At 52.1% G+C, this 121,896-nt stretch overlaps 3 protein-coding genes, 2 long non-coding RNA genes and 2 pseudogenes across 8 annotated transcripts; 2 read left to right on the forward strand and 5 right to left on the reverse strand.

Annotated features, from left to right (window-relative positions):
- Positions 1-3,408: 3,408 nt before the first annotated feature.
- On the reverse strand, positions 3,409-5,011 carry LOC150001133 (18S ribosomal RNA; annotated as a pseudogene).
- A 57,597-nt stretch (positions 5,012-62,608) lies between these two features.
- Positions 62,609-64,752, reverse strand: LOC150001134 (uncharacterized). The gene is made up of 3 exons (XR_016513170.1): positions 64,278-64,752; positions 63,543-63,623; positions 62,609-62,862 (listed from the first exon to the last, which is right to left on the reverse strand). It is a non-coding gene; the product is annotated as an uncharacterized LOC150001134 (long non-coding RNA).
- A 2,606-nt stretch (positions 64,753-67,358) lies between these two features.
- Positions 67,359-77,786, forward strand: LOC150001135 (histone-lysine N-methyltransferase PRDM9-like). The gene is made up of 13 exons (XM_090287761.1): positions 67,359-67,599; positions 68,095-68,243; positions 68,369-68,464; positions 68,684-68,807; positions 68,998-69,105; positions 70,120-70,166; positions 71,502-71,658; positions 72,288-72,389; positions 72,580-72,851; positions 73,466-73,533; positions 74,670-74,863; positions 76,648-77,128; positions 77,237-77,786. The coding sequence occupies exons 1-13, from the start codon at positions 67,359-67,361 to the stop codon at positions 77,784-77,786; spliced, it is 2,589 nt and encodes an 862-aa protein (XP_090143887.1).
- A 1,751-nt stretch (positions 77,787-79,537) lies between these two features.
- On the reverse strand, positions 79,538-82,286 carry LOC150001136 (uncharacterized). The gene is made up of 3 exons (XR_016512971.1): positions 82,201-82,286; positions 79,787-79,890; positions 79,538-79,660 (listed from the first exon to the last, which is right to left on the reverse strand). It is a non-coding gene; the product is annotated as an uncharacterized LOC150001136 (long non-coding RNA).
- A 10,122-nt stretch (positions 82,287-92,408) lies between these two features.
- On the reverse strand, positions 92,409-94,861 carry MRPS24 (mitochondrial ribosomal protein S24). Its single transcript, XM_090286940.1, has 4 exons — positions 94,780-94,861; positions 94,616-94,684; positions 94,391-94,502; positions 92,409-92,815 (listed from the first exon to the last, which is right to left on the reverse strand). The coding sequence occupies exons 1-4, from the start codon at positions 94,816-94,818 to the stop codon at positions 92,532-92,534; spliced, it is 504 nt and encodes a 167-aa protein (XP_090143066.1). The 5' UTR covers positions 94,819-94,861; the 3' UTR covers positions 92,409-92,531.
- Positions 94,862-100,160: 5,299 nt separating this feature from the next.
- On the reverse strand, positions 100,161-116,360 carry URGCP (upregulator of cell proliferation). 4 transcript variants are annotated; one of them, XM_090286938.1, is made up of 7 exons: positions 114,071-114,123; positions 112,541-112,689; positions 112,131-112,239; positions 106,254-106,324; positions 104,665-104,715; positions 104,446-104,484; positions 100,161-102,845 (listed from the first exon to the last, which is right to left on the reverse strand). In XM_090286938.1, exons 3-7 carry the CDS (start codon positions 112,133-112,135, stop codon positions 100,255-100,257), a joined length of 2,757 nt encoding a protein of 918 aa, XP_090143064.1. In that variant the 5' UTR covers positions 112,136-112,239; positions 112,541-112,689; positions 114,071-114,123; the 3' UTR covers positions 100,161-100,254. The 4 variants fall into 4 exon arrangements, with proteins under 4 accessions (XP_090143064.1, XP_090143062.1, XP_090143063.1 ...); XM_090286936.1 differs by lacking the exons at positions 112,131-112,239; positions 112,541-112,689 and adding an exon at positions 116,259-116,360 and having other exon boundaries at positions 114,071-114,176; XM_090286937.1 differs by lacking the exons at positions 112,131-112,239; positions 112,541-112,689; positions 114,071-114,123 and adding an exon at positions 116,259-116,360.
- A 3,689-nt stretch (positions 116,361-120,049) lies between these two features.
- LOC150001139 (U6 spliceosomal RNA) lies at positions 120,050-120,150 on the forward strand (annotated as a pseudogene).
- The last annotated feature ends 1,746 nt before the right edge of the window (positions 120,151-121,896 follow it).

Below are 121,896 nucleotides of genomic sequence, written 5' to 3' on the forward strand. Positions count from 1 at the left end.
GAGGAGAGGATCCCTCAGGCCGCCCAGCGAGGGAAGACTAGAACACACTCAGACACGTCACGTGCACCTCACCACATGGGTCCATTTGGAGCGACAAACCCGGAACCACGCGGCCGGGTGTCCCCCATAATGGCCCCACAGGCGCCCGGGGGGTTCCCGCCTTCAACAACGAACCCAATTGCAACCGAGTGCGCATAGTGGGCCCAGGTAGGCGGAGTCCGCGCAAGGGTGAGTGAAAGGCAACCGGGTCAGGGGAGAGGTACGCCAGCAACGTTTCCCCCCAGCCCCCTCACCCGACGGCTCGCCACGCCCCCGAACGAGACGAACCGCCCCCGAACAGAGACGGGCACGCGACACCCCCAGGGGTCTTTAAACCTCCGCGCCGGAACGCGCTAGGTACCTGGAAAGGGTGGAGGAGAGCGAGCGGTGGGTATTGGCGCGACGCGGCACGCCCCACACACCCACGGAGCGGGCGAGACAACCGGATCCGCCGCCCAACCGCGATGACGTCGCCACCTTTCCCCGCTTCACGCATCCCGGGCCTACCCGGACATACCCCACAACCCCCAACCACTGAACGCCGCACCCGCACCCCTCCGCGCCTCCCCGCAAACCCGCGCAGCCCAGGCCCCTATCGCCGCGCTGGCAGGCGAGGAGCTGCGGTGGGAAGCGGGATGGCGAGCAGGGAGGCACGGTCGGGGGAAGGGGAGGGTCCGGCGCAGCCGGCGGGGGGGGCGATGACGCCGAGAGACCCGAAACACGGAGCGAGCGCCGCACGCCCACGGTGGCGGCGGGTCGGGGTTGGACGAGACGCGCCGGGACGGGCGGACACACAGACGGGCGGGCGACGGCGGTGCAACTGGCCGGGACGCCCTGAGGCACGCACAGCCCTCCCCCAGCACCCCGTTCGCCTCCCCTCCGCCTACACTCCCCTTCTGCTCGCTCTCTCTCCGAGACTCTCGCGGGCCGCCTATGGCGACCGGCCCGCACACACACATGGCCAAAAACCCACGTCCGCGCGGGGAACAAAGCCCACGAGAGGGAGGAACTGACTCCTCCGCTCTCTGTCTCGCTTTGCACGTCCATGATCCTTCCGCAGCTTCACCTACGGATCTGAGCGCGGCACTGCCCCTCCTGCCCACGGGGAGGAGAGCATCCCTCGGGCCGCCCAGCGACGGAAGACTAGAACACACTCAGACACGTCACGTGCGTCTCACCGCACGGGTCCATCCGGAGCGACAAACCCGGGACCACGGGGCCGGGCGTCCCCCATAACGGCCCCACAGGCGCCCGGGGGGTTCCCGCCTTCCCCAACGAGCCCCCATCGCCACCGAGTGCGCATGGTGGGCCCTGGTAGGCGGAGTCCGCGCAAGGGTGAGTAAAAGGCAACCGGGGCAGGGGAGAGGTACGCCAGCAACGTATCCCCCCAAATCCCTCACCCGACGGCTCGCCCCGCCCCAGAACGGGACGAAACGCCCCCGAACAGAGACGGGCACGCGACACCCCCAGGGGTCTTTAAACCTCCGCGCCGGAACGCGCTAGGTACCTGGAAAGGGTGGAGGAGAGCGAGCGGCGGGGGTTGCCGTGCCGGGGAGAACGGACGCGGCACGCCCCACACACCCACGGAGCGGGCGACACAACCGCAGCCCAACCGCGATGACGTCGCCACCTTTCCCCGCCTCACGCATCCCGGGCCTACCCGGACATTCCCCACAACCCCACAACCACCGAACGCCGCACCCACACCCCTCCGCGCCTCCCCGCAAACCCGCGCAGCCCAGGCCCCTATCGCCGCGCTGGCAGGCGAGGGGCTGCGGTGGGAAGCGGGATGGCGAGCAGGGAGGCACGGTCGGGGGAAGGGGAGGGGCCGGCGCAGCCGGCGAGGGGGCGATGACGCCGGGATACCCGAAACACGGAGCGGGCGCCTCACGCCCACGGTGGCGCCGCGAGCGGCGGGTCGCGGTTGGACGAGACGCGCCGGGACGAATGGACACAGGCGGGCGGGCAACGGGGGTGCAACCGGCCGGGACGCCCTAAGGCACGCACGGCCCTCCCCGAGCACCCTGTTCTCCTCCCCTGCGCCTACACTCCCCTTCTGCTCGCTCTCTCTCCGAGACTCTCGCGGGCCGCCAACGGCGGCCAGCCCGCACACACACACATGGCCAAAAAACCCACGTCCGCGGAGGGAACAAAGCCCACGAGAGGGAGGAACTGACTCCTCTGCTCTCTGTCTCGCTTTCCACGTCCATGATCCTTCCGCAGCTTCACCTACGGATCCAAGTGCGGCACTGCCCCTCCTGCCCACGGGGAGGAGAGCATCCCTTGGGCCGCCCAGCGACGGAAGACTAGAACACACTCAGACACGTCAAGTGCGTCTCACCACAGGGGTCCATCCGGAGCGACAAACCCGGGACCACGCGGCCGGGCGTCCCCCATAACGGCACCACAGGCGCCCGGGCGGTTCCCGCCTTCCCTAACGAGCCCCCATCGTCACCGAGTGCGCATGGTGGGCCCAGGTAGGCGGAGTCCGCGCAAGGGTGAGTAAAAGGCAACCGGGGTAGGGGAGAGGTACGCCAGCAACGTATCCCCCCAGCCCCCTCACCCGACGGCTCGCCCCGCCCCCGAACGGGACGAAACGCCCCCGAACAGAGACGGGCACGCGACACCCCCAGGGGTCTTTAAACCTCCGCGCCGGAACGCGCTAGGTACCTGGAAAGGGTGGAGGAGAGCGAGCGGCGGGGGTTGCCGTGCCGGGGAGAACGGACGCGGCACCCCACACACACCCACGGAGCGGGCGACACAACCGCCGCCCAACCGCGATGACGTCGCCACCTTTCCCCGCCTCACGCATCCCGGGCCTACCCGGACATCCCCCACAACCCCCCAACCACCGAACGCCGCACCCACACCCCTCCGCGCCTCCCCGCAAACCCGCGCAGCCCAGGCCCCTATTGCCGCGCTGGCAGGCGAGGGGCTGCGGTGGGAAGCGGGATTGTGAGCAGGGAGGCACGGTCGGGGGAAGGGGAGGGGCCGGCACAGCCGGCGGGGGGGGCGATGACGCCGGGAGACCCGAAACACGGAACGGGAGCCGCACGCCCACTGTAGCGCCGGGAGCGGCGGGTCGAGGTTGGACGAGACGCGGCGGGACGGGCGGACACACAGGCGGGCGGGCAACGGGGGTGCAACCGGCCGGGACGCCCTGAGGCACGCACGGCCCTCCATGAGCACCCCGTTCTCCTCCCCTGCGCCTACACTCCCCTTCTGCTCGCTCTCTCTCCGAGACTCTCGCGGGCCGCCAACGGCGGCCGGCCCGCACACGCACATGGCCAAAAACCCACGTCCACGCGGGGAACAAAGCCCACGAGAGGGAGGAACTGACTCCTCCGCTCTCTGTCTCGCTTTCCACGTCCATGATCCTTCCGCAGCTCCACCTACGGAAACCTTGTAACGACTTTTACTTCCTCTAGACAGTCAAGTTCGGCACTCTTCTCACCGCTCCGCCGAGGCCGTGGGTCAACCTCAGCGGGGCCGGTCCGAGAGCCTCACTAAACCATCTGATCGGTAGTAGCGACGGGCGCTGTGCACAAAGGCCAGGGACTTAATCAACTCAAGCTTATGACACGCACTTACTGACAACTCCTCCTCCGTGGGGAATAATTGCAATCCCCGATCCCCATCACGAATGGGCTTCAACGGGTTACCCGCACCTGCTGGCGGAGGGTAGGCACATGCTGAGCCAGTCAGTGTAGCGAGCGTGCAGCCCCACACATCTAAGGGCGTCACAGACCTGTTATTGCTCAATCTCCGGTGGCTGAATGCCACTTGTCCCTCCAAGAAGTTGGGGGACGCCGACCGCTCGGGGTCGCATGACTTATTAGCACGCCAGAGTCTCGTTCGTTATCGGAATTAACCGGACAGATTGCTCCACGAACTTAGAACGGGCATGCACCACCACCCACGGAATCGAGAAACAGCTATCGATCTCTCGATCCTGTCTGTGTCCGGGCCGGGTGAGGTTTCCCCTGTTGACTCAAATTAAGCCGCAGGCTCCACTCCTGGTGATGCCCTTCCGTCAACTCCTTTAAGTTTCAGCTTTGCAACCATACTCCCCCCGGAACCCAAAGACTTTGGTTTCCCGGAAACTCCCCGGCGGGTCATGGGAATCACGCCGCCGCATCGGCGGTTGGCATCGTTTCTGGTCGTAAATACGACGGTATCTGACCGTCTTCGAACCTCCGACTTTCGTTCTGGATTAATGAAAACATTCTTGGCAAATGCTTTCGCTCTGGTCCGTCTTGCGCCGGTCCAAGAATTTCACCTCTAGCGGCGCAATACGAATGCCCCCGGCCGTCCCTCTTAATCATGGCCTCAGTTCCGAAAACCAACAAAATAGAACCGCGGTCCTATTCCATTATTCCTAGCTGCTGTATCCAGGCGGCTCGGGCCTGCTTTGAACACTCTAACTTTTTCAAAGTAAACGCTTCGGGCCCCAAGAGCCACTCAGCTAAGAGCATCGAGGGAGCGATGTGGTAGCCGTTTCTCAGGCTCCCTCTGCGTAATCGAACCGTAATTCCGCGTCACCCGTGCTCACCATGGTAGACACGGCGACTACCACCAAAAGTTGATAGGGCAGACGTTTGAATGCGTCGTCCGCGCCACGGGGGGCGTGCGATCGGCCCGACGTTATCTAGAGTCACCACAGCTGCCGGCGCCCTAGCTCCCCGGGACCCCACCCCCACGGGGAGGGGGTGCTGGCCAAGGGGAGGCGGACCGGGTTGGTATTGGTCTGATAAATACACACATCCCCCCTGCGAGGGGGATCAGCGCCCGTCGGCATGTATTAGCTCGAGAATGGCCACAGTTCTCCACGTAGGAGATGAGCGAGCGACCAGAGGAACCATCACTGATTTAATGAGCCATTCGCAGTTTCACTGTACCGGCCGTGCGTACTGACACACGCATGGCTTAATCTCTGGGACAAGCACACGCTACTGGCAGGATCAACCAGGTAGCGGCGGACATGAGCGAGCGAGAGCGACAGCGCCGAGGCGGGAAGCCAGGCAGACGGCGGACGCCTCAGCCGTCCCCTGGGGGGTCAGCGCCCGTCGGCATATATTAGCCCGAGAATGGCCACAGCTCTCCACGTAGGAGACGAGCGAGCGACCACAGGAACCATCACTGATTTAATGAGCCATTCGCAGTTTCACTGTACCGGCCGTGCGTACTGACACACGCATGGCTTAATCTCTGAGACAAGCATATGCTACTGGCAGGATCAACCAGATAGTGGCGGAGGTGAGCGAGCGAGAGCGACAGCGCCGAGGCGGGAAGCCAGGCGGACGACGGACGCCTCAGCCGTCCCCTGGGGGGTCAACGCCCGTCGGCATGTATTAGCCCGAGAATGGCCACAGTTCTCCACGTAGGAGACGAGCGAGCGACCACAGGAACCATCACTGATTTAATGAGCCATTCGCAGTTTCACTGTACCGGCCGTGCGTACTGACACACGCATGGCTTAATCTCTGGGACAAGCACACGCTACTGGCAGGATCAACCAGGTAGCGGCGGACATGAGCGAGCGAGAGCGACAGCGCCGAGGCGGGAAGCCAGGCAGACGGCGGACGCCTCAGCCGTCCCCTGGGGGGTCAGCGCCCGTCGGCATATATTAGCCCGAGAATGGCCACAGTTCTCCACGTAGGAGACGAGCGAGCGACCACAGGAACCATCACTGATTTAATGAGCCATTCGCAGTTTCACTGTACCGGCCGTGCGTACTGACACACGCATGGCTTAATCTCTGAGACAAGCATAGGCTACTGGCAGGATCAACCAGGTGGAGGCGGAGGTGAGCGAGCGAGAGCGACATCGCCGAGGCGGGAAGCCAGGCAGACGGAGGACGCCTCTCCCCGCCCATTGCAGGGGCCAGCGCCCGTCGGCATGTATTCGCTCGAGAATGGCCAAAGTTCTCCACGCAGGAGACGAGCGAGCGACCAGAGGAGCCATGACTGATTTAATGAGCCATTCGCAGTTTCACTGTATCGGCCGTGCGTACTGACACACGCATGGCTTAATCTGTGGGACAAGCATATGCTACTGGCAGGATCAACCAGATAGTGGCGGAGGTGAGCGAGCGAGAGCAACAGCACCGAGGCGGGAAGCCAGGCGGACGGCGGACGCCACAGCCGCCCCCTGGGGGGTCAACACCCGTCGGCATGTATTAGCCCGAGAATGGCCACAGTTCTCCACGTAGGAGACGAGCGAGCGACCACAGGAACCATGACTGATTTAATGAGCCATTCGCAGTTTCACTGTACCGGCCGTGTGTACTGACACACGCATGGCTTAATCTCTGGGACAAGCACACGCTACTGGCAGGATCAACCAGGTAGCGGCGGACATGAGCGAGCGAGAGCGACAGCGCCGAGGCGGGAAGCCAGGCAGACGGCGGACTCCTCAGCCGTCCCCTGGGGGGTCAGCGCCCGTCGGCATATATTAGCCCGAGAATGGCCACAGTTCTCCACGTAGGAGACGAGCGAGCGACCACAGGAACCATCACTGATTTAATGAGCCATTCGCAGTTTCACTGTACCGGCCGTGCGTACTGACACACGCATGGCTTAATCTCTGAGACAAGCATATGCTACTGGCAGGATCAACCAGATAGTGGCGGAGGTGAGCGAGCGAGAGCGACAGCGCTGAGGCGGGAAGCCAGGCGGACGGCGGACGCCTCAGCCGCCCCCTGGGGGGTCAACGTCCGTCGGCATGTATTAGCCCGAGAATGGCCACAGTTCTCCACGTAGGAGACGAGCGAGCGACCACAGGAACCATCACTGATTTAATGAGCCATTCGCAGTTTCACTGTATCGGCCGTGCGTACTGACACACGCATGGCTTAATCTGTGGGACAAGCATATGCTACTGGCAGGATCAACCAGATAGTGGCGGAGGTGAGCGAGCGAGAGCGACAGCACCGAGGCGGGAAGCCAGGCGGACGGCAGACGCCACAGCCGCCCCCTGGGGGGTCAACACCCGTCGGCATGTATTAGCCCGAGAATGGCCACAGTTCTCCACGTAGGAGACGAGCGAGCGACCACAGGAACCATCACTGATTTAATGAGCCATTCGCAGTTTCACTGTACCGGCCGTGCGTACTGACACACGCATGGCTTAATCTCTGAGACAAGCATATACTACTGGCAGGATCAACCAGGTGGAGGCGGAGGTGAGCGAGCGAGAGCGACATCGCCGAGGCGGGAAGCCAGGCAGACGGAGGACGCCTCTCCCCGCCCATTGGAGGGGCCAGCGCCCGTCGGCATGTATTCGCTCGAGAATGGCCAAAGTTCTCCACGCAGGAGACGAGCGAGCGACCAGAGGAACCATCACTGATTTAATGAGCCATTCGCAGTTTCACTGTACCGGCCGTGCGTACTGACACACGCATGGCTTCATCTCTGGGACAAGCATATGCTACTGGCAGGATCAACCAGATAGTGGCGGAGGTGAGCGAGCGAGAGCGACAGCGCCGAGGCGGGAAGCCAGGCGGACGGCGGACGCCTCAGCCTCCCCCTGGGGGGTCAACGCCCATCGGCATGTATTAGCCCGAGAATGGCCACAGTTCTCCACGTAGGAGACGAGCGAGCGACCAGAGGAACCATCACTGATTTAATGAGCCATTCGCAGTTTCACTGTACCGGCCGTGCGTACTGACACACGCATGGCTTAATCTCTGAGACAAGCATATGCTACTGGCAGGATCAACCAGGTGGAGGCGGAGGTCAGTGAGCGACAGCGACAACCAGCACCCGGCGGGGAAGAAGGGCGCGGGGGAGGAGGCGGCCTCCAAGGTGGGGGCGGTAGGGGCCTCAGTCATGGACGGGCCGCCAGGAAAACGACACGGGTATCCCACCGCCACACCAGCCCGCCAGGGCGACCCCACGGCGCCCGCGACGCCAGCCGGCCCTATGGAGCGCGCACACAGACATTCCACGGCAGCTCTCCTCCTCCCAAACGCGTAAGCCCGGCCCCTGCCCCCGGGGAACCACACGCGACACGCGTCGCGGTGGGGAGGGTGGTTCGTCCACGTCTCCTCCGGACACACAACGGTCAAACCCCCGCCCGGGCCGGACCCGGGGGGGGCTCGGCAGCCCAAGGGGGACGCCCCAACCTTCAGACACGCACACCGGCTCCCAACCGTGCCCCGCGCGGCGCGACGCCGGCCGCGACTCAGGAGTGGATCGCAGCGGAGGCGGGGAAACCGGGCACGCCCGGGGACGGGCGGCCGCCCGCCCGCCCCCCTGCCCCACCCGTGCCACGGGAGAGCCACACGCGCAGAAACCACACATGGGTGGCCCCGCACCAGAACACCAGCACGGCCCGGCGGGACCCTCCCCCAACTCGGCGGGGGGAGGCGCGGGTCGCGGTAGGCAGGGTAAAAAGGCAGCGTGGGAAGGGGGAGGGCCCGCATTCTCCCCTTCCATGGACCACCACAGACTCGACTCCCCGGGCGCACCGCTACAGCGGGGGCAACCCGGCGCGGGGATTGCAGACGGGAACAGGAAAACGATAGCAACGGCTCGGCCTCGGGCACCTGAGGGACAACCCGGAGCGCTCCAGGGGCACCACACAGGGCCGGGCAAGGCGCGTGCGCGTTTCAGCGCAGCGGCTCCCCTCCCAACGCGGGGAGGGAACGCTCGCGAGACACAGCCACGGGGGCAAGGTGGAGAGGGTCCACCGCGTCAAGGCGACCACGGGGCCCGCCAGCGCCACGAGGCGAGAAGGCAGGATCCCCGAAGGTCGGGCCGGGTTCCGCACCCCTTCCCTTCCACACACCGCCACGGGACGGGGAGGAGAGGAGAGGAGCCCGCACGCGGAGCGAGAAGAGCGATCCCATTCGCCATGAATGTCCGTCCCTCGTCCGGCGCGGCTTAGGGCCGGCCCGGGAGAGCGCGACGTCACCACATCGATCTGGCAAGGCAAGAAAGAGAAAGGACCGCCGCGCCCGGGAGGGCAGCGGGCGGGGAGCACGGCCGCTCGGGCGTCAGTCGTTGGACTCTTCCCCCGCGCCGGGAACGAGAGCCGGGCTCAGAATCGCAGCCGAGGAGCCCCAGTAGACCCGCTGACGGCCAGCGTGTCGACACTAATCTCGTGGCACAATCTGCCGCCTCGGGGCAGAACAATAACGGCTCCCGGTCGCGGGGACCCAGCCACGGGTAGCGGGACGCCCCGGAACGGAAGCGCGGCCACAGGCCACCGGGTATCGCCCCATCACCCCCAGAGAAGGGGGCGGGGGGGGCAGAAAACGATGCCGGGGCCATCTGGTCGACCCCTCCCCCGCCTACCCGCAGGGACCGAGTCCCGTGTGACGGGACCGCGGACACGCGTGAGCGTGAGGAGAGGGCCGCCCGCGCCGCTACAAACGCGCTTCCAAATCGGGACTTGGAAAATCATACCACCGGGATGCCTGCTGGGACCGGGACCGCCGACCCACGCCCACACGCAGGACACGGCTCGCCGCTCTCCCCGACTCGGTAGCGGGAACTCGGGAGAAAACTTCCGGATGGGCAGAAACCGAGTCCGATGCCCGAGACCCACGCGTGCACGCGTCCCGGCCAACCACGGCCTCCGCGGGCCTCGGCCCACGGCCCTTGCCGGTCACCGCCCTCCCGAGCGGGAACTCGGAAACCTCGGCGGGGAAGTCGCGCCCGCTGACCGGGACCCACGCGGGAACGCGCCCGGGGGCACGGAAGACCACGGCCACCGCCCCCCTCACGTTTCCGGATCGGATCGGGACTTAGAAGAAAAACGCCTCTGAGGCGCCGCCGGCCCGCGGGCCGGCCCCAGGAGCGAACGCGGCCGGGCCCACGGGGCCCCGGCAGGCCGCCCCACGCCACGCCACCCGAGTCGGTTGCCACCTCCGGAGCGGTCGGCGCGCCGCCAACCTCTCCCGTTCCCCCGCGGCGGCCGGCCGGCAACGGTCCGGTCGCTCGGCACCCCTCCTCCACCCCCGGAGGGCGGGGAGGGGGGGCGAGGAGCCGGGCAGCGCCGGCGAGTGCTGGCCGACCCGTGCCGGCGGCCTCACACGGCGCCGCCCGCTACGCCCTCAATAGTCCTGCAGGTCCAATCTCCGGCCCGTGGGCCGCGCGGCAACGCCCAGCCGCCAACGGCATGATTTCGCCGCAGGCGCCGGCCCTCCCGAAGTGAACGGCGGATACCGCGGCCGCATTTTCCTCCACCGTGGCTCCGGAGGGAAGAAACGTTATCAAAGCGGCCGCCAGCTGGAGTCCGACAACCTCCCGCCACGGCAGCGGGACGGATCCCGATGGCGGGCCGGCCACGGTGCCCCGCCGCCCGCCCGCAGGACCGATCTCACCCCGGCACCCCACGTCCTCCTCGGAGCTCCCGGCCGGCACGATGCCACCGCGGCAGCAGAAGGGGGACTCGGAAGGGAAATCTCGGGGCGGCGGCGGCCGGGCGGTGGCGGCCGCCGCGGGCTCCCCGGAGGGCCTAGAACAATCGGGGCGCCCGGCCCAGGGACCTACCGTCAAACAGGACAACCATTTGCGGGACGACGACAGACGGATCTCACTTATCCTTTTCCTCCTCTTCTTCTTTTCTAGTTTTCCTCTGTTTTCTTTCTTTTTTTTTCTTTTAAACGTGGCTGGTTATGTCGTTACAGCAGTCAAAATTGTTTTTCCCTTCCCTTCCCTCTGCCCGGTACCCCTCTTCACTTCAACAATCCCACCCCCGCCCCACTCCGCTCATGTCCACGGGTCTTGCCTGTCAGTTCTTTGGCTTCCCCCTTTCCTAGGTGACCCTTCACTTCCCCCTGTCTGTTTTGTAACAACCAGTTCATCCTCTTCCTCCCTGCTCCCTTTCCGCCTTCTTCCCCCTTCCTCCCCCCAGCCGGCAACCCTTTCGGTGATTCCCCATACCTATGATTCTATCCCCGTTTTGATTTGCCCAGTTGGACTTTCTTTCTATCCTTGAGATTCAGTTCTCGGTAGCTGGGAGTTTGTGGTCATTTTAACCTTCATAGTTTTCTTCTGCTCCCGCCGCTACTTCTTCTTCAAAATGTCCTTTTAACGGGGATGAGAAAGAGGCATCAGCCATCCTCACAGACCTCTCCCCGGGGAATGGAAGAGACAGGACCGCAACAAACGAGTGTAACTCGCAACTTTTGTTGTGATGCGATTCCCAAGAATGTCCACAGAAAGGCACCACCGAGACGCTGTCGGAGGTGTTAGCGCTTAATGGGGCTGCTCGGGAAGCACTGAAGAGTATGTGTCTCAGCTGGGTTCTCAGCTGAGGCAGCGGTAGCCGAGTGGAAGAACTGCTTTTGCAGGAACCCTGAAGACCTGGGTTCGGGTCTTGGTGAGAGCACAAACACCCACGGTAGCCCGTTTTTTGCCTTTTTGGAACACAGCAGAGACGGCCATTTTGTGCCTGTCACCTATCACTTTTCCCAGCCTTCCCACCTCTCCATAAGTCCAGGAAGAGAAGACATCACGACCGAGAGTGAAGCGACGTGCAGATCGGTCCTACTGAAACCAGAGCCAACCAGTGAATGGTAACGGAAGGCAGAGTCACATACTCCCAAAACGCCATGACGGCCGAGAGGAGGAGGATTTAATATCTCTTGAGAATGACGGTGAGGACGAGGTAGTCAAACCGAAAGGAAAACAGAACAGTCCGAACAGTAAGCTGTCAAAGGGTCACACTACTGAAGGGGGAGCTGCGGCACCTAAACAAGTGTCGGTAAAATCAAAAAAGAAGTTATATCCAGACCTATCAGAATATACTGCAAATCATTCTGACGAGCGAGAGGTTGATTGGGATCGCTTGGCAGAAGAGGCAGCCAAATGCCATAACCCTGAAAGGCCGCCTCTCAAAACAAGGCCACCGCCCTATATCTCACCCTCCGCTCACCCTTCTGCACACCCTGTTACTGATCCTCGAGAAGAACTGAGGAATAAAATTGAATATTTAAAAGAACAAATACAATTAGAAAAGGAGCATCAGGAATTAATAAGACAATTAGAGGGGCTAAAAATAGGAAAGCAAAGAAAAGAACTTGAACCCTCTGTAGAGGGCCCCCAAAGCCAGAGGCCCCCAGTCAGAGAAGCTGCCCCCAAACTTCCCCTTCGGTCACGACTAATACCAGGCTTGGAGGAAATAGAGGCATTTCCAGTGTCGGAAACAGTAGACGCCCAGGGACAGGCCTGGCGACACCACACTGGATTTGATTTCAAAGTCGTAAAGGAATTAAAAACTGCAGTAGCTCAATACGGAGCCACGGCTCCTTACACTATGGCCATTTTAGAATCGGTCACAGATCAGTGGCTCACGCCACGTGATTGGCAAACATTGGCTCGAGCGACTCTAGCTGGAGGGGACTATCTCCTATGGAAATCAGAATATGTAGAAATCTGTAAGAATACTGCTAGACGCAATATGCAGGCAAATAATGGGTGGAATTTTGATATGTTAATTAGAGAAGGCAACTATGGAATTAGTGACAATCAAAGAAGCTCCCCACTAAGGGTGATATGAGCTCCTCTCTCACCAACATTAAACAAGGACAAGATGAGCCTTTTGCAGATTTTGTCCATAGACTCGTTACTGCAGCTGGTAGGATTTTTGGTAGCACCGACGCTGGCACAGACTTTGTTAAACAATTAGCTCTCGAAAATGCGAATGCTGCCTGCCGGGCAGCTATTAGGCCATACAAAAAGAAAACTGATTTAAGCGGATATATATGCTTGTGCTCTGACATCGGAGCGGCCTACCAACAAGGCCTCGCCATGGCTGCAGCGATGCAGGCTTTTACTGTGAAGCAGTTTCTAGCTCAACAAGGGAAGAAAAATTGCTTCAGTTGTGGAGAAACTGGTCATTTTGCAAGAAATTGCAAAGGGAAAAAGGAATCTAATAATAAAACTCCAGCTCCGGGGTTATGTCCTAGATGCAAAAGGGGAAATCATTAGGCAAATGAATGCAAATCTAAAATGGATGCCCAGGGCAACAGTGTGCCACCTATACAGGGAAACGGGAAAAGGGGGCCAGCCCCAGGTCCCCAAACCCAAACAAATCTATGGGGCAGTAAGCTTTGTTCCATCAACCAGCAATCCGTTTCAAGCCTCCTCAGAGCCACAGCAGGAAGCGCATGATTGGACCTCAGTTCCTCCACCCATACGGTATTAACCCCGGAAATGGGGGTCCAGGCTCTTCCCACGGGAATATTTGGCCCTCTTCCCGATAATACCTTTGTTTTAATAATAGGCCGCAGTAGTTCGACCATGAACGGTCTGCAGGTCCTCCCAGGAGTCATAGATAATGATTTTGCCGGAGAAATCAAGATCATGGTTTCCTCCCCTGAACATATTAACACCGTTGCTTCAGGCCAAAGATTTGCACGATTACTGCTCCTGCCTTTACTCTCTACTACCAATACTGCCGTCTCGCAGTACAGAGGTGATCGTGGATTTGGGTCCTATGACGTTTTCTGGACTAAAATTATTTCACCACAAAAGCCCACTATGCTACTATGGCTAGACGCCAAGGAGTTCTCTGGCCTAATAGACACTGGAGCAGATGTTACAATTATAAAAAGAGAAGATTGGCCTGAAGCCTGGCCCTTAGACACAACCATGACTCGTTTAAAGGGAATAGGACAAAGTCAGAACCCTGAGAGAAGCTCTAAATTATTAACTTGGAAAGATCAGGAGGGAAATCAAGGTACCATCCAACCATATGTTATAGCCGGTCTACCTATAAATCTTTGGGAAAGGGACCTCCTATCTCAAATGGGGCTAATAATAGGAAGTCCCAACACCACGGTCACCGCCCAAATGTTAAGAGCAGGATACATACCAGGTCAGGGACTAGGAAAGGATAGCACAGGTATAACGGCACCTATAAACACTCCTCCAAAAAATGACAGAGCAGGTTTAGGCCATTTTTCTTAGGGGCCATTGACACTTCTGTGGCCCATGCTGAAAAAATTACTTAGCTCTCCAATGAGCCGGTATGGGTCGATCAATGGCCTCTTACTAGTAAAAAATTGCTAGCCGCACAACAGTTGGTACAGGAGCAACTCGAGGCTGGCCGTATTGTCCCCAGTAACTCTCCATGAAACACCCTTATTTTTGTTATCAAAAAGAAATCAGGCAAGCGGCGATTACTACAAAATCTAAGAGTAGTGAATAGGACTATGGTGCTCATGGGAGCCCTACAGCCAGGGCTCCCTTCACCCGTCGCCATACTATTAGGCTATTTCAAAATAATCATATATTTAAAGGACTGTTTTTTCACCATTCCCTTGCATCCGGAAGATCAAAAGCGCTTTGCGTTCAGCCTGCCAGAAACAAATTTTAGGGCGCCCGTGAAAAGATTTCAGTGGCGTGTCCTGCCCCAACGGATGGCAAATAGTCCTACTTTGTGTCAATCTTTTGTAGCCACAGCTCTATAATCTATAAGAGACCGCTGGCCTGACATGTATATAATACATTATATGGATGATATATTAATTGCAGGCAAGGCAGGAACTGAAGTTTTAAAATGCTATGATGAAATGCGCATTGCTCTGCAAAACAATGGTTTAGAAATAGCTCCGGACAAGGTACAACTCACTGACCCGTACAATTATCTACGTTTCCAATTAAGGGGGTCCCAAGTTTCTTCTCAAAAATTAGAATTAAGATTAGACAAACTTAAGACATTGAATGACTTCCAAAAACTTCTAGGTGACATCAAATGTAAATGCCCTATTTGAAAATCAGTAAAGGGGAACTTAAGCCACTATGTGATATCCTTCACGGGGACGCTAATCCCACATCCCCCCGTGAACTCTCCCCTGAAGGCAGACAGGCTATACACAAGGTTGAACATGCTATTCATTCCCAGGATACTACTTTTATAAATTATGACAAACCTCTAAAATTTATCATATGTAAAACAACACTCTCCCCTACAGCTGTATTTTGGCAAACAACACCTCTTATGTGGATCCATCTACCGGCCACGCCAACAAAGGTCATTGAACCATATTATCGATCTGTAGCTGAGCTCATTATAAAAGGCTGTGATCAGGGTAAATGCTATTTTGGCAAGGAGCCAGACATAATAATCCAACCCTATAACCTTGATCAAATTAATTGGCTCATGCAATCTACTGATTCTTGGCCCATTTCCCTGGCTTCCTTTAAGGGGACGTTAGATAATCACTATCCTCCAGACAAGCTCCTTAATTTCGCTAACAGGCATGAGTTTCTTTTTCCCCTATGCACGGCATCACAGCCAATAGCAAGTGCCTTGTTAGTATTCACTGATGGGTTGTCCACTGGCAAAGCAGCTTATACATATCTAAATAAAGAGGTATCATTTATGACCAAAAGCACCTCTGCTCAAATAACAGAGCTGCAAGCAGTACTGGCGGTTTTTTCTGCTTTCCCCGACCAACCGCTTAACATATATACTGATAGTGCTTACATTGCACACTCTGTACCCTTACTAGAGACGGCTGGCCAAATAAGAAGCACCTCCAATGCTGGAGAACTATTTAGACAATTACAAAGATTAATCATTCAAAGGTTACATTCATTTTACATTGGACACTTACGTGCTCATTCCGGATTAACGGGTTCCCTAGCTGAAGGAAACCAAAAAGCTGATCTTGCCACCCAAACTCCCCAGGTCTCTCAATTATTTGTGGCCAATAACAACATTCAGGACAAACTCGCTGCTGCACAAAATAGCCATCAACTACATCACCTTAATGCAAAAACATTACGTCTTATGCATCACATCACAAAAGAACAAGCTAGGCAAATAGTAAAGAATTGCCCATCATGTGCTATCCATTTACCAACCCCTCATCTAGGAGCAAATCCTAGAGGGCTAATTCCTAAAGCTCTATGGCAAATGGATGTTACCCATTTTTCTGACTTTGGCAACCTTAAATACATACATGTCACTATAGATACCTATAGTGGATTCATTTTTGCTTCCCTTCAAACGGGCGAAGCCACCAAACATGTCATTAGCCATATGCTGGCCACCTTTGCAGTATTAGGATGTCCCCAACAACTAAAAACAGATAATGGGCCAGGATACATTAGCTCTAATTTCTCTCAGTTTTGCAAATGTCTCAACATCCAACACATTACAGGTATCCCTTATAATCCACAAGGGCAAGGAATAGTAGAAAGGGCAAATCAGACTCTTAAAATTACTTTAAATAAAATAAAAAAGGGGGAATTGTATCCCACGAGGGGGTCACCAAGAAACATCCTCTCCCGTGCCCTCTTTATACTCAAGTTTTTAAATTTAGATGCTAGTGGCCGGTCTGCAGCCACTCGCTTTTGGCAAACCGAAACTGAAAAGCAATTCGCTTCGGTCTTGTGGAAAGATCCACTAACTAATTCCTGGCATGGCCCGGACCCAGTACTTATCTGGGGCCGAGGATCAGTGTGCATCTACTCTAAAGACATGAAGTCTGCCAGATGGTTACCGGAATGTCTGGTTAAACAAATAAATAACAAGCCTGACACAATAAATAACTGCATAACTAAACCCAGGGACAAGGATTTGCCCTGAGGAAAATTTCCCTATTTTCTATTTCAGGACATGTTCAAGAAGAACGTAATCCTGCTGCTCGGGGTACTACTGCATTTTTGCCCGGACATAGAAGGTGGCCTTGGGGCGCTGCAACATGGAGAACCCTACCTTACATTATTCGGGCCCCCCTGCAGCTGTTGGGGAGCTATTGCCACCAATTACGCCACACCCAGTCACTATACCAAAATTGTAGATTGTGGCACAAAAAAGTCCTATCTCATATATAACATGACCTTTGCAGGGGTCTCTGAACAGAGGTGGTATTGTGTAACTAAGCCTCCTGTCATACCCGCTACCAATGGCAAACCAGGAGCATGTCCCAAGGAATGCACCACCATCTATAATCGGATGCATTCTACCTGTTATGAGTCATTACAGGAATGTACCTCCTCTAATGTCATTTATTTTACTGCCATACTACAGAAAGTGCAAAATGCTATTCACCAAGGAGATTGGGGGTCCAACCCTTCACCACTTGGATCTACTAAGTATCTGCAGGCCTCTTGCCAAGGCACTGTTGGAAAGCCAGTATGCTGGCATAAGAAGGCCCCTGTACATGTTTCTGATGGTGGTGGTCCTCAAGATAGAATAAGAGAAATTAAAGTGCAAAAACAAATAGAGCATCTCATAACAAGCCTGTATCCAAAAATCAATTACCACCCTCTGGCATTACCTAAACCACGGGGAATAGATCTAGATACCCAGACCACTGACATCTTGACGGCCACCCACCGAGCCCTTATCATCTCCAACCCCCAACTAGCTGCAGACTGCTGGCTATGCGTGACTTTAGGCACGCCTATGCCCTTAGCCATTCCTGCTAATATCACCTCCTTTAATGAGTCTCATCAAAATTGTAGCCCCAGCTTGCCCTTAGAGTACAGCCCATGTATTTTCCTGCTTCCCTCTGCCTCCAAGGTAAGTCTCAGAATAATAGCTTTGACATTCATGTTGGATTTGTTGAATTTGCTAACTGTAGTAGTCTAGGATTTGTAGACTTTTATGCTTTGCTTCTTTCACTTAGCGTAATGCTTTTTGAGATTCATTTGTGTTGTTTTGTGGATCAGTATTTTAATCTTTTTTATTGCTGTGGATGTCTGTGACGCGATATTCTAGCGTCTGCATCGTTTAGAGCTGTGACTCAGAACATGGCGCGTTCCTAGAAGCCGCTTTCGGCATCAGTGGGCGGCGGCGCGTGGACTTGCAAGCGTGGGGCGCGGGACCAACCGACGCCACTTCGTGTTGGACAGTGGAAGCTGGAGAGCCGGGCTATTCGGACTGAGCCAATTGGTTTCCACGGATCTCAATAGTGCCAGCACTGTTGTTCTTCAAGTCTTAACTCAGGCCACCAGTCAGGATACTGCTGTGTGAAAGCCAGCTGAGGAGCAGTTGAAACAGTGGGAAACACAGCCAGGTTTTTATTCAGTGTTGCTGGTAAGTTGCTTAAAAATAGTTATTATTTTAATAAAATGAGACACTATTCTATTGTTTTAAAAACCTACTTGTGTTGGTGGTTTACTTAGTGAAACTGATCCAAATGTTTGGCTGCCATTGCACTGCCATTTACTAATTCGAGGCATGGCACTTGGAGGACATTTAAGAGATGTTTATTGTCGGGTGAGTATACCCAAGCAGGGTATTGGTAGTATCTGCTTAGAAGGTTACACTGCCAGTTTTCTATTTTAGCCTGTAAATGCTGCCCTCAAGACTGTAAAGGAGGAAAGAGGAAGGACATCTCTAAAATCAGAGAAGGAAAACTCTGACCCCAAAAAACCTCCGCTGCCTTGCGGCATACCTCTTCAGGGGAAAGGCTAAGGGAGTAAACCCCGACAGAAAATCCGGAGCCGGAGTCCCTAAGGCGGTTTGACTTTGTAGTCAACACCGGCAACTCCTGCGGCGCACCTGAAGCCAAGCTGTATTGACTTTGTCTCTCCCTTGGACCCTTCAGCTGTGAAGAGAGGGGGGGTCTGCTGCATGGGCAACAGCAGACCCTCCATATCACCCTGCCCAGGCTCTGTAGCTTCAGTTTCACTTGAGAGGACACTCCAGCGTCATCGCAAGATGTCGACTCAACACGGGAGGAGACAGATACCGGTTATAAGCTCATCCGATTGGCGAAGGAAACGAGCGCCAGGGGTCTCCTCTGACGGTGGGAGAGGTCATCGCACCTCACTGGACAGCTACCGTCTCGCCATGGCTCGCCTGCCCCACTGGGTGCGTGGGGATCAGAGAGGCGCCTCTCGAAAAGTGGGCCACAAAACACCCGCACCAGTTAATTCCAAGCAAACAACAAGAAAGAAGCCTCCGGCGCTTCGCCTCGCTAGCTGGAACATCAGGACCATGTGCCCCGGACTTACTGCAGACCTTCCGTGGATCAAGGGTGCCAGGAAAACCGCTGTCATCGATAGGGAACTGGCACGACTAAACATCGACATTGCGGCTCTACAGGAGACCCGGTTGGCCGACAACGGAACTATCAGAGAAACCAACTACACCTTCTACTGGCAAGGGAAGTCTCCGGACCAACCAAGACAGCACGGTGTTGGGTTCGCTGTGAAGAACACGCTTGTTAACTCCATAGAGCCACCCACAGGAGGCACAGAGAGATTACTTACCCTCCGATTGTCAACAACTTTCGGCCCAGTCAGCATTCTTAGCGCGTATGCCCCAACCCTCTGCGCCACCACCAAAGAGAAAGAACAGTTCTACCATGCACTGGACGAAGCGTTATCCAAGATTCCCAGAAGTAACGCTCTCTATCTCCTTGGAGACTTCAACGCAAGAGTAGGAGCCGACCACATGGCCTGGCCCACCTGCCTTGGAAACTTTGGGAGAGGAAAGATCAATGAGAATGGTCAGCGACTGCTTGAGCTTTTGTGTCACCACGGCCTGTGCGTGACAAACACATTCTTCAAGTGCAAAGAGATCCACCAGGTGTCATGGAGGCACCCCCGCTCCCGTCATTGGCACCAGCTTGACCTCGTCATCACCAGAAGAACGGATATTGGCAGCACCCTCCTCACCCGCAGCTACCACAGTGCAGACTGCGACACGGACCATGCCCTCGTGGTAAGCAAGGTGCGCATAATGCCGAAGAGGTTGCACCACTCCAAGATGAAGGGTCGCCCACGCATCAACACCAGTTGTGCCAGCAACCCAGTTAAGACCCAGCAATTCATCAACAAGATGGAAGATGCACTCGGCGAGGGAGTGGCGGCAGATGACATTATCGAATCCAATTGGCTACGTCTCCGCGACGCCATATACAACTCCGCCATTATTGCTTACGGGAAGAAAGAGCGGAAGAACGCTGACTGGTACGAGGCTCACTGGGAAGAAATGGAACCCGTGATCGAGGCTAAGAGGAAGGCCCTACTGGCTTACAAGGTCACGCCCACTCCCAGTACACTTCAAGCTCTACGGGCTGCCAGGAACAAAGTCCAGAAGACCGCCCGCCACTGTGCCAACACCTATTGGCTAAACCTGTGCAGAAGCATTCAGGAAGCCGCCGATATAGGCAACGCACGAGGAATGTATGAGGGTATCAAGAAGGCAACAGGCCCAATCCCCTCCAAGATCGCCCCCCTTAAGTCCAAGACAGGTGAGGTCATCACAGACCAGGAACAGCAAATGCGGCGGTGGACCGAGCACTACCTCGAGCTGTACGCAACGAAGAACACCGTAACAGACACTGCTCTTAACGCCATCCCAGACCTACCAGTCATGGAGGAGCTAGACACCCCACCTACTGCGGCAGAGCTCGGCAAAGCCATCGACCGCCTCGCTTGCGGAAAAGCACCAGGAAGCGACGGAATCCCTCCAGAAATCCTAAAGAGCGGGAAACCAGTCCTGCTACAGCCGCTCCACCATCTACTCTGTCGCTGCTGGAAGGAGGGTTACATCCCCCAGGATATGAGAGACGCCAACATTATCACCATGTACAAGAACAAAGGAGACCGCAGCGACTGCAACAACTACCGGGGCATCTCTCTCCTCAGCGTCGTCGGCAAAGTATTCGCCCGGGTCGCTCTTGCCCGCCTGCAGACCCTTGCTTCCCGCGTCTACCCAGAGTCCCAGTGTGGCTTCAGAGCTGGCCGCTCAACAGTGGACATGATCTTCTCCCTACGCCAGCTGCAGGAGAAGTGTCACGAGCAGCATAAACCACTCTACCTCGCCTTTATTGACCTCACGAAGGCGTTTGATCTGGTCAGTCGAAGCGGACTCTTCAGCTTGCTACGGAAGATTGGCTGTCCACCACATCTGCTTGCTGTGGTCATGTCCTTTCACGACAACATGCACAGCACGGTGTCCTACAACGGCGCAACCTCTGAGGCCTTCCCAGTCAGCAGCGGAGTAAAGCAGGGCTGCGTCCTCGCGCCTACGCTGTTCGGAATCTTCTTCTCCATGCTCCTCCAATACGCCTTTAAGGACTGCAGCGAGGGTGTCTTCATTCACACCAGATCCGATGGCAAGCTCTACAACCTGGCCCGTCTACGAGCCAAGACCAAAGTCAAAGAGGTGCTCATCCGTGAGATGCTCTTCGCCGACGACGCAGCTTTGACGTCACACTCCGAAGAGGGACTCCAGCAGCTAGTCACTTGCCTTTCCCATGCATGCAAGGAGTTCGGACTAGCCATCAGCCTGACGAAGACGAATGTTATGGCTCAAGGCACGGGGACTCCCCCATGCATCACCATCGACGGATACACCCTGGAGGTTGTCAATGACTTCACTTACCTCGGGTCCACCATCTCGAGCTCTCTGTCAGTCGACTTGGAGGTCAACCGGAGAATCGCCAGGGCAGCCACAGTTATGGCCAGACTGAACCGGCGAGCGTGGAACAATTCCAGCCTCACTGAGAAAACCAGACTGCGCATCTACCAAGCCTGCGTACTCAGCACTCTCCTCTATGGCAGCGAGACGTGGACCACCTACGCAAGGCACGAAAGGAAACTCAACAGCTTCCACATGAGGTGCCTCCGACGCGTCCTGCATGTCGCCTGGCAGGATAAGGTCCCCAACACCGAGGTGCTGAAGCGAGCCAATATGAGCAGTTTGCATGCAGTTCTTAGCGAGAGACGCCTCAGGTGGCTCGGCCATGTCAAAAGAATGGATGCAGGCCGTATCCCCAAAGACCTCCTCTACGGCGAGCTAGCAGAAGGCAAGAGGATGACAGGGCGCCCAAAACTGCGGTTCAAAGACATCTGCAAAAAGGACATGACACGATGCTCCATCAATCTCAACACATGGGAAGTTCAAGCAGACGACCGCCTAGCCTGGAGGCTCGCGGTCAGGCAAGGTACGTCACGCGCGGAGGCTGCGCGCAACGAGGAGGCGGTCCAGAAAAGATCGAGGCGGAAGCAGCGTCAGCAGCAGCAACAACAGCCATCTGCCTTCACCTGTACCAAGTGCGGCAGGGATTGTCACTCCCGAATCGGACTGCACAGCCATTCTCGGCGGTGCAGATAGACTCTCAAGAAGCTACGCCATCGTCTCTCGAGACGGACGGCTGCTGACGAGTAGCAGAGTGAACCATAGCAGCTCCCTCTGCCCAGACAAAGGGCAGGTGTTTGTTTGTGGGGGAAACTTGGCATTTTCATCCTTGCCCAAAAATTGGACAGGAATATGCGTCCTAGCTACCTTATTGCCAAACATAGATATAGTTTCCGGAGATGACCCTGTTCCCATTCCCAGTTTTGACTACATTGCAGGACGCCACAAAAGAACCGTATCTTTCATCCCCCTATTAGTAGGGTTAGGCGTTTCAGGGGCATTGGCCACAGGGACAACGGGGTTAGGAATTGCAGTTCACTCCTACACAAAGCTCTCTAATCAGCTAATTAACGATGTTCAAGCTTTGTCCAGCACCATTAATGACATCCAAGATCAGTTAGACTCCCTAGCTGAAGTAGTTCTCCAAAATAGGCGAGGACTAGACCTACTTACAGCAGAACAGGGAGGAATATGCTTGGCTTTGCAGGAACGTTGCTGCTTCTACGCCAACAAATCGGGCATAGTACGAGACAAAATAAAGAAGCTACAGGAAGACCTATTGAGAAGAAGAAAAGAACTCTTCAAAAATCCCCTGTGGAGCGGACTTAATGGAGTCCTTCCCTATCTCCTTCCACTGTTAGGACCTCTCATAGGGCTACTCCTGCTTCTATCCTTAGGACCTTTCCTTTTCAATAAGGTGATGGCCTTTATCAAGCAACAAATAGATGCCATAAAAATGCAGCCAATACAGCTCCATTATCATAAATTGGAACAGGCTGAGACAGCAACTTACTATGATGCTCATACACGTAACTAATGCCTTGGTGAGCTAGACTGCACAGTCAATGATGGGCAACCGGAGACCACACGCATTGCCAGCCGCCGCCTAAGACAGGTATCTGGTCAAAAAAGGAAGCTGCCCTAGATAACCAATGACGGGTAGGGCAAGGTTAGCTCCGTGTGGCGATCTCCCAACCTAAGACAGCTGCAGTCCCCGCAAAGCTCTCAGCTTAAATAAAATAAAAAAGGGGGACCTGTGGGGAACTAAAAAATTCCTCGGCTAAAGTCTTGCTGACCAGCATCCTAAAGTTCTGCTTGGCATGGCCTCATTATCCCATAATAGTTGTCTGCTCCTAATTAAGGGCAACTTCCCTCTTTCTCTTCCTGGGAGTTGCTGTCCTTCATTTTAACTCTTATCCCTTAGATAACGCCCCAGCTGCGGCTGCCCTCCTCCCTAATGAAAACTTCCTCTTCTCCTGAGCTACAAAAATGCTGTTGTGACTAAGAATAAATGAGACTTGATCAGAGCACTGTCTTGTCTCCATTCTTTGTGCCTCTTGCCCCTTTCTCATCCTCACTCCCCCTCTAGTGTCCTCGTTGCTCGACCTGCGGGACGGGTCAGGACAGGAATATGCATCCTAGCTACCTTATTGCCAGACATAGATATAATTTCTGAAGATGACCTTGTTCCCATTCCCAGTTTTGACTACATTGCAGGTCGCCACAAAAGAGCCGTATCTTTCATCCCCCTACTAGTAGGGTTAGGCGTTTCAGGGGCATTGGCCACAGGGACAACGGGATTAGGAATTGCAGTTCACTCCTACACAAAGCTCTCTAATCAGCTAATCGATGATGTTCAATCTTTGTCCAGCACCATTAATGACATCCAAGATCAATTAGACTCCCTAGCTGAAGTAGTTCTCCAAAATAGGCGAGGACTGGACCTACTTACAGCAGAACAGGGAGGAATAGGCTTGGCTTTGCAGGAACGTTGCTGCTTCTATGCCAACAAATCGAGCATCGTCCGAGACAAAATAAAGAACTGCAGTAAGAACTAGTGAAAAGAAGAAGAGAACTCTTCGAAAATATCCTGTGGAGTGGACTTAATGGGGCCCTTCCCTATCTCCTCCCACTTTTAGAACCTCTCTTAGGGCTACTCCTGCTGCTATCCTTAGGACCTTTCATTTTCAATAAGATGATGGCCTTTATCAAGCAACAAATAGATGCCATAAAAATGCAGCCAATACAGGTCCATTATCATAAATTAGAACAGGCTGAGACTGCAACTTACCATGATGCTCATACACGTAACTAATGCCTCGGTGAGCTGGACTGGACAGTCATTGACAGGCAACTGGAGACCACACGCCTTGTCAGCCGCCGACTAAGACAGGTATCTGGCATAAAGGAAGCTGCCTTAGATAACCAATGACGGGTAAGGTAAGGCTGGCTCCGTGTGGCGATCTCCTGACCTAAGACAGGCGCAGTCCCCGCGAGGCTCTCAGCTTACATAAGATAAAAAAGGGGGACCTGTGGGGAACTAAAAAGTTCCTCAGCTGAAGTCTTACTAACTGGCATCCTAAAGTTCTGCTTGGCATGGCCTCACCATCCCATAATAGTTATTTACTCCTTACTAGGGCAACGACCCTCTTTCTGTTCCTGGGATTGTTGTCCTGCAGTTTAACTCATATCTACCAGATAACGCCCAAGCTGCAGCTGCGTTCCCACTGAATGAGAAATTCCTCTTCTCCTGAACTATAAGAATACTGTTTTGACTAAGAATAAAGGAGACTTGATCAGAGCACTGTCTTGTCTCCTCTCCTTGTGTCTCTTGTCCCTTCTTTATCCTCACTCCCCCTCTAGGGTCCTCGTTTCTCGACCTGCGGGACGGGTCAACGGAGAAACAACTTTCAAGAAAAGTGACAGTTAGGTGGTCCAAAGCAGTCAGTAGACGAGACGGGACATAGGACAGAGTGCAGGAACTGAATTTGTAAGGCTCCATCATAGGAGTGACGAACCTCAACAGTCATGAGATAAAAATAGGAAGCGAAACTAATAAGAAACAAAAGGGATGAGGAAATGCTGAGAAAGCTCTGTGCGGAGCGCTCTCATATACTCTACGAGTAACTTTTACAGAAATGTAGCAGTCAGGGTGTTCCTTGCTCCCATTTAGTCGCTAGCCCCCGGGACCCCATCCTCTGTGACCCATAAGCTACATGCTGCACACATAGTCACTGAGGCCAGACCTTCAGAGGACCAGATCCAGCACCAAAGGCACACAATCCGGCAAGACCTAGCAGATCCATGATCCCGGCCAAGCATGGCACTCTTCCCTTTGTCAGTTCAGCTGTCACCGTCCCTGACGGGAAACGGTCCATGAGAGGCCTGGAAGTCCTGTGTAATGCGGCAGAGCGACACAGCTCGTCCCGGAGCTCCGGGAAAGGCATGGAGAGCAGTGGCAAAATGTTCTCAAGGGAACATGGGACAGAAATGCAGGTTTTCTCATTGGCCGCTTGGAAAACCAAGGAATGAAGCAAACCACTGCAGCAACGAGGAAACTCACAGTGAGAAGCCGCAGAGGGAAGTGCCTGAGAAAGGAATTGACTGAGGTGCTGAGAGAAAGATGCAGGGACCACCCTGGACGTTATGTCTCAACAGAGCCAGCGGGCAGCAGTGGAACAAAAGGGTAGCTGCCTGGATTCCCGGCGAGGGAACAGACGAGGACAACGGAAGAGATGCCGTGCAGGGGATCCTGAGAAGCAGCCACGGGAAAACGCGCATCTCCCTGGAGGTGTCCGGACACACATCTCTGCATAACTAGAGGCTACCTGATGCTGTCAAGTCAGAAACGAGAGCAGCAGTCACGGGGGGCACCCACAGCAATGTACAGAAGGAGTGAAACCTTCCAGACACACAGGGAGGAGGCAGAAGCGGAGTCAAAGGAGTGACGGCGGCAACGGGCGATGGTGATTCAACCCGTATCATCAGAGCCGGAACACACAGGTCCTGTGAAGAGCGAGAACGATAGGATGGGGACCTTCACGGCACACATCGAGGAAAAGGAGGGTGAAAAGACGGTCCTGCGAGGTTCCTCGTGGGCCCTTTGGAAACAGACAGGAAAGTCGGGATAAGAACCTGCAGGTGGTGGCAGGACACACCACTGGAAATGGAAGGAGGGAAGAAGCAGCCCAGACAACCGGCTTCCTGCCTCACGCATAGCCAGTGACGTGCAGTACCCAGAAATGTCCGCGGGGCGGCAGCAAGGACGCACCCTGGGAGATCATGCTTGGCAGGAAACGTAGCTGAAAGTCTATCAAGACCAAGCCCTGAACCTCCCTTGACAAAATAAATACAATGCAGCTCATGGGATAGCATTACGGTATGTAGTCTGAGACACTTCAGCTCACATCCCTTCGGAGGGAGAGCACACGGCTTGTGCAGCATAAATGCGGTTCCTGGGTTGCAGGACAGGCAACTGTACACACAGAGTGGGAACATACCGGGCACCTGTTGCATCTCCTGTCTACAAAAGTGAAACCATGCCCTCTCTGGAGAGCTAGGCGGACTGAACCGGCGCTCATAGCACTTAGAAAACAGAAATCGGTCGATAACAACAAGAAACTTTTAGAATCACAACATCCATCGCTAAGTACCCAACCGAAACGAGCATTCTCTACACCCACTGTTCAGAAAGGGTCCACGCACATCGTAGCAGGGAAAGCGGAAATGCTGCCTTTCACGATGTGTTGGCAGCAAGGTTCCTAAGGCCCAGGAGACAGGCAAAGGAAAGGGCTCCCTCCTCCGCAGCCGTGAACAAACACTAGGAAAAGCTTGAATAAGTATTGCATTATGGAGGGACTGACCAGTGTGTCACCCGGGAAGGGGAAAGGACCACGGGACACCAAGGTCTCCTGTCTATGGCAGAGGCGGAGAACAGTGCCGTGCCCCACTCTGAGCCTCAGAGGAGAAGAAACTGCATGTCATTAGCTATCCCCCTGGGAGGGACATTCCTGCTCTGCCAACATGAAAATCAGCCAAGGAAACAGTCCGAGGAGAGGTTCGCTGCTCACAGGGCTCGCATGGGAGGCACCAAAGAAACGTGTGCATAACACAGGAGCACGAAAACATGCAGCAACACATGCTGTGAAGCTGGGAGACGTCGGGGTCCGTGCAGCCATTTCACCGGGAAGCACGCTTTAGCCGGCGCAGAGGAATAAGAGAACAGAAGAGGGGGTGAGACAGAAGCACGAATATAGGAAAGGAAAGCAGAACACTCTCACATCACATCCAGAGAAGTCAAGGGCATTTTCAGAAGCAGTCTCCTAACAATAGACACCATAGGTGAGCAGTGTTCCCGGCTACCTACCCTCAGAAGTAGTCAACGGAGAATGCAAACACAGGACTGGAGACAGTCACACTCAGAAGCCATCCTGTGCTGTTCCCGGAGGAAGAGGGCGAACAGTACCCCCACAGAGAGCTACCAGGCCATCCACAAATACAGTGAGTTCCAAGGATCAAGCGCACACCCGCAGACCGTCGGACCGCAGACTCAGTTCCTGAGGATGCCAGACAGTGAGCCACGGCCACGTGCACACCGGGGAGCAATTCCTAAGAAGCGGGCACAGAAGGATGATCGTGTCCCTACCCCTTCCCCTCCCAGCCCTCAGCATAGCCAGCGAGCAAACAGGGACCAGAGAGAAGGAGAGTGGCATACACGAGCATGATCCAGCGCAGCATGCGGAGCGAGATGGAACGCACTGAAATGAATGTCAAAGATGCCAGACACCGAAGCGGCACAGAAAAGGAAGTGATAGCTATGCCAAGCCTGCACGAAGCATGCTCTTCCCTCGTTGGCGGCCCGCGATCCAAAGGAGTCACACCAGCCGGCACCGTAACATTTGGGACGAGAATCCGATCACAGGGGTGACTGCGAACTCCCGTCCCATTGCGGCCTTGAAGAAAACCTTTACGGAAGCAAGACGACAAACAGGTTGCCGGTCCACAAGCGATCACAATGTTATAGTGAAGAAGGAACAGTAGGTACCCAGCTGTCCTGTCAAGTGCAGGACAGATACAGTACAAAGAAATGTCCGCAAGACGGCAGCAAAGAAGAGACACACGCAGGCAATACTAATCAAGCGATACAAGCCAGGTAACCACACAACATGAAGCTACAACCCGTCACAGCAACTGTAAGAGGCAACCCTAACGAGGTAAACAGGAAACCCACACCTGGCAACTGGCAACGGCAACCAGTTAATCATTAACCAGCTAACTAGCATTCGGCAACAGGTTAACTGGTAACCGGCCACGGGGGCTAACTAGTAAGTGGCAACCAGCGGACCAGCGCATCAACTGGTAATCGGTCATCTGTTGTCTGGTAACCAGTTTAACTAGTAACCGATCGCCGATAACCGGTCACCGTTCATCAGTGACTCGTGAACGGTTATCGGTTGCCGATTGCCGCTAATCGATGGCCGGTCGTCGTTGACAGCTTACCGGTAGTCGGTGATCGGTTACCCGTGATCCGTGATCAGTGACCATTGACCAGGTTAACGGTGATCGGTTATTGGTCTCCATTAAACTGGTGGCCAGTGACCTGGTAAACTTACCTCGGTAAACCCAAATCGGAAAACAACGACCTAACACCACAGTGCTGAACCGGTAGCAGGGGAATCCAGCAGTAAATGAGCCAGTAACTAGTAACTTGCAGACCTCCTCACCAATAGCTGCTGACCAGGGAAGGAGGACCTGCGTACCAGTAACCAGAAAGAGGGTTCCGGAGCGGTTACCTGAGCATCAATACCAAGTTTGCAGGCGACCACTGCCAGGATCCACGTAGACATGGACTTACCAGCAATGAACAAAGTTGTCCACATGATGGCAACACAGAGTAACGCAGTGCGCAGTACTTGGCAGCAGCCCTCATGAACACTGAAGAGCTCCCCTGAACCGTACAGCAGGCAGCCGTGCAGGAGTGGCTCATTGGAATAAGTAGCCGCCTGCTAACACGGGAGCCCGGGGTTCGAGTACCAGGCCTGCCTTAAATGCCCCTTTTGCCTCAGGTCAAACAGAAGGAAAAGAATGAAAGGATTGCTGCGGCTGGCATGTGTCCCCACCTTTTATCCCCACAGAAGTCATCCAAAACCAGGCACAGCGGTTCACTGCATACTGACAGTGGCAGGCAACATACACAGCACCGAGGGGAAAACTGCAGGCAAGGCAACTTGTAGGCAGAGAAGCGGACAAAAGCACTCTGTAACATCGTGGCACGAGCCAGGGAATAGACACTTCAGACCCCCAATCCCAACGAGTGCGACACCACATCGATGTGACGGGGAAAATTGATCACCATCAGCAGTCTTAAGGTGCCACAGTAAATGGTAACAGACACGTGACAAGCTGAGAACCGTAACCTAGGAAGCAGAAACGGGACAACGGGAGACCCTGGCACTGTCAGGTGAACGAGAAACCAGCAGGAGGTATCCCTGAAGCGGTCCGGAGGGAACAGGGTGAACAGCGGCACGAACCCGAAACGGACACCAGCACCCATTAGCGGACAGTCAGGTTGATGTGACGCAGCGGCCTCATGATGCACATTCACTAAGCTGACAACCCTAACCTGCAGACATCATCACTGGGAACAGAATACCCGGTAAGTAATTACAGCGTCAGTTGCAACCGCTGCAAGGGGTGCAGGGCCTCCTAATATACCGGCACGCTGACCACCTCATGGTAACCTGTGAGCCGAAACCCTAGGACCTGGTATGTAACAAGGGATAAGCTGGTATCCATGAGCGGTATGTCAGAAACAGCAGCAGATCAGCAGCTAACAAGTAACACATGAGATTATAACTGAAAACAAGCAGTCTTTGACCCAGTACCTGCAGACGTAACGACAAAGAAATGGCAACCTGCTGATGTGTTACACATACCTAGGTTCCATGTTCTGGTAAACTGTGATCTGAGACAACCTGGCAAGGAGACAGCGCACTGGGTACCTGTAGAGTGACCAAAGTCATGGAAACTGGGAATGACCACCTCAGAACAACAGTACCCACGACAGGATGACCGTGTAGTGATAAGCAGGCAAGCGGGACCGTGAGAGGAAACGATCGGCATCGCACTTGAAGTGCAGAAGCACCCGGAGGCAGCAACCAGGAGCGACGGAACCCCAACCCGTAACACTCCAGTTATACGAGGAGCCTAAATGATGTCAGTCTCCAGACAGCCTTAGCGAAGCTGTCATTCTACAGGATGCCCACAGCAGGAAAGCGGTCCGTCAGAAATGCAGCCCGAACCTTATCATAGGCTGAGCTTGGGCATGTAGCAGAGGTACTTGCAGCTCATCCCAGCCTACAGGAACCACCGGGAACAGACCGGTTTCCCGCGCAAAACCGGGCCTGTGTTTCCACAGTTGCACAACAGCTCGCGTTCTTCCTAAGGACCGCCTCACCCTGGAGTGAGAACAGCAGGCATGGATCGCACAACCGTAAAACACTGTCTTGCGGTCCATTCTGATGCGCTCACGGGGAACGGAAGGTGGCAACGGGAGTTTCCCTCTTCAGTCGTGCACATGTGACAGTCTGTCCCGTGACATGCAAGTAGAAATCATAGAATGCAAGGTTCGGCACAGTGAATCATAACTGTCTTGGCGGCAATACATGTACGGAACCGTGAAAACCGTGTTCAGGCTAGATCAGAGAGCACTGTCCCCTCTGGAAACTGACCAGCCTCCTGCACTACTCTCCAAAACGTTCTTACAGTCCCTCAGCATTTCTTCACACTACCAACAGTGCCGTGGACCCTGCTGGCCCGAGCTCCTTTACCAAGGCAACTTGCATTGTAATGAGGCGACATTCAGAGAAGAGCAGATGGCATGGGGCCACGCACCTACAGGTGTATGGTTTTGTCAGCATTCGGAAACGTCAAGGGTTCCCGGTGGAATTCCCAGGAAGTGGACATTCAAAGCGGACCGCTCCCAAGCACAGTGTATGGCAGAACAGACGGCAACCACGTGAGGTAACAGCCAACCTACGAAGAGGATCCCATCCTCAGGGGTTCAGAAAGGAAAGGTGGGCAACGGTCTTAGAGCAGGAAACCCATGGGGCAGGACCCTGCCCTCACAGGCATTGAACAAAGGCAAATTCAATCGCCTGACACAGAAGTGCAACGTTGCCAAGCACGTCGACATGGAACGCGGACAACTCTAGCTCAGCTGAACCAAGTGGAAAACAACATCCAGCAACATAGAATCCTTTCTGTCCAGAGTAGTCACAGGTGAGGAAAGGACAGGCACAGGACAAGAACGGAGCGGAAGTCCTGTGCGCAGAAACGGAAGACAAACGCTAGCGAAGGGGAGGGGACACGGGCGTCAGCCGGCATCACGGGGCTCTCCCCAGGGAAGGAAAGGCACAGGACGGCAGCAGAGCGGCGTTCCTTGCAACCTGCGCTGTGATGCAATTCCCAGAAATGTCCACAAGACGGCAGCACAGAGGCGCTGTCAGAGGTGCTCGCCCTGAACAGGGTCGTGCTACAGATACTCAAGAGCATGTATTTCAGCTGTGCGCTCAGTTGATGCTGCGGTGGATGAGTGTAGTAAGTGCTTCCCTAGGAACGCTGATGACCTGAGTTTGGGTCTTGGCGAGAGCAGGGACATCTGCACTTGGCCGGGGTGGCCTTTTTTGGAGCACAGGAGAGACAGCCATTGGATGGCCGTCACCTATCACTTTTCCCAGGCTCCCCACATCTCCATGAGTCAAGGAAGAGAAGCCATCGGGACCCAGAGCTGACAGATACACACAGCAGTCCCATTCAAAGTGGAGCCAATCGGGTGGTAATAATGCGAGAGAGAGCCACAGGTTGCCAGAATGCCGGGACACAATGACAAGAAGGAACAGTGTCTCCTTCCCATAGAGAGGCAAGGCGCAGGCAATAGAGTGCCCTTGAACCAGAACTATATCGAGCACCCATAGCCAAGGACAGTGGGAGAGCCGAAAGTGCTCCTGGCTGCAACCACAGGGGACACCTACCACATCACCTCCATGAATTGAAGTAGCAGAGACCACAGTGCTCTGAAGGCAGATCCGGACATGGAAGCTGCTGTAAGGGGTATCTCTTTGGAGAACCACACACCAACCACACTGAAGCACCAGCAGCAGAAACAGACAGCGGCTGGCCCTCATTCCCAGCGCCAGCAGAAGAAGGCAAGCAATCCCCAACAGGAAGCTCCAGGAGAAACACATCCCACTGCAGCTCAGTGGAGTAACTGCCATGACACAGGCCAGAGAGTCAGCGGTAAAGTCCCTGTGGTGGGCCAACATTCTGGACCACCGTCGTATTCCATCTTCATGGGCCGACATCCTTGCAGTCACACGGTGGATCTAACAACAGTGGCGGCTCTAGAATCTTCCCCCAGAAGATTCATGACATGCACAGGAAGACAACACAAGGCACAGTCTGTTCTTGCACTAACAGAGCGCTGTCAAGGAAGGGAAGGCAAAGTCCACGGCAGGAACGCGTTAGCCTGGAGAGCACATGTGCACGGATCACCGATTAGGCCTCCTTTCATCATCATAGGACAGAGGAACACACGTGGAAGGGTGCCACGGTGTTTGTTCCTGCAACGAGGACAGACACAAACGGTCAGGAAGTACAGCAGTGCCAAGGGCAGATGGAACACACACGGGGCAGTCATGCTCAGCGACAGCAGACAGAAAGCAGAACACAGGGACCCTGAAACCGGGAGTACCGAGCCCTCGATTGCCCAGATAAGAAAGCTGCACACACCACCAACCCTCCGTGAACGATGCCAGCAATGAAAGACAACAAGGAAATCAGACCCAGCACGTTCACCACAAGCAACGGAGACGGTGCGGGGAAGGGCAGAGCAGGCGGTCCTCTTCCCTAGGACCTCTCCAACGCAGTTGCCGGGAACAAAAGCAACAGACAGCGCGTCTCATCACAGAGTCACGGAAAGGAAAACAGGGCACAGCAAGCAGTTCTGCCTATTCACCTGCAAAGGCCTGCAGTTCATGGACGTGTCCACAAGACGACAGCACCGAGACAGCCCAGCGATTCAGTCCAGGTGAAAGCACGCTCCATGCAGCACGGTCAAGTACCTGTGGAAGTAAGCAAAGTGGCGTAGCTAAGAATGGGCAAATGGATTGAGTGCCTGCCTTGCATACAGAAAGGCAGGGGTTCGAATCACAGTGTGGCTGATCGTAACATTTTTACACAGACGTCATTTTCTGGGTTGCAAAAGAGGAAACCCATCAGCAGAAACCCAGCGGCAGAGGAAACAGCTCTCAGCCCCACACTGGGGCCCCGCAGGTGCTCAGTAGGGCGCCGCCGAGGGGGTGCGGGCCGAGCGGGAGCCCAGTATCCGAACGGGGAAGGACCGACGAGACTCAGAAGGGAGCAGCCCGGGAGGCTTGTGGCGGACACTTTCTCGGGACGGCGGGGGCCTCCCGGGTGCCCAGGCACAATCACCACCCACCTCAGCTCGTGTCCCTCTCCCCGCTGCTGCCTAGGCACCCGATGGCAGGCCCGCTTCCCCGCGCTCTGACCTTAGTCACGGGAGGAAAGGCTGCGCCCTCTCTACACACTCGCCTCAGGAAGCCACAAGTGCTTTCCGACAAGGGCAACGTCGCTCACCGCTGCCGCGCTCCTTCGCCCCCGCTCGGTGCCTCCAGACCCCCACTGGGCAGATAACATCCGCCCGCCGCCACGTTCTGAAAGTTCTGTGACGACCACCAGGCCCCTCCACCCGCCGTCTCTTCACACCTTTGCGCCACCAACTGTCTGGCTGACGCCCGAGGAGCCCTACACCGGCCACACCCCCACCGCCCACACACACACAGAGGAGTTGGGGCCGGGGGCGGGGGGCGAGTCACAGCCCTGCTCCCGCTGGGCCGCGGAAATAACACAAAAGGGGCGGCTATGGGTGGGAAAGGTGACTGGAATGTCAGAAGACCTAGGGAACACGGGGTGGGGTGGTTTCTGCCATCGGGATTGCAGGGACTCCGCCTTGACGAGCACCGCGAGGGACAGGAGACCCCGGGGGTAGTGGCAGTACCGCTGCTGCCATGGGGGGGCTCTGCCCCAGGGATGGTGGAAAGGTGCTGAGGGCCATGATGGCTTCCAGAAGGGTGCTCCTGTGCCCACAGCAAGGGGGGGGCACTCCCTCACCCATAGGATAGGACACACCTACAGCCAGGCAGGGGTGGGGACACACAGACACGCAGAGACACACATACACCCACCGTTCACAGGACAGGATACACATTACCCAAAAAGCACACAGGACCCTATGAAGCTCACTGTTCCCATGGAAAGGGAAAACTTCCTTTGCACCACAGGAAAAGCCATGAGAAGAAAGCACCTCATTCAATCAGGAAGATGAGTGAAAGGGAAAAAACTCATCTTTGGAGAAGCATCACAGAAGCCAAGGACCGCACTTGGGTAAAGCTGCAGGTGTTGGCAGACATCTCGCAACCATGCTCAGGGAGGCCGTACATTATATAGGCCGCACACCCGTGCCACTGTCACGCGGCCAGGGCTGTAGGGTGGCACTGGGAGACCAAGGAAACTCGCCCTCCAAACCCCTCGGGGAATCAGGCAACGGTGGAGCCCGGCCTCCTTGGCGGCATCCACATCCCCCTCTTAACAGCTGCCAATCCCACAGGCGGCACCGCCACCGTTGTAGCGTCAAGGACAGGAACACCTTAGATAGGGACTGAAATAGGAAGCTACCTCACACAAGACAGTCCGCCCTCAGATCTAAGGTAAATGGGGATGGCTCACCCCGGTTCTCCTACACACACCCCACCAGACAAGGGAAGAGCCCCGCTGTAGATGACGGTGCAGTGCCAGGAGGAGCCAGGGCAGACAGAGTGGGCCCTGGGTTGCAGGGTAGCCAAGGCCATCAGACGGGAGCAACTCCTGAGGGTGGGTGGAGGCACCTTATGGGGAATGGCGGAAGGCTCCCAGGTCCCCCAGGCACGATCCCCAGGAGCCCCCCCAGCTCATGTCCCTCCATCAGGGCACCCACTTTCTCCCCACGCAGTCATGGACAGGACCACGGGCCAGCACTTGTCCCTCCTTCCACCACCTCTGGCTCAGAGATGCCAACTTCTCCACTCAGCACGTCACTCTCCATAAGCCCCCCCACGACATTCCTCTTCAGTGGCAACAAACTTTCTTAGTTGGGGAAGGTACAGAAAAAGGCACAGGTGATCCCCTCAGCACCCCACTCTGCGGCCACCACCCTGTCGCATCAGCGGCCCAAGGAACCAGAGCCGGGCCCCCTCCGGGGTGTCCTTGCCTCTCCCGAGTACCCTCCACACATACAACACAGATGCGGTCAAACCCCTGCCATGCCAGGATGAGTCAAAGGCACGTTCCTGGCACCATCCACACACCCACGACCCCCTCACCCTCTCAGGACCACAGGGCAATAAAGGGACCACATGCAAGGTAGAGAAAGGCATCTTGAAGAGTGTGCAAAGGGTGATCCAACCGCAAGTGGCCCTCAGCTCCCAAAATAGGCCATCCTCCAGAACCCTCAGAGACAAACCACAATGGCAGTTCCACATACAGCCAGCCATTCCAGCCTCCTCAGCTCTGAGATGCTGGACACCCGGTCAAGAATCACGTGACCTCCCTTCAGGCCCCTGTTTGTATCAATGTCTCCGCAGTGTCTCTTTGAGCTCACTCTCCTCTTCCTCTGCCAACCAGGCTTCTCTGATCAAGGCCAAAACTCAAGCTGCCTCCAGGGAATAACACAAGACTGCTGGACTCAGCCCCAAACAACTAAGGGGCACACTTGGCAGATGAGAAGCTCATGGTGCAGGGGTGACAGAGGTTGGACCCCACAGACCCATCACAGGAGGGCAGAGAATCAATGTAACCGAACACTAGACTCAAAGGACTCCGATAGGAAGGCAAGCGGCCCAGGCCGCTCATTCCAACTCCCCAAAAGCCCTTCAGCTAAGGGCTCTCTTTCCCCAAGGCACCGGGGGTCCCATCGCACAGAACGGAGACTGGGACATCTGCCTGCCTGAAGCCAGCAGCACTGCAGAGCAGATGCACTTCCAAGGAACCCAAGGATGGCAACAAATGGGGGAAGGTGACCATCCATCTGTCTACAAGTGCCACCCTCACACCGCTGTCCCAACCATAGTCCTGCTTTCAGGATGAGCTTGAAAGGACACACAGGGCCTCTGTTGCAGCTGCCCTACTCCACACGACTGACTGCAACTCACAAGCAGCAGCCAGAAGATCCATGCAGGGACCGGGAGTCCTAAGGCACTCAGAAGGTATCCGGATGTCCACTCCCCAGACGATGAACAGCTGTGCCACTGGACCGGTTCCCACAACCCTTCAGAGGGTGCTTTTCCAGTCCTCAGATCTTAGAGCTGGAGCCACGCCCTAGTAAAAGACAGAGATCTAATTACACAGCTGGCCCCCCAAGACCCCACCCAGTCACACTGGGGGGGGGGTGCTCCCCGGCACACAGCCAGCCCCAGAAAACACAGCGCTTAGTTTCCCAATGGGCACATACCTACGGCCACTCCACAGCCAACAAACTGCTTCCTAAAAGTACACAAGTGCCCGGCATCAGCCACCACACACTGCAGCGCACAACAGGGTCATACATTTCAGTAAGAGGCAACAACCATTAAACACAGGAACTCCACATACACTGCAAACACAGAGAGAAAGAAGCACACAGGGACAGAGGGAGGGAGGAAAGGACACAGACAAAGAGACACGGGTAACAAACCCCACAGTTGTGAACGAACACCTCAACAGCACCACGACACAGACAAGGCAGCACAAGAGTGACCACAAACAACCAACACAGCATGACTCTGTCCACTGTCTGGGAAAGACAAAGCCACCGCCTCCCCTCTATCCCAGGGGGAAACGGCACCTCTCACTTCTCCACTCAAAAGCAGACCAGCTTTACCACGGTGACACAGTGTGAGAAACGCTCACAATAAAAACTGGGACACAGGACTTGAGCAGTAAAGCGAGGCCTTTATTCACGAGTCTGCAGAGCCGGGCGCACCCTCATAGCCAGGAGAATGTGCGCCCCAAGTAGACAAAGGAACCTGGTTTTATAGTCTTAGCTTCCCCACCCTAACGCAACTAGTTTCCCCTCCCCTCTCCTCCTTCCCCGTTTCTCCATGACTGGATACTCCGGAGGTACAATCTAACGGGTTCATCTAAATGCCCCTATTGTGACTTGTGAATATGCTAATGTTATCCACTCCCTTCTCAGAGATCCTTTAATTACATTTGCCCTTAAGACCCTGTAATTACATTTGCCTTTTGTTACCAATGACTTTGCTACTAGTTTGGGAGTCACTATGACCTTGTTTCTAACAATTTCCCCCTGTCTCTTTTGGAAAATTGACTACTCAAACCATTCTATTTATTCCTCCAAATTTAAGGAAGATTTCTTGACTTTCTTCCTCATGGTTGGGATTCCCTTTGGTCTCTCGGAGGAGGAGATTATGAAAAGTTGCTGCATCTGTTTAGTTAGTGCAGTCTCAATTAGTCTTCGAACTAAACCTCTGACGCATGGAATACAGCAGCCTAAAGCTGTGAGGACGCCTGCTACCACTATGAGGGATACCAGAGCTGATGAGGTTATTCCTTTTCAGTTGCCAAACCAATTTTCTAACCATTCTGTTATGGAGTTGTCAATACCTGAGTTTTCTGCTAGCTTGTTTGCTAAGGTAATGAGTCCCTGCAGAGCCTTAGTGATAGATTCATCAGGGGCTGTATTATTAGGGATAAAGGTACAACACTGCCCCCCAAGCATTACACATACACCTACCTTTTCTGCCAGCATCATATCCAGTGCCATCCTGTTCTCCCAAGCCACTCAACTGGTGGCATTTAATAAATAAATCAACAGAAGAGCACTGACTCAAACCCTGCTGCTATTTGATTTCTAGCTTTAAACTCATTTGGAACTCCTCTGGGGACCCCAATTGCGTCAATATAGATATGAGGATCAAAGGATCCACCAGGCACCACTGACCTCTTTTCCCTAACAGGGGCAGTCTGGACCGGTTTTGGAAATGCTAGGGTAAATGGGATAGCCAATTGAACCAGGGCACAGGTTCCACTCCACCTGTCAGGTAGGATTTTCCAGAGACTCCTTTGCCCACAATACCACCAGACATCTGCTCTGGGGACTTGGAGGGGAATATAGTCGCCGGCCCCACTGTGAAGGTGGCTCGCATTTCTGGTATGAGTGCATGTTCGGAGTTCTTCTGCAGGGGTACCCGAATTCGCTTCCCACCTAGAGAGGCAAGAAGAGTAATTCATGGGCCCCACTGAGTATGAAGGGAGGGATTGAGTCCCATTACTCCTTATAGAGGGAAGAGGAGAGACAAGCTTCTGAAGGGAGGGATTGAGTCCCATTACTCCTTATAGAGGGAAGAGGAGAGACAAGCTTCTGCAAGTCCCATTTCCCCATACATTCTCATCCTGGTAGAGAGCGAGCATACAGGCCATTCCCGAGGGGTCAGAGTCCCAGCCTAGTGGAAATGGTACGACCTGTGCCTGGGGTCTCCCTGTGGTACAAGCATAACCGTTGCTTTTATTCAGGGAATTAACAGCAAATTTGACCCATTCTACCCAAGCATTTGCATCCCCGTATCCAGTCTCTATCTCTAAGGTTTGTCTGAGATCTAATACCTTAAAAACTTTTACCTTGGCTGGATTATTCTGGATTCTTTTCTGAGGTGTAGCTGAGAGAAGTTAGATTTTCTAGGGAAGGAGTAGTTGTCACTAAGTGAAGACCTAGCCACCCTACTGGATTTATGTCAGATACATTAGCTTTTAGGCCATAAACTCTGGCAGCCACATGGGGTTCCTGACTTAAGGTCTGTGGCTGGTTCAGTGTCAGAAGAAGAGGGTTGCACTGGAGAGGCTGGCAGTTTGGGGAAGGAGCTCCTCGGTGAAAGTTATTTTAAGCAAAAGAGAGACCAGTTTAAAGTGAAGCCCACTGACCAACCCATACTTCGCCAACCCAACCACTTAGTTCAGCCAAACTGTTGAGTCTCAGGAGGCAGCAATGCAGATGGGCTTCTTAAGTGAGGCTTGTATGTACAGACAACCACTCAGGAAATGAGATCATAGGCTTATGCCCTATGAAAACAGAAAGACACACACATGTTAATTCACACAACACAATTCACAAACCGGTCTTTAAATTTGCAAGACTGTCTTATTGGGAAGACATCCAGTTGCAAGGCATTTGATATTCTTCTTGCCTGTAAATTAAGCATTGTTGATATCACAGACCTGTTTTAACTTTTGAATGAAAACAAACTTTGAATTAAAATGAACTTTATAGACACAGTTAGCTGCACTAGTTTATAGTCTACCACTAAGCATTGTGATTTTCCTCAAATCATGATTTTTCTCCTTAAGATTACCCTCCTTGTTATTAAAGGGACTGCATTAAGTCCAGTTTTAATTTAGCCTGTTCATTTGCATAAACACACACAACAAGAGCAGTGATTGACCACATAAGATTTTTTAAGTCTGCTTTGCTGGAACTTATACAAGGAACCTTCATGTTGACTTTTACTCTGCCCATCAGGGCACAGAAACTGAGTCACACACCTGCCATCTGGGCTTGCCTGTAAAACCCATGCTTTTTACAAGTTCTTCAAGCTTTCCATTGTGCCTAAAGTTTCCTCCTAGCCATTTATCAGGGAAGTAACCTTTGTTTCTTCCCTAGAAAGATTGCCATGGACCGCACAACCACCCAAGGTGTTAGGCCTTTCCCTCATGGGCTTGCATTAGCCTAGGCATGCCTCCTTCAGGCATGACATTCCAGTCAAAGCCTCGACTGACATTACCACCATTAGCAACTGGTCTTATTAGTTTTATGCAAAGGAACCTTATGTCACTTCTTACTTCTTTACAATGCCAAATACTGGAGGGTTCCCGTAGGGAGAAAAATATAAAGGCGTGAAGGGAAATCCTTGTCCTTCAAAACTGCATTTCCATGCATTATACCTTCTATTACTAAAACCATACAATTTCTTCTCAAAACCTTTATAAATTTCTAACCAACCTTTTTATTTACATGCCTTACACCTTTCCTGGTTCCCCTTCTTTCATGTGAAGTTTTAAAATTTCCCTGGGAAACCTCAATTCTTCCTTTCAGAGCATAAACAGAACACAAGCAGCTGAGGTTTTCTTTTCCCAGGTTTAAAGCTTCCATAACTCTTTTTTTTTTTAATTTTTTTTATAATTACAACTTTCCTCAGACCTTCTGCAACATTCACAAACTTTCTAAATACCCTTTACTGCTTTAGATTTAACCATAACATGCTTCCAATCCTTGTTCTTTTCCGCACGGTGAAGGCCAGTACTCAAACTCAGTATCTGGCAGCTAAAAGTTCCTAGATTTGTAGATATTTTGCAGTTCTCTGAAGCTTAGACCTTGCAAACACCTGTCATGCAGCAATGACTTGAATGTTTAGACATATACCACTTTGCAAACAAAGCACATCACCTTAAGAGCATATCTGACCCACCATTTTGCCCACTTCAAAGATGGCGGCAGCATTACACGCAGCATCTTTGAAGATGGTGGCACCCATAAGTGCCACCCACAAGATGGTGGCAAACCCACGTGACTTATCCACCATGGTGGAGCACTCACGTGGCTTACCTTAAATGGCAGTATACCTATGAGGCTTAGTGTCCAAATCACAACCTTCATGCAGGCTCTGGAGGGAGAGACCCATTTCTCCTCCTGCAGAGGTGGAGTCATTGGCTTTGCAGTCACTTCAGAGGCCATAACCAAAAGGCGTGCTGAGAGGGAAGTCCCTTGAATCTGCAGACGGGTGGGCACTGCAGAAGCCACGCTCACCTGCAGAGGGGGCTGCACCCCAGGAGCCTCCGATGCTGCCGCGGGAGCCGCCCCTACCTGCGGAAGGGGTGGTGCCATGGGAGGCACCTTTACCTGGGCGCAGTTTGGCGCCAAAACAGTTCCTTTGTCTCCCGGATTTAGAGAGCTAAATAGGGCTACTTCCTCATTCTCCTCCTCTCTTCTAACATACACTTTCTGAGCTTCCCTGAAGAGTTTTTCAGTTGCTTTAATTGGTCCATTCACTTACTTTTTGCAATTTCTTACAAATATTTGGCCAGTTTCTGTTACAATGGTGACTTTTAAGAGTCCCTGTCCCACAGCATTCTCTGGATTTAGACCAGAATACTTCCTCATTTTGTCCCTGAGCTTCTGCAGGGATCTGATGGAGCTGTATTTCGAATGCCTTGGAGACATTCTGTGCATGGGGAACGGACTCCTTGATTTCCCTGATGACGAAGCTCCTAAGGTCTTTCATTTGAGCCCTAGCCTCCGGCCTGTTATCCCAATCAGGGTCTATACTGGGAAACTTCTGTTAGGCCGGGACAATTTCCTGACCGGGGGGATGTTCCCTTTCCCATATCATCATAGCAGCCCGTCTGATCACTCCCTTCTCTTCCCCACTGAAGATGTCTAGTATAGGCATTAATTCCGTCCACATGTATATGCTGGGTCCGGGGAACTGATCTAATTATTCTACCAGTCCAAGGGGGTCCTTTACCAAGCGCTTCATATTGCGCTTGAAGTTTCTAACTTCAGTGCTTGTTGAAGGAGCATTTGACATATCTAATATGTCCTGGACCCCTGGAGACTTCCCTAAGGGGAAACCGGCTGCTCTGAGGGAACGGGGAAGTTCTTTAGGTCTTGCTTACATTGTTTCAATTCCTTTCTTAATTTAGATAAGTTGCCACCAGCGCCGTAGGTGTCATGGGGGCGGATACTGGTGGGGTATCTGCTAGGTGTTCCTGGCCTCTTCCGTCTGTACTGTCCGTCCACGGTGCCTCCGCCCAGTTGGCTGCCGGCTGGCCAGGGCTATAAGGCAATGGGAGACAGGACAGAGGGTCCCAGGCCTTATCTTTTTCTTTTTTACAGGGAAGAGACCTGCGGATCTGCTGGTAGGTGGTGATCAGCAGAGAGTATATTCCCTCTCTTCCTTAAAGGCTGATGCCTGGCCCTGGCTGTTGTGACCCAGTGGACCAAGCACCAGCCCGCAAACCAAGTGTTGCCGGTTCAACTCCCAGTCAGGGCACACGACCAGGCCACACGCCAGGTCCCCAACTGGGGGCACGAGCGAGAGGCAACCACACAGCGATGCCCCTCTCTTCTTTCTCCAAAAACAAACAAACAAACAAACAATCCAAAAAAGCTGAACCCACATATAAGACCAGGGCTTGACAAACCCAACATTCATCAGACCCAAATCGGGGCTAGGAGACAGATTTCCCCTAAATGGGTTCCTTTGGCCAAAGGAAACAACAATAATTTACCATTGTCTGTTCTTCCTTACTTTTGGTCCCCACCCCTAAGCCTAAAATTTCCATTTCCCATCCTCAGCTGATTCCCGTGGCTGAATCCGGCTGTGTTCTCAACCTAACGGACCCAGCAGAGGGGCACTCCACACTCGCTTACTTGCACACAGACCGAGATGCTTCGTTCGTCTCCGGCCGCTTCCCTCACAGGACAACGGACCCAGCGGAGGTGCACTCCGGCCGTTTCCTTCACGGGACAACGGACCCAGCGGAGGTGCACTCCGGCCATTCCCTCACGGAAGAACGGACCCAGCGGAGGTGCACTCCGGCCATTCCCTCACGGAAGAACGGACCCAGCGGAGGTGCACTCCGGCCATTCCCTCACGGGAGAATGGACCCAGCGGAGGAGCACTCCGGCCGTTTCCCTCACGGGACAACGGACCCAGCGGAGATGCACTCCGGCCGTTTCCCTCACGGGAGGACGGACCCAGCGGAGATGCACTCCGGCCGTCTCCCTCACAGGACAGCGGACCCAGCGGAGAGGCACTCCACACTCGTACCAGCCACACGCACAACTCGTACCAGCCACATGCACAATCAGCTTCCCGAGGATGCCCAACCACCAAGGCAGTACTTAAGTCCAATTTTCCTACCTTGGCCCGTGCACGAGGTTGCCTGGTTGCCGCGGTGTTTGCTTTTGTTTCCCCCTGCGTCGATCCACTGCTGTTCCAACAAGAAGTCTCGGGTCGTTTCCGGACACTGAGGCGGGTGGGCCCTGGGTCAAGCGGGCCACCCAAAAGAGGGTAGGACGCGTCTCCCCACCTTGGCTCAGAGCCCTTCCCGCATACAGGCAGAGGATCCCGGACGAGCACCCAAATTGTGAGAAACGCTCACAATAAAAACTGGGACACAGGACTTGAGCAGTAAAGCGAGGCCTTTATTCACGAGTCTGCAGAGCCGGGCGCACCCTCATAGCCAGGAGAATGTGCGCCCCAAGTAGACAAAGGAACCTGGTTTTATAGTCTTAGCTTCCCCACCCTAACGCAACTAGTTTCCCCTCCCCTCTCCTCCTTCCCCGTTTCTCCATGACTGGATACTCCGGAGGTACAATCTAACACGTTCATCTAAATGCCCCTATTGTGATTTGTGAATATGCTAATGTTATCCACTCCCTTCTCAGAGATCTTTTAATTACATTTGCCCTTAAGACCCTTTAATTACATTTGCCTTTTGTTACCAATGACTTTGCTACTGGTTTGAGAGTCACTATGACCTTGTTTCTAACAACAGTACTAACAAATACGGCTGTCCTAAAGAAAGTAGGAACGGCACACGTCGCATGGACATCCGCTGCACTGAAACTGACACAGAGCAAACCTGACTACAGGCTCCACGAGCCACATACGTCATCGTCACAATGGTGACAGAGTAAAACCAGATTCTTTCACGTGGGCCCTTGGTGTAAAACCCAACTAGTGTTGAGGAAAATGGGTCTTTACTTTCAGTATCCCAACCTGGGGGAGGCATTAGGCACTTCAGCTCACTAGCCCTCTTCTCCCACAGGAGCCAGCACATCCCTTGCTCCCCAAGCCAAAAACAGGCCCAGAAGTTCCCCATCCCAGATCTGTCACCTCTCTCCTTTGGGATCTCCTGGACGATGTCCTCTCTCTCCTTATAACAATCCAGGAAAACGTGTGCTTGGCCCTATCAGAGCACCATCAAGTTCTCTGCACTCCTGATACACTCCGTGGATCTCATCCCCCCCTCTAAAATGTTGACCCCTTTTCTTGAATCCCTGACTGCAGTCCTGTAACGCGATGGGCGTGGTAACGAGTTCTGACCACTCACAGAACTTTGCGCAGGCTCTAGGCTCTTAGCCCCGCTCATCGCCTGGAGGCCTTAGGAGGACCTAAGCGATTGGCAGAACTCAGAAACTAGCATAGCCATTGTCATTCAAGGGTACCTTAAAACAGTTCCTCAAAGCTGTTCCCTTTTCCCCATCCCCCAACCGGCAGACTCCAAGGACTTTTGGAGACCACCACTCACCTCATAGGGAACGAATGGAATAGAAAACTCGTGCCTACGACCCTAGTTCCACCCTCCTGGGCCCTCTCCCGTCCTACTACCTGCTCTTCCAACTTCAACAACAAAAATGACTGCAGAAACAAAAATTCTTGAAACTCTTAAGCATCCTTCCATAATACCTGAGGAGACCATTTCAGAACATATTCACATTCCAGGGCAAAATACATGGAAAACCTCAGATAGGGCCTTGGAGAAAACCCACTCACACTTCTAAGGATCCATGACCAAGGTCTTACGAGGCAGACACCTTTCCCTCTCCGTACAAATTCAACTCCCCCACCCCTACACCCCCCCACACACAAATACGTCCCTCCTCAAAACAAAGGACTGGCACTCGTGAATCCGGGGCTCTGGAACGCCATGGGCAACCCGGCCGACCTACTGCAAGCTTCCCACCCTGAGCTTTGCCCACCCTACCCTTGCTGCTCCCATTCACGAATCAAACATTCCATGCATACTAACAGACTTCCTGATACTTCATACCTAACTTTATTCTCTAAATTGGGAAACATGCCTAAAGCCCAGAACACCCTTCATTTTTTCGGAAACAAAATACCTGGTGTGACAAAATTGGCGAGGTACACAATACCGGCCTGCAAGATTCACCAGAGGACCCCACCACTGGATGGCCACCGGGTCCAGGGTGGGTGCTCTGTGGCAGGCTTCCCTGGGAACGTTTCTTCCCTGGTCCTAAACAAAATTTACTCTTCCTAGGACAGTTGAACCTGACAACTCGATCGATATACACAAATCACTTCATTCTGTTTCTGGGTCCTTGAGAGGAGGCAACTGGAAATGATGTTCTGTCAGGTCATGGACACCTGAACTTTGGTGATCAAACAGACCCTGCATCTAGCATTTCCCAAAACATAGGTGAAGAGACTGAAACTTTCCAAAAGGAAATGCTCATAGACTTAGCCCAAAATGTTAACTAAGCTGCTGTGGGAGGGGGAAACCCATGAGATGTCAATATCCGACTAACACTAAACATATCAATAAGCAAACTCCCCCTTACCGAAAGGGCTAAAAAATGGCTACCTGAAGACAGGACCGACCATGGCGATTCTTACAGGCCCACCGGGAGGACCGGAAGCTACCCCCACCGCCTCCGCCACCCATCTCCCTGGCTCCTAAGAGACGTTCATTCAGTACGGAGAATTTCCTTTACCCTGAACACCCTTACCCCTTCCTTGGCTCCCTCAATAAACCCGTGATCTGTTCCCACAGCAGTCTCTAGGTGATTTCTCACAGCAGGGCTACCCTAACAGCTTCATGTTCCCCCAAAGGGCCCAAAGGATCCTCTGACACTAGGGAACACCATCCACAACCTCACTGACCCTAGGCTTTCTTCTCAGCTACGAATGGAACCCAGACCCCCTATACCCACACTCACCAGACAAGGGCACAGAGAACTATCCCACGCCTCCCTTCATACACCAGACACTTTTTTTTAAGAGTGGAATAACCAGCAACAAAGAGGAAATGCATAGACTAACAGAAACATGAAGAAGGCCATGGTTTTTTCTGTTGTAACAAAACCCACGGGATGCTACGATGGAAACATATCCCACAAGCTGTTCAGTTCTTATGTGCCCGATGGCCCACCACCAGAAGCATAACTCTCCATACCACACTTTAGTGACAATTAAAAAATTTCCTTCTTTCATAGTTATAGACAGTTCCATGATTTGCAAAATTTCTGCATTTATGTCTTATTTTCTGTTAAAACACCCTCAAACACAGTCTGGTCTCCCCTACGAAATCAGACTCCTCTTTAAAAAGTCACACATACAGTTTACTCTACTTTCTAGACACATTTTAACTTGACCGGCATCTCCAAATCCTTCGACCCTGATTGGGGACTCATTCCCTATGTTGTGCTGCCCTTCAGCTTTTCGTCCAGAAACACGTGCAGTTCCCAGCCTTCTTGTCAACTGCACAGAATTCTCCTTTTCCTTTAAATCCGCATGGTGTTCTCACCTCCAAGCCACATGATGTTCTGTCCCTAAAACGTCTGCCACTTACTAAATCCCTGACTGCACCTTGAACGCAGTCGACATGATAACCTGTTCTCACCATTCACAGAACCTTCAACACACTGTGAGTGCTCTTCTACACCGTTCCTGGTTCCCGACCCCCTCCCATTGCCTTGCCCGTGAAAAAACCAAAGTGATTTGCACAACAAGGACACTAGCCCATACCCAAACACGTGGGAAGACACCTTCCTAGCTGTCTCCTTTCCCCATCTCACAACCCACAGGCGCTAGGAATTTTTTGAACTCCCCCCATTCTGTGACACTGCCACTGCCAAATGGCTACAGTCATGCCTGGCAGAACGATGACATGTCCTCTGCTTCCTGAACTACTGCGCTAAGCTTCAAACTCTACTCCTTCCCAACAGTCTAAAACCAGGCTTGGGTAGGCTGTGCGGGTGTCACAGACCTTCCATGGTCACCTTCCATAGTCTGACATGATTTCACAACATCTGTTCCTTGGCTGACAAGGCTCACAAGGTTCTAAATCTCTAACGTCTTCCAATGGGCTCCCATACTTTGCAAAGAGCCCTTCCGATATCTCTGCGATTCACCTTTTTCTTACCACAGAAAATACATTCTCAGCCGCTCAGGATTCATGATGACTTTAAATCCCCTGCACATACTTCTCAAGGAAGGAAATTCTACAAGAGTCTATAACAGCCTACTGAAAGTTCTCTTCCACCTTCAGGAATGACTTCACCGGTCAGTGAGGCAGTTGTGTATTCACAGATTTGCAGCCCTTCCCACAGCCAAAAAGCCAAACCCACGTACATAATGAAGAGATGCAGCTAGCTGCTTCTGTCCCTAATAGCATCTAAAGCTGCCCCACCTCTCCTCTCCCCCTCCTTCTCCGTGTTTCATGCTGGATACTCCACAGTGGCAATCACACAGGATGACCTAACTTCCCTCAAAGTGAAAATTAACTCACAGTGCTCCGGTGATAGGTCTGCCACCGATTCTTCTTTCACTTTTCTCCTTCTGGTTGGCTGGGCTGTCCAATTACATTTTCCCATCTCCAGGACCTTGGTGACAACGACCTCCCCTCCTTTCATCTCCGATATCCTGGGTCCTCAGAAGATATCAGAGTTAAGCTGTGGAAAGGCCCTTTCCTCATTGGTCAACAGGCTAATACAGTCCATTCTGACTTACAGACCCTCTAATGACATTTGCCCTTGACTCCTAATTATTTTTCACTGCTTTGGAACTCACCGCTTTTCCTTTTTTCTTACAAAAGTCTGTCAATTCTACACTTAAAATGACAAATACCTGCCTCTACGACACAGCATAGAAAACAGGGTCACGGTAAAACTCGGCCCATTTCTCAACTCCTGCCAGAACCTTCCTCTCCTCTCACTGTTTCTCTCCAGGCCATGCCCTCAGACAACAAGTACCATCGTAGAGGAGATCCTTCTAAAACAGGTTAGCCTACTATCCCAGCCCACCTCTCACCAGGAATGCTTTTACACAGATGCCTTGATGACTCCTCTTTAAGAGCATCCTCCATTTTCCTAAAATATACCCACCAAAGCTAAAGTGGAGTAAGCCAAAGACATCTAGGGGGCAGATGTTTTAAAACACTACAAACCTCTCCGGTTCAGTGCAAGAGCATCCTACCAACCGACATTCCTTGCATAACATCTCCAATCAAACTTCTACCATTCCCCCTCTCCCTCCTTCTCCTGCTCCTTCCAGGAAAGTAGCCACACAGAGAAAAACACTGACATGGATAGAAATGATCCACCTTCATCTAAAACTATCCCTGCTCTCTGGAAAACAACATGGATACAACAAATCTCTGCAGCCTGACCACAGCATCATGTCACCAGACACATACACTGCTTTTCGGTGGGGAGCGACGGGACACCCCGTGAACCGCTGTCCACCCCCTCAGGTGATCCAGGGGGACACTTCCAAATACAACAAGCAACTCGCCTTCATTCTATCTCCTCTCACCACAGATATCCAATAGCTTTATGCTGAAAAACCCAAGGGACACCCTACATCCCACTAGCTGACTCCTGGAATAAGGACACAGGGATCCTCTCAGAGCCCAGAACTCTCTTATCTTTATGTTTCTCTTTCTCCTGGACCATTCCTTCTCTCACCTTCTCTTCCCTCCCCCTCCTCCTCCCCTCCCCCTGCCTTGCCTTTTCTCTTCTTTTCTTTTCTCAATAGGACACCAGCCAAGAAACAGAGATGCCCTCCATTCCCACCCCAACCCCGCTCTATCACAGCTGGAATTCACTACTCTCAACTAGGACAACTTGGACACTCAAAAGTATCACAACAAAGAGGCTCATTTTCTTCTGCAGTACAATACAGATGGACCTCCACACAACGTAGGGGACAACGGGACATACCCTGACTGTCAGAATAGGGATGATGGCACCCTACTCCGATGCCATCGACTCTACTTGGAGGCCAGAACAATAGCCAGAGATTCTGAAAAGACACATCTCTTCTCTGCCAAAGAATAGATCCACTTGGGTAACTGGCGGTGACATTCCAATGGACACCCATTCTAATTTCCGCACCCATCTCCCAAAAGTAGGCAAGGGAGGCTGCCTCCCCTATATTCACAGGAAAATCTAATGAACCCCAGCACACCAAGCACCCAACCCCTCAGTAGACAACGATGACTTATCCTCTACCCTGCTCCACCACATACCCAAAGTGGCCAACTCAACAACCCACTCCATCAGGGAATACTGACAAGAGACAGGACTACCTCCCATCCCTATCTGCCCTCCTACCCATGAGACAGATGGCACGCATGAAAGGCCCCACTTGGGGACACACATCCTTCTCAGTAGCTCACCTGCTATGACACTCGAAGACTTGGCCAAGCCTCCCTGAGGATCCCTCCCTGCTTCCTACATGACTTGCATATCTTCACCCTTCCCTGGGATATGGCCTACAGACACCTGTTTTTTTGATCACATGCTGCTCTAAAAAGGAAAAGGCAATCATTTCTAAAACACAGGGACCTAAAACAAGCAGACCAACTTCATACTTCAGACACTGATGAGAACGTGAGCATGGCCCCTACAAACCAATGACAAGCAAATTCCTGAACCGCTCCATAGACCCATGAAAAAACACCACAGGGACTTCCAGCAAAGATGGAGGCCTAGACGGACACGCTGCATCTCCCTCCACAACCGAGAAAGAATACAACGACCTCAAAAGTAGACACAACCAAAAGCTCCACAACATCGAACTGCACGGAAGTCCAGCAAACTAACGTGGAGAGAAGAAACACTCACCAAGTAGGAGCAGCACAGCATGGCCAGATACGGCACGGTGTGGTGGCACTGGCAACAGCAGCACGCCAGGAGAAAGCACACCCACACGTTTTTGAAAACTCAGCAGAGACACCTGGGCAGTGCTCCCAGCACCACACCAGGCCTCTCAGCACCCAGTCCCAGCACCAAACCAGCCCTCTCAGCACCCAGTCCCAGCACCTGGGAAAATCAAGCCTCATTGCTTCTGACTATACAAACCAGTGGAGGTTGAAGCAGAGGCAGAAACTGATAGTCTCAGCACAGTCTGCTTGTTTAAAAGGACCCCAAGGTCCTTGAATGTCCACAGACCCACCCACCCACTCTGGGAACAACGGCCAGGAAAGCAGCTAGAGGAGCACCAATCCAGTGTGCAAGTGGGACGGGTGCCTATAAAAGGCACGCGGCTTGGTGAAGGGGCCTTCTCCATGCGGAATAAAGAAGCTAAGTTCTCGATGTGGCTTAGAGAAGGGGTCTCCAGGCTGCTTTAAGAGGCTCTCGCCATGTGGTTTTGAGGAGATCCATGCGCTTTGCAGGAAGAAGGCAGTTTCCAAGGAGGCTGAGAAACCAGGCGGTTCTGCATTAAGACCTGGAGGGCACCACAGCACAGAAAGGACCTCCCCAATCAGAATTGAGTGATTGGCCGCTGCTGCCAAAGCTGAACTGTGTTTGGAAAGTGGGGAAACGGTTTCTCTAACTTTTCTAAAACTAGCCTGGTTTGGTAGGGGGGAGGCAAGGATATGTGTTTATGGGTGTTTTAAAGAACATAATACTTAACAGCAGAAATCCGCATATAATCTAAATCTAGATAACTGTTAAATAAACAATTCTTTTTCTTTTCACTAAATTCTGGTATTCAGAGTTATCATTTTGGTGGCGGGCAATCGGGCCCCTGACTAAAGAGCCCGTGGGTTTGTTTTCAATTGGAGCAGCCCAGGGGTTCTGTCACATTGCCTCCACGGTCACTGAGAGGCTCATCCTGCTCAGATGAGTCTCAGGATCTGAGCACCCCCACCCTTCTTGCTCCTTGACAGCGGGTCTCAGACATGCTTGCAAATCACTGGGGATTCCGTGGAAACGCAGATTTTGGCATCAGGGCTGAGTGGGTCCCGGTTTCTCATTTCTGATGGGGACACTGCTGGTTCCCTGCCTACTTTGCAGCGTGGTGGAGAGCAGAGGGAAGAGAAGTGTGGGGGGAAAGAGGGGTTGAACAAGATGGCGGGCCTGCTGGAAGCAGCAGTCAGTGTGCAGGAACAAGATGGCAGAAGGGCCCCGGAAGTGCAGCGGAAGGTCAGACTTCCCGGAAGCGGCTTCTAAGTCCTCCGGGGGCGGGGACGAGGTGCCGGAACCCTATCGGAGGATGTGTAAGACCTTCGGGAGCCGGACAGAGGACCCCGAAGTCCCACGGGGGCAGGGAGGAGGACGCGGCAGTTCTTCAGGGGCGGGGACAGGGTGGCGGAAGATTCCCGGAAGCGGGGCGAGGCCGAACACCCGGAAGACCTTCGGGGTGAGACCAAGATGGCAGCGCAGGCTGCGTAGACCTTCGGGGGTTGGGCCTCGGCTGCGTGAGACCTCCTAGGGCGGAAACAAGATGGCGGGTCCGCCGCAAGCGGAAGTCGCCCGGAAGTCCTCTGGGGTGGGACCAGGAGGACGGAAGTGTCCCGGAAGTGCGGCGGAAGGTCAGACTTCCCAGAGGCGGCTCCTAAGTTCTCCAGGGGCGGGGCCGAGGTGCCGGCAGCCTGTCGGAAGCGGGGCGGAGGGTGTGTAAGACCTTTGGGAGCAGGATAGAGGGCCCCGAAGTCCCACGGGGACAGGGAAGAGGACGGGGTACAGAATACAGAATGACATGCACACCTACCACACCCACTAACTGAGATATGGCGAGGCCAAACTGGATTTTTATCTTGTCATTCGTGGGTGTTCCACAGGACGAACCCATCTTTCGTCGCCTCGAAATAAATCCTTAAACAAGCTATCTTCATGTTTTGCAATAAAGAACGGTTCAGCTAATCCTGTCTAACAAATTTTTAAAAGTTAGCGTACTGGCTTCTCTCCTACAAATAACTTTTAAAAGTCCGTCATCATTAGTGAACCAAACTATTAGTTAGGCTATTATTAATAGTACTTTAAAGATGAAATATTAATACAATTCTTTGTGATCAATAAGGAACACTCCAGTTCAGGTATGTTTTTAAGTTAAATCAGAGGACTCTCATGGAAATAGGCAGAGTTCCCTAAGAAGCACTCGGTACTTAATACAGACTTATTTAACTTCCGAGTAACAGAAGCCTTTAAATGACCTGTTAGGGGGTTGCTTGACACAACATTTCAAACCTAGAAAACATGTATGGAAGTAAAATAAACGTATCAACGGTAGATGTAAAATAAACGTGCTTTAATTTCCATGTTTTTAGAAAAGATTTTATTGATGTATTTTTAGACGGGAAGTGGGGAGAAATAGAGGGGGAGAAACATCAGTGTGTGGTCACTTCTCATGCACCCACACTGACTGGGGACCTGGCCTGCAACCCAGGCCTGTGCCCTGACTGGGAATCGAACCAGCAACCCTTTAGTTCACTCAACCCACGGAGCCACACCAGCCAGACATACATGATTTTAATATACAAAGATATACGAAGTACATAGTAGGTGCTCACTTTGTTGAATGCATACACAAATGAATACATGAGTCCATGCCATCTGACAATTCCCTTTTCTTTCCAATATTCGGAGTTTCATCGTCGGTCGCGAAACAACTTTCACCTAGTTGCAGAAATTTGCTATTAAGGACGATGAGGCATTAGCCTGGGCTTCTTAAAATTGGAGACCTAGTCTTACTCAGATTTGAGTATGAAGAGAGGGGATAACAGCACGCTGGTTAAGAACACAGGATTTTCAGGTGGACGGCTTGGGTTCCTTCCAGCCTCTAACACCTGCTGTCTGACCTGAAAGCAAGTTACCTCCTTCTCTGCATATCAGTTTTGCCTTCTGTAAAACTGACCACGGTGAGGATGAAATAAAACTGTGCATGGAAGTGCCAGCACGGGGTCATTCTGATTATTCCACAAATGACTACTAGAGTAATGGTAACCGATAGACCTCCAAAGACACAAATACACAGAAATATTGCAACAAAAGCAGTCACTGCCTGCAGAGCTACTGATTCTGCCTGAAACCTCCCGGAGGGCCACTAAAGGTCGTTTCCCTACAGATCATCCGAGGAACGGAACCTTGCAAAATACGAGGGAAGAGCTTGTCTGTGGAACTGGGCACTCTCTGCACAGTACAATGACAGCTCAATAAGAAGCTTTCCCAGAGTCTACACCCTTTAAAGCTAATAATGATAATTAGAAGAGCAACCTACTAATAGCACACAGATGACATATTTCAAAAAAAAAATAGTGAAGGGGTTCAAGCAGTGACGCACACTAAAAACAGTATAAGAACAAAAATAAGAAGGTATTGGGTCGATAGTTAAAAATACAAACAACATGGGAGAAAAACTGGGACAACTGTAAAAGAACAACAATTTTAAACAAGACCAAAAAATTGCCAATAACAGGAGACAAAGTAAACTGGATACATAAAAGGTATAAATAAGAAACATGACATTAACACTCTGAGAGACTTAAGTTTTGGCTGTACAAATTCAATTTTAACTTTGAATATCATTTCTCTAGTACTGTCTCAAATTTGGGGAGTTAGAAGAATGATTTACCTAAAAAATTTGGTGATTAAGGAAGGACGAAAGACTGCAAAGCTGAAAACCTTATTTTGAATACTTGGCACCACCACTCGTTTAGCTGTGAACCTGCACATGCCACAATATCCTAACCTACATCAATATGGATATCTATTGGCACAATGTCAATAATTGTTAAAAGTGTATGGCAAGAACTATTCAAGTCATTATATTTGAATATTTTATGTATGTTTGAATTTTTTAATTCTAGAAAATTAATAAAAAAGGATAACTTCTGCTTTGCTGCCTCACTGTTGTGCAGAAAAAATTAAATAAGCTATATTATCTCACTAAGTCAGGTAGTATCTAGGTAGTTTGCCACTCTTTTTTTTTTTACCCCCGCTACGACTACTCACACTTAGTGTGCTGGGGCAGACGTGCGCTCTGCACAGTCTCCCGCTGGCCTTACTCCTCGCTTTCGGGGTTCCTACAGCCACCCCGAAAGAGCACTGGGCCTGATGATGGGGTACATACGAAGCGTTTCTGGAAATCTGTTAGCTCTTCTGAAGCTCCATCCAGGAAGGCTGAGTCTATTAAAGATAGAAGCCTGTTAACCCTAGGCTCATTAACGCTAAACCTATCAACCCTGAGCCTAGCCATCTAGCCCTATCCGTACAATGGACTCGGTGAGCTTCCCTTAGCTGTAATTCCCAGAGTTCCCCACAGGAGGGCAGCACTGAGACAGGCGGGGAGCCACAGCCGGCAAGCACACTGACAGGTTGATGGAAGAGTTCCTCTGGAGCGCACAGGAGCAGGTGAAGCGCGTTGAGTTCAGTGGACTTAAGTGGCTTCTTGGCAATCCCAGAGCCTGGCGTCCGAATCGAGAGGTGATGATTTGCACTTTCTAAAAAAGTCTGAGCACCATCAGATTAAGTAAATGTTGAGTTTACTATTGTAATTTGATACCGTAAACCTCTCCATAGAATTGCGGAGGACGTGTAAGACCTTCGGGAGCAGGACAGAGGACCCCGAAGTCCCGGGGGGGGGGGGCCGGGAAGGGGACACGGCGGTTCTTAGGGGTCGGGGACAGGGTGGCGGAAGACTCCCGGAAGCGAGGCGAGGCCGAACACCCGGAAGACCTTCGGGGTGGGACCAAGATGGCGGAGCAGGCTACGTGGACCTTCGGGGGTTGGGCCTCGGCTGCGTCAGACCTTCTAGGGCGGGAACAAGATGGCGGGTCCGCCGCAAGCGGAAGTCGCCCGGAAGTCCTCTGGGGTGGCACCGGGAGGGCGGAAGTGTCCCGGAAGTGCGGCGGAAGGTCAGACTTCCCGGAAGCGGCTCCTAAGTCCTCCAGGGGCGGGGGCGAGGTGCCGGAACTCTATCGGAGGATGTGTAAGACCTTCGGGAGCAGGATAGAGGACCCCGATGTCTCGGGGCGGGGGTGGGGCAGGGAAGGGGACGCGGCAGTTTTCTTAGGGGGCGGGGACAGGGTGGCGGAAGACTCCCGGAAGCGAGGCGAGGCCGAACACCCGGAAGACCTTCGGGGTGGGACCAAGATGGCGGAGCAGGCTACGTGGACCTTCGGGGGTTGGGCCTCAGCTGCGTCAGACCTTCTAGGGCGGGAACAAGATGGCGGGTCCGCCGCAAGCGGAAGTCGCCCGGAAGTCCTCTGGGGTGGCACCGGGAGGGCGGAAGTGTCCCGGAAGTGCGGCGGAAGGTCAGACTTCCCGGAAGCGGCTCCAAAGTCCTCCAGGGGCGGGGGCGAGGTGCCGGAACGCTATCGGAGGATGTGTAAGGCCTTCGGGAGCAGGATAGAGGACCCCGAAGTGCCAGTGCGGGGCAGGGAAGGGGACGCGGTAGTTCTAGTTGTTCGGGGGCGGGGACAGGTTGGCGGAAGACTCCCGGAAGCGGGGCGAGGCCAAACACCCGGAAGACCTTCGTGGTGAGACCAAGATGGCAGCGCAGGCTGCGTAGACCTTCGGGGGTTGGGCCTCGGCTGCGTGAGGCCTCCTAGGGCGGGAACAAGATGGCGGGTCCGCCGCAAGCGGAAGTCGCCCGGAAGTCCTCTGGGGTGGGACCGGGAGGGCGGAAGTGTCCCGGAAGTGTGGCAGAAGGTCAGACTTCCCGGAAGCGTCTCCTAAGTCCTTCAGGGGCGGGGCCGAGGTGCCGGCAGCCTGTCGGAAGCGGGACGGAGGGTGTGTAAGACCTTCGGGAGCAGGATAGAGGGCCCCGAAGTCCCACGGGGACAGGGAAGAGGACGGGGTAGTTCTTCGGGGGCGGGAGACACAGAGTGCAGAGAGGAGAGCATTCCAGAGAGGGTGAGGGACAGACAGAGGGCGGTACAGAGGGGGGGTCCAGGACAGAGCATCAGCAACAAGGCAGTGGCGAGTTGCAGGTCAGAATGAAGAAAGTGGACTTTATTCTCAGGACGAGGGAAAGCAGGAGCTGATTCGGGTTTATATAGAACATACTATTTGTGTGTGTGTGTAGCGGGCTGGTGGGGGGGCGGTGTTCTCTTAAAGCCAAAGAATACGACAGTGCAAATACAAAATTGGGCATCAAATTGAAAATCAGAATGAGAAACCTCACCAAATTACCGCAGTTCGATGAGCCGACATACCCGTAAGGCACCCCCCCACCCCCGGCGTTTCCGGCATCACGGGACCTGAATCCCCAGATGGTAACTGCACACACCTTAAGGATGAAGTTTGCCACAGTAGAGCTTCTGACTTGGCCCATGTCAAGCCCTGTTCCTCTCCCACTGTCCCGGGAACTTCCAACGATGGTGACAACTTCTGTTCCTATGCCTTCCTGTCACTATACTGGGTATGCAGGCTCAGCGGGTGGGTGAGGAACACGTCCCAAGAGCCATTTGGACCCTGAGGTGAGTAACAATAACCTCACTACGCATGGAAGTATCTGCGAACAAGTATGTTCCGCTGCAGAAACAGACGGTAGCGCTTATTAACTGCAGGTAGAAGACCTTACTTTTGCAGACTTTACAAAAAGCACGAGCATGGAACACATCGTGAGGGTCCCTTCCCAGGCCTCCGAAGCGAGGGGTCCTGAAGCTTAAGCTTCACTCACTTCGCAGCAGATCTGTGAAATTCTCGCATGGGGAACCGACGGAAGGGTTCAATGTGCTCTGAGGAGAGCTGGAGGGGACAAGTGTGGGAGGCCGGCACTGCGGCGGTGGCCCTGGAGCCTTCCTGGGCTGAGACCAGGGCCCCCCACCCCACCGCCTCAGCCAAGACCGACTGCTCTCGTCTGCGGCCCCTTTTCCTCTGTGGCCATAATCTCTCCTGCACAGGACCTGCCACATGCCCGCCGTGGGCCTGCCGCAGCGTCCGCAGCTGTCATCCCCCCGCCCGTCTGGTCTGGGTCGGCTCAGCCCACGGTCGTTCTTAAACCAAGCGCTGGAGACGGAGAGAGGGCACACCCGGCCACCCTGAGGGCTGTGCCACCTGGGGCAGAGGAACAGACAAACGCATTGTAAGAACCGTAGGTAAGGGGAAAGGTAAACTCGAGTTCTCTCTCGGGAGTAGAGGGGGAGAGGGAAATGGGGTCTGAGGGATCCAGAGGTGCTCAGAAGCACTGATGACCGATTACCGTAGCGGGTGCAGGGCTTGCACTGTAAACGGGCCTTTCACGTGTTTTCGGAGCGGTTTGTGTGAACGCCTGTGTGTATACATGTGCACGCACACACTTCTGGTCCTAGGAAGAGCCATCGATGTCGATGGCTGGCAACAGGTACAAGAACGTGATTCCCACAGAGGCCGAGGGCCACGGGTTCTCCAAGACGGTAGGGACACAGCAAGGGAGGCCTTCAGGGCACAGGTCCCATCTTTCCCTGCTGATGACACTCACACCCACCAACTTTAGCCTCTTGTGTCCCGGCACCTCCAGGGCTGCCCCAGGACACTGAAGCATGAAGGATCACAGACCCACTGATCCCGGTGAACAACAGTGACTGCTACAGACAATTCTCCTTCACCGTTTCCATTCTTACCGAGTTTTATTCCCAGAAAAGGGGGGGAGGGGGGTAGAAAGGTCCATGAAGAGCAGTCACCGCCCAACTTACAGAAAGACGAGGGCCCGATCAGATGCTACCATCCCTCTTTCCCACCGTCCGGGTTCAAAAGCCATCACGTGCTCACTGTGGAAGAGGGCGGCTGAAATGGGGCTCAAAAGATTTATAAGACCCCCAATTCTGTCTCCCACGTATCCTTTTCTTTTTGTTCTTTTTCTTTCTTCTCACGCTCAGCCTTAGCTTCTTCTTCCTCGTGTCTTCTGATCAGCTGTTCCACTTCCTTCTGTCCGAGGACTCCGATGACCGTCTTTCCATTCTCTCTGGTCGGTGTGGCAATTTCCACTGGGGGCAAACACACACACACACACACACACACACACACACACACACACACGGCTGCGTTACGGGGCGCACTCAGCCCGCACAGGCGACCCGGTTCAACCCCCCCCCCCTTTGTCGGCCTTCGCTCACCACCCCTTCGTGTTTTGTGCTTCATATGATTCACGGATACTTTTATTCACGTTTCTGCGTCAACGATCTTTCTTCTCCTGACCCATTCCAACCTTCTAAGCTGCTGTTTTGTCCCTTCCTTTGAAAAAGTCCCACGAGCCAACCCGCTGTAAGCTGTGCTGAGCAGAAGGAACCGCAATTTCCTCGTAGGAACCTCTCCGACGCGGTCCAGGAAACTGACCGAATCGGAGGAGGGGACATAACCTACCCTTTTCAGCAGAGAGCTTGCTCACGTCCATGGTCTTGTCGAGGACTTTGATAGCTAAAGCAAGTGCTGACTTCAGGGTCATTTCCCCTTCTTTGTAGTCTTGTTTTAACATAGACACAGCTGCCTACGAAGCAGAAATAATCATCAAAAAGAACGTCCTTTAAATGTCTGCATTTTTCAGGAACGTGGACTGGGCAGAAGACTGATGCCTGAATTATTATTAGCATGTAACCACTGTAAGCAATTATGATGGGCGGGGACACATGGGATGGGGCGGAGGGGGAGTGTCGATGCTCTGTGAATGGAATCTTTAACCCGGGGCCTCAGACCTCCAAGACTTTGTGATAGAATTCAAGGGGATTATCCACCAGGATATGAAAAAAACTGTATCTTATTTCAACAACTTGCCTTTGAAAATCACTATTTCCTTTTGTTACAAACGTAGGCAATAAACCCCAGTGGTATTAGCAGAACCTGCGACTGCATCACCAATAGCAATCACAGATGCTAAAGTTGTTGCAGCTACCTTAAAATACCATTTACATTCATCGCCGTTTCAAAATCATGTTAGGTACCTATTGCTAGGTTTTACAGCAACACAGAAATACTCACGGCGCTGTTATTTCCAATGCATGTGGCCTTCCATACCCCGTAATTTCCGCTTGGGTCGCTCTGATAGAGCTGAAAGCCGTAACGCTTATCCCAGCCAATGGACAGCAGCGAGACGCCAAAGGGACGTTTTTTCCCTTTAACCAAGAAAGAGGACTGTCAAGTACATCAACCGCCCAAATGCAGTATCGCTATAGTCACTTGAGCTCCCTGAACGTAGCCGAAGCACCTTTCTGTGAAGCTGAGCATTCGTAAGTGGCTTTGTTCTGGCCACCACAGACTAAGGCCCACCAAAATGTCCACTTGCTTCCGGGAGATGGAATTAAGACATGGAGGACTGCTTCTCAGTGCTGAGTTTAATTATTAGGTAAAAAACAATCGGTTTCCAGATTTAAAAATGCTATTTTTGCCTCTCGATAGTCTATTAATAAAACATATGATAATACATATCGCGGAAACCACAAAGCGGAAATGTGCAATGTTTTTACTTACTTTTCAATTTCTTTTTATCATCTCATAAAAAAATTATTACTTAGAAAATGTTTTCCATTTCTGGAATAAATATGCCCCAGATTTCCTACCTCCAAACTGTGCGTACGCTTGTTTGATATCACAGAGCGCTGTCACCAACTGCTCAGAAGGAATTGGCTCCCGACACTAGTAAATAAATACCTAGGATGAAAACATTGGCATAGTCATCATTTTTTTCTAAAACACAAAAATCTAAGCAAAACATATTCTGGACATAAACCTGCTCCATGGGGACATTAACAGTCACCTGTCATTTGAGAGGGGAGCAGGGGAATGTCAACATCCTAACAATCTTACTACCACAACATTTTAGAAGTTCGGGTTAAAAAAAAAACAATTTTCAATTAATAGATCTGTAATGACTCTCATCTTTGCAAAAACGAGTTCTCCTTAGAGATATCAAACAAACTAACTTAGAGATCATCAGTCACACCCTCTCTGACCATACCTTTGGGCCATGAGCCTCAGTTCACTGGTCAGAACGTTAGCGTCAGAAGTTATGCCGGCCACACTGCAAGCCATGTCCCTGGAGGAAAAAAATGTATTCATGTGTCTGTAAGCAGAGCAGGTGTCTGAGAGGGCCTTTAAGAAGTGTTTGCAAAGTCCCAAGTTCCATGATAAGTTTACCATGCTCGCGTCAATGCTCTGGTTTACTTCTGAACAGACAGAAACTACAGAAGGTTTATCTTTGCAGGACAAACCTGACATCATTTAACACGAAAGATACATGGCGCCCCCTCCAGTTCTTCGATAGGTGTATTTAGCACCACGACGCCGAACAGGGCGAGAGAAGGAGCACTAGGAAGCTAAAGCAAGTCCCGAGAGGGTCCAGAAGCAAGACAGAGGTTTTGCCAGAGAGGAAGAAAAACTACCCCCACTCCTGGGTCATCGGTATTCTCACCTCCAAAGGCCTGGCTGGCCGGGGCCGAGGGAGGGGGCTCAGGGGCTAGGCTCCCAGGAAAGGCGCCTTTCCTTTCTTTGCTGCCATTCCCCGAGGGCTGCGCTGGCTCCCCTAGAGCTGACAGCCTCTGTCACCTGCTGTCACTACACCTCTGCAAGCCTGCCAGCTGCCAAGCGGCCCGTGGCCCGGCGGTGACTCTGGAGGGATGACGCTTCCTTGGACACGCATCCAAAGGCCCTAGAACCGGCACCCGCCTCGTCCCCCCACTCAGGGGGGAAGTCTCTGACAGGCAAACCCAGTGCCCCGCCAGCTAGGAGTCCTGCACGCCCAACGACGCGAAACTGACGGGGCTCATCTAAACTGTTCCCAGACCTCCAGGGGTAAGATTCGGGACACTTCCACACAATTCCCGAGTAGCCATTCTGAACACTTGGGGAGCCTGCCACGTGTCAGACCCTGCGCTAGTGTATTTCACTCGTTTTACTCTAGTTCATTAAACGGCCACCAGCACTCGAGGCGGCACCGAAGCCCAGAGAAGGAAAGCAACGGGCGCGAGGTCACACAGACTTAACCCAGGCCTGCACACCTACCATGCCTGTACTCCGAACGGTATAAAATAGTTTCTCCACCTAGGGCTTGGCCCTGCACGTCAAAAGAATAACGCATCGTCCTAAGCCTCAAGGAAGTTTCAAGTACAAATCAAAAATGTCCACCAGTAAAGGCACAATAACAAGCGTTCACTTCAAGTTTACTACGGCACACGGGCCAGCCCTCCCGAAATACGTGAGATCCTACGTATGTGAGCACGTGAGGTATTGAAACCCTCTCCCCTGTGAGCTCACTCACTCACTGACCTTATACATTTTTTCAGAGAAAAAAAAACGTCATCAAGCAGCTTGTGGGTGTTGCGTCGCTCTGCTGCAAGCCAGACACCGCCGTTCGCTAACGTTCCCGGACAGGTGCCCGCACGTCCGATGGCCTCCATGGCGTATTCAACCTGGTACAAGCGACCTGCAAAACACAAGCGGTGAGAAACCGAGACTCCCTTCCGGGTGCTTGCACCACTGGGCCAAGAGAGTCAGCAGGAACCCTGACAGGCTCTACCCTCGCGTCCCTCTCTCGTTCTCTCGTGCTGCGCGCGATCAACCTGGTGACCATAATTACATCAGAACACAAGAGAGCATGAACTATAAAAAAAGTGTCTTGATTTCCGCCCCCCCACCCCCCACCCCCCCAAAACGTCAAGCACTTAAAAATACTTTGGAGACAAGATTACGCAATTCCTATTTTACCTCCTGGAGAAAATAGAGTGGTCCTGGAGTCATATCTTCGAGACCTCAAAGGAAAAATATACCCATGACTCCCGTCCGCTGAAGGTAACTCCTGCATAAAACACATCCTGGCACCCAGAGTCCAGTGTGTAGCAGGGAACCGATCATTTCTTCCCACTCCGGTTTGCTCACGCAGGTCCGTAAGCTGAGTACCAGACCCTCTGTCAGGCGATAGCTTACGGACGTGTGCGTGACTTACCGTGTTTTCTGAACTTTACAGCTCCTGTCAAAAGAAAGTAAGATCCTTACTAAAACGAAAGTTACAATTGAGAAAGCATTTCCACGACTTAAACCCGTTCCGTCCACCCCCTTCTTTGGCTGACTCCGCAGTGCAGCTACTGAGCGCAGCAGGCTCTGTAGCCGCTGCGACACCGCCGCCTGGTGGTCAGGTGAGGGACGCACACGCGACTTGACACAGGTGGAGACCGAGGCACCGGGCTGGAGGGGAAAATCGAAAAAGCCCTTTTTTGAAAAAAACCAACACGGAAAAGGAGCCCAAATGGGACATGGGAGAGGCAGAAAGAGGGATGAGACCCTGCAGGTGCAAGAGGAAGAACTGGGGAAGGAGAAAGAACGGGGCGTCCAGGCGGAGCAGGAAGCTTCAGCAGAAAACACTGAGTCAGACGCCTCACGGGCAAGAGACAAACGGCCGAAGCTTAAAAAAATAAAAAGAATCGCAGCCGCTCGAAAGCCAAGCCAGTATCCCGACCACGGAGTCCAGGAGGACGGACACGTGAAGAGGGGCAGAGGCTTCTCCCCGGAGGGCTGGGGTCCTGCATGCGGAAGGAGGCGGGGGGTGGGGGTGGGGGCGTGGGGCGACCTCGGCCCCCAGAGCACGTTTCCCAAATAGCGGAACACCAGACGAAGGCCGCAGGACCGGCGCGCCCAGACGAGATTTCTTAAAGGTGGGCTGGGCCTCGGGGCTGCCTGGCACTTTGGGAGGCGGTGACCTGCGACCAGGCCGCCGAAGAGTCCTCATCCCCATGCTCCACGCCGGCGCAGCGCCCAAAGGCAGGTACTAACCGGAGCAGAAAAACTGGAATTGAGGGCTACACGGAGGGCTTCACGCCACAGGAAAAATCCACTATCACCCCGCCGAGTGTCCGCTGCCCATGTGGCCCACGCGTGTGCGCAGAACGATCTCGCGGGGTGGGGGGCGAGGGGAGAACAGGCCGAAGATACGGAAGCCCTCCGGGGGCGGGGCCAAGGACAAGGAAGCCCTTTGGGGGCGGAGACAAGGTGGCGGAAGACTACCGGAAGCGGGGCGAGGCCGAACAGCGGGAAGTCCTTTGGGGTGGGACCAGGAGGGCGGAAGTGTGCCGGAAGTGTGGCGGAAGGTCAGACTTCCCGGAAGCGGCTTCTAAGTCCTCCGGGGGCGGGGACGAGGTGCCAGAAGCCTATCGGAAGCGTGGCAGAGGATGTGTAAGACCTTCGGGAGCAGGAAAGAGGACCCCGAAGTCCCACGGGGAGAGGGAAGAGGACGCGGCGGTTCTTTGGGGGCGGGGACAGGGTGGCGGAACACCCGGAAGACCTTCGGGGGTGGGACCAAGATGGCGGGCCTACCGGAAGCGGGACAGGGTGTGTAGACCTTCGGGGGTTGGGCCTCGGCTGCGTGGGACCTTCTCGGGCGGGAACAAGATGGCGGGTATGCCGGAAGCGGAAGTCACCCAGAAGTCCTTTGGGGTGGTACCAGGAGGGCGGAAGTGTGGCAGAAGGTCAGACTTCACGGAAGCGGCTTCTAAGTCCTCCAGGGGCGGGGACGAGGTGCCGGAACCCTATCGGAGGATGTGTAAGACCTTCGGGAGCAGGACAGAGGACCCCGAAGTCCCACGGGGACATGGAAGAGGACGCGGCAGTTCTTCGGGGGCGGGGACAGGGTGGCAGAGGACTCCCGGAAGCGGGGTGAGGCCGAACACCCGGAAGACCTTCTAGGGCGGGAACAAGATGGCGGGTATGCCGGAAGCAGAAGTCACCCGGAAGTCCTTTGGGGTGGGACCAGGAGGGCGGACGCGTCCCGGAAGCGTGGCGGAAGGTATTCACCAACAGTGCCATCTGAGGCCAGCCAGCTCTGCCTCACCTCCTGCTTTGGACTTGTGTTGCCTGCAGCACCACCAGTGTGCAGTTCCTCCTGCCATGGTGCTCTTCATAGACTCCGTTGCTAGAAATTCAAAGTATGGTGCTTTAAAACAGAAAACAAACTGTGTTCCGCTTTCTCTTTAAGATGAAAGGTTACCCCCTATTATCCTGGTATCATGATGGGGCTCCTTAGGATAGGGAGGCAGGTCTCGCCCTCTGAGATGCATCTGCACCCCCACCTTTGCTGCAACACGATCCACACTAGCTAGATGCCGAGGGCATGGGCTGTGTGTGAGCAATGGACACATTAGAACGTGAGCTGTCTCTGCGTGTGTGATGGACACTGTGCAGCCGCAAATAAGGACAGAATCATGCCGCTTGCAGCAGTGTGGAGGGACCATGAGGGAGTTGTGCTGAGATAAGCTGGAGGAAGACATGTAGGCTTGATCGAACTTACATGTGGAAGCTGAGAACACAGCCTCATAGGGACAGAGAAAGGAATAGTGGCTGTGGGGCCAGGGGAGGGGAGGGCAGAGGTCTGTCCCAGGTACAAACTGCCACTTACTGATGAGTGACTGCTGCATGGTGACAACACTATGTACATACTGGAAGATCACTGTAACAGTAGATATTAAATGCTGTCACCACAGAAAACCGGTAACTGGGAGGTGAAGGACGCGGGATCTTTCCTGCACGTTCGACTATCAGATTGTCACATCGCACATCTTAAACTTACAGTGTTACCTGCCAATCGGTCTCAATACGGTCTCTCCTAGGAAAGGAGAGGTAGGAGGGTCAGGGTCAGGGAAGATGTGAAGTGGAAATGAGGTCCACAGGCCACGAGTCTGGAAAAAGCAAGAAATGGATGCTCTCTGGAGCCTCGGAGGGAAGCACCCTGTGGAGAAAGTGGCGTTGACTCGGGAGACCCGGCCCACCCTCCTAGGCCAGAGCCACGGGTGATCGGTTTCTGTTGCTTGAGTAACCTGATTTAGGCTGATTTCTTACAGAAGCCACAGAAACTGATACCCATACCAACTAATTCACTCACATGAACCCCACAGGGGAAAGCCAGTTAAATTCCCCATGGTGGAAAGAGTGGGACAGAATTTAAATAATATGGCTGCAGAAACTGAACAGTCATGCCCTGGAGAGCGATAGAGGGGTGGCACCCTCTGTCCACCCAGAAAAAAAGGAGCAGGGGCCCGAGCTGCTTCTGTGTCACACACCACCATGCAGCCGAACCGGTCTGGATGTCGAGACCCGCACCAAATTGGCCGCTGTCCTGGATCTCCGGTGCCCCTTGCTCTCTGGAATACGCTTTGTGCCCAGTAAAGCACATGTGTCACATGCAAATTGGCAGGGCCCACGATTCAGGAGCAATGGGATCAGAGGCGCATTGCAGGAAATCCATTAACAGGGTATTATTCTTGTTCACAGAGGAAAATAAGGACAGAGTTGCAAAAAATCTGATGGTTTTAGAAGACGAACGGCAAATACAATTTCGAAATGCACAAGCAACATCTCCCAAGACTGAAGACGTTTCAGAAACAAAGGCATTCCAGTGGCCCATAAGCCCATGAAAGGAGGCTGCTGTCAAGAGTCACTAAGGAAACACAGATTCCTAGGTCACAGGTGCCATGATAAGGCCAAGCGCTGCTGACAGACAGGAAAGGGGTTAGGAACAAGAGCCTCCTGTGGTTGGGAGTGGTGGCTACATGCACTGTCTGACACAGAGTAACACCCATGTGTTTATTGAACAATGGTCTCAAATACAGCCAAATAAAGAAAACTAAAGCAACTTGTTTGGCTTAGTCTACGGTGGGGTCGTGGCTCGACTGGACTTCTTTTACAACTAAACCGAAATTAGCAAAAATGAAGAGCTTCACGCTACCAGCACCCCAGGAACTTCCTGGGTTGAAGCAGGAAGAGACACTAAACAGAAGGGAGGTGAAGCTCTGCAGCAAGGGCCAGGTGGGTGAGGTTCCAGCCATTCAGACCCAAGGCCCAAAGTCGCTGCCCAGTGGAGGACAGCCGCCTTCCTTCCCCAGGCACCTCGAATGTGTGCCCGGGGGGTGGGGGGGTGAAACATCTGTCCCAGGGTTGGGTGGCCTCAGAAGGACAAAGACCTAGGCATGTCACCTACTTCCCAACAGGAGGCACAGACATCACACGTGTGCAAATCTCGGTGGTGACTGCAGAGTCAGGATGCTGCTGAAACAGATTTGCTCTCTTCCCAGCCCACCTTGATGCAAACGCATGGTGTGGGACCAGCCGGTCAGGAGGGGTCATTTTGAAGAAAAGTTCATTGGAGAAAAGAATAATTCTGGGTGATGGTGGTTTCTCACTGGCTGAGTGCCTGGGGAGTCAGTTTTTCGGTACATCGCCGTGTTGGGTCCCGTGACTGCCACTTTTTCCTGCCGTTGACCTCAGGTGGTGCGACCTGAGAAGACCCCAGTGACCAGACCCGCCGACTCCACTGTACTGACGTTTCCCTTTACGCAATTTCACAGTAGTAATTACAGTTAGTTGGCTTATTTGCAATCCACGCGAATCAACTTATATTTCTGTGCTCAGAACCAGGCAAGGGCCAGAGACCCTCTGCTCACGTTATCCCTTGAAAGCCGGTGGCAGCTAAACTGACCCTGATCTGTGGACTCAGGGCCTTAGATCCTTAAAGTGCATGCCTTGTTTTTTATGCAAAATACTTGTAGGTTGTTTCGGGTTTTCGGTTGCTTTGTTTTCAGTTTGCTTCTATCTTGTCTTCCCGTTTCTGAAGACTCTGTAGACCTGCGTTGCTTCCCCGTGCTTTTTCCAGGATGCTTACCGCTACGTGTGTTGTGTGCGAATCTCTGACCCCTCTGCAACTTATTTTGTGCCTACAAACCAGGTGGTCCGAATTCACTGATTTGCCGTTTCCCTGGAGAGCCATGCAGCCTTGCCTGAGTCCTCACTGGGTTATGCGGGTCCTGCCGAAGGTGGGTTTGACAACCAAGAGCACAGAAGGGCCTAGACGAAAGTGATGCTGGAAATTAAGACTTCTGATTTGAGGTATGTTTACATACCTCTCGGTCCAGGTGTTTAATGATCCGAGCAGTGAGCTGGACTCGCTGGTGACAACAGTCTCTGACTGCTCAGGCCTCAGGATCTTAAAGACATCCTGTGACTTAGAATCTTGCTGAGTACTCCATCTTCCCTGATGTTGATAAGGAAAGCAAACAAAACTAAGTACAAATGGTGTTTAACCTTGATTGCTTTCTGTTAGTGTTTAAGGAACAGTGCATCTGTTCCTTAGCCTTAAAAGAGTAAGTGATTGGATTTCTGTTTTCCTGTCTATGAATGCTATATAGACTTGTTTGTCAGGAAGCATTCTTTTCAGTTAACCTTTTAAGCTTCCTCTGTTGTAAGTTTCAAGTACATTGTAATCATTCCTGGAATGTGCCTGTGAGCTCATTCCTGGACCCTCCCTGTTAATGAGCATATCTGCAAAATCCAATAAAAGGAAGGTGCTTGCACTGCTCAGGGCTGATGGTCTGAGCCAGCCACAGTCCTCTGAGCGTATTGGCCATTCATCCTGCTTGCTGGAATTATCTAATCGCCCCCGACCATATTCTACACTTCACGAAAGTTCAGGTTACCCACTACAGCCTGGTGGAACGAGGCCGCTTTGTCACCAGGCGGCAAGAAGGCCACGCCCACGCTAAACAGCTGCCGGGCTCCGGGCCCCAGCTCTTGTGGGGCGGGTCCATCCGCAACCTCTGGTACACCCCGCACCACAGAAACCGGAAACCGCCGCGCTGCGGTCCTCGATGAAGGCCGCATGACAGACACTGAGCAGCCAATCCCCGGGGAGTGGGGCGGGTCTTCCGCCGACGGTCACGCTCCACCCCCCCTGCCCCGCCCTTTCATCTTCTCACCACCCATTGGCGGGCAGGGCGCTGCGATCTCGGCACTGATTGGCCGCTCGCGCCCACGCCACTATATTACCTGGAACCTCGCTGTCACCGCCTCAGACCTCCTGAGGGCGGGAAGCGCGCTGCAACTCGGAGACCACGGCCAGGGTGGGCGGCGCGGAAGGGGGTCCGGGAGACTGACAGGAGGACGGGGGACCTTGCCGTGCGAAACCCTTAGCCCGAGACCTTCCAAGTCCAGCGTAAGAGCCCCGGTGCTCTCACCTGACAGGCTCCAAATCCCTTCAGCCTCCAGGGGCCCACGGCGGGCAACCCGGAGGGCCCCAAGTCTCGCCCAAACAATCCCTCAAGGCTTACACCCCAAAACGCCCTGAGAACCCCAACTCCCCTCGGCTCGGGGCAGCCTGATACAGCTGGCCCGGAAAGACCGAATGGCCCCAAACCCTGACACCCGAAGTGCCGTCGGCCGGGGAACGCAATGTTGGGGAACCGAAAGGCCGCAATGGCTGACCAGACTCTCCTCAGCCTCAGCGGTCTCGGAGCCTCTCCCCCCGGGCGCTGGAAATGCCCTCGGCCTGAGAGGCCCCCGAGCTTATCCTGAGGGACCCCGAGGCCCGGCGCCTCAGACACTCCCGTCCGCTGCAGACCGCGCCTGCGTCACGCGCGGGTTTCCCCAGAACCGGTCGCCGTCGGGGCCGCTGCGCGCGGGTCGCTCGGGAGCCGGCGCTTCTGCTGAGGCGGCCGCGCGGGTCGGGGGTTCGCGGGCACAGTGCACCCCCCGCGGGCGCATCGCCGTGACCGCCCGGCCTGCGCCCCACCCATCCCCTCGTCCCCTTGGGTCCCCACGTCTTCCCTGTCCGGACGCCCCGCCAACAGCGGGAAAGGCGTTCAGCCCGCTCGGCACCTTCTCCTTCCACAGGCGCCTGGGCCTCGGGGCTGGGAGACCATGAACCCCGACTCCGGGCCGCGGGGGTGCCCTGAGGGAGAAGCGGGGAGAACCGGGCGCAAGCCAAAGGTGAGCTCCGGCGTCGGCGGGGGGCGGGGGCCCCAGAGCTCCGCGGCCGCTGGCCTGGGGAGGCCCCGCCTGCGCCCGTGCGGACCCCGCTGTCTCGGCGCCCCGGGCACGGCCGGGAGGGACCCGGCGCGCCCCCTGCACCCAGGGCGGGGGTAGAGGGGAAGGCCGGCTGCCGTTCTCGGTCGCCGCGACGAGCCCTGAGCGATCCCGTTTCCGCAGGCCGGAGACGCCTTCAGGGACATTTCCGTCTACTTCTCCCGGGAAGACTGGGCGGCGATGGGGGACTGGGAGAAGCGCCGCTACCGGAACGTGAAGAGCAACTACGAAGTGCTCGTCGGCCTCGGTAACGTCCAGGCAGACGCCGACGGGGGCGGACTGCGCACACGCGCGCACACACGCACCCCGGGCCGGGGACCGCGGCGCCTCGTTCCGGACGCCCCCTCCCCGCCCCGTGGGAGCGGGTCGCACTGGCTCTGCGGTGCTTGGTCCCCCTCGGGCTGCTGCTTTCACCCGGACATCTTGCTCCTCCCCAGGCCTCCGAGCGTCGCGACCAGCCTTCATGTGCCACCGCAGGCGGACCGCCGGGCCCCGGGCGCAGGACAGCGAGGGTTCCGACGAGGAGTGGACCCCCCGGCAGCCAGGTGAGCGCCGGGGCCGCGGCTGCGTCTCAGGAGCTGACGAGCGTCAGCGGCCAGCGGGGCGCAGAACGGCGCTTTGTGCGGCCGGCGCGTTCGTGGGAACTCTCCGAATGTGGGGTTGATTACATGTATGTGTACATGCGTGAGTAAGCGGGGACTGCATAAAGATGTAAAAGCGGATAAGAAACGACCGATTCAGAAGAGTGGCCATCACAAGAGAGGAGGCAGGTCGGCCGGGTGGGCAGGGCCGTGAGACCCCAGTGCCGACGGCCCGCGCGGGGCACACGCGGGAAGATTCCTGATCCCCGCGATGAAGGGAGTTGGGTCCTGGGCCGGGGTAGGGAGCAGCTCAGCTTTGCATCGGCCTCTGGTGTCGGCCACCGACTCGGCCGGTCTAGTTTCCTTGAGCCCATCGTGGGCAGGGAGGGTCTGCTTTCAGGGGTCTGAGCTTGAAACAGCTGAAGGCAACATGTTACCTTTGCCTTGATGGAAAGTCCGTTTCTGAGGTCAACAGACCTGAGGCTCCATCCCCGGACTGGTCGCTGCTGACGAGAATCTGATGACTGAGGGAGCGGGTGGACGGCCAGAGTGTGAAACGTGGAGCATCAGATAGGAAGGAGGCGAGGCGGCCGTGGGGCCCTTAGGCTGTCGGGGTGAAGACAACAGAAAGGGGAACGGGTCGTGTTGTGTAAATGGAGTTCCTGCACAGTTACATGGCCTTTCTTTTATTTCTGCCGTGAAAGGCCAGTTTACTTTTTAATAAATATAATAGCTAATTTGTAAAGGTAGCATTAAGCACAGATGACACTTTGTCTAGTTTTTTACAACTTCTTAAGAATATTAGTTGGTGCCCCCCTGTAGCAACACGGGCCTTAACGATAGCTCAGAAAACATTCCCAGCAGTCCTTGGATCGCCCTTGGACTGCTCTCTGGTTCCAAATTCTGTGCACCTAATGAGCATCTCCAGATTTTGGAAACATTTGCCAACCAAAGCACTGATTTCTCCTCATCTTTTAGTCAAACCTTCGGTGGCCTTCAGAGGGGGACACAGTAAACACCCAAAGGTGAGTATTTCCCAGATCCTGTTGACAAGAAACTCTTTCCCATGGATACAATGCAGGTAAGAGTAGGAAAATGCAGAGTTTCAGAGATGTAGAAATGCTTCATTAGATGCCTGAGATCACAGTATCGGCAGTGGTGCAATCTGACCCACAGCTCCTACTCCACACCTCTTACACTGAAACTTTCCCAGTGGTACCAAGTTTACACTCTCTTAGCCATATACTGTTACATCATACGTCCAACTAATGGTTTCCACCGCACTCCTTTTCTTCTGCACTGAAGTGAAAGGTGCGCTGAGACCCTCTGACGGAGGGAAGCGTACTGATGCATAGGCGGTTTGCACAGCAAATGGTCCCAGGTGAAGGAGGATATAGGCTCCCTGGAACCAGAGCACCCCCTGTCCCCCAACCATGAGGAGCTTCAGGTTGGATAATTGTAAAACAACAAGTAATACAATGGCTTAAGGACGTCACACAGGTTACTCATTATTTGACAGACACTTGTCCCCTTGAACTGACTTCAAATGCCCATCTGTGTAGGAAGAAGTAACAGCTTCTTCCTCTGAGCACTAACCTGGCCACTCTCATCCTGTTCGGACTCATGGGCTCAGCCTGCCTACCTCTGCACTGAGAGGAGGCTGGTCCATACCTGATTCTTCTCAGGAGTCCCAGGGACCCTGAGAGCCCCTGAACTTTTGCTGAATGAATGATTTCACAATTACAAATTAAACTACCACGGATCCGCAAACGCTGAAGATAATTTCTGTTAGATTTCAATATGGAGATAGCTGAGGGGTAAGTTGATAGGAGGACCATGATTTCACATTCAGACTGTGTTACACAGCTCACACAACACTTTGGTGAACGTTGTTGTATTTCATCTTTGCCATGACGTTAACAATGAGTGTGTTATAGATCCAGAAGATGAAGAGAACTAGCTAGTGGTACAACCTTATTCAAACAAAATTGGTGGGAACGGGAACCAGCTAATCTAATTAATTACAGATGTACTTCCCAAAATATAGCAATTTGAAAATTTGAGCATCATTTTCACTAGTGTCTAGATATGTTTCTGCCAACTATTTGTTTACTCTCTTCCCAATGCCCCTTACTCTCACTATCATAGAAAAACCTGAAATAAAAGATCCTAACGCATCGGTTTGGTCTTGAATTCAGTATCCATACAGGCCTTTTCTTCTCCCTCTGATATCCACACTCCTCCAAAATTTCCAGGGGCTGTTGAAGTGTTAGTTAAATTCATGCATGTGGAAATATATCAAAGCCCTTAAAATTAAATAAATGCATCTTATCTTTTAATATGTGACTCTCACATTGAAGGCAATCTCCAGACCACCAGTAAGCAATGAATCTAGTTTGAAGGACTTGTCCACAATGACTAGTTTGCTGACTGCGAGTGGCTCAGAGCACGCCCAGAAACCCGTGGCCCCTCCTGGACAAGCAAGGACCTCTGGAGAGCGCTCTAGACGAAAATTGGGTAAGATAGAATCACTTGGACACTACAGCTCCTCTAAGTCCTCTGGAATGGATGATAAGCATGGCCTAGGTGTGTGGGGCGCACTTGGGATAGTCCTGGGTTTAAGCTGGACGAAGCTGAGACTGAAGTTAGCACTGGAGCTTTGGGCTGATCTTATAAATTCTCTTAGCTCCTGAATGCTGATGTGTAAAGTCAAGATAAGGACACATCATTCATATGTTGTTTGAAAGCATTACATTAAATTTAAAACTATTGACATGTGTGAGTTGTCCAATAAACCCACCTGTGATAATAGCGACCCGACCGTACATCCCTGGTGTAGTATGCTCAGGCCTTTGCTTAATGCTGACACGTAATGTGCCCTCAATCAATATTGTATAACTGAGTGAAGGTTAGGAAGTTACACCTGATCATGGGACGATCTAGAAACTGACATTGAATCCTCCATCTCTAGTCAGTGTGGACTCGTAGTCTCTCTGAACCAGTAGTGAATGGAGGAAAATACCAGAGTACGTAGAAAGGACGGGTGATGCTTTCTGGGGAGGAGATTGTGTGCCTTCTGACAAAACAGAGACTGACACTCCAGACCCCACCAACCCAGCTCGCCTGCTCTTCTTCCTCAAACTCAGACCCCAAGAGAAAGGAGGTTCACGTGAAGATGTACAGCCTACGAGAAAGAAAGGGCCATGTGTACCGAGAGGTCAGCGAGCCCCAGGATGATGACTTCCTCTGTGAGTGACCCTCCCAAAGGGGCACATTATGTCTGGCTACATAATTTCATCTAGCCACTTGGTCCCCAAATCATTCCCTTCCTCCCCTGTCCAGGAGAGCAGGATGGAACCTCAGTGAGGTGAGGGCCTGCGCGCTCTTTGAAGCTCTCTGTATTCAGAAACTTCTAACCCCTGTTCCTCTCGCCTCCAGATTGTGAGAAGTGTCAGAAGTTCTTCACTGGCAGCTGTGATGTGCACGGGTCCCCTACGTTTATAAAAGATCATGCAGTGGACAAGGGGCATCCCGACCGCTCAGCCCTCACTCTGCCCCCTGGGCTGAGAATTGCAACATCAGGCATCCCTGAGGCTGGGCTTGGAGTGTGGAACGAGGCTTCTGATCTGCCTGTGGGTCTGCACTTTGGCCCTTATGAGGGTCGCATCACAGACGATGAAGAGGCAGCCAACGGCGGGTACTCCTGGCTGGTGAGAGAAGTGTTTGCCTCCTACCCTGCCCTTTGGCTTCCAACATCCTTCCTGAGGCCTGGTGGGACCTCACCTTCTACATGCTAGACATGGATGGGGATAAATAATATGGTTAGCTCTGTGTACTGAAAGGGCTTTGCATGAACGGGAAGCTCCTCCTGTTTAAGGATCAGAAGGTACCCCTGGCTGTTGTGACTCAGTGGACTGAGTGCCGGCCTGTGAACCGAAGTGTCGCCGGTTCGATTCCCAGTCAGCATGTGAGGGGTAACCACACGTGGATGTTTCTCTCCTTCTCTTTCTCCCTCCCTTCCCCTCTCTCTAAAAATAAATAAATTCTTTAAAAACAAAAGGACCAGAGGGTAACTGGGAGCAAAGTGGTACACACACAAGGCACTGGCTCCTCCCTTATAGGCTCCTGCTCTGATGGGACAGACTCATATGTGTACGTGATGAGTAAGAAAAATATCCTGATGAGTAAGAAAAGTATCCTGTGGTCGCAATTGGCGGTTGAATCCCCGTGTGAGCTGAAAGAGCTTCGATGACAGTATAGTGAAATAATTCTTCTGTTACCTCCCCACCAAAAAAAGCCTTTAACTTCTTCTCCTGAAACGCAGATCACCAAAGGCAGAAACTGCTATGAGTATGTGGATGGGAAGGATGAATCCTGGGCCAACTGGATGAGGTACGGTCGATCAATTTCTGGGTGCCCGAGAGGACTCTCGTCTGCCACAGGCTTTCCCTGTCATCCTGCCCCCTTGGTGGCCTCCCTCAATCCTGTTTCTTTTGTTCTCCACATGGGATTCTTTCGTATCAGGAGACATTTAGGAAAAAAGGAGATAAAAATACAGTGTACATCCTCAAAATATAAAGATGTATGCTAGACAAACTTTGGACAATGGGGAAAAGAAACCTTGAAGAGCCTAGATGTACTGGAATACTGGATTATGCTTTACTTCGTCTAACATTAATTAAGCACTTACTATGGTTCCAATTTAGACCAAGTTATTTATTACTTAAAGAGATCACACAACCCGTGTCCTTATGAAGGACTTACTGCAGACAGACATTAAATCATTGCTTTTAGAAGTATATGAGTACACTTTTCCTAACTTTACAGAAGTGCACAGTGCCAGGATAGGCTAAACCAAGGACAGCCCAGCAAAGCAGCCCAGCATCACCTCTAACTAGAGCTGCATTCTCAGGCCTGCAGATGAGTGGTCATGAGCCCCTTGCACGAGCGGCTCTTTTTTTTTTTTTTTTAATCAGGGAAAAGAGAATGTGAATCAACTATCATTGCTCTGTTATCTTGCTGAGACAGAGAGGCCTCCAGGTTTCTATGGGAACCTTGGGGGAGACAAGTTAATTTTACCCTAAGAAAAGTATGCAATGATTGGAGAAAGACCTCTCAAGAGAAGATAGACTTGGGATGAGTATTGAATGATGTGAGATAATCTAGAAGCAGAGTCTAGATCAAGCACCAGGTTCTCTGGTGTGAAACAGAACTCGACTTAGCGTTTAGAGAAGCTAGAGGGAGCAGCGTTTCATGGCCAATAGGGGTGGATCTTAAGTCTGGAACTGGGCTTTGGGAAATGGTCTTAGGCAAGATGAGCCCCGTGAGCAGGACTTGGAGACAGATATTCATATGACATCTGACAGAGGCTCAGATGTTGAACAGAAGGCTCCCCGGGAGCACTGGGGGGAGTGGGTGACATCAAAGCCCAAGGGTCTTAAGCATCAGTGAGGAGCTGGACGTGGATGTGACAGGTAGCGGGAACTCACTGGTGTGTTTTTCTTTCCCTTCCTCTCCCTCAATCACAGGTATGTGAACTGTGCCCGGGATGATGAAGAACAGAACCTGGTGGCCTTTCAGTATCACAGGCAGATTTTCTACCGAACCTGCCAGGTCATCAGGCCAGGCTGTGAACTGCTGGTCTGGTACGGGGATGAGTACGGCCAGGAGCTGGGCATCAAGTGGGGCAGCAAGTGGAAGACAGAGCTCGCGGCCAGGAGAGGTGGGCACCGCTGTTCTCCTTCAAGACAGAAGTAAAAGAGAGAACTCTCATAGAAATGTTCACAGTCCAACTCCACTCTAAAGTCAGTACAATTTCAAGTCAGATGCTTCAGAAATCAAGGAGTCATTTCATATGCATTTGACTCCTAGGAACAATTTTTATTTTCTTTCTGTTCCTATTTTTAAAATGCTTCATGCACTAAATACACAACAGCATATAGTGCTGAAAGGCTTAGAGGCCAAAAAACCCAAGTTTTAAAGAAGATTTTAATTATTTTTAGAGAGAAGGGAAGGGGGGAGAGAGAGAGAGAAAAACATCGATGTGTGAGAAAAACGTCTCTCATTGACTCTTGTACGCACCCTGACCTGACTGGGGACTAAACACTCAACCCATCCATGAGCGATCAAACCCGTGACCTTTAAATTTGTGGGACAACACCCGACCAACTGAACCACCATGGACAGAGCAAAAAAAAGTTTTTAAACACTAACCAACTCTCTCACCAAGGCAGATTTTTCTAACCTTTTTATAGCGGTTTCTTCTTACTTTCCTCTGTATTTCTAGATGAAATGTGCATGTTAATATGCACTTATTCATTATTTCAGGTAGTTGTCCTGTGAGTTCTTACTCTGTGCCACACAGAGTTCTGGGAACTGGAGATACTGATTAGCATAAAGATGAGAATCGCTGCTCTTGAGCAGCTGACGGGCGAAGGAGGGAAACTCAGGGATGGATGCTTGCATGTGCACAATATCACACAACAATTAGTGCTTTAGGGAAAAGGAATCCACAACCAAGTACCTGGGGATCACTGCGAACGGAGGGTGCAGTGTGGCTGGTGCTCAGGGAGGGTCCTTTCCATGGAGAACACTTAGAACAATACCTGTGGGCAAAGGGTCCCAGGTAGAGGGGCAGCTAGTGCAGAGAAGGAGAGGGGGGGTTTGAGCTGTCTGAGGGACACTCGGTCTCGACCTCAACATGGAGGGTAACAATGCAAATCAGATACAGGTCCAGCAGCTGGAAACACAGGGTCCATGATCCAAGCTGAGCCACTTGGACGTTCCTTGGCAAGATGGGACAACTCTGCTGTTTTCAGCTGCAGCGTGAGCATGAGAGAGTGATGGCCGGAAAGCCCTGCAGAGGCCAGGGCGTGACTCTGTTCTAAAATTAGGCTTTGTTAAATTTTGGAAAATCAACTTCAGTGGAATCCCACAGTGATGACTTCATTTACAAGTGAGAGAAGATGCGGATGGGCTGCAGGAGTATGGGAGTCGGGTGTGTTGGAACTGTGGTTGGATAACTATTTTAAAACAGGACTTCCTAGTGTATTTGAAATGGGCTAACACTGAATGAAATAAAGTGTGAATACTTGGTGTGAGGCTGAGGAAGGACATGTTTTTATTTTATAATTTCAGAGAACTGAGAGAAGCAATTGCTAGGTGGGGCCCGTGGTTTCTCTCTTTACTATGACTTACTTAGAAGATACACGTATATGGAAAAGGTCACTGCAGTTCCATCCACACAGGGAGTGGAACAGCCTCTGACGCTACTTGAAAGTCCCTAGTCTGGCCTATGTGCAGGCACGACCCATGATACGGGCTTTCTGCTTTCTGAAAACATTGCAGTGCATACAAATAAAAAGAAAAATAGGAACGGTGTGGGGGACAGAGCTTGCGTTGTCAACACTATAAGAATGCTTGGCGAGACAGGTCTTCTCAGGAGACCAAGTGTGCAGCTAAGGCAGCCTTGTCCATGTCACTGCTGACCAAAACCTTCTCTTTCAGCAGAACCAAAGCCAGAGGTCCACCCATGTCCCTCCTGCTCTCTCGCCTTCTCCAGTGAGAAATTCCTCAGCCAACATGTGAAACGCAGTCACCCCTCTCAGATTCTCCCGGGAACATCAGCAAGAAAACACCTTCCGTCAGAGGACTGCTGCCCAGCGGAGCAGAGTCAGCAGCAGCAGCAGCAGCAGCAGCACCATGCCGTTACACACAGCTGGAAGGACACAGGGGAAGGTCGAGAGGCCAAAGAAAGGTCCAAACCTTTGCTTAAAAGGATCAGGCAGAGTAGGGTTTCAGGGGCCTTGTTGAAACCTCCCGATAAACAAATGGGAAGCTTGAGTGAGCATGAGGGGATGATGGAGGAAGAGCTCAGCACAGGCCAGAAGGTGAATCCAGAGGACACAGAGAAATTATTCATGGAAGTAGGAGCGTCAAGAATTGTAACAATCAAATATGGAGGGTGTGGGCAAGGCTTCAATGACAGGTTACAGCTCAGCAGACACCAGAAGATACACTCAGGGGAGAAGCCCTATGTTTGCAGGGAGTGTGAGCGAGGCTTTGCACATAAGTCAGCTCTCATCAGACACCAGAGGACACACTCAGGGGAGAAGCCCTATGTTTGCAGGGAGTGTGAGCGAGGCTTTGCACAGAAGTCAGTTCTCATCTCACACCAGAGGACACACTCAGGGGAGAAGCCCTATGTTTGCAGGGAGTGTGAGCAAGGCTTTGCACAGAAGTCAGTTCTCATCTCACACCAGAGGACACACTCAGGGGAGAAGCCCTATGTTTGCAGGGAGTGTGAGCGAGGCTTTGCACAGAAGTCAGTTCTCATCTCACACCAGAGGACACACTCAGGGGAGAAGCCCTATGTTTGCAGGGAGTGTGAGCGAGGCTTTGCACGTAAGTCCCATCTCATCTCACACCAGAGGACACACTCAGGGGAGAAGCCCTATGTTTGCAGGGAGTGTGAGCGAGGCTTTGCACAGAAGTCAGTTCTCATCTCACACCAGAGGACACACTCAGGGGAGAAGCCCTATGTTTGCAGGGAGTGTGAGCAAGGCTTTGCACGTAAGTCACATCTCATCTCACACCAGAGGACACACTCAGGGGAGAAGCCCTATGTTTGCAGGGAGTGTGAGTGAGGCTTTGCACGTAAGTCACATCTCATCTCACACCAGAGGACACACTCAGGGGAGAAGCCCTATGTTTGCAGGGAGGGTAAGTCATTAGCACCTTGATAGCCATAGTGCAAATGCAGCCTCCACGCACTTTACACCCCAGCCCTGAGGGCACTTCAGATAAGTATACCGGCCCTTGACTTTCCCCAAGAGTGTCATTTGTAAAGAAGTAACTGGTTAAACAAATCCTCTACTTTCATAACAAGAGATGAGATAGACAAACAGCTCCTTAAATGCTATGGAGATGTCAACACCAACCTCCTCCCTGTTTTTTGGCCTCTTGTTTTGAAACATGTTGTCTCCATACAACTTTGAATCCCACTTGCCTTACTCCCCCCATCACTGAAAGCAGAGCCTTCCAGGAGGACCTCACAGAGCTAGTGCTCCAAGCCACAGAGACTCAGCTGCTGCAAGGCCTGAGTCCGGAGTCAATCTGGTTAGGCTACCACCCAGGGAGAAGAATATGGGGGGTGGGGTGGCAAAAAAAACCCCAAGATGTATTTATAAAAAGTTGTGTATTTATTCTTACATATTTAACCTTCAGTCACCTTCAAAGTGCTCTCCATTTGCTGCCATACACCTATCCAGATGTTTTTTCCACTGCTCAAAACAGTTTTGGGCCCTGGCTGGTGTGGCTCAGTGGATTGAGTAGCCAGCCTGTGAACCAAAGGGTTGCCGATTCAATTCCCACTCAGGAAACATGCCTGGGTTGTGGGCCAGGTCCCCAGTTGGGGATGAGCGAGAGGCAACCACACATGGATGTTTCTCTCCTTCTCTTTCTCCCTCCCTTCCCCTCTCTCTAAAAATAAAATAAACTAAAAATCTTAAAAAAAATAAAAGTTATAAAATACATTTCTAAATAACCCTCAAAATAAATCACAATGGGAAGTTAAAGAATAATTTCAACACAAAAAAATTTATGCATTAACAATAAGGGCTTAATTATTAGGTGTCATCCCTAACACCCTGGCTGGTTTGGCTCAGTGGATTGAGCGTCGGCCTGCGAGCTAAGTGTCGCTGGTTCGATCTTCCAGTCAGGGCACATCAGAGAAGGAAAACTCTGACTCCAAAAAACCTCCGCTGCCTTGCGGCATACCTCTTCAGGGGAAAGGCTAAGGGAGTAAACCCCGACAGAAAATCCGGAGCCGGAGTCCCTAAGGCGGTTTGACGTTGTAGTCAACACCGGCAACTCCTGCGGCGCACCTGAAGCCAAGCTGTATTGACTCTGTCTTTCCCTTGGACCCTTCAGCTGCGAAGAGAGGGGGGGTCTGCTGCATGGGCAACAGCAGACCCTCCATATCACCCTGCCCAGGCTCTGTAGCTTCAGCTTCACTGGACAGGACACTCCAGCGTCTTCGCAAGATGTCGATTCAACACGGGAGGAGACAGATACCGTGTCACTCCCGAGTCGGACTGCACAGCCATTCTCGGCGGTGCAGATAGACTCTAAAGAAGCTACACCATTGTCTCTCGAGACGGATGGCTGCCGCCGACGACGACGACATCCCTAACATGTGCACTAGATGGCAGCAGAGAAGAGCGTTTCCTGGCAGTGTGCATTGGAGCACGGGGGGCATTCCACTCTGTCGGCATAGAGGGTCCTGCCACATCCGCTCGGAATTCTGAGTGCTGGGAGGGGTCTTCCCTGAGAGAGTATAGAACCCTGACTTATCAGATCTGGGCCCTGGGATTGTGGGGAGGGGTCTCACCTGAGAAAGTAGGGGGTTCTGTCATGTCACCTCTGAGTCCTCTGACCATGGGGACATGTTCCCTCAAGTTAGAACTGGAGATCCTCTCACAGCACTTCTAGATCCATTTAGTATAAAATGTGGACCCGCCTGAAAGAGTGTGAGGTCCTTTGGCATCGCCTCTGGAGCATGCAACTGTGGAGGAGTCCAACCTGAGAGATGAGAGGATCCTGGGGTGTGAGCTCTGAGTCCTGTGAGTGTCAGCAGGAGTCTTACCCGAGAGAGCAGGGGTCCTGTCACGTTGGCTCTGGGTCAGTATGTGGTTATCACATCTTTGGATTTTAGGATTGAGAAGATTGCCTTCTTTAGTAATCAAAGACCTGGTTAAAACAATATAAAACAGAAACATATTTTAAGGACACATAGTATCTTCACTGTGTAGGCAGAAAATGTCTCATGCTATCTTATCTGCTGCTACACAATACAAGAAAACCGTCCTTTTAACAAAATAAAATAGAACCAAATTCTGCTTCTACATCACCTTACTTTTCTTATTTACAGTCATTTTCTTAATTAAATTTACTCTCATCGTATTCAGCTTCACCATCTATAAAACCTCCTTTCTATATATTTCTCTTCACAAATCTTCTACCACTTCCCTTTAGACATTCTGCTCTCATCCTGCTTTTCCTCTGTCTCGTTCTAAAACAACCAGCCGCACTTAGAACAAAATTACCCTATTTTTTGCACTATAGGACACACTTGACCATAAGACGCACCTAGGTTTAGAGGAGGAAAACAAGAAAACAAAATATTATGAACCAAATGGTAGGCTAAAATATTTAATAAAATATAACAGAATAATATTTCAACCATGCAAAGTGAACGGCAGTTAACACCGGTATTAAGAACCATCATCGCTGTCATGAACAAATGAGGAGAGCCTTTAAAGTTCAAGTACTCTTATAGTTTTCTGGGAACCCCCAGAACTCATGATCGCTAGCGTCAGGATTTATGGGGGCCTTTAATAACAGGCATTAAGGGAGTTAAGAGGTATCACTAGTTGTAACAGTCACTGACAGTATCACTATCCTGGTTACAGATGCTGGCGGAAGACCCCCAGTGCTGTTACGGCTAGTGATACCCCTTAATGCTCTCAGTGCCTGTGTTACTACTAGAATAGTGACCCCACCATACCTCCCTTTATATATGACAAACTTCAGCACTTTTGGCTGCACACCCAGTTACTGCTGGCCTCCTCACACAGAAATCTGGGGTGCACTAGAAACAGTATGGAGGTAGACGAGACAGCTGTAGCATCTAACAGAGCCAGTAGCCAGCAGACAACATGTTACTTCAGCTCCACCCATCTGCCTCTCATGATTGGCAGAGCTTAAAATGCAGTGATTGATGATTGGAGGCGGTTCTACTGACACACACCCCACCCAGTGTCAAAGACAATTGGCACCTGGCACTGTGCCGCATGCCCTTTATTAGCCTCAGCTGATTCGACAGGTCAGTGGTTGTAGCTGGGAGTGTCAGGCTGCTCTCTCCACTCTCCCAGGTCCCAGGTGATGGGCAGAGGAGGGTGGCAACTGACAGACACCCTGAGAATCAGCAGTAGAGTGGGACATTTAAGTGTCCCCAGGGGTTTTGTGTGGACCCACTCTTCCTCTTCTAACAGCTGTCGCCACCGCTGACAGGTCAGGTAATACATACCATGGTCCGTGATGCAATATTCGCTCCATAAGACACACAAACATTTCCCCCCACTTTTGGGGGAAAAAAGCTGCATCTTATGGAGCAAAATATATGGTAATTCCCTTTCTCTGAAAAATACATGCCCGTATCCCATAACTTTTGATTCAATCACAACATATCTTGTTTTTCTCTTATACACAGTTCTTTGCTCTACTGCTTTTTCTATACCTTTAATTACTATTCTTAACCTTTAAAAAAAACCTTAATTTCAAGTGAAAACTAAGAGTAAGAAATTGTGAATTCTCTTTTACGCCAGTACTCTTTAGATTGGTATTTATTTAAAAATTCAATCACTTCTAGAAATATATTTATTCACAGAACAATTTTTAAAGTATTCCACAAGACATGTTTACTAATAGTCTCAAATATCCTTAGTTACTCTATGATTTTCAGCTAAACACAAACAAGCCTGTGTTCTGTCCAACTGACCCTCACCCAAACTCCCTTTTACACCACACAAAAACCTAGAAAACCCTCACAATTTTCCACTTCGAGCAGACCTCTGCTGGTCCTCTGTAGAATGACTCTCCATCCACCTCATCTGTTCCTCCATGTCCCAGGAGACACTACTCAGGGGATGCTGAAGCCACCATCCTAGCAAAAAGGCTCCACATGACATGGTGGACAGCCAGAAAGAGCTGTCCTGGGTGACTGCGAGATGCCACCACCCCGATACCTGTGCACAGGTGGCATGTGGGACATGGAGGCGAATCGGGTGCCCCCGCTGGAGGGGCCATGCAGCCCCCACACACAGTTTTGGGGCTTGACCCCATGTCCCCTTCTAGCAGTCCTACTTAAATCCATTAAATCTAGGAAAATTCCAGCTGAAAGGGAGCCACATCTTCCACAACTTCCCCTAAAATAGTTAAAATATGATTGGACACGACAGACCCCAGGAAATGAAGCATCATGGTCTCCACCTTACTCACCACTGGAAAATAAGGAAGAACACAGCCAGCACTGTGGTCCTAATCATTCAGCGATGCCAAGTCACCAGACGACACTGACTCCGAGAATGTCCAGACCCAGCAATTCGTGGCAAGAAAGGTCCCAAGTTTAACAACCGGACAGAAAGCAATTAATTATCCTGACACATTCTACCTGATTCCTCAAGTCCTTATGGGACCTGCATACTTTTGCGACAATATTAACGTCAGCTCTCATCTTTAGGGAGAACAACTCAAAGTGGCTACGGCCAGAGAAGACGCGTCCCATCAATCACTTCACTTATCGGACGGGAACTGTCCCCCAGACTCTGTCCTGGCCCTTCCCCTGGCCGAGCACACGGTGAGGACAGGATGTCCACTCAGGGTGGGGGGGCATCCGCTCAGACAAGGACATTTATTTCACCCGGAACATTTCTGACGTATAAACGCTGACCGCTCCCTCCGGGCACCTGAGCAGCAGCAGAAAGGTCTGGAGAGCAAAGCGCTCATCTCACGGGCCTGCCGCCCAGACGCCGTCCGCTGTGTGCTGGCCCCTCGCTCGGACGTCCAGAGCCCCTGCTTCGGCCCCTACGGTCCGGCATGACTGTCTCCTCCTTCTCGCTCCGCTGAAAACCAGAGGAGCCGTCCTCTCCCTGACCACCCTCCTGGGACGCCACTTTTCCCATTTTTTCTTCTTTCCATAAACTGGGAAAGAAACAGAGGAAACTGGGAGGCCTTGGCGAGCACCCAGGTGAACCCCCAGCCAGCGCCAGCTCCGCAAACCCGCCCCGCCCGCCCTCGGCCTCTCTGCCCCATCAGGGCTGAGGCCTGGCAGGGGGGACTGTCTGCAGCGACGCTGCTTCACTCCGCTCTCTCTTCCTCTGCGCGGGGGAAGGAACCCCCACACCTGCAGGAATATGCGGCCCCCTTGTCCCATCTCCTACCCACTGCCCTTCCTCCCAACTCTCTCACCTTCTCCGTCACCCCCGCCCACTGACAGGTCTCCAAAGACCTCGGTTCTCTCTCCTTCCACCCAAATTCCCGTCCCACCTCCAATTGAACCCTTTCAACACCCCCCCACCCCCCGGACTCTGGTCCAACCTCTCCTGCGCTCACCTCTTCCCACGCTGCTCACAAGGGTCCAGCCCTCCTTCCAAGCGCGCCACGGGCTCATCCCTTCTCACCTGGGCTGCTACCCGCCCCCCCCCAACCCCGCCACCTGGACCTGCCGGGGTCGCAGCCCCGCCTTCCCCTCCCCCAGCCTGGGCCCTTTGTTAAACTCTTGTGGATACAGCGAGCCTTCGCCCCCTCCTCGGCCCCTCCTGTCCCTCACCTGGCAGGTCCTTTGTCTCTCCTCCCCAAGTTCTGGGAGTTCTCAAACGGACATCACCCGCACCTCCTTTCCACTCCCCTTCTTGAGGCCTTTGGCCACCCCACCCCACTGTCTGGCTGATGCTCTCCTGAGTCCTGCACCGACCACCCCTCCGCCCATGTGCGGTCATCTGGGCAGCGCATTCTAGTCCTGCACCCACTGAGAGGGAAGAGAGGGATGGGTGGACCAAGACTGGGGACAGGCTGCGATCTGACAAGGGTCCTGGACCCGCCGGTGGGTGCGGAGTCAGGACAGCAGGGAATCTGTGCTGAGCTGCCGCACCAGGTGAGGGCCCCAGGCAGCAGCGCTCAGGGCTACGGGTGGCTCCACCTGGGCGCAGAGAACGCTTTGGGGCCAGCTGGTGGTGCAGGTGTTTCTTCAAGGAGGGCGGCCTGGGGCCTCGCTGAGGGAGGTCATTCACTTAGTAAGTACAGGTGAAGCATTTACTAACCTCAGGGACACAGTCAGGCGCATAGTGTATAACAGGACATACATCCGTGAAAGACACAAACACGCCATCATGGAGCTCACTGTTCACGTGGGCAAGAAAATACATATATTATTTTAAGTCGAGATAAATGCTATTGTGAGAAACACTCACAATAAAACACCGGGACACAAGACTTGAGCAGCAAAGCAAGGAATTTATTCATGAGTCTGCAGAGTCAGGTGCACCACTAGCCAGGGGCATGTGCAGGAGAAATAGACAAAGAAAACTGGTTTATACTAATGCGATTAGCTCCCCCTCCCCTCTCCTTCTCCCTCATTTCTGTTACTGGTTAATCTGGTTCACAATCTAACACGATTAACTACTTAACTCAGGAAGTGATTAACTAAGCGTAACCTAGTTATAGGTCTATCTCCAACTTATTTGCAGTTCTCTAGCTACACCTTCCCATTTCTCTGTGTTCGGTGTCAACAATCTTCCTCCTTTTGATCCTGGAGAGATGTGTGAGGAGCTGTGGAATGTCATTTCCTCGCCCCTTTCCCATGATTCATCTGTTAATGATCTCCTACTGGTTTGAGAGTCACTGGCTTGCTTCTTTAGCCCTAACAATACCAAGGCCAGATCATTCGGGTTCCAAAATGGATCCAAAATTTAAGATCAGTAGTTTTCAAGCAAAGGTTGATTTTGCTCCAAGAGGACCTTCAGCATTGTATGGAGACCTTTCAGATTGTCCTTAGGGACGGTGTTACAGGCATGCAGTGAATAGAGGTAATGAATGCTAATAAGCGGCTACAATGCAGAGGAAAATCCCGCAAGAGAAAGAATTATCAATAGTACTGAGAATGAGAAACCCTACTCTATATAGAGCATGATGAAGAGTCAATTAAAATGGAAATAGCATGAGACTTTGCACCCTAGATGTGAAATTGTGCCTCTCCTGGGACAGGCAGCACGGAAGCAGAGAGCTAAAGAACAACAGCAAACAGCCATCTTACAAAGACTGCGGAGGAGTGTCCTTGACTAAGAAGACACCCAAGGAAGATCTGACATAATGAGGAGACTGAATCACACTGTGATAAACCACAGCACACATCTGAGGGTCACTGCTTCTTTTTCTTTGCTTATAAATCACTTTTTAATAACTGTTCCCTAAAGTTACTTAGAATCTACAATCTTATTCTTTTAGATCCCATACACTCAGTTGTTAGTCACCAGTTACACATGAGAGGAAAGCAGAGAATACCTTTTTCTTAGTGCCCTCCACTCAGGTGTTATTCTTTTTTAAAACTTCTTTTATTTGTTGATTGTTAGAGAGGAGAGAGGAGAGACAGACAGACAGACAGACAAAAAAAGAAACACCAATTTGTTGTTCTACTTATTGATGCATCACTGGTTGATTCTTGTATGTGCCCTGACTGGGGAATGGAGCCTGCAACCTGGGCATAACCAGTGTGTCTCTAACTAACTGAGCTACTTCATCAGGGCCTCGGATGTTATTTTTAAGCAGCACATAGATTGCAGCAGAGAAACATTTCTTGCTGATCTCCACTCAGATATTATTTTCAAATTGCACACTAGATGGCGCCAGGAAATAACATTTTATGATGATGTATATTTGATTCAGCCCTGGCTGGTTTGGCTCAGTGGATTGAGTGTCGGCCTGCGAGCTAAGTGTCGCTGGTTCGATCTTCCAGTCAGGGCACATCAGAGAAGGAAAACTCTGACTCCAAAAAACCTCCGCTGCCTTGCGGCATACCTCTTCAGGGGAAAGGCTAAGGGAGTAAACCCCGACAGAAAATCCGGAGTCGGAGTCCCTAAGGCGGTTTGACGTTGTAGTCAACACCGGCAACTCCTGCGGCGCACCTGAAGCCAAGCTGTATCGACTCCGTCTTTCCCTTGGACCCTTCAGCTGCGAAGAGAGGGGGGGTCTGCTGCATGGGCAACAGCAGACCCTCCATATCACCCTGCCCAGGCTCTGTAGCTTCAGCTTCACTGGAGAGGACACTCCAGCGTCATCGCAAGATGTCGATTCAACACGGGAGGAGACAGATACCGTGTCACTCCCGAGTCGGACTGCACAGCCATTCTCGGTGGTGCAGATAGACTCTTAAGAAGCTACACCATCGTCTCTCGAGACGGACGGCTGCCGACGATATTTGATTCACTAGTTGCACGGGATATGGCAGCAAGAAGGGCTTTTCCGTGTGAACACTCAGGTGTTATTCCCAAGATACACACAAGGTGGCAGCAGAGAAAAACCTTTCCTGCCAATTTCCTCTCAGGTGTTGTTCAAAAGAGTCACAGGAAATAGCAGAGCTTTTCCTCCACTTTCATTCCCAAGGTGCACGCTGGCAGCAAAGAGCATTTCCTGATTACTTCCATTAAGGTGTTATTCACAAATTGCACACGAGATGGCAGCAGAGAATTTTTCCCCACATTGACTGGAGTGTTTTTCATAACATTCCCATGAGGTGGCAGCAAAGACCACATTGTCCTACCTTAAGGGCTCTGCCTATGCATTAAAATAAGAATTTAAAAGAGAGAGAATCCAGACTTGATAATAAGCTCACTTTCATATAATTCCTATTTTAAGCCCATCAGATGCCTCATCTTACGTTGCTCCCATTTGCTAGATGAGGCAGGAACATTTGTTAACAGCATTTCACACCTATTTATACCGAAGACTCATTCTAACATGGTTCAAAGTCCAGAAATCAGGCCTAAATGGGCCAAGATGGGCCAGAAAAGCACGCAGACACGATAACCTGGACAAATACAGTACTCCGACAGTCCTTGCAGCTTTGCGTTAAATCTTGGTCTTTCTATTTGAAGAAAGTCTGCACATAACCTAATGGTGCAGCTTGCCACTCACTCACCCCAGCTGGTGTTTGGGGCAGGACTTGTCCAGGCAGCTAGAGATGGGAACAGGTGGAGATAGAGGAAGTGTCCTGGCCTTTCACAGGAGCAGAACCACCACCAAATGCCTATAACAATGGCTTTCCCACTTCTACACTCTGCCTGTCTTCCAGTCATTGAAAATCTGTTTTTGGATCCAAAGCACTGATATACTCTGTCCATGTTCCCTTCCCCGGAGGCTTCACCTGACAACAGCTTCCTGGCTGCTCAGAATGGAGTCTAGGGTGGCAGCTTCCTTACGGGAAAGTGCCTGAGTCCCAGACAGGTGCAGAGCTGAGTCCTGCCTCCACCACTCACAAGCTGTGTGACTTCAGGCGAAGAAAGGAAAACTCAGTCTCCTCCTCTGTCAGATATGATGACACTCCCTCTCGGGGTGGCCGTGAGGATTCAGTGAGGTGGGGCATCTAGCTCCTGCCCAACTTGTGATAGCCACTTACTCTCCATCTTCCCTTCCTGGTCCTTTCTTTATCTTCTACGGGCTGGATAAATCAAGAGTTTGGCAAATAGTCTCCTTTTAGCAGAATGACTCTCCTGTTGGTGTCCAGGGAGCCAAGCTCCCCATGGGCACGAACTTTCGCAACTATCTGGCTTTACCCTCATATTAGTATTAAACGCAGCCTCTCTCTGGTCCTCGTACCCCTGCTCCTCTGCAGACTCCTGGTCCCCACCTCAGCTCAGGCCAGCACCGCCTCTCACCAGTCTTCTCACTGGTCTCCCTGCTTCCTCTCTCCTTGTCATCCAGCCCAACTGCCTCACTGACCACCATGACCTTTCTAAATCAGGGATCTAATCCTGTCACTTCCCACGCATAAGAACTGCCAACAGCTTCTCTGCCCTAGCCTAGAAATTAAAGTCTCCATCATCAGGACAGTGTTGAGACTCTTATCAGACCCCACCTTCTTTCCCTGGTTTTATGTCATACCACACCACCCAATTCAGTCACCAGGAACCCCAGACATCAGCATGAGCCTCTCTGGTTGGAAGATCAGTGAGGGCTTTAACAGAAGGAGGTGCCAGCACTGAGACTGAGCCTTGAATGTGGGGAACTGAATGAAATATAGACTTTAGTTAATAATAATGTATCAATAATTGTGTAATAATTATAACAACTCTGTTAAAAAATAGAATGAAATTAAGAGTAGACATGCTCTTCTTCCTCCACAACTAAGAAGGAATAAACTATGTCAAAACTAGACACAACCAGAAGTTCCAGAAAACCGAGCTGCATGGAAGTCCAAGAAGCGAATAAATAAAGAAGAAATATTCACCCAGACAGGTAAGGATGGAGCCAGGGCAGAGAGGAAGCAGTGTGGCCACAGTGGCAGCAGCAGCAGCAGTGGCAGGCTGGCAGCTCATGGTTCCAGTGCTGGGGAAAATAAAGCCTCATTGCTTCTGACTGTGAAAACCAGGGGGGTGGGACAGAGGAAGAAATTGCCAGTCTCAGCAGAGTCCATTTAGAGGCCACAATGGCCCTAGAATGTCCACAGACCCACCCACTCTGGGGACGACACCCAGGGCAACAGCTAGAGAGGTGCCAGTCCCATATGGGAAGTGGGAGAAGTGCCTGGAAAAAGGGCAAGCATGGAGCAAGTGGCACTGTCTCCTCTCAAACCCCTCCTCCACATACAGCACCACAACGTGGTGAAACAGATCACCAGGTAGTGATAAATACCTAAGACTACACCCCTTAAAACGTAACAGGTGTGACACCTCTACCTAACAGACAGAGGCAAACAAACACAGGACCCTGTCAAGATAAGGAGACAAGAGAAGTATGGCACAAAAGAGGGAATGGATCAAAGTTCCAATGGGAGAACTAAGCAACAAGGAGACAGTCAACCTAACAAATGAGATAGCCAACCTCACAGATGCAGAGTTCTAAACACTAGTGATAAAGATGCTCACAGAATTGACAGATATGTTTTAGTACAGCAAATGCAGAAAGGAAGAAGTGAAGGCTATGCTAAATGAAATGAAGGAAAATCCACACAAAACTAATTGTTAAGGGAAGGAAACCGGGGTTCAGATCAATGATTTGGAACATAAGGAAGAAAAAAAAACAGTCAAGAAGTACAGAATGAGGAAACAAGAATTGAGAAAAATGAGGAGAGGCTTAGGAACCTCTGAGACAAGTTTAAACATGCCAACATCCGAATCATAGGGGGTGCCAGAAGGAGAAGAGGAAGAGCAAGAAATCAAAAGCTTATGTGAAAAAATAATGAAGGAAAACTTCCCCAGTTTGGCAAAGAAAATAGACATACAAGTTCAGGAAGCACAGAGTCCCAAACAAGCTAGACCCAAAGAGGACCACACCAAGACACATCATCATTAAAATGCCAAAGGTTCAAGATAAAGAGAGAATCTTAAAAGCAGAAAGAATAAAGCAGAGAGTTACCTACAAAGGGGTGCCTATGAGACTCTCAGCTGATTTCTCAAAAGAAACTTTTCAGGCAAGAAGGGACTGGCAAGAAGTATTCAATGTGATGAAAAGCAAGGACCTACAACCAAAATTACTCTATCCAGCAAAGCTATCATTTTGAATGGAAAGGCAGATAAAGTGCTTCCCAGACAAGGTAAAGCTAAAGGAGCTCATCATCACCAAGCCATTATTATATGAAATGTCAAAGAGACTTAAGAAAAAGAAGATCAAAACTATGAACATTAAAATGACAAGAAACTTGCATCTATCAACAACAGAATCTAGAAAACAAACTAAGCAAACAAGAATAGGAACAGAATCATAGGTATGGGGATCATTTGAAGGGTTATCAGCTTGGAGGAGAAAGGAGGAAAAATAGGGAAATGATGCAGTGATGCAGAAGCATAATTGGTTGGTACAAAATAGACAGGGGGATGTTAATAATAATATAAGACAGGGTGAAGCCAAAGAACTTATATGCACAACCCATGGACATGAACTAAGAGGGGTGGGGTTGCTGGAGGAAAGGGGGTACTGGGCAGAGGGGAGCAAAGGGGGAAAAATTTGGGACAACTGTAACAACATAATAAAATATACTTAAAAATAAAAATATTAAAAATTAAATAAAAATAAATTAAGAGTAAATAAGAAAAACCTACCACCTCAAACTGAGAAACTAGAGAAAATTAGTGCTGTCCTAGTGAAAATATAAATTTTTTTAGAAGATTTTATTTATTTTTAGAGAGAGGGGAAGAGATGGAGAAAGAGAGGGAGAGAAACATAAATGTGTGGTTGCCTCTCACACCCCCCCAAATGGGGGCCTGGCCCGGAACCCAGGCACGTGCCCTGGCTGGGAAAAGAACCAGTGACACTTTAGTTTGCAGGCCGGCACTCAATCCACTGAGCCACACCAGCCAGGGCTGTTAGCACTTCTTGTTTCCTGCATTTTCTCTGTCCTCTCCTTGTCCTCTGAGTTCTTTCTCTCCTTTTACTCCAATTAAGTAAGTACTGGACACTCTGGGACCTTTGCACACCACTTACTGGGATGGGAATATGCTTTCATAATAGCATATGCCAAATTAAGAATGTGAAAATTGTAGAACAGATGTGACTCGGTGTGATGAGGACAGGCAAGACGAGTGACTGGAGGGTTGTGGGACAAGGCAGGACTGGTCCAGAATCCCGTGACATCCAACGGGGCCAGGCTGCTGTGGACATGGTGTCTCCCCCAGACCTGGACGGGCTTCTGAGAGCAGTGAACACAGAGGGTTGTGCAGCAGACAAGAGATCGTGCCGAGGGCTGCAGGTCCTCCACCAGGAGACGTGAGCGTCTCACTCCGGGCAGCCCCTCGGGGCCGCGGCCACACTCAGAGGCTCACGCACGGCAGGTGCTCGTGGAGAACAGCCGCACCCCTGCAGCTGCTGCTCTGCGGGGCTGGGAGAGCCAGGCGTGTCTCACTGCCCTTCACAGGGTAATCGCCGAAAATGCCAGCCTGCCCGCAAGGCACGTGTTGATTATAAAATTTAAGGAATTTATTTTTAAATGCAGTGCAAAAGATTGCCTTTGTAAAGAACATACACAACCCGTCACATTCTTCGTCGTGCAGACTGACTAGTGTGCAATGCAGCCGCTTAATGAAAAGCTGCTTACTACCGGCCGTATCTCCACTGTCAGCACGTGACAACTGGAACTACCATTCTAGGCGTAAAAACTGATTTACATGCTCGTCGTGGGTTTAACCATCTCACTAGATGCAACAAGAGATACAAGTGAGTTTCCAATTTATCTTTAGATCATGACCAGGGGAAGGAAGTGGGAAAAGAAGAGAAAAAAAGCTCAAACCACCGCACTTTATTCTTAGAGAACTCGGCCCTCCACACACAGGGGATGCTCGGCTGAAATGATGACAAGGTGGGTGACGATGAGAGCAATTTAAGAAGATTTAACCAGGAATACCCGATGCTTTGAAAGCACATGAGGCAGGCAGGTGTCTTCGCTGCAGGTGTGCATCTGAGCAGAGCAGCGTCAGGGAACCAGGTGCGGGGCGGGAAGGAAACAGCTGGTCTCTCACACGCCTGCAGCAAGGCCCCTGAGACCTCAGAGACCAAGACCGCCAGCCTGGAACCAACCCCTCAAGCCAGACCCCTCCAATGCGGCTCTGGAGACAGAGCCAGGCTGCCTGCATCTTCCAGGGCCAAGTGGAGCTGCCGTGGAGGTGCGGACGCCTCCTAGTCCCGACCCCCAGGCCGAGTGGGAACCACTCAGCTTCAGCTCCGCCCGCAGGATGAAGCTCCTGCTGCCCACAGGGCTCTCCAGCGCAGCAACGCTGGGAGGCCAGGTGCTCAAGCCCAGGAACCGACACGGAGGCTCACGGAGGCGTTGCTCGTCTCCCCACATTGACAATGACAGGCTCACTTCAGATAAAAGGGCCTCCACACACTGTTGGCAGGAACGAGCATGAGTGCAGCCCGGGGCAGAGTCTGGAGGTTCCTCAAAAGTCAAAACTAGATCTGCCATGTGACCCAGCAAGTGTCCTTTGGAGTGTTTATCCATAAGAAATGAGATCAGTACCGCAAGCACATATGCGCATGCTCACTTTGTGTTAGCGTTACTCAAAGTAGCCGAGATGTGGAGACAAGCTGAGCGCCGCTCAGTGGATGAGTGGATCCTTCCACTGGCGACGTAGATAAACCAAGAACATTATGGTAAATGACAAAGGCCAGACTTGGAATGGTCGATTCTGTGTGATCCCACTTTTGTGTGGATTCAGCAATAGTTGACAGAGAAGCAGAGCAGAATGGCGGTTACTGGGGGCCAGAACAGGGGAAGGGGGAGATGTCGGTCCAGGGCAGAAGCTTCAGTTGTGCGAGACGAGTAAGCACTGGAGATCTAGGGTAAAAACCAGGTGACCATGGTTACCAATACTTTTCACACACCTGGAAGTGGCTAAGAAAGAGCATCGTAGGTGGCAGCCCTCCTGGGACCCCGAGCACTGCGAAGAAACCCCGTCGGAGTCCTTTCACCTAAAGAGTACAAACGGACACAGAGGCCAGACAACAGGGACAGTCCATTTATTCACTAGCAGCTTTTAAAGTGAAGTCGGGGTTTCCCCATTTCTACTTTCTCACTGGTTTCTGTCCTTTGCACACTGAAGCTTAATGCAAGAAAGCGGAACGTCCTAGATATACTTATACACAACCTTTGAGGGCACCGTTTGGAGGTGCACACGCACAGGACACTTGTAGAAGTGGGACAGCAGGGCCTCGCTGTAGCCCACGAGGAAGTAGAACTTGTGTGCAGGCAGCTGCCTCAGGACCAGAGCACAGATCTCCACCTGGTTCGCCCGGCGCTTCAGGACGAGTTGGTCGGCCAGGCAGCCAGGGAAGGTGCCCAGCATAAACTTGCGAAGAAAAACGTCCTCCACTGTTCGCTCCGCAGCGTGGTCCTCCCCATCCAGGTTACCTGACAGAGACGGGCACCACAGAATCAGCCAAAGCTCCAGAGGCAACACCCAGTAACAGCACAGGCCACCCCATTCTACCCAACCCCGCCTCTTCTAAGTGGAATAAGAACACTTTATTATAACGTTCAAAGTGCATCATTTCATCCAACTCCCAAACTAGGTACTACCACTATCCTTGTTTTGCAAAAAAACGCAAGAGGCCTCAGCCAGGACCCAAAACTCATGACCACTCCATCACTCCCCTTCCCACTCTTCCTCCACTGCCTGAGTGCTCGGGTCACCCCGCAGGCCAGAGGCCAGGTCTTCGGCTCCTTCGAGGTTTGGGGCGTGAGCTGTCTCACCACCCAGGGCCATGGCCTCACCCAGTGAATTCTCAGTGGGAAACCTGCACCCTGGCACCTCTCCCAATTTCTGCTGAGCCTCCACACCTCAGAACCAGACCCTGGGAAGAATAAAGGGACAAGAGCCTTTAAATAATTTCTCTACATAGATGCACCACAACATCCAAGCTGAAAACCCTCATACTGAACAGAACACTTTACAGGCATTCACTGTGAACAATGAATGAGCAAAAACTCAACCACGGCTCCTGGGGAAATACAGGGTTCAGCTCTCCGAGCCTTTGGTCACGTTCCTTCTGTCACCAGATCAGTACGTAACCTTGTTTTGTGTGTTTGTCACATGGGACGGTGAACATGGAAGCCCCCCGAGAGCACTACAGCTCCTGCCTGAAGGACCTCACCCAACACGCACAATTTCTCTGTAAAGCCGCAGCCTCCTTGCGCTCAGGGACACGAGACAAGCACTTCAGCATCACCGGCTACCTTACGGCAGCGGAGTCCCCAACAAGACTGCAAAAACATGGCCCTAATACGTCTAGAAAAGGACAGGTATTCATTGCAGGAAAGCTGAAACAAGAGGGCAGAGCCTCGAAGGAGACCTGAATTGGGATGGTGAACACAGTAAAACATACAACACCTGAAACCTACATATTTTCATTAACCAATGGGACCCCAATAAATTCAGTTTTAAAAGTTTAAAGAATAAATAAATGTAAACAATTTTTTTTAAATATGAAAGGTGGCAGAACCCTATTCAACCTACGCTAGGAAGGCGCCCTGGTCAGAAAATGACCAGAAAATACCACGAGCAGACAATGCCCAACCACGAATAAAGAGAAGCCTCTGCTCGGTAGAGACCGGCCGCATCCACCGCACCGTGTCGTGCGTGTCCGGTCGTGCCCACGGCTCTGAGCCGCTTGGCGCCTCCGCCCATCCCAGGGGACCGACAGCAAAGCAAAAGAAACTCGGATCCAAGCCGCGCACGTCGTTTCCGCGGGGGCTGAGCGAGGGCCCGGCTCCCGCGGGAAGCGCCGGTTCTCGGTCCTCCAGCCGCAGGTGCACGCTCCTCTCCGGCCTCTGCCTGTCACGGCGCCTCGGAACGTGTGCAACCGACTTCGGGCTCCGGCACTGACTGCCGATTGGAATGACGCTCGGACACCTGCTCACGGCGCGCCTGTGTCGGGCCGTCACGTCACGACCGAGAACCTCCGCTGCGGCCCGGGGTCCGCTCACCTGTGTGCAGCGACAGCCAGCCCTTCCGGTGGGCGATGTAGTGCGGCGCGTGCGCCTCCTCGTAGGTCACCGGCTTGTCTCCTTTGCCCACTCGGACACGGGCCGCCCGATTCTAGGAGCACAGAACGGCCGTGAGTCCGCGCGCCCGACCCAGCCTGCGACCTGGGCCCTGGGCCCCTCCGCCGCTCGCCCTCGCCCCTCGTCCCGCGGCCCCGGTCCGCTCACCTTGGCGCACGCCGCGGAGAGGTGCAGGGCGCGCGAGGCACACGGCAGCGCTCGGCTCCAGGAAAGCACCTGTGTGTGTGCGGAGGGGCGTCAGGCAGAAAGCGGGGCACTCCCGACCCACCGCGCCGCCCGCGCCGCCCGCGCCGCCCGCGCCGCCCGCTCACCCGCGGCCCGAGCCGCCGGCCGCACACGGCAGCCGACATCTTGGGCCGAGCGCAGCCCGTGACGTCCCAGCGCGCCGCAGGGCAAAGGTCAGCGCCGGGAGGCCGCACCGCGGACGAGCCCAAAGCCAAGCCGGCGCGGGGGTGCGAGTCGCCCGGCCGGGGAGGGGCCTCTAGGCGGGGGCGGGGCCTCTTGGCCGGGCCGGGCCGGGCCGCTCCCCAGACGCTCACTTCCGCATCTGTCCTCCCGGCACCGCCCGCTCTCGGGGGTCAGGTCCGGAGGTTTGAGGGTGCAGAGCGTGAGGCTTCGCCCCTCAGATCCCGCACCGGTGCCCTGCGGACGCCATCGGCACCCCGCGCTCCCCGTCCGAGCTTCCCCTTGGACCATTTTCTCAGGTTCTTCAACTTAGGCTGCATGACTTGTCTCCAAATATTATTACAATATGGGTTATATTACATTACAGTCCTCACGATACACAGAAACAAGGCCACAAAATGCCATTTTGGTGAAAAAGGTCATATGCTTATGTACACACAATAAGTACAGAAGAAAGTATTAAACAAGTTAGTGGTTTATCTTTAGAAAGCACCATCAGGTGTAACTTCTTTTCTCTTGGTTTATCTGTTTTCTATAATGAACATACATTTCTGAAAACTTGTTTGGATTTTTAAAACATTTTAATTATTACCTTTTAGAGCAAGGGGAAAAGAGGGAGAAAGAGGGAGAGAAACATCAGTATGTGCTTGCACCCTCAACCGGGGACCTGGCCTGCAACGCGGGCATGTGCCCTCACTGGGAATCGAACTGGCAACCTCTCGGATCACCGGCCGGCACTCAATCCCCTGAGCCACACCAACCAGGGCTATTTCTAATTTTTTAAACTGTGGCCTCCAACTGTTCTGCATGTTGGAAAGGGAGCAGAACAGGAATAACATGTTCTCCAGTCACAATAATTAAAACTCTTCCCAAAGGATGCTTTAAAAATGATAGTTTCCATAAAGTCTGAGATTTTTATAATTTGGTATTTTATAAATTTGCTCCAAAGTGGTGAGGAACATTGGATCTGGTACCTGAATTACTGCTTCCTGGCTGTGTAATTTAGGCAAGTGACCTGGCCTTCATGAGCCTCAGCTTCCCTCATCTGTAAAATAGTGACAATGATGATTGTTTTGAAAATTACATTGTAAAATATCTGACAGCATTAGCAGCTGATAAATGTCTTTCTTTTTAAAGATGAGCGTCCCATCCTCTTAGAGAGATGAGCCAGTTATTGAGGGTTCATGATTACTCAGAGGAACACCTTGACCAGGAGAGAAGTGGCTGGTTTTACAGCAAAGGTGACAATAGCTTCGACTCCTATGTGAACAGCAGGGGCTGCTGTGCTTGGAGTTCAAGCTCTGCCCTCCAGGCAGGAGGTGATACCACGATCAGATTTTTCTTTATTCCTGAGCTGTCTCCGAGCAACTCCAAAATGGTCTAGATCTTTCATGGTTCAAATGTTTTTAGCCACCTTTTTTCTTATCTTGGTATATACTATGCCTTGCTGCAAAAAGGATTTCAGCTGGTTCCTTGATGAGTGGGTGTCATGAGAGTGTTTGCATGATTGAAATAAAAGGACAATTTTAATATTGTTTTACATTGCCAGTGGGCATTTTTTAACAGGATATTATGTTTTTCTGTAATTTTCATTCCTTAGTGCTTCGATGAACTTTGCTTCTCATGTCAGTCCTGTGAAAGGCAATCCTGTCCAGGTTTTGCAAATGAGAAGATGGAGGTCAGAACGAGCCAATGGGAGCAGGTGCCTGGGGGCCCGGCACCACTGCGTGGGTGTGAGCCTTCAGAGCCGTGTACGGTGGGGAATGACCTGGGTTTCTGTGGCTGAGCACAGACCACTCAGGATTGGCCCTGGGGGACTTCCTGAGGAACAGCCCCATCTCCTACAAGTGACTGCCCCACACAAAGGGCTGGCTGGGTAGTCTGAAACTGTGCTGGGAGAGGACATACAACTGTTTCCTCAGACATGAGCGCTTTTCTCATGATCACCAGGGGTCCAGTGCTTTGATGCTGTCAGAGTGGAGGCTCTCACCCTGGCTGCACGTGCGAGTCCTCCAGGCCCCAGCCCCCCAGCACAGGACCAGGAGGCAGCATCCATGCTTCTCCAGGACGCCTCTGATGACCCAGATTTGCAGCCAGGGCTGAGAACCAGGGCCCTGAGCTCCACGATGATGCGGCAGGCTCCTCTGCAGGCACCACTGGGGGAGAGGATGTAGGACGTTCCTGGCACCAGCTCATTCAGAGGGAACTGACCCTAGTCCTCGCCTACCCCCCTCAGACCACAAGGCAGCAGAGGGGCCTGCTGGGTGGTCTGGGCATCTTTAGAGGGTCTGTTCGTGGATCCTTCTCAGCTGAAAGGCTCACCTGTATCAGACAGAGAGCTGACCCGCTGTGGGCGAGGGGGACTCTGGGCCCCTGGACATGCACAGTCCAGCTGGGAGAGTGGTGATTTCCTGGAGCTCACCGGAGTCCAGCCTCAGGGAGCAGTGCCCTCACCAGCACCTCCTGCCTTCCTGCCGGCTGCAGAGTGAGCCCAGACAGCCCCACTCATATGGGTTCTCCTCGCAAGACTAGCTTATCCTCAAATCTGCTGACACTATATTCTGTGAACCTACGGTTTTCTCCTAATAACCAACCTGCTCACTAAGAATCCCAGAGGCGCCGAGCTCCAGCCTGGAGACTAAGCCAAACCCCCACCAAACCCGAGTTAGCGCCCGTCCTCTTCCTTCCTGTCCGGCAGCCAGACGGGCTCTGACCCTGCATTGCTTTCCCCACCCCACCTCCCCGTGGTTGAGGCAGAGAACGGCTAGGTTCAGTGAGTTAGGTCCCAGGCCAGCTCTACTGACTTTAGCTCCGGAATGCCGAAACAATCCAGTCTCATGATGCAGCCGTTACAAACGCCCTGTGACTCTGGGACCTGGGGCTAAAGGCCGAAATTCCAGGGCGTAGAGCAGACGGACAGGGAGATGTGTCTCCTGTGCGCCAGCCACTGAGACCTCCCTGCCTGGTTCTCGAACACTGTGACACATCTGGACACAGCTACAGGCGGGCACTGCCTGACGCAGGGGCAGGGAGCTGAGGCGGGGAGGGCAGAGAAGCAGACAGGAGGTACTGTAAGGACAATAGGGGCACACACAGGCCCCTGCCCCCTTGGGGGATGGAGTGGAAGTGGGGCTGCCATCAGGCTGTCCTAAGCAAGTGCCTGCTGCACAGGGCCAAGGACAGGTGGGAGGAGGCCCAGGCATGTGGGCACTGTGGGGGAGACGGAGGGTCACCACTACCAGGATCAAGAATACCTGGATGCTCTCTTATTCAGTCCTGACTCAGCTGTGCCTGTAAAGCCACGCTCTGAATCAGTTTTGTTGACGTCTTAGGAACTCAGGATAAGTTTAAAGCCAAAATCATTTTCTTCACTACTGACTCAGAAGAGAAAGGGATTTTCTTTCCTGGGCGAACTCACGGCTGAGGAGCTGCGGGGAGCTGCTGTACCAGGTTTACCTTCATACAGATTTCTAACACCAGCCCTGCTCGGTGCTGTGTTTCAGTAAAACTGAGATGCCATCAATTACAGGCACTGCTGTGTGTGTCATAAACAAAGACAAGTGCACCCTTCTGAACTGCTGAAAGCTAGGAACGCTTTCCCCAGAAGAGAAAGCACACACCTAATTTTCAGCAATTTGATGACTGAAACTTAACTCTGGACAATGGATAGACCCCCAAGAAAAGAACCCTGGATCAGTGAGGAACCAGTAGGGCTGGCTTCCCTGCTGCAGATTTCACAAATATCTAGAGTCAGTTTTAAAGGGAACTGGTTGACACTCAACAATTCTAAGATGGGTTCCCAGTGCCTGAGCTGGGGGACCAAAAGCATCCTGGGTGAACTGCCACTGTGTGTGGGAAGCCCTGGGGCAGACGCATGGCCCTGGGGGAGAAAGGAGCGGGAGCATGGGATATTTCCAGGGGAACCAATATCTTAAAATTTATGTTACTCGGTGATCCTGAAAGAGATGAGCTTCTGGTGTCTGAGGATGACGTACTCTTTTTTAAGTTTCAGAGTTTAATGTTTAGGAAAACATTTCCTAACTTGATTAGATCAGGTTTCCCCGAGTATCAGTACATGTCTCTGCCCGTCACACAAGTGTAGAGGCTCACAGAACCCACGCGGATGTCCGGCACTCCAGGATGGGCTCCGGTGCCCAGGGCTCCCCAACCCGTCTGGCAAAAGGAAGAAAGGACACAGGGGAGCCCTGGTCACCACCACGGGCCCAGTTTTCCTGAAACTGCAAAACATGGAGGGGAGGAGGCCCCAAGGCCTAAGCTGAGGTTCCTGGAGCTAGTGACACAGCTGGGACTGGGTTCCGAGGCTCAGCAAGGTCACCTCAGTAAGAGCCAGCGCAGGCCAGGACTTCAGGTGGAAAATCAAGGGGAGAAGGACCCCAAATTCTGGCTCCAATGCTGGCAGGGGGCCACGGTGTCTGGACGCTTGGTCCCAGGGGCACCGCGGTGAATGGAGGGCTGGCACGGAAGGCTGCGCGGGGCGGGAGGAAGAGGCGCAGCGCTGAGGACAGCGGATCCCGGCCAGCTCGCTGCCCGTGCAGGTCCCACAGCTCTGGCCCTTTCCTCACCTACAGAATGCGACAGCATGGGGGACACCCTGCAGCCCCTGCAAGGACACAGAATTCAGTTTCTCAGTGGCTGCCTAGAATGGACCTCCTCGGAGGGGTCTACCACGCAGCCCTCCCTCGGACAGACCCCAGCCTCCTGGAGGAAACAGGAATATCAAGGCCCAGAGAGGAACCACCTGTTGCTCCCATTTGTGCATTCCTTTGTTTCACAAACTTTTATTAAAGTGCCTACAGTGGACCAGGCCCTGGGGTGACAAAGGTGGGAACACACAGCCGCTGCACCCGAGGAGGTCCCAGCCTGGGGGAGGGGCAGACGCGTGAGCAGGTCGCGATGATCGACAATGTGTGGGTTCGTGTTGTGGGGAGGGACACACAAGGTGCTGCAGGGTGGAGGGTGCGGCAGAGTAAGCAGGGTGGGGCTGGGAGGGCAATAAATAGACTCCCCCCCACACACACTCACTGAATGGGCAGCATCGGCCCACTGACGCTGGAACCCTTCCTGCTCCCTGGGGCCCTTCCCGGCCCCTCTCCTGGGCACCCACGTGAGCGGCTGCAGTGACGGAGAGGCCCTCTCTGCTCTGGCGCAGACAGCAGGGGCCCCACCGCGGGGCTGTCCAAGGGGCTGAGAGCTCATGTCTGCACCGGACCCCAGGGCTGGTTCAGCCCTCCACCTCTCTCAGCTTGTCAAGCTGTTAAGGAAAGGCCAGGCGCCATCTTTTGCTCTTTGGCCTTCTCCCACAGGCAGGACACTAGCCCCCTCGGTGCCGGCCCCAGGTGGACGCCCCTCGGGAGCTGCACTCACAGCCGTCGCACCAGCTCGATGAGCTGCTGCATGTTTTTGTTTGGGTCCGACAGGCCGTTCCTGATGTTCTCCAGCAGGCACCTCTTCAGCTCAAAAATGGCTTCGCTGTACGCCAAGCTCACGGCGGCCATGGGAGGCACCCCGTGCCACAGGCCAGGGATGTGCCAGATGTGCTGCTTCTCAGGGTCACAGAACGCCAGGCCCGCCAGCGTCCGAAGGCCGTCTCCCTGCCTGCCCACCTGCGTGGCAGCTCTGCTCCCACCCGCGGGCTGCTCCAGCAGCGGCCTCCTCTCCCGCGGCTTTGGGCCCGGGGCAGGCGTGTCATGAAGGGTCTGGTACACAAACTGGTAGTTGGGCACATGTCCTGTTTCCTCCAGCCTCAGAAACGCATGCACAACAGCCGGCGGGACGTCCCGTGTTTCAGCTAAACTGACGACGGTGACGTTACTCAGCCCCATTATCAAAGTGGCCAGGGAGGCCTCCAGGTCAAAGCGCTCACCAGCCGTGGCCGGGGCACCTCCTATCAACCCCCCCGAGTCTATCACCAGGATGTGGTCACAGCCCAGGTCCTGGCTGAAGCTCTCAGCCACTGTGACGAGCTGCATGAAGGCCCCTCGAGGACCACAGCCCCTCCCTGTGGCAAACCGAAGCCCAAACATGGTGTTGAGAAGAGTGGACTTCCCCGTGCCCGGCACACCCAGTGCTGACAGCACCACCAGCCGTGACCTCTCCAGGTGCCCGTGCAGCTCCTTCAAGAGCCCGGTGACCCAGCGCAGGGGAGTGCTCAGTGTGCTCCCGTCAATCAGCTCCAGGGGCAGCCCCCTCACCAGCAGCTCCAAGGCCAGGCCTGGGAAGTGGGCAAACCGCCTCTGGCCTGCTGGCAGCTTCCCTGCCTCCACCAGGCAGCTCTCTGCCTCATATAACTGTGCCATCTCCCGCAGGAAGTGCTCCACCCCCAGGGGCTCTGGCCAGAGCGGCTCACGGAGGGCCCCAGTCCCACCCTGCTTTGGTCTCAGGGTCAGAACTGCCTCTGCAGGCTGCCTCGGCCTTGGCTGGGCCACCCAGGCCAGCCCCCACTCCATCCACCTCAGGAAATACTGCCTCTCGCCCAGGGAGGGGCAGCTGATGCCAGCCATGAACTCCTGCACACCCCCGGCAGGGTGGTGGCCGCTCTGCTGCGTGCGCAGTTCCAGCAGCCGGTGCCTCAGCTCTGCCCGGTGCTTGTCTGGAGGGTCCCCGGCCCACTGTGCCTGGCACAGCTCCTTCTCCACTCGGGCGGCCTTTCTCCACGGCTCCCCCTGCAGCCTCAGCTCCTCCCGGCGGTAGACGTCAGAGTCTTTAATGTTCCTGGTGATCCGCTCCATCCGGTCCTTTGCCCGCTGACACTCTTCACAGTCCTCGTCGACCTTAAGCCCAAGCCTGCGGGCTGCGTGGGCCATGTCCTCCACAGACACCCTCCTGCAGGGGGACCGGGCCACGTGCGCCAGGATGGAGCGGACCCTGCCCAGGAAGCGCACCCCGTCGGTGCTGCTGACCTTCACAAGCACGTGGGAGTGGTCCATCCTCAGCACGGGGACCAGCCTGTTCAGGAACCGCAGGTTTGAGTTTCGTTTCCCACGGTAAGGACTCAGGATGAAGTAGTACTTGGTGGCCGACCCCTTCATGGAGGACAGCAGTTTGTACTCCTTCTTGCTGATGTTGTCGGTCAGGATGAACACGGCTGAGGAGACTTCTGTCAGGAGCTTAAACTGCAGCCAATGAGACCCGATGTCACCTCTGAGATTCAGAAAGGCCACGGGCTCCGGGAAAAGGTCCAGGTCCTCCCGGCCACTGGGCAGGAACCAGGAGATCTCCACCAGCCCGTCCGCAATCTCCCGGGGGCTGCTGCCCAGGCTCAGGTCCCGGTGCCAGAAGCAGTCTCGCTGCCTGTGGCCTGGGCTGAGCAGGGCGTTCAGCAGCTGGGACTTGGAGTTGCTGCTGACCTCCATGCGCACGAAGGCGAAGGCGGGCGCCCGGGGCAGGACCACGCTGTCCTCCCGGAGGCTGCCCGCACCCCTCGGGGACGGTGCCCACCACGTCCGTACGACGCCCCGCAGGGCCCACAGCAGGAAGGTGTGGGCGTGGTTCTCTGAGTCAGGCAGAATGAGTGGGAGCGCGAACTGGCAGAGAGACATTCTCAGCACGATCTCCTGCTGCAGGAAGGCATCGGAGGACAGCAGCAGGGCACAGAGGAGGTCCAGGGGGTGTACAGGCGTGTCTGGGGTGGGCAGCTCCGAGAAGGAGTAAATGTCCGCGGAGGCGTCGTCGGCCGAGTCCCAGGAGATGACCTCCTCCTCCAGCGGGCCCTCCCTCTCCGCAGGCCGGCTGTCCGGGGGGGGGTCCAGCAGCACGGTGGTGCTCCGGGCCTCGGCATTGCGGGCCTGCAGCTTCCTGAGGAAGCTCCAGGGCAGGTCCCTGGGAGCCTGAGGAGCCCAGTTCCTCACACTGTCACCACTGATCTGCAGAGCATCCTGCAGGCCGAGCTTCTGGTCCTGGTAAGTCTCTAGTCCCAACAGCGACAGCATCTCCTGCAGTCGGCTCCTCTCCACTGTGGAGAGAAATGAAGATGTAAGTGCTCACCCTGCAGGCAGGGGCCAGGGTAGGGGTGGGAAGGGAGCACTGGGGGGTGGGGAGTGGACCCCTTAATACGGGGGGCCCCCTTAATGCAGGACCCCTGCACCACCTGCGAGCAAGACACAGTGAATCCCACCATCCAGATGCAAACACAGGAGTCACGTGGGACATTAGAGAGGAAAGAGGACAGGAACCAGGGGCCATCTGGGACATTAGAGAGGGAAGGGGACAGAGGTCAACGTGTCTCCTCTCTCTGGAAGCCAGCGGGCTCCAGCAGCACCAAGCCCACCTTCACTGGCTGCAGTGAGCAGCTGGGTACCCAGATGTGCAGGCAGCCTGTCTCCCCACCACCACGCCGCACACCCTGTGCATCCCCTGCACTCAGGCCGGCAGTGGGCTCCCCTTCCCTGCCCCCGGGAATGTCCCTCAGGTGACATGATCACTGAATCACCTGATTCTCCTGTTCAGGTTCTCTCCTCTTTACAAAATAGCTGGAGAAGCTTGAAAGGAAACAGGGAGCTCACTAGGTACAGAGTGCTATAAGCCACCACTAACTATTTTACAAGCCTGAAGCCAATAACACGGGTTCAATTTTTTCTTCTGTTTAGTAAACATTATCGTAAGTCTGCACTGATTTGTTCAGCTCTTCACACAGCACCCATCACGATCTGGACTCTCACGAACGCTGGATGCTCACAACAGTCCTGCCCCTGCCACAGGCTTCATCTGCTTCCCTGTCTTGGCCATGGCCTCTTACTGATTTTCATACTACATGTGGTCAGTACACTTTAAATGTTAACTAAGTCAATAAAATAAATAAAGATCCTGCTACTTCCCAGGACTCTCTCCATTCCTTTCTCCAAACAGGAAGTGATGCAGGAGATGCTTTGGGTGGGGTGCTCGGGTCACCCAGCAGCACCCAGAGCACCGGGACCATGGCCTCGCTCCCCCGCAGCCACCTGCTGCTGGCCGTCTGCCAACCCCGAGCAGATTCTTGGCCATGTGGCTGCAGTCGGACCAGGGGCTGGTGACTTGTTGCAGGAATAGGAGGACACCAGGGAGAGACACACTGAAGAAAAGACTCTTCCTACGTGGTCCTCAGGTTTCTGAGTTTTGCCAGAAGGAAACCAGAGACACCATTCTTCGTATCACACATGGAACAACTGTCCTTATTTTGTAAGTGGTATGGTAGTTGAGTGAAACAGTGAAAAGCCGGAGCATATCAGCCTACTGATCTACACACACATGCCCGTGTGTGACCCTCGCAGATCTGTCACTGAAACCACTGGACCAGACAGGTGGTTGCCAGACTTTGCTGGGCTTCTGAGTCCTTTTGAGAGCTTGTTAAAAAGAACATCCAAAGAGGCCAGCTCACTATGCCATTCTGTGCAGTCACAGCCCCCAGGGATGTGTTTCCTGGCACTACTACTAACATGTAAGTCGACATAAAGAGTTAATGGACTAGAGATGATTCTGAGGCAGCCAGGTGTGGGGGCCGCTGGCAGAGATGTCATTTCTCCTCAACAGGACAGGAACCTGGAGCAGAGAGAAGAAATGAGAGATAAAGCACGTACCTGCCGGAAAGTCGCTGTCCTGAGCCTCGTTTGAACCATCTGCAACAGCAAAGGAGAAGGTGTGTCACACAGACCAGGCACCTGGACTCACACCAGTTTCAGCTGGTCTCAGAACCTGCTCTGTTTCTCACTGACGCAATTGTTCAAAATGTAAACCCCAGTCAGTGTTCCCTTTGCCCGTTCCCTCTCTTCCCACCCCAGTGGCCACCAGGCTCCTACCTCCGTGCTGAAGCTCGCCGCCATCTCCATCCACTCCTCTCCACTCCAGGTCTGGAAGAGAAACACCGACACACTTAGTTTTGTCAGCAAGTAGGGACGGCCGCGTCCCAGCAATGCCACGTCTGGGAACATACCTCCAAAACCTGAAAACAAGGTCTCAAAGAGGTATTTGTACGCCCATGTTCATAACATCATTATTCACAGTAGCTAAAACAAAAAAGCAGCCCGGCTGCCCATCAATGAGTAAATGGGTGAACCAAGTGGGGTCTGCACATTATTCAGCCTTTACAAGGAGGAGGTTCTGCAAAACACTGTAGCATGGATGAAGCTGACACTGAATGAAATAAGCAAGTCAAAAAAGACAAACACTGTAGGAGTCCACTTAAGAGGAGGTACCCACAGTAGTCAAATCAGAGACAGGAAGTATAATGGTGGCTACCAGGGGTGGGAGGAGGGAGAATGGGGAGTGATGATTTAATTGGCACAGAATTTCTTATTTGCAGGGCAAGTAAAGTTATGGGATGGTGGTGCTGATGGGCGTACAACAGTGTGAATGTATCTAATACCCTGAACTGGACACTTAGAAAGGGTTAGGATAGTAAATATTATGTATGTTTTAACAAAAAAGAAAAAACCTTTGGGGAAGAAAACAATTTTATAATGAAGTTATAAAGCTGTGCAATCTCCACTTCTTATCTATTTAGTTCCGAAACATTTCCATCACTTGTAAGTAAAGCTCTGTGCCCATGAAGGCACTTTCCCATCTCTTCCCAGTCCCTGGAGCAAACCTCCACCGCCTCCCATGGCAGCTGCACCATTTTAAACTCCCACCGACAATGCACGAGAGCTCCCATTCCCCACACCCTGTCCAGCACATTCTTCTCTTGATTTTTTGATACTAGTCATTATAGCGGCTGTGAGGTAGTAACTCACAGAATAACTATTTGTTTGAATTAATAAAAACAAAAAGACTTTAACCCAAACTCATTTGCATATTTTGTGGAATTATTTTTGCATAACTTATTACTATCCAACAGAACACATTCATTTGGAGAAGCACTGAGTTAATGAAAGGTACATTCAAAATTAGTTACTGAGAGAAATTAAGAAGTCTGGGGGTGGCCACACCTTAAAGCTGAAGTCACAAGGGGCAGCTATAGCCCTATCCCGTAAACCTCGAGGGAAAAAAACAGCTGTGACCAGAAAGACCACAAGCCTCAGTCTGCGAAGACAGTTCCAATTTACACCTGTGGGCCCAACAAAATACACCTTCCACTCTCAGCAGTGCCCAGGGTGGGAACCAGACAGTCACTCTGGACACGTGTCGGGTAGTTATAACACTCAAACTGCAGGATGTGTCCTGGCGTGGGTACCACCTGTTCAAAATGGAATCTCATGTTGAATATACAAGGGGAGTTTTCTAAAGACCCCCTAGCTGCAATATTCTTGTAAAAGGAACAACAAAGCCATAGCCTTCTTTACTTTGCGGTCTATGTGCTCAGGCCAGGCGGTGGCTGGGGTCTGGCTCCCAGTGGGGGTCAGTGGGGAGTTGCCCACCGGCCGTGCAGAGGGCCCAAGCCCTCACTCACCTGCGATGGCCACAGCTGCTCGTCTCTCAGAGGCTTTTACTTCTGGGGCCACTTCTCCCAAATCTGACTGTCTGAAACAATTTCAGAAGAACATTATAGTTAAAAACAATGAAATATCACTTTTTGCTTTCTAATTGGTTACATGTCAAAATCTTGTGAAGAGCCTTTCAAAACTACAAATCCTGATCACACCCCAAAGCCTCGAAACCAGAATCTCGGAGGTTCTGAGTCCAGGCCTGGATGCCAGTGCTTCTGAGCGCGCCCACAGTGGTTCTGCTGTGCAGCCACATGGGAAAACGCCAGCACCCTCAGCAACTTCGAGCCGGAGCACAGACAGCCATCCAGGAAGACACAATAATATGCACACCCTCTGACCAGTAATTCCACACCTACCCTCTGGAAATAATTAAGATATAGTTACGAAGATGTTGATGCCAGCTTTATACATCACAGGGAAAAAATTGGAGACATTTTGTTTTTAATTTTTTTAAATATTTTTTTTATTTTTATTTACTTTTAGAGAGGGTGGAAGGGAAGGAGAAAGAGAGGGAGAGAAACATCAATCAGTTGCCTCTCATGCGCCCCTGACTGGGGACCCAGCCTGCAACCCAGGCCTGTGCCCTGACTGGGAATCAAACTGGAGACCTCCCAGTCTGCAGGCCAGCGCTCAATCCACTGAACCACACCAGCCAGGGCAGCACACATTTTAAAACAAAAATCCAATAACAGGGAATTCTGGTCTGGTCTTATTCTGCAACCGTCACAAAACACGATGAATCTCACTTTGTAGACACAAACATGGCATGGAAGAGGCTGTGGAATGGCACAGTGGGGAAGTCGGGTCAGTGTGTGCAGTGTGGTGAGTTGATAAAGCTGGGCATGTGTATCTGCAGGTAGACATGGGGAGCCAGAGGGTAGTCACAAAAAGTAGACAGTGTGAGCAGGGAAGGATAGTCCTGAATTATTCTAAGTAGGTTTGATAGGTACGTACAGTCCACTTCAGAATCCACTCTTCTAGGTGTGTCCTAGGAAGGAGTGAGCATGCTGCACTGCCAGGAGCCAGGTTCCACAGCTGGAGAAGGGATGTATGAATGGGGGGAGGTGGCCAGACACAGCACGCACAAGGGCTGCACTGGGACGCACTCCTGTGCACCGTGTATGCAGGTTTGCGAGCACATGCACGGATTTCCTGGCTCTGTCCCCTAAGCAGGACCCAACATCAGCTGTGCAGGATTCCTGCTGAGAATGTAGAACCTAGATCTAATCATGTGGACAAACACAAAAGGAAACTTCATGCTAGATGGGGAGAGAACTGTATTTTCCCAAAGTCTGAGTGTTGTAACATACACACAGACAAAAGTGAGGAGTACAAGGAGCACTTTTAGGGTCTACTGAACAAACTGAAATATGGGTGTTGTCAATGTTAAATTTGCTAACAATAAAAACTTTACTGTGGTTATGTAAGAATATCTCTATTCTCAGGAAACAGACACCAAAGGATTTCAGGATAAAGATTGTTTGCAACCTACTCTCTAATGCTTAAGAAAAAAGGACACAACCCTGGATAGTGTGGCTCAGCGGACTCAGTGCCAGCCTGTGGACCAAAAGATCACCAATTCGATTCCCGGTCAGGGCGCATGCCTGCATTATCGGCCAGGTCCACAGGTGGGGGCACATGACAGGCAATGGATCAATGTATCTCTTGCACATCGATGTTTCTCTCCTTCTCCTTCTCCCTCCCTTCCTCTCTAAAAATGATTAAATAAACTTTTAAAAAAGATATACATGTGCATTTACATGTGCCTGTGTGTGTACATACACATACATAGACACAGCGAGAGAGAAAGAATGGGAGATGAGAATTGTAAATGAGCTAAAATGTCAAGAAAAGGAGAAATCCTATTTTTAAAATTCCTAAGCAGAAATTATTTCAAAATAAGAAGTTTTAAAAGTTAGTAGTGGTTCGTTACTTCTGGGTAGTATATCGGTTTATTCTGTCTTATTTGAAGCCTTTTAAATAGGTGAAGCATGTCCTTATTTAATAAAACTAAAAAGGCTGTGAGAACAGTACTGTGAGTGGGGCATCAGGGCCAGAATACGGCTTGTGGGGGCCTCACGGAGGCCTGACACCTGGGGCCCCTTTGAGCCAGCGGCAACTCGTCTGGGGCAAGTCGGTCCGGGGTAAGCCATCCCGCTCCACTTACTTCACCAGCAAGACAACGACTTTGTGTTCACCCAGTCCACCCTCCCAGGACCCCTGCTCCCAGTTCCGCGTGTTCCTGGGGGGTCACATCCTCTGCCCTCCCCGAGGAGAGTGCCAGTAACCATGGTCACTGTGGCTGAGGCTCTTTCAGCCACTTCACAGCAGAGCTCTGAACTCTGATGTCATCTGAACCTGCTGCCTATAAAAACGGGAGTTTACATGGTCTTCACTTTTCGGCAAAGAACATATACAGTGGTCCCTCTCTGTATCACGGTTCACTTATTGCGGCCTCACTGTATCGTGGGATTTTAAAAAATATTATATTTATTTATTTATCGCAGATTTTTCGTTATATTGCAGGATTTTGCAGTACTGTATACGTATGTTGTTAGTAGGTTTAAGAGTGTAGAATAAATGTAAGGCTCCTCCTTCGAGGGGAGCTCCAGAACGCAATACCTACGGTGAGGGAACACTGCATGGCTTTTATAATGAAAAAAGCAACGTTAACAAAAGAAAACCGCAGGATGGTTAAGAGAGTTCCCCCGAGGGAAGAACCAGAGTGGTGGCCCCAGGTCCCAGGGACAGAAGAGAGGTGTGCACAGCCCAGGGCAGGGCAGGGCACTCCCCAGTTGGCTGCCAGGACTGAGCCTGTACTCCAACCTTTCTTTCCTGCACACAAAGCAGGGAGCCAGAGTGGCATTATCACAGGAGGGGCCTTGAGTTTGTGCTAACTGATGAAAATACACATAAAGTTCTGTACTTCAGCCAACGAGAGAGAAGAGCGACAAAACCATGCCTGCGTCCAATGCTTTCCATTCACAGCTCTGCTCTCAGTAGGCGCGTCCCCTCAGGTCCTCGTGTTGGAACCACAACCCCCCATTGGGGCTGTTTGGAGAATGAGGTCTTTAGGAGGGCCATTAGGGTCAACCGAGATCATAGGAGTGGGATGGGATGGGTGTTTGATCACAGGAGGAGACCCCTGGGGTTTGTTTTCTGTCTGTGGGCTCCTGCAAGAAGGTCAGCCCCTGCAAGCCCAGAACAAGACCCCAGGAGAAGCCAGATCGACCGGCATGTGATCCGGGATGTCCAGCCCCAGAACTGCGTGAAACAAGCATCTGTGGGAAAGCCCCAGCAGCAGCACCTGCTTGGTCACGGCAGCCTGAGCTAACACCCCAAGCCACCCTGCAGGCAGAAGGGAAGCTCAGACAGGTCAGGCCTACAAGCCCGGAGACAGACCTCAACCATGAACCTTGGGCTCCCCTTTGGCTCATTGTTTTCTATGCTCAGAGAGGTCTCAGGTAACTCATAGTTACAGCTTGTAATGATACAAACCCTATCAACAAGCCCACCTGCCAACTCTAAATCCAGCCACTTCCCAAGCACACAGCCTTGAGCTTCACGGAGCCTCCACGGGCCGGCCAGACCAAGACAGGGCACCAGCACCACTTCCAATGGCCAGACACAGGCTACGGGGCTTTCAGCCAGGCAGTGTCTGAAGGTTACTAATATCATTAATATCCTTTTTTGATGCCAAACATATGACAAATATAAAATACAGAAAAACACAAAGGAAGGTCTTTGCTCCTTCGAAAAAGCATTAACACATAAACCAACTCTCTTGACCGTTTAATCTAGACGTGTTGCTGTGGGTCATTCTATTAATTAACAACACACAGGACGACATTCTTTGTGTCCATTTCACTCTTTTGTCGGGGGCTCCATAGGTTTCGTCTCCTGGCCCTCACAAGGCCCCAGGGCACTAAGTCACAAGGAGAGCCCAGCTCAGGTACCACCCAGGAGCCACGGCACAGAGGCCCGGCATGGGCTCCTGGCCTCCGCGCTGCCCGGGCCTGCGGCCTTGCTGCCACCACCACGGCTCCCCTTCTGTGCTGGCTTACTGCCTCACACAGACTTCCCTCCAGGGCAAGGGTGAGCGGACCGCCGCCCTGAGGGCCCAGGGTGTCCTGTCAGTGGGTGGACACCCCGGTTTGCACACTGGGCTTCCTGCGTGTCTGCAGCTGGAAGCAGCCGTCTGCCTCACTGGCTGTCACTCTAACAACTACCTGAGGAGTTTTGCTAGTTACACCCAAGACCTCTGAGAATAGAGATGTCAGCTGCCACTCAGAGCTGTGCACAGCCGGGACAGCATCCCTCAGTGCCCAGAACAGCATCCAGACCTCATGAACTGGGCTAATTCCTAGTAACAAACCCAGCTCCTTCACGATGGTTCCAATGACACAGAAAGGCACAGCAAACCGTCCAGCAGGAGAGCTGCCGGTTCACACGCAGTGTGGTCGCAGCGTGGTGTCAACTGCTTTGTGCCATGAAGATTCTAGCTCCATTTTTGCTGTTTGATATTGACAGTTTTCAAGACCTGCCACTTCCCCCTCCAGCTCCACATCTGGGTCCCAAAACAAAAGCCAAAGCCAGTTACTCTGCCTACAAAGCCTCACTATATCAGTATAAACGCTTTCAAATCCTCCCTAAAGATATGTTCAAGTCCTAACCCCAGTGCCATGGATAGGACCTTATCTGGAATTAATTAAAGATGTGGTCGTACTGAGATGGGGTGGCCCAACGCCCTGGCTGGTATCCTTGTAAAAGGAACATCTGGCTACACGGGAAGAAACACGTGAGGCCTCAGAAGCCGAGGCTGCAGTGACGCACCAACCGTCGAAGGACACCGGGTGCTCAGTAGGAGGCACAGAGCAGACACCCTCGGAGCTTCCCGGAGAAACCAGCTGCGGGCACGCCAGCTTTGGACCCCTGGCATCCAGAAGTACGCAGGAAGACATGGGTGTGCTATAAGCCCCCAGCCTGTGGTGCTGTTCCAGCCCCCGGCAAACTGACACCGTGCACGCGGCGATGGACGGTGGGTCCGCTGGGCCTGCCCTCCCGCGGGTCCTCCCCTCGAGCGTCTGCTCCTTTTCTGCTTCTCGTAAGGACGGCAGTCACCGGATTAAGGCCCAGTCTTGCCCAGGGCGACCTCATCTTAACTAATCACATCTGCAAAGACTCTGCTTCCAAAAAGAGGTCACATTCTCAGGTCCTAGAGATTAGTACTTAAGCACATTTCAGAGGGAGGAGGGCTCAATTCAACTCACACCACCACCCAAAACTGAGGGTCATCCCACCTCTGTAAGGGGACCACACATTAGAAAAGTTTAAAAGTCATCCCACAGAAGTGGGAACTGAGAAGACACACGTGAAAAGGTTCCACTGAGCGGCACGTGGGGACAAAAAGATGTCAGGTGTCAGGGCACGTAAATGGATGAGCACCGTGTGGCCTGGCATTTAACCCCAAAACACGCTGTAGTGTGCAGGGAGCCCGACCAAGGGCCCTGTGTCCTTTTGCCAGGGGAGCGGCACTGAGAAAGGACACCTTCCCCTTGGGCAAAGTGTCCTGGCTGCTAGCAATGCCCTTCAGCGGGGCCTGAGGCAACAATATTGCAACCTGAGGAGAGAACCAGCATCCAAGAACCCAGCCCTCGTCCGGAGCTCATGCCGCACAAGTTTACCAGACGACAGGTAATGGCTCTGAAGTGCAGCCCTACTGCTCCAGGAACTTACACTAGAGCGGGGCTGGAAAGAGGTGATAAATACTCATGACCCAAACTCTACAGAATATATACATATGAGCAACAAAACCAGGGGGCCATCCCAGCCCTGCACACCTCATTCAGTTAATATCAGGATCTGGAGATTTGCAGATACGAAGCAAGTTTATGGAAAGCAGTCAGTATTCTCTTGGATTTATCCACATGTTCATTTGCTGCTAGGACCCTTTATGAAGTTTGAGAAGCATCAGTGAAGGACACAAACATCAGGAAACTGAAAATAAACAATTTTTAAAAGTTTTAAATAGAGGAAACACAGGAAGATGTAAGGTGCTCAGGGTCGGCCTCCCGGAGCAGAGCACCTGCCCGCACAGGCCTGGCAGGAGGTGAGGACAGCAGCCACGCAGTCCTCTGGGGCAGTGGAGAGGGCAGAGGGGCAGCCAGGCTGCGGCCAAGGCCCCGGGAGGCTGGGACAGAGAGAGCAGTAGAGAGGCAGTGGAGAGGGCAGAGGGGACAGAGCTTCTCACCAGGAGAAAAGGCTGGCTTTGGCTCTGGATGATGCTCTGAGTCCAAGGCGACACGCCTGTCCCATGCCAACAGCAGACGAGAGATGATGAAGATCAGACCTGGGTGGCCACACCCAGGCTGAGAACAGAAGCTACATCTCCGAAAGTCTCTGCGAAGGGTTTCAACAGACCGGCCAGAGCGTGTGAGAAACACGGTGCAGGAGCTCCCACGCGTCCAGGCTCAACAGGGCTGCCGCTGTCTGAGGCGGGAAGGGCCGGGGGGTGTGGCTGGAGGGGTTGCGAGCAGGCTGGTGCTGGGGGCGGATGCTGCGCAGACACAGGGCTACAAGGAGCTCACTGGGCCCAGGGAAGTCAGCCCTCCACCCTGTACTGGGCGGACCGCTGTCAGCTCCTTCCCTAACGACAGACATTCTACCCCCAGCAAAGGCAAGATTGCCTTGCTGTGTATCCACGTAACAGAAAGTCCTGAAAACCCAAGATCAACTGGAAAACAACTGCAATCAATGAGAATGGAGAGCTGGGGACACCCGGCTGCCTTCTTGCATATAAGCAGCACTTGAGAAATATGGAGAAAAACGCCCATTTATGGTACCAACAAGGAAACGTTTAGGAAGATATGTTATAAATGAGCAACATCTACATGAAAAGACTCTAAATGCTAAAGAATGTAAGACTTGAACAAATGAAAAGGCAGACTGGAGAAAAGAAGACAATATAATTTTTAAAGACATTTCTCCCTCAATTAACCTATAAGTGAATCTAGGTTGAAAACCAGATAAGTTGATTCTATGGAAAAAGATTTTTATGATGATAATCAGGAAAATTCTGAAAAAAAAAGCGGTAATGAAGGAGGACAAAACCTGCCAACAGTCACACGCAGGCAAGGCCACTGCAGTCAGGCTGCAGTGCTGGTCTATGCAGAGCCCAGGAGCAGGGCCCAGACACGGGCCAGATACAGTGTGGGACCTGGTGATGGTTCAGTTACAACAACCTGAGAAAAAGGTGATTCCTAATACTCCTTCCACCAAAATGAGTACCAAATGGGCCCAGGATTTAAATTAGAGAATGAAACCAAAAATGCACTGAAAAAAAAAATTAAGTGCTTAAAAATATATCAGAATAAAGTCAAAAGGCAAATGACAAATGGATGAAAAGTATTTGTGACACAGATGACAAAAGACTCACTTTATCAATGTTCAATGATCTATATGTCCAGGAGAAAGAGCCAAGGACACCTGCAAAATGCATTCTGAGCTTAGGACAAAACAAGGCCACAGCACCCCACTGGGTCTGCCCCTCTGAGGGATACAACCTCAGTAAGGAGCAGGGTGCACTGAATTTCCATTTCAGTCCCTTCTGTACCTTCTGAGATGTGTACCAGGTACATGTATTACTTCTTTGTAAAAAGAAGTAAACTAATGATTTCATAAAAAGCCACAATGTAGAGCCCTGGCCGGGTGGCTCAGTTGGTTGGAGCGTTGTCCTGTACACCAATCGGCTGCAGATTCAACTCCCAGTCAGGGCACATACCTAGGTTGTGGGTTCAATCCCAGGACTGGGTGCACCCCGGAGGCAACCAATCGATGTTTATCTCTCACATCCATGTTTCTCTCTCTCTCTCTCCCTTCCTCTCCCCCTAAAAAAAAAAAAAAAAAAAAAAAAATCAATAAAAACATATTCTTGGGTGAGGATAGGGGGAAAAAAGCTGCAATGTACAACATCTACAATGGAATCCACATCTGAACTACGATGGGAAAGGCCATCCTGACATGAAGGTGGGGCTCAGAAAGCACAACCTCGGACTGGAACCCTCCTTTAAAGGAAATAGCCGCTTCTCAGTTATTTCATCACTTCAGCCATCTTTTGTAAAATCATGACCGAAGGGACAACTGCTCTGCTAAGACAGCTTCTGGCTCCGACGACGAAGAGCGAGAACACGCCCTCACTGCAGCTCCATGTGAAGCTGGCCTGAGAGATGCCGCCTGTCAGGGCCCAGTATTTTTGTGTGCGCCTCCGTAACCAAATTTAAACCAATCGTTCTTAACAGGGTTGTTTTATATCAAGTTTTAGTTTAAACTCTTAACTGGGTCTCAGTTTCCTTACCTGCGAAATGGGGATAAAAACAGGACTTACTGATAGGGTTGTTGTGAAGATTCAGTAACTTAATATGTGCAAAAGCAGTGAGAACAGGGCTTGACAACACACTTCTTGGAAACAGGGTTTGGAGGCCCCGTCGTGAATAGCCCAACAGAAGTCACAGCACTGCCCATCCTTGCCCTGTCTCCTGCAGCTCCCACAGCACCAAGTCCCGCAGGCAGAGTGTCTGCTGCTAGGCTGACCCACAGGGCCCAGGGGATCTCAGAAAGCCAGGTCTGGAGGTATGGACTGTCCCCAGTCTGTCCATAGCCCTAGTGCATAGTTCTCTCTATGAAATGACATAACGTATACCAAAGGTTTTGTGACCACAGCTTTGCAGCGGGTATCCCTCATAAGATTACAGATCTGTGCCAACTTCAGACTCATGGGGTTACTCTCAAACAGCTGGAACTGCAGGTAGCTGGTCTGAGCCAATGCCACCTTCCATAGTGACACTGCTTAGGGCCTGCTGCCTCACGGAGGGGTACACCAGCCCAGCACCAAGTCCACTTCTGATCCGAGTCTACAAGGTAGTGGGCTTGGATGCTAAATGCACCATGACTTTTTTAAAAACCTCAGGGTTTCCCTGCATAGGCTGACCCCTACCTGCTGCCTCACCCCTTGGGCTGGACACAGTGGGACCTTGGCCCCTGGGTGAGTCAGCCAAGCCTTCTGAGGGGTGAGCCCTTGTTTATTCTATTTATGAGCTTAAAGTACTGGGTGTGTCTGGCCACTGCTCCCCAAGCCTAGAAAGTGCCCCGGTAAATGGGAAAAGCCATGACAGGTGGAGACGATCAGGCTGCTGTCACCGGAGCCAGCCCCCCCCCCCCCCCGGAGGGCTCTGGCCTCACCACCTCCGTGGCAAGCCCGGCGCCTGTAAATAAAGGCCCGCTGCGAAGTGGGAAGGTGGGCGGCCTGAATCACATCACCCCAACCAGGCACAAGCCCTCTGCGAGGCGGACAACAGTCCAACAGTGCATTTTACCCACTACAGCCGTGACCTTGAGTCTCATTTTCCTCCTCTGTGAAGCAAAGGAAGGAGTTGGGCTGTCATTCCCAGCTTTCATGACTAAATTACCAAAATAAAAAGTAATCATAATTAATTACTGAGGTTTTATTTTGCAAGTAGAATTTTTTTAAAACTGCAAACTCTGCCTGGTACCATCGTTTCCTAGAAGGAACGTGTAACACCGAGACAGCTTTAGGAAGTGAGGTCAGAACGGGGCAACCGTCCCAGCAGGCCCGCCGCTGCCGGGGCCCAGGGGTGCCGGGCGGGCGCCGGTCTCCCTGCCCTCGCCCCTGCTCCTCGGGTGTCCGGGCCGCTTCCCTGCGGCGGGTGAGCCGACTCACAACACGCGGGCCCCGGGCGCGGGCTCCCCTCTCCTTCCCTCCCCTGCCGGGCTGGGCCCGGCCCGGCCGCGGCCCCGTCCGCCCAAGGTCGGCCAGCGGGGCCGCGGGGCCTGGCGGGCAGACGACCCAGAGGGGAGCGCGGCCCCTCCCTGCGCTCCCCGGACCGCCCCCCCCCCCCCCCCCCCCCCCCGCCCAGCCGCGGCCCCGCTGGCCGCCGGAGCGCCGCACTCACCCGGGCGACGCCATGAGCGCGGCGAGGTCTCCGCACCACCTCCGCTTCCTCCGCCGCGCGGCTTGGGGAGGGGCCTCGCGCCGGCTACCGGCTGCCCGCCGGACGCAGTGAGCGGCAGGGCGCAGGGCAGGGCGGGGCGGGGGCGCAGGGTGGGGCCGCGGCGGGGGACTGGCTGGGAGGTGCAAACCCCGCAGGACCCCGGGTGGGAAGGGTTCTGGGGGCCGGCAACCAATCGCGTGAGGGAGGTCGCATAATTTCTTTAAATGTTAGTTTTAAGATATACTTTATAATAATAAGTAATAAAGTTCACTGAAATTAAAACAGGACTTTTCGTGGCCGTGGGCCATCCTGTGTTTTCCCCCGCCCCTAGTGTTGCCAGTGTTTCATTACTATAAACCCTGTGGCCAGCAAGCACCCTTGCGGCCAAAACTTCCCAGACAGCCGATTCCTTAAGCCAAGTTTCTAGGAGCTGAATTTCTAGGTCAGATGACATCAGTGTTTTTAAGTTTTCAGATACTGACATCTCCATACAGACACACATCAATCCCGACACACGTATATACCTGCATGTGCAAACATGCGCCTACATATATGCAGACTACACACACACACACACACACACACACTGCTCTTCCAGCAAGGTCACCAACACTGGTGACAGAGCTACTTTCCCCAAACCCTCAATAACTTCCACATTTTTACTTATCTTTGCCAATTTGATAGGTTAAAAACCAGTATTCCGCAAAATGACAGAGTAGGAAGTTCCAGGCTCCATTTCTCCACAGAAACTTAGAGACAACAAGCAGGAGCCATCGGAACTAATTCTGTAGGGGCTCTGAGACAGACGTAAGTTTCACAGCCACCAAGCGAACGCCCCAGCGAGAAAAAGCCGTCTCTGACACGGCGTGTTCGTGCGCCACCGCCCGAACCCTCCCCCGGTGGGGCCGGGGCGGCCCTGGTCTAGAGCAGGTCGCCTCCTGTGCGCTCCGCTCCCTCTAGTTCCGGGTGATGGGGGTGTGAGGACTGGGAAACGGGATGGGGACCCGGTTTGCGGAAGCCGGGGGAGCCCAGTTCTCACCGGAAGAGCCTGACCACTGGCGGTCTCTGATAATGTTGCTCTACTTCCGCTGACCGGCCAGGTGCTCTGTTCCGGTGGGAATGGCGGGTGGGGTGGGCAACTTTGGTTCCGGTTGCGGCTGGAAGGACATTTTAAAAAACAGAAAAATGGCGGTAAGTTCCTTCCCATCAGTAATTATTTTAACTGTAAATGGGTTAAACTGTCCCATCACAAGGCAGAGATTGACAGAGTAGATTTTTTTAAATGGTCCAAGCATAGACAGTCTACAGTCTCTACAGAGACTATATAAAGATAGAAAAAGGTTGAAAGTAAAAGAATGGAAAAATATTCCATGCAAGTATTAACCAAAAGGAAACTATACTAACATGACAAAGTAGACTTTAGGTCAAAAACTGTAACAAGAGATAAAGAACATAATGAAAAAAGTCAATTCAAAAAGACATAACAATTATAAATATATAAGCACCAAAAAAAGAGCTCCAAAATATAAAAAGCATACATTCACAGAATCACAGGGAGAAACAGACAGTTATATTATAATACCTGGGTATTTTCATAGCCACTTTTAATAGAGAGAAAAAACAGACAGAAGATCAATAGGAAAATACAGAACTTGAACAACAGTACAAGTCAATTGTACCCAACGGACTTATTCAGAACACTCAACAGCAGCAGAATACACATTCTTCTCAAGTGCACATGGAATGCCCCCCAGAATAGACCATATGTTAGACCACAAAGCAAGCCTTAGTTTAAAAAAGTGTTTTTTAAATCATACGAACAATCTTTTCTGATCATGATGGAATGAAACTAGGGGCCAAAAACAGAAGGAAAACTGGAAAAATCACAAGTGTGTGGAAATTACACAACAAGCTTTTAAACAACTGACAGTTTAAAGAATAAATCACAAGGGAAATTAGAAATACTTTTACAAAAGTAAAAATAAAATAAACACACCAAAATTGCAGCAAAATCAGTATTGAGAGAATTTTATACCTGCAAATATTAATATGTATGTTAAAAAAGATATTACAAAGTTACAATAATCAAAACAGTATGGTATTGGCAGAAAAATAGATACACATATCAATGAAATAGAACTGAGAGCCCAGAAATAAACCCACACATATATGGGTAGCTAATTTTCAACAAAGAAACCAAAAACATACAATAGAGAAGTGTAGGACACCGATCTGTATGGTATTGGAAACTGTGACCGCTACTTTGAGCCGGGACCAGCATATGGGCCCGTAAGTCTTAAGGACAAGCTGGTTGGCATGCTCCAATTCCTGTACAACCGTTCCCACTCTCCAAAGGGTCTTAGGAAAAAAAGATAAGAATGCAATGTCCTCTTTGACACTAGCAAAGCCTGCTCTACCTGCTCTTCTTTGTATGTCTCCAAATCTGTATCAATGGAATGTCTAACTCCGGGAGTGTACTCTAAGCTTTTGCAATGTACTCTGGCCCTGAAAGTCTGAATCGCTTATTACTACATGTTGATTCATATTTCTCTTTGTCCTTGCTAATGATAGTTAGGAGGGGGGCTGCCTCCTCAAGTCATGCATTTCTGCATATAGCCAACCTAATAAAAACTCAGACCCCGGAAAGGTCCGGCAGTGTCCTCCACTGAGAGGCACTCCCTTTCTCTTTCCTCAGACACGTCGCCTCTGAGTCAGTCATTTCATCCGCATCAGGGATCTGCAGGACAGGTACCCCACAGAGAAGGGAAAGCCTCTTCAATAAATGGTGTTCATAAAATTGGAAAGCTACATGCAAAAGAATGAAACTAGACTAACTGGCATCATACACAAAAAATAACTAAAAATGGATTAAAGACTTGAATAGAAGACTGAAACAATAAAATACATAGAAGAAAACATAGAAGGGTCTTTGTGAACTTGACCCCAAAGGCAAGAGAAGTAAAAGCAAAAATACATGAACTGGAATACATCAACCTAAAAACCTTCTGCAGAGCAAAAGAAACAATCAACAAAGCTAGAAGGCACCCAACAACATGGGAGAAAATATTTGCAAATAAAACATCCAATAAGGAGATAATATTCAAATTATATAAAGAACTGAGACAAAACAACAACAGAACCAAAAAATCCAGTGACAAAATGGGTGGAGGACCTGAACAGACTCTTTACCAAAGATATACAGATGGCTAACATATATATTAAAAGATGCTTGACTTCACTAGCTATAAGGGAAATGCAAATCAACACCATGATGAGATACCATTTCACATCTGTTAGAAGGGCTATTATTAATAAGCCAAGAAATAACAAGCATTGAAGAGGATGTTACACTGCTGCTGGGAATGAAAATTGGTACAGCTTCCAAGAAAAATGGTATGGAGGTTCCTCAAAAAAATGAATAACAGAGCTACCATAGGACCCAGCAATCCTCTTCTGGGTATCTTAAACATTTAAAAACACTTATTTACAAAGGTACATGTACCCTTATGTTTATTGTGCCATTATTCACAACAACCATGGACACAACCTTAGCAGTTCTTCAACTGATGATTAGATGAAGATGTGGTACATATATACAATGAAATACTACTTAGCCATAAAAAGATGAAATACTGCCATTTGTGACAAAATAGATAAATCTTGGGAGTGTTAGGGAAATGAATCAGATGGAAGGGTGAGAACCACTGATTTCACTCATGTGTGGGATATCTTTAAAGAACAACAAATAGCGCTCGCTTTGGCAGCAAATATACTAAAATTGGAACAATAGAGAAGATCAGCATGGCCCCAGAACAAGGATGACATGCAAATTTGTGTAGCACTCCATATTTTTGAATCCTGAAACCCCAATTCAAAAGAACCTATGCACCCCTATGTTCATAGCAGCACTGTTTACAATAGCCAAGTGCTGGCAACAGCCTAAGTGCCCATCTGTAGATGAGTGGATCAAAAACCTGTGGTTCATTTACACAATGAAATACTATGCAGCAGAAAGAAAAAAGGAACTCCTGACATTTGCAATAACATGAATTGAACTAGAAAGAATTATGCTTAGCAAAATAAGGCAGACAACAAAAAACAAATACCATATGATATCGCCTAATACAAGAAACTAATGAACAACACAAACAAACAAGCAAAACTGAACCAGAGGCATGTAAACAAGGAGAAGACTAACAGCTACCACGGGAGATGGGGGGAGGGAGAGAAGGGGGCTAAGCAGGGGAAGGGCTTAGTAAAGGAACTGGTATAAATAACCCATGGACATGTACGACGAGGTGGGGACTGACTATGGGAGAAGGGGTGGGCTGAGTCGGGGGAAGAAATGGGGGAAAAAGTGGGACAACTGTAATAGGAAAATAATAAATAAATCAAAAATTAAAAAAAAACTTTAAAGAATCTATTGAATATCTTTTAAAAAAGCAACAAATAAACTCAAAAACACAGACAACAATAGAGTAAGTGGGTGGAAGAAAATAAACACAGTAAAGGCTGTCAAAAACATGGTGACAGAGACCAGACTATGGGTGGTGAGCACACAGTGGAATATAGAGATGTATTATAAAGTTGTACGCCTGCCATTTGCAACAACGTGGATGGAACTAGAGAGAATTATGCTTAGTGAAATAAGCCAGGCAAAGAAAGAAAAATACCATATGATATCACCTAATACAGGAAACTAAAGAACAACACAAACAAAGGAACTAAATAGAACAAAGAGCAGAATAGCAGTCAATAGGGGGGAGGGGAGAGGGAGAGAAGGGGGATAAGTAAGGGAAGGATTTAGTCAAAGAGCCTGTATGAAAGACTCATGGACGTGGACAACGGGGAGGGATATGATTGCGGGAGAGGGGGTGGGTTGGGTGGGGGAGAGAAATTGGGGGAAAAGGGGACAACTGTAATTGAAAAACCAATAATAATAATAATAATAATAATAATAATAATAATAATAATAAATAAATAAAGTTGTACGCCTGAAAGTTATTTAATGCTACCCTAATAAATTCAATTTTAAAATTAAAAAAAATCTCAAGTTAATAACTTTAACTCTATGCCTTAAAGAAAAGAAAGAAAATCAAACCAAACTCAAAGTTAGCAAAAGAAAGGAAATCTTAAACATTAGAGCAAAGAAAAATAGGGACTAGAAAACAATAAACATCAATTAAAATAAAAGGTTTAAAATTCCAACAAAATTAACACACGTTTTGCTAAACTCACTAAGAGAAAAGGAGAGAGGACTCAGATTACTAAAATTAGAAATGAAAGTGGAGACATTACTACTGATTTACAGATGTAAAAAGAACTGTAAGAAGATACTATGAAGTAATGCAACAACAAATTTGGATAACCTATTTGAAAAAAACTTCCTGGAAACGCACAATCAACCATAACTGAATAATGAGGAAATGGAAAATCTGAATAGATTTATAACAAGTAAGGACATTGAATTAGTAATAAAAAAAAAAGATGCCATAAAAGAAAACTGTGGGTCAGATGGCTTCACTGGTAATTCTACCAAACATTTAAAGAATTGACACCAATCTTTCTCTAACTCTTCCAAAAAATTAAGGAGCACTCA

The sequence above is a fragment of the Furipterus horrens genome, unplaced genomic scaffold (genome assembly GCF_987537825.1).
Source record: "Furipterus horrens unplaced genomic scaffold, mFurHor1.1.pri manual_scaffold_9, whole genome shotgun sequence".
Classification (NCBI taxonomy): Eukaryota; Metazoa; Chordata; class Mammalia; order Chiroptera; family Furipteridae; genus Furipterus; species Furipterus horrens.

Bases quoted from the DNA above. Each gene is read 5' to 3' on its own strand.
- LOC150001135 (XM_090287761.1), top strand. From the start codon at position 67,359: ATGACAGACACTGAGCAGCCAATCCCCGGGGAGTGGGGCGGGTCTTCC. The intron at 68,465-68,683 runs GTGAGCTCCGGC...CCGTTTCCGCAG, and splicing joins GAACCGGGCGCAAGCCAAAG to GCCGGAGACGCCTTCAGGGA. The intron at 72,390-72,579 runs GTGAGTGACCCT...TCTCGCCTCCAG, and splicing joins CCAGGATGATGACTTCCTCT to ATTGTGAGAAGTGTCAGAAG.
- MRPS24 (XM_090286940.1), bottom strand. From the start codon at position 94,818: ATGTCGGCTGCCGTGTGCGGCCGGCGGCTCGGGCCGCGG. The intron at 94,503-94,615 runs GTGAGCGGACCG...CTGTGCTCCTAG, and splicing joins TCTCCGCGGCGTGCGCCAAG to AATCGGGCGGCCCGTGTCCG. The intron at 92,816-94,390 runs GTGAGCGGACCC...CGTCTCTGTCAG, and splicing joins CTGGCTGTCGCTGCACACAG to GTAACCTGGATGGGGAGGAC.
- URGCP (XM_090286936.1), bottom strand. From the start codon at position 114,144: ATGGATGTGAGAGATAAACATCGATTGGTTGCCTCCGGGGTGCACCCA. The intron at 104,716-106,253 runs GTGAGTGAGGGC...TTTCTCTTCCAG, and splicing joins AGCAGCTGTGGCCATCGCAG to ACCTGGAGTGGAGAGGAGTG. The intron at 102,846-104,445 runs GTACGTGCTTTA...TTCTCTCCACAG, and splicing joins GGACAGCGACTTTCCGGCAG to TGGAGAGGAGCCGACTGCAG.